The 144179-nt window shown below is 32.7% G+C and overlaps 4 protein-coding genes across 27 annotated transcripts in view; 2 read left to right on the forward strand and 2 right to left on the reverse strand.

Annotated features, from left to right (window-relative positions):
* The first annotated feature begins 3173 nt into the window (after positions 1-3173).
* On the forward strand, positions 3174-53806 carry LOC115880568 (S-adenosylmethionine synthase). Of its 2 annotated transcripts, none has more exons than XM_030897803.1 (10): positions 3174-3317; positions 22038-22398; positions 22832-22909; positions 29097-29219; positions 31808-31920; positions 43905-44048; positions 44107-44325; positions 50468-50574; positions 51146-51355; positions 52467-53806. In XM_030897803.1, the coding sequence occupies exons 2-10, from the start codon at positions 22290-22292 to the stop codon at positions 52588-52590; spliced, it is 1227 nt and encodes a 408-aa protein (XP_030753663.1). In that variant the 5' UTR covers positions 3174-3317; positions 22038-22289; the 3' UTR covers positions 52591-53806. The 2 variants fall into 2 exon arrangements, with proteins under 2 accessions (XP_030753663.1, XP_030753661.1); XM_030897801.1 differs by lacking the exon at positions 31808-31920 and adding an exon at positions 38210-38322.
* A 4633-nt stretch (positions 53807-58439) lies between these two features.
* Positions 58440-70148, reverse strand: LOC115880567 (folylpolyglutamate synthase, mitochondrial). 2 transcript variants are annotated; one of them, XM_030897799.1, is made up of 9 exons: positions 70005-70148; positions 69515-69627; positions 69211-69457; positions 69023-69159; positions 68780-68960; positions 68609-68729; positions 60621-60738; positions 60355-60563; positions 58440-58803 (listed from the first exon to the last, which is right to left on the reverse strand). In XM_030897799.1, the coding sequence occupies exons 1-9, from the start codon at positions 70104-70106 to the stop codon at positions 58565-58567; spliced, it is 1467 nt and encodes a 488-aa protein (XP_030753659.1). In that variant the 5' UTR covers positions 70107-70148; the 3' UTR covers positions 58440-58564. The 2 variants fall into 2 exon arrangements, with proteins under 2 accessions (XP_030753659.1, XP_030753660.1); XM_030897800.1 differs by lacking the exon at positions 70005-70148 and adding an exon at positions 69680-69917.
* Positions 70149-71462: 1314 nt separating this feature from the next.
* Positions 71463-113148, forward strand: LOC115880569 (cytoplasmic dynein 1 intermediate chain). Of its 19 annotated transcripts, XM_030897807.1 has the most exons (14): positions 71463-71609; positions 71925-72237; positions 75903-76036; positions 80359-80424; positions 84084-84104; positions 88733-88780; positions 99710-99883; positions 102886-103090; positions 103147-103347; positions 103458-103575; positions 103635-103851; positions 105140-105315; positions 107757-108023; positions 111825-113148. In XM_030897807.1, the coding sequence occupies exons 2-14, from the start codon at positions 71942-71944 to the stop codon at positions 111957-111959; spliced, it is 2058 nt and encodes a 685-aa protein (XP_030753667.1). In that variant the 5' UTR covers positions 71463-71609; positions 71925-71941; the 3' UTR covers positions 111960-113148. The 19 variants fall into 19 exon arrangements, with proteins under 19 accessions (XP_030753667.1, XP_030753664.1, XP_030753666.1 ...); XM_030897804.1 differs by lacking the exon at positions 71463-71609 and having other exon boundaries at positions 71807-72237; XM_030897806.1 differs by lacking the exon at positions 71463-71609 and having other exon boundaries at positions 71807-72237; positions 99734-99883.
* A 9409-nt stretch (positions 113149-122557) lies between these two features.
* LOC115880577 (protein CREBRF homolog) overlaps positions 122558-144179 on the reverse strand; it is a 60510-nt gene continuing 38888 nt past the window's right edge. For 3 of the 4 annotated variants that reach the window (XM_030897836.1, XM_030897833.1, XM_030897837.1), the window contains exons 7-12: positions 142992-143148; positions 139969-140108; positions 139722-139925; positions 136839-137087; positions 126693-126812; positions 122558-123425 (exon numbers count right to left, since the gene is read on the reverse strand). In XM_030897836.1, coding sequence (XP_030753696.1) covers positions 123313-123425; positions 126693-126812; positions 136839-137087; positions 139722-139925; positions 139969-140108; positions 142992-143148 — 983 coding nt within the window. In that variant the 3' untranslated portion in view covers positions 122558-123312. The remainder of the gene's footprint in view (positions 123426-126692; positions 126813-136838; positions 137088-139721; positions 139926-139968; positions 140109-142991; positions 143149-144179) is intronic. The other variant, XM_030897834.1, reaches the window with a different exon arrangement.

A 144179-nucleotide genomic window follows, 5' to 3' on the forward strand; every position in this document is an offset into this window, starting at 1 on the left:
CCTAAGTTGGTTTCCACTTGGGAACTTGGGAAGCAGAACGGTCCTGGTCCAGTTAGTGGAGCTAGCTAAATCGCTCCTTTTCTAGCTAAATCGTTTGCTTTTCCATTGCCTTCTATCCCTTGGTGAGCTGACACCCAGACTAGGAAGACTTTATCATCTTTGCCAAATTTGTTCACCTTCTCAGGCATTCTTTGACCAACTTCGAGTTGATGGTTACTGAGTTGATCGCTTTTAATGCTGCTATCGGACAAGATAGCTAGGGTCTCACTGGCCATATAGTCAGGGTGGCGATTGCTAGCCGGGTCCTAGCCTTCGCGGACCTACATGTAAAATAGTTCATTATTTATTTTTAGATAGAAATGAAATGCAAAAATGTAAGACTGTAGGTTGTCCCGAAAACTTTTTTTTGGGGGGTTAACAATATTTTCATTTGCATTGTAAGTAAGTAAGTAATCTTTATTTCCCAAAAATACATAGAAGCCCCATATGGACATGGAAACAATAATCACATAGTCACATAATGCAAAACAAAAGGTATTAACAGCAATTAAATTAATAATATATACAAATATCTAAAACTAAATTCTAACTATAAACTAACAATATAATATTTATAATAATATAAATTTAAAAGCTAGGAAAAAAAACAAAATATAAGACAGAAAAAAATCAAAAAGACATGAAAGAAAACTAAATATTACATCACTTCAAAATTATAAATTAAATCTACATCCGATTCAAAAAAACTCATCCAGTGTATAGAAGGCATTTTGGTACAAAAACTCTTAAAACATTTTTTGCCTTATTTCTAGGCAGTAGTAGTCGTCTGGTTTGGTTTGGCATTGCATTACGGGTAGTTCCCTGGATTTCAAGCACTAGCAACAAATCAATAGAGAAAAATTGTCCCAAACAATGGGAAAAAGTACACAAAAATAATCCATCCGTACAATCTGAAAATGCCGTCCTCAGGCCCTCAGGCCCAGTCCGATCCTAAAGATAGTTATTTCTGGTTTCCGATACTTCATATCTAAGATAAGTTGTACGCATCTTTTGACAGCGTAGATTTCTACCCGAAAGATATTGGGGTAAATGCCTGTATGTACAGCCCCATCTATTTATATTTATATAGCAGTACCGAGATACCTCCAACTGCTCCACGAAGGATTTGCTCCAGAGGAAGTAAAAGAGACAACACTCTTTATATATATTTTTTTTCTTTACTCTCAAGGGGAGAGTAAAGAAACCAAGAAACAGATTGGCGCATCTCCACCAAAGGGCGAGAGAGAAATCGACAACCTCTCACCTCCGCTCCGTCAAAGAGAGAAAAGCCAGGATGTAAAGTTGTCCAACACCGCAAGGCAAGCAGGGACGTATCACCAGCTTTTCTAGAACTCCAACGTAAGGAAATCGAGTTGGCGAGTCACCAATTCGAGGGAGGCCATGGTCAGGTCCTCACAATAGGAATTGACCTCAAATCCAAGGAGGCAATAGAGAAAGAGAGATATATCCTCTATTATAGATTCGGGACGACACCGCATCGGTATCGGGTATAAGGAGAGACCAAGTTAAAAAGGTGGAGAAAATGGAGGATCCGTCTCCATTTTCTCCAGCCTCCATCTCATGGGTACATCAGACGGAGACAAGCTCTTCGACTGTGAAGGGCATGGAGAACCAAAGCCCAACCATGGAAGCGTGTATAATGTGTATATCCTCGGAGGAGGTAGATGTCCCCTCCTCGGAGGAAGAACATCTTTTGTCAGAAAAGGATGGTCTGTCAGAAATACCCTACAACAGGAAGATCCCCATGTATAATGAGTTATAGACTGTATGATAAACTATAACTCAAAACAGGGATCACAATAGATCTTTAAGGTCGAGGTGATTAACTCCCCCCCCCCCATTAATCATTCTACAATCTGTGTAGTATCTTCAGTTTCATAAAAAAACTAACACACTGATGTGAAAACCGCATCTTTGTATCTCGTAAACGAGAACCCCATAAAACACACGAGAATAGGACACACTGTACAGGGTGGCTCGAATTCGACGCTCATCATTGGGATTTCGGAAACCGTAAGAGATACAGAATCGGTTAAATGGATGCAAAGTTGCGCAATTTGATGCTCAATAAAATGCCGTATTGCATTTTGAAAAATTCCGAATACTTCCGAATATTTTCGAAAAAAAAACGGAATTTTCAATTTTGTTTTCCAGTGTTTCTTGGCTTTATTTGTTAAGATAACTTAAAGTCAAAAACACATTTTCATGGCCACTTTTTCTGCTCTATAACTCTGTGTGATTAAATATTGACTCTGACGTTTCGGCTTCTGGCGACCATTATCAACTTATTTTTTTTTTAAATACGGACCTGATTTTTTTCTCAATTTAATTAAATCCTTTTATCACTCTTAAAACACTATATATAGTCACTTTGATATTTGCCGACGTTTCGTACAGAAAATTCCATCACCAGAATATTTTATGCAAAAAAAAAAATAAAAAATAAAAATGCAATACGGCATTTTATTGAGCATCAAATTGCGCAACTTTGCCTCCATTTAACCGATCCTGTATCTCTTACGGTTTCCGAAATCCCAATGATGAGCGTCGAATTCGAGCCACCCTGTACAGTGTACCGGAAACCGTCTAGAACATAATAAATTCAATAATATAAAAACATAATTATTATACCCCATGACCGAAAAAAAATTCGGCGTCAAATATAGCTTGGAACAGAAGATCGCTGTCATTTGATATGTAAAAGTATATGGGAGATGTCGTCCATCGACATTTCAAAGCCAACAGGACGCGTTTTTCCAATCATACGGTATTTTTCTGCTAAATTTAAAAATAACACGATATGTCTTTCATTTAAATTTATCGGCAGCTTATCTAAATTAAAAATGTTCAAAATTAAGAGTCATTAAGGTAAACAACAAATGTTCAAAGAAATAATTTCAACAATAAATAATATTTACTAGTTTAAATTATAAACCCGAAAAGATATCAAACCAAACTTTTTTTTTAATTCTCTAATTAGAAAAGTTGTTATTTTTATAAATACACAACTATATAATCGAAAATATCACTCCATTGTGTGTTTCACCATACAATTTCTTCACGCAAAGATAACAGACACTGCAGTGGTATAAAAACAAATTTCGAAAATTTGAAGACAGTTTACCAGCTAATCTTTGCCAAAACTTCGTATCTTGAAAGACAAATCGGTATATAAAATTGTTCTTTTTCTTTTGACGAGAAGTGTTTCAAGTGTCTAAAAAAATAGGAAAAGAATAGGAATCTTGTTTTAATCACAGGTAATAATCATGGATAAAATATTAGTAAGGTACTTTACGTTTATTTTATATTAATAAAACGCAGACAACTTAAATTATATTTATAATTAATTAAGTATGATTGCGAAATATTATCTAAGAATCAGTATCTTGTTGAAAAAATTGTCATTTCTGGTTCATAACAGCTAAAAATGATAGGAAATGAGCAAGGATTATATGATCAAATTATGAAGAATCCATTGACCTCGAAATTATGAAAGTCATGCAATAATAAATTACAAGTGTATTTTATAAATTCTTTAAATAGTATCTTTAGTTGTATTTCAGTTAAATTTAAAGCAAAATAGCTATTACATATACCGTATGATCGAAGAAGGCTGGAAAATAACAATCGATGATAATTTTAGCGAGTTCAATCTCTAGACGTCACTTACTAAAAATTGACATAAAAGTTTTTTTATGTCCCCCGTTTCCAGACATACAAATCTATTTCTAATTAATAACTAATATATAATAACTTCTACTCTACTAATGAAAACAAATTACAACATTCTTAAGACCCGCTGGAAGTAAGCGCCATCAGAAAATAATACAATAACCTAACCAAGTAAATAACCTCTAGGAATTGACTTCGCCAAAATGAACTTCGATTGTCATTCTCCAGTCTCCAGCCATCTTTGACGCCGTTTTTTTTTTATTGCGATTAATCTAGGAGAGCGCTAAACCTGTTAACTGGTAAAATTTTAAATCAACAATTAACCTTAAAATGATTAACCTTACAATACTCTCGACCATACTACTTATTATAGCATCTAGTTAATAGGAGTATACTCACCGGCACGAAAAACGAGCACCTTAAAATTTTGATAAATTTTAAAGTTTAATATATTTTGTTCTAACGGGCCCAGGGGCGGATACAGGAATTTATTTTAGGGGGGGGGGGGCAAAATAAAAAGCAATGTAGAATATGCTTCTGTTGGTATGTTGGTATTTTAGTAAAAGTCTGGCACACCCTGTGGAATATATTAACAAAGCAAGAAATTTAAAAATCACTTTATCACCTAGGCACATCTTTTGTACATCTTCGTTATGCCCTTCAATTCTGGGGTACTTGCTGCGCAACAAAATTTGATCGTATTTTCAAACTTCAAAAGAGAGCAGTTCGATATTTATTGGGACTGATCAGTAGAACTCACTGCCAGAATTTCTTTAAAAATTTCAAAATACTGACTCTTCCTTCTTCATTCATATTTGAATCCGTTTGCTTAATCCGCAAGCACATATTTGCTATTCCCTAAAGGCCATCTCATAACTATCCACTTAGGAATGCGGAGCATGATCTTTATCTGCCAACCCCGAACTCAGAACTAGTTAAAGGCTCAATACTACAATGTCAAAAAAATATACAATCATCTGTCTTTGAATATCAAGTCGCTTTCGTTCTTTCCCGCATTTCGCAAAGCTCTGAAATCGTACTTACTGGAGAAAGCCCTATATGCGGTAAACGACTTTTTTGTTGATGTTTAATCATGAACAATTTTGAATTTTAAAATTTTAAAATTTTGATCATCTCACACACAGGTCAAAGGTCGAGTATTTAATATTATTTTATAACTCTTAAAATTATATCCATTTACAATTTTCCTATTGTAAAATTTTATTGATACGCTTTGTTTGTGTTCTGTTTTGTGTATTCTATTTGTAATTTAGATGACTTAATTTTTTTTTGAATTGTATGATTTGTATTGTATATTTTTTGTGCCTTTGTTTGTTTTGTAAATGCTTTGTCGACGAAGCTATTTTGGCTTTTTGCATAATAAAGCGTTATTTATTATATATTTATATTATTTATAGTATTTATTTCTCGATAGCTTGTTTTTTGATTCACCTCAATTATAGCTATATTAGCTCTATTATTATTGGAGATATTTATAGATTTTATTATTATAGATTTTTATTGGAGATATTCGCTTTTGAATAAGAGAGTGGCCATCTCATAACATTTACAGCAATTTTAGCATTGAAAGCATGCCTTTGCTTTTCCTCATCAACTCACTTCTAAAAAAATATTTTTTTTTGTAATGTCACTGTCATGAAAAACTCATATTATTATTGTTTATTGACGTTTACTCTAGTAGAGACGGTTTTAAGTTCTGTAGTATGCTGCTTGATGATCATGGTAGAGATCAACTTTTGAACTTAAAAGTATATCTTCTAGAGTAACTGCCCAACATATGGTTTTTCAAAGAGACTGACATTAAATAAATCATAAACACTATTTTATATAGGGTTGCCAACTTTCAAAATAAAAAATAGAAGGGTGACGAGAGGGCAAAAAAGAGGTACAGGCGAAAAAGTTTTTGAAACCTCGCCCAAATGTAGAATTTACGAAAAAAATATGTCAATGGTATGCGATTGATGGTCTTTCTTACGTTCTTAAAAATGTTTATAGCCAAAACTAGTTAAAATGAAACAAACCATTTTCAACAAAACTTTTTTTTCAAAACGTAAGCTAACAGTAAGTAAACATAAAATAGTTAAACATGTTTATCGTTTCCAGAAATATGTCTTGTACATAAGTATTTCTTCATTTTCTTTCCTGTACAAACGAGTGATAGTAGCAAAAGACACAGATTAAAACAATTTATTAAAGCATTGTGGCGATAGACGAATATTTTTTTAGATTTTGAGTTTGCTATGTAAAAAGAGGACTTCTCCAATACGTGAGAGAAAAGAGGACAGTGAGACCAAAAAGAGAACTGTCCTCTGGAATAGAGGACGGTTGGCAACCCCAGTGGCGTAACTATCGATGTGCCGTGTGTGCGAAGCACACGGGCCCGGGCCCTCGGGGGGCCCAAGCCGCATCAAGCGAATCAAGCAGAATCGGGCGATCCCGAACTAAGTTCTTATCTATCACATGTCTTCTTAACTACTTAACTAGCACACGCTATCGCGAAAATAACTTATTATTTTACACTTGTTCTTGTGCAATTTTGTAGCTGTGTTTTCCTTTTTATTTTGCAAAATAAAAATAACTGGAAATACGTGATTTTTCATTAGAGCATTAAATTTGACAAAAAAGGAAATTTGCTGTATTGTCACTGGATTTCTGTACCATCGAATAGAAATAGAACTAAGCTAGTTAGAGCATCAAAAAGAGCATGAAAATTTATATTGGCCAAACTAGTTAACTCAAAATCACAAAAACTCTAGTTACCTAATGGTTGTATTAAGGGGACGATAAGGCAGCTGAGTTACGAGAGGTGCCCGAAACTGCCACTTTCTTTGGTAATTATTTCAATAGAAAATGAAGTTACTCGTACAATAGATATTGGTATTTTGTGTCAACTTTCGCCTATGCTAAAGCAAGGAAAAAAGAATTTTAACATGTTCATGTTCCTATTTACATTGTTTATTTTAATTTAGTTAGTTTTGTTGTTGTTTTTCTTTTGTTTTTATTTATTTTTTTATTTATTTGATATTTTATATGTTTTGGGTTACATATTCTGTGTTGCAGTAATAAATAATATTATATAAAAATTAATTTGAAATGTTATTTCTAACATAAAATATGAGTGCATATTATTCAGATTAGTATATAAGTATTGAAATATATAGGTGTAATAGGGGGCCCGGTAAAATTTTTGTACACAGGCCCGTGAGTCTGTTGTTACGCCACTGGGCAACCCTAATTTTATAGGTCTGTTGACGAGGACCAAAAGCAAAGGTATGGTTTTCATGTAAAAATACTAAAAACTCTAAAATACGAATATCTCCAACAAAAATAAAGCTATTGAGATGCATCAAAAAACAAACTATCGAGAAAAGACGTACCTAGATGATAAAATGATTTAAATTGCTTGCTTTGTTATCGTATTCCACAGGGTGTTCCGAACTTTCACCAAAATATCAACATTTTCTTTTACCTCGTATAATTGACAAATGGCAACTTCCATTTTTAATTTAGAAAGAGATGCTAAAAAGTCAAATAACTTAGCTACAAACTGCATAAAAAATCATCAAAATCGGTCCACTAACACAAAATATATTAAACTTTAAAATTTATCAAAATTTTAAGGTACCCGTTTTTCATGCCGGTGAGTGTAGATATAAAGGACACCCTTATATTAATCCTTAATCTACACTCACACACCACTTACACTAACACTACACTGCACTAACACCACACTTACACTAACCACCTCATTTGCCTCCGTTGATTATACGAAAACGGAAAGATGTAGAAACAAAATATTTTATGGGTATATGTGGAAAGGCAATGTGCATAATTTAAAATTATTTTAAAATGTACAGAGTATGTCATATCTTAATTGTTATTAATTGTTACTTTTTTATCCGTTTTAAGTTTATTTTTAATATGAAATATCTTAGTAACTAAAACTCGTATAAAAAATTATTTGGAATTTCAAATTGTTTTTCAATGCTATTTCCCTTTAATGTTTCAAAAAAGTCTGATCGAGAATTTTTAAAATTTTTCATATCTCCAATTTTACATTTTTTAAGCTCCCTCTATATTAAAATGTATATTTCGCAACTTCAATCATATTTAAATAACAAGCAAAAAAAGTTACGAAGAATGACTTTTTGACTTTTTTTCGAAAAATCGAAAATAAACAAGTTTACAAGTATAGTTAAGACAATCCGTGGACACACTGTATAAATGATCAATAAATGTTTCGAACGTAATGTCGTCTTCAAAAAAAAACAATTATTAGTATTATTATTATTTAAACATATTTGCGGCAACGTTTTTGATTGGCGCCCTATTAAAAAGTGTATTTCCCTATTCATAAATATAAAAAAACAGGTAAAAATTAGTTTTTCTATTAAAATTATGATGAGCGTAATAATCCTGCAATCGGATCTTGGACTATAAGCCGGATCTTGTCTTTAATTCAACAATCTAATATCGTACAAATATCTTTAAAATTTTAAATAATTAATTATTGGTTCTATTTCAAAAATTAAATATAATATAATGCCCTAATAAAGTTAGGCGGACATAGCTCAAAAGAATTATATAGTCTAAGAGATGCAAGCGCGATCTCGGGGCTTAAAGTGGGGGCGGTCAGGGGTGAAATTTTGACACTAAAAATATTATAAGGTACACGAGTTATAATTGCGAAAATAGCTTTTAATTATTATTAAGAAACGTGGAAAATTGTTGGCAGACATTTTTCTCGTCGCTAAAATGCCGGCAGACAACGCAAAATAGGCATCAAACTTTTTTCAAAAGTCATAATTTTCAAAGATAAAAATAGTAGCATACATTCATGCCGATTAGTGAAATGTCATATTTATTTATTTTAAAAGCCGTATACAAAAGGGCAGACAAAAAGATCGTGGCTAAACCAGCGGCAAACAGTTATCAAAAGCGCGATATTACTCTAGTGGTTTCAGGGAACGCTTGCCGCCTTCTCTATTTAAGTATAGATAAATCATGTATACGATTATATTTATTATAAATATATTTTTTCTATTATTTCCAAAACAGATATCATACATTTACTATTCTGCCTCACTATTTGTATCTGACTCATCGTGTGCTCAGAGGAAGATTCAGAGAAAGACTCGTTGCTCCCGCAAACGAGTCTTCCTCTGGGCACAGTAAAATTTTTGTAGACTTACATGTATTATGTCTCAATTGACAATTGTCGACGCGGCGAGCGTTTCCTGAAAACGCTTATACAGGGTGAGCATTAAATTAGTGCAAATACTTTTAGGGGTGATATATTTCGACCACGGGAACACATCTATGAGGTTTTTTCGCAAAAGAAGATGTTGAAAATCGTACATTTTTTTAAATTTTCCTGTATATAGTAGACAAAAAATAGAACTGCCTGTTCACCGCCAAATTTACCTACAGTAGAATTATTCCTTAACCTACCATGCTTATATGGATTTACTCTATGGCTACAACACTAAAAGAATGGATGTAAATACAGAAAAAAACAGGTGGCTTACAAAATTATTTAAAAATAAATCAATTTCTTTTTAAACTTTCAAATCTGAATAACTCTGTTATTTTGGACTGATTTGGAAAACGGTAAAGAGAAAATATGTTTCTTTTATCGAGATGTACCAGCTCTGAAAATATGTGCAGTTATTCAAGGCTCGCGCTGTAGAGAGCAATATCGCGCTTCTGATAACTGTCTACCGCTAATTGGGCCACGATTTTTTTGTCTGCTCTTTTGCATACAGCTTTTTAAATAAATAAACATGATATTCCACCAATCGGCATGCATGTATGTGATAATTTTTTTTGTCAAAATTTCATGCTCCTTTCGTGTTGTCTGCCGGCCACACAATTTTCTACGTTTCTTAATAATAAATAAAATTGTGCCTTATAATATTTTTAGTGTCAAAATTTCACCCTTTCGATTAGCCGCCCCCGTTTTAAGCCCCGAGATCGCGCTGGCAGACATGACTATTTCATAATGGCTACACAAAAGGATATACTTCGCAAGAAAAATTAGCCATGTAACGATGATACGGTTTTTTTATGTAGCCAGCTCTTCGTCTAAATGATCTTTCAAAAATATGAACTTAAATGTTTCAAAAAATTACAGCCAAATTATGAAAATAACACGAAAGTGATAATCGTGTAGTAAATCGTAAGGTTATCGGGTGTAGACTCTTACAACACATATTTAAAGAATGTTTTCGGTGGACGTGACTTTGCAAAATGCTATGATTCCAGATCGTTGCAAAATATTATCAATTTAATAGAATCAATCTGCAATACAGACACAGTTTAAAAATAAATCTCCAAAATTTTGATAACCCGAAAACCAGTTAAGGTCGGAAATAGGTTTTCGCATAGTATAAACCGAGAATGATATAATTATTGCTACTTATATACATAAATTATGTTCAATAAACAAAAAAAGAATAGCAACAAACTAAAACACCATCAAACCATATATTCTACATTACTTTTTATTTTGCCCCCCCCCCCTAAAATAAATTCCTATATCCGCCTCTGCCCATACACCAACCGACTATCATACTACATGATATTTATGCTAATATTTAAGGGAGATCTTTGATGAATTTTACGAAAAATATCTTCTACTAACTAACATATGAATGTGTATCGTCTTAACTTCTGATATACAGGGTGGTATAGTTACCAGGTTTTTTTTAATAAAAAAAATTCGTTATACAACTTGCTTTAAGATATCCAGCATTCCTTTTAGCGTTAGCAAAAAATAATTTATTCAAGGATATACAGGGTGTTTCAAAAAACATGTGCCATCTCACGTGGGGAGATTCCTGACATAAAATAAGATTTATTTTTCATATCAACATAGGTCCGATTCTGCTTTGTTTCGTAGTTACAGGGTGTTAAAGTCTTAATAATCTTGCAATTTATTATAATTTTCTTCCAAGTACTTTTAGTGAATCTAATGAAATTTTGGGGGTAAAAGTTACTATAAGTGTTGCATATTTTAATGCTAAGAAAGTGTCGATAAATTCATCAGGGACGTGCATATGGATTAACACTGGAATAATAAAAAAAAACATGTGCGCCACTGGCTTTTTTCTTTTGATATCATAATTGTGTAGGCCGTTTAATGCCAATTAAAAGTTATCTCTTGATATTTTCGAAGGCGAATTCCTTGTAATGATTCCTCCTTGATGAGATAAATGCAATATTATTAATCTACCCTTATACAGGGTGGTCCGAACTGTATTGCGAAAACTTCGCAAGCATATTCTGCAGATAAAAATAAGTAAAAAAGTTCGTATAAATGTATGTCCTAAAGTCTGTAGTTTTGGAGATACAGGGTGTAGAAGTTTCAGTTTTATTTCGATATTTTCCAAATAACTTATAAAGTAACATCAATATTTGGATGAAAATTGGTATCTGGGACTCTCTGGGAGTCCTTTGACATGAGAAATTTGATTTGGATGTCAATATGACTCCTACTTGTAGAGGACGCCACCTTCTTCTTCTTACAGTGCCATACTCTATACAGAGCGTCAGCTACCTCTCGAATGTACTTGTGACACAATTCCCAGGTTTCTTAACCATGAAACGAACTTTTGTATTTCTTGTTTTTTCTAGTTATGAAAAGGTCAATGTCTGATCTTTTAAGTGTCTCTACAATCTTTGAAAAGGAATCGTCAATTATTTCCCCTTCCTTTCCAATTTTTAATTTTCTGGGCTCTCCGTCTATCTCGATAATATTATTGTGCTTGTAATGTGTGCCATCAGTGTTTCACAAGTACACGGGACCTACAGTTTATTGCCGAATCCGAACGGCACTATTTGAGAGGCTGTAGAAGGCAAATATACTCAAGGTGATTTGCCATTGCCTTCCTTGAGGTGACGGCTCGTTGTTCGCTCTATTTAGATAAATAAATATTTTTATTTAAATAAATAAAGCGACCGTACTGGTTGGGGATCGAACCCAGTACCTTCCGCTCCGCAGATCGACACACTAACGCTGGAGCTACGGCCGGCCACCTACATATTTTTTAACTGGTAACAAGCCCAGCAAATCTTTTATCTTCGTCTTTTCAATGCTAACCGATCTCGCCTATCTCTTTCTCACAGGATTGATTGTTGAACGGTCCGGGAGTTCGAGAATCTACGAGCTTGCGACGTTACTAATTGACATCTTGATAGAAAGTGCAGACCTGCAGGTTCTTTTGCGTGTTTTTAATGAACACAAATCGGAAAAAACGCTTCAAACGGTAAAAACGCTTTCTGTATGGCCGTGGACTTAGAGGAGACAAATATTACATTCCTAAACTAATTCTACAAGGAAAAATAGAGGGACGGCGAGGTCCAGGAAGAAAACAATATTCCTAGCTAAGAAACGTACGGGATTGGTGTAACATCAGCGACGCAGCCACCATATTTCGAAGAGCCGAAAACGGCACTCTACACATTATATGAAGAGTACAGACAATCGCCAACATGCGGCTAATCACAAGGCACAGGTAAAAGAAGAAACTAACAAATCTTTTTTAGACTTAAAAATTAAACAAAAAATCAGGCAGATATGCGTACCCATCTTAACCACATACTAAGTACTTTTTAATACAGGAGAGGTTTGAATGACACTTAATAGGATCGAAAAAAAAACGGCGTCAAAGACGCCTGGGGAAGCAAATCGCTGATAATCCTGGCAAAGTCGAGCCTTAAACGACATTTACTTGAACCGTACTGTTTTTTATTTTTTAATGGCACTCACTGGCAGTTGGCCTTAAGAGGATTGTGATTTATTTTTGCATCGAGTAAAAATAATTTTAGATTTTTAAAATAGATATTTTTAGAGTTAAAAATTCGAAAAAAAGTTATTTTTAGGAAATGGATTCGTGTGTCTGGAAACGTCCTCTATCCTTTTTTTAATCTTTTTATAATTAGTGCTAATTTTTGACAAGTTTTATGTCAGTTATTAGTAAATCACGTTTAGAGATTGACTCCGCCAAAATTATCATGATTGCCATTCCCCAGCCACCTTTGATGCCACTTTTTTTTCGATCATACTATATATTGCAAAATAAAACACTAAATGATACAATACTAACACAATAAACGATTTATTTATACGCTTGCTTTTGGAAAATTCGCGTTTTAACCTGTTTGCAGGGGATAATCGCGAAACTAAAACTTATTCGGATTTTATCCACCGCATTTAGCTAATTCGCGATTTAACCGAATAGTTCGCGATTTAACTAATTTCGCGTATAACCCGTAACATACATATGTATACCGGGTGCGTCTCAAAAGTGGCTCACCACTATAACTTTTTTATTTTTTTAGATAAAAAAACGAGAATTGGGATGTTAGTATATGACATAAATTAGGATTAATTGAAGTATTCAATTGTTTTTTGTCACTTCCTGTTTCACCGGAAATGACTACAGCTTTTGATTTTTAAATGGCACCCTCGGTATTTTTATATACTATATTTGATAGAAAATAACATTCTGAATAGAATGACATATCATATGTCAACTTTTGACATTCTCGCTTAATAAAAAAGTGTTTTTTAAATTTCAATCTAGAGTGTCATAGCTATGTTAAAAACACTAATTTTTAATCAAGTAGCCTTGGATAAATAGATTTGATCTTTTAATGTTTTTACTATCTTGTCCTGGCCGGTTAAAAGATGCCCAAATCGTATTTTTAATCGGATTTCAATTTTTTCAAATGGTGGCTCATTAGCATATTTGGAAAAAGCATTTTTTTACGAATAATTAGATACCACACACTTGGTATTTCGAGTCAAATTTTCGTTATGAACCGCACGTTATAATTTCAAATTAACCATATGCGAAAATGTCAAAAATTGACATATGGTATGTCATTCTATTCAGAGTCTCATTATTAATCAAATAAAGTAGAAATATACCTAGGGTGCCATTAAGAATAAAAAGTTGTAGTCATTTCCGGTGAAACAGGAAGTGGCCGAAAACAATTGAATGCGTCAATCAATCCTAATTTATGTCATAAATTAACATACCAAATCTCGTTTTTTTTAACTGAAAAAATAAAAAAGTTATAGGGGTGAGCCACTTTTGAGACGCACCCGGTATATCGATAGCAAAATATCAATTTGATAATTTTATACGAAAATCACGCGTTGGATAAAAAATATCAAAGAATCTAATTAATGTGTGGGAATTCTACAAATTTCTTTTATGTTAGGAATCTTTACGAATTATCTATTAGAGAACGAATTATCTATTAGTACGAAGGGAAAATATAAGGCAAACATGCAAGGTGGATAGCATTAATGAATGGGTATTGGGCAGAAGACGCGAATGGAATGAACATAATAAGCCGAATGGACGAGGGAAGAATAGTAAGGCCAGCTCGAGACAAATCACAACTGGGAAGAAAAAGTACGGGAAGGCCAAGAAAAAGATGGTGTGATGACCTTACCATCGATTGAAAAACAGTAGGCATGATGTGAAGAATGAACAGGCAATCTGCCTATTATAGAGTAGGAAGAAGAAGAAGAAGAAGAATCTTTACCACTTTTCCTCTGGCCTGTTGTGTCGCGTGTCGTGTCACGGGCCTTGACTTTTTTACTTACAGAAGTTTCACTTCAAAAATAATTTTTGATAATTTTTTATTGTTACACAACTGTTGGTACAGCATACAATTTCGCCCAATGTCTACGTCATGTGTACATCTTCCTCAACAGATGACCCGTTGTCGATTTACTACTCAAAACTACTAAGTAGAGTATAAATGGGGAAATCAGTCACGTGACTTCCGGTGAGTATATTTTCGGTTGGTCCCCACGTTTCAGTGTGTTTGTTTGTGGGGCATGGTGTATGGTGTTGGTTTTTGGCGCCGTGGGCGCGCGCCCCCTTATGGCGGACAGTCGTGTCGGGCGTGTGGGGCCTGGGGGGCGAAGCTGGGGTATCTGTTAGGTTAGGGGGGCGCGCGCGCTTATGTTGTAAGTGATGGATGATAGGTGGCGGTGTTGACATATGTCACGGTTGACACATAGTTGGCAGATGACAGGTTTGACAGATGACAGGTTTGACAGAAGGCCTATGCGTGCACCGTTGCCGGATGCACAGCGAAATGCGGCGTCAGATCTCATTGGATTATTAGATTTAGGGAATTTACATATAACCCATGTTATAAGATTTACATAGGGTGGGGTGCTATAGGCGGTGAAATTTCCTTAAATTTAGGGAGAAAATGGGTGGGTTTGACCTTGGGCTCAAGTGGCGGAATGATCTTGGTCTTTGGTTGCATAATGTTGCGCAACAAAATGGTGGATGACGTCGTAGCCGTTATTGCATATAGAATGATATACGAACCGTGAGAAAAAAATATTATGAAGGAGCGTCCCCTGCTCTAAGGGAACAGCACTTGAGCCAGACACCCACTTCGGGAATCCTCGGATGACCTACCCGCTGCCGCTCATCCTCGTCGCCGACGTCACTATCAAACAAAACTCAACTTTTCCATCACCACCATTACTACTACTTTTTAAGGACACCCTTTATTTACATCTCACCAGCCGACAACACGTCGAGCGTCCGACCTTGAACCTGAAGCTCGAGAAATCGCCTATAATGACGCACATTTATAATAATTACCAACTTATACGCGCGCGCCCCCCTATCTTAACAGGTAGCGCTTCGCCCCCAGGCCCCACGCGCCCCACGCGCCCCACACGACAGCTCGCCATAAGGGGACGCGCGCCCACAGCCCCAAAAACCAACACCATACACCATGCCCCACAAACAAACACACTGAAACGTGGGGACCAACCGAAAATTTACTCACCAGAAGTCCATAAGAAATACATGGGGTCACGTGACTGATTTCCCCATTTATACTCTACTCTGCTACTTGGTACATCAAAAGAAATATCAACCTTTTCCGACCAGTCAACCTTTTTTATGTTTCCATCACCATCTTAGGGGAGATGATGAACCGACCCCAGACAGTTGCAGAAGTCAGATTGTTACCCACTAAAAAAGTCCACCTCCAAAAAATCAGCTGCAAAAGTATGGTCAGCTATTATTCCTGCTGGTATTGAGAAAGATAGAGAAGACATTATAGTTAAGGTTTTGGCAGGACTATTTTAATGGAGGAGTGAGCCACAACATCCCTAGTATTTATGGTTATGGACACTTATCCTGCAGAAACTCGCATTTAGCGTTATTTTGCCGTTCTAAGGGGCTAAAAATCTTAAACTTCCTTTAACCTGCTCGTATATTATTTTCTGACAGTTTGTGTATGTTATTTTCGTATTTTGGGACCAATATACATTGGTAATGAGACGAATTCTATTTTTCAAAAAGACATTTTTGCTACTTTATATACTTCTCTGTCACTAGTTCCTTGATCTATATTTTCTTCGTTTCATTTTAATTTTATTAATAAGAACGTAGGTACACCCAACTAAGAATAAAACTTTCAAAAAAGACAGACACAAACTTTGTAAAAAGACCGAAATATAACATAGAACAGCTTAGAAAACCAAACGGAACTCCAGAAATTTAAGAACAAACTCAAACAACAAAGGGAGAATACTAACGTAGCTTCGTGGAACTAGACAGGACTCTTAAATAGTTTACGTTTAGACGAGTTTAAAATAGTTGTTGAAGAGATATTAGGTACAAAACGCATAAAACGCAAAGAATTGCTTAGTGATGATACTTGGAACTTGATAGAACAAAGAGCAATATAAAATAATAAATATAAATATAAAAAAAGAATAAATGTAACTTGAACCACAGAATATCTAGCTACGCAACAGAAAAATACTCGAAATGAAAGAGCTAAAATTGCACAAATAAAATACTAGATGGCGCGACAATATCATAATCAGAATATAATTGGAAATTTTCAACTTTCGGTTTTGGATCGACGTAGATCGACGGCACGTCGACGGCCTTAAAGCTCGGCTAAATATGCATAGTTGCCAGATTCAAACAGACTTTAATTGGCATCCCATTCTTTTCTGGTGTATAATAATTTCTTTCTATTGTTCGTTTCTTGTCAGATACACTTATATTAATTATTCGTTTGGCTTTTTAAAATAGCTTTAATTTTAAGTATATTATTAGAAAACATATGCTCTCAAAATACATTTTTAATATACACTACTTTATTATGTTAACTAAGAAAATAACTTTAATTACCTTTAAAATTAATAATATACAGGGCGATTGATAGTGATACTTATTAATGCTGAAACGTTAGTAATAAAATATACGTTTAATAATAATGGAAATAATTGATTAGAAAAAATATTGCTTGACTAAAAAAATACTATAATAACAATTTTTTTCTCTTTGCTACGTTATTTATATAGGTAGATTTTCAAAAGTGACACAGGTACAATTAATAATATATTAGTTCGGCTAAAAGTTGCTGTCACGACATCGTACAATAAATTAAAATTCGGAAAATAAATTAAAATTATATTAATTAAACAAATCTTTATAAAGAAACACAAGTATATCAAATTTGGGCCCAATCGAACGCCAGGAAATGGTATCGTAATATGGTACTACATTGTGGTACCCCTTGATATGCTTCATGGTACCATAATATTGCAATGTCATCAAAAATACGCTAGTATAATCAAATATGAGCCCAATCGAACGTCAGGAAGTGATATCGTAATATGGTACTATATTAAGGTACCACTTTATATATGCATCATAGTAGATGCATCATAGTACCATCATATTACAATGTCACCGAAGATACTTACTATACCAAGTTAAGCCCAATCGAACGCCAGGAAATGGTATCGTATATGGTACTATTATGGTACCTCTTGATATGCTTCATGGCACCATAATATTGCAATGTCATCAAAAATATGCAAGTATATATCAAATATGAGCCCAAATGAAGGTCAGGAAATGGTATCATAATATGGTACTATAGAAGGTACCAATTTATATGCTCCATGGTGCCATCATATTACGATGTTACCGAAAATACGTAGTATACAAAGCTTAAGCTCAATCGAACGCCAGGAAATGGTATCGTAATAAGGTACTACATTATGGTACCCCTTGATATGCTTCATGGTACCATAATATTGTAATATCTTCAAAAATACGCAAGTATAATCAAATATGAGCCCAATCGAACGTCAGGAAGTTGTATCGTAATATGGTACTACATTATGGTACCCCTTGATATGCTTCATGGTACCATAATATTGCAATGTCATCAAAAATACGCTAGTATAATGAAATATGAGCCCAATCGAATGTCAGGAGGTGGTATCGTAATATGGTACTATATTAAGGTACCACTTTATATGCATCATAGTACCATCATATTACAATGTCACCGAAGACACTTACTATACAAAGTATAAGTCCAATCGCACGCTAGGAAATGGTATCGTATCTGGTACTATTATGGTGCCTCCTGATATGCTTCATGGTACCATAATATTACAATGTCACTGAAGATACGTAATATACCAAGTTTAAGCCCAATCGAACGCCATGTATCGTAATATGGTACTATATTACGGTATCACTTGATATGTTTCATGGTACCATAATATTGCAATGTCATGAAAAATACGCAAGTATATATCAAATACCGTATGATATCGAAAAAAACGGCATCCAGTTGGCTGGGAAAAGACGATCGATGACATTTCCCATATAAATTTACACATAAAATGACAGCGATTTTCATTCCATAACGATTTTCGATCATACGGTATGAACACAATCGAACGTCAGGAAGTGGTGTCATAATAGTAGAACAATACTTATTATATTGTCGCCGAATTACAATCAAAATTCAGGATTCAGTTAGAATCAAACGTTAGGAAGTGATTTTAATTCAGCTCGTAAGATTTAACTCCAACTAACATGGCAAGTTAAATACTTAAACGTTTGAAAAAAGAGCTCTAATATATTTTAATATGTTTAAATGATGTAGCAAATTTGAAGGTAGGCTTTATCAGGAAGTATTACAATATAAATTACACAATGGCAACACTGCATAAAAATTCTTTTTAAATTTCGTTTGTAGAAAACTGTTTTCTTTTAAATTTATCGCCCTCTGTTATGTAGTAGCGAAACTACCGCATCAAAATATCTGATTTGGAGACAGGCTTTGAAAGCCTGTCTCCTTTTGAGACCTACGATTTTATACATGTAACGAGGCTTCTGTTGCGTAGCTAGATATTCTGTGCTTGAACCCACGAAACCAAAACTACTTTACAACAACAATATCAAGTATCGAATAAAGCAGTTAAGAGATCAGCCAGAAAGGACAAACGTGCTTGGCATGAACAACTAGCAAACGAGGCACAAAAAGCTGCAGAACGAAATATGAGGGAACTGTACAAAATAACAAAACATCTCCTCTAAGAAAAGCTTAGCCGATGGAAAGAGCACTTCAGTAACCTTCTTGGACCAACAAATGAACAAAAGATCGACAACGAGGATCCAGAGCCAACATTCGAAATACCTATCAACTGCGATACACCAACTAAAACAGAAAAAGCTATTAAAACACTTAAGAACAACAAAGAAGCCGGCCCCGACAGCATCCCTGCAGATCTCCTCAAAGCAGATCCTAACACAGCAGCAGGAATACTTTATCCTCTAATAACAATAACTTAGGTATCTAACATCATCCCAGATGAAAGGCCTCATGATCAAACTCCCGAAAAAAAGAGATACCACCAACTGTAACAACTGGAGAGGTACTGTTTTGTTAAACGCCATTTACAAGATAATATCCTCCATAGTACATTTAAGGTTAAACTTTTATTCTTATTATTCATATATTTCGTCAAAGCTTTGCCAGTATCCCCCCATGTGATGGTATATATGTATAGTAAAGTATGGTATATAGTAAAAGAAAAGGCCTAACCGAAAAAAACTAATTAACATCATTAGAGAACTCTACAGAAATACAGAATGTACTGCACAACGGTAGAACTAGCGACAGTTTTAACTTGGGTATAGGAGTAATGCAGGGTTGCACATTATCGCCACTTGTATTATTTAATATCGTGCTCGATAGCGTTTTGACTAAAGCCTGAGGGTGCAGCCACACTATCCTAAAAACGGCGTATCGGCGTAACGGCGTAACGACCTTGAATCGATTTCCAGTAATTCTATTGGCTGAAATTTTTGACAGATGAATTTGACAGATAAAATTTCTGACAGATGAATGTTTCAGCCAATAGAATTACTGGAGATCTATTCAAGGTCATTACGCCGTTACGCCGATACGCCGTTTTTAGGATAGTGTGGCTGCACCCTCAGCAAATAGGAGAGTTCAATGGACTCAACATCGCATCTGACTGATCTTGATTATGCTGATGATATCTATCTCACAACTCAATCCTTCAGAGACACGAAAGTGTTGCTCAGGTGCCTAAAAACAGAATCAGATATAGTAGGACTACGTATAAACATCGAAAAAACAAGATCAATGCTCATCAACGTTCCATTTAATGTAGGAAACAAAAATGTCGAGACACAGAACAGAGTTTACTTACCTGGCAAGCATTGTAACAGCACGTGGTAACGCAAACGCAGATATTGTCAGCAGAATCAGGAAGGCGCAGCAAACCTTTGACCAACTAAAATCAATTTGGAGCTGCCGTCAACTCTCCACACAAACAACACCAAAAATATTCAATTCTAACGTTCTACCAGTTCTAGTTTATCAATCGCTGCTTGAGATAAATATTAAATATATTGTGGCCGGACACTATACCCAATACCGACCTGCTTCATCTTACAAACTAACAAGAAGTAGGCTCTGAGATTCGCAAAAGAAAATTTGGGATGGATACTTTGCGAAAAAAAACCAAGGCAAAAGGAAACTAGGACGACCGGCTCAAACATGGAGACGTTCCATATCGGATGAGCTCCAACAAATAGGGTCAACATGGAACGAAGCAAAAACTGCTAGAAATAGAACCCGATGGAGAGCTATCACTGAAGCCCTTTGCTTCGTGTAGAAGATAGATGATCCTATACAAGATATAGAAGAACGCACACTTAAAGAAACTAAGTAGGCCGATGTTTCCGACAAGATTGTCAAGTACTGATTGCATAATTACTCTGAAATCTATCATTATCTAACAACATGGATGGTTTTTCTCAGTTTGGATGGTTTTCTCTCAGACTATTTTGTCAAATAAATCGTTAAGAAATTTAAACCGTGGCGATTTCATTCTAATATTGCTTCTAATGACGTTGTTCATTCTATATTGAAACTAAATGATCCGCTGAAACTAAACTAGTGAGATTCATGACAGATGTTTCCTCTGCATTTAAAGACATGTTTTGTTTTTAAAGTGTTTACCTTTATTGTACCTTTGTCAATTAAATCATTAACAGTATATATTTATAAGCAGGATTTTCGGTACAAAGCCAATGGTGCTCAGTACGACATGTATCATCCCCATTTGAAAATATGTATTATCCATTTTTCTACATCCTCTTATATTTCCGAAACACCATGTATGACCAATGAAAAAACTTGACGTCTGACGCTTTATCCCTATTCATCATTTTCCTAGTGTCAACCATAGGGTCAAGTTTGAATCACCCTGTAACCTTTCTAATATTTCAATTATTTAAATAAATTGACAAACCACTTTACTTCTTCTTGCCGCTCAAATTATTATAAATAAATAGAGCAGTGGCCTTTGACAGTACAATAATAAATTCCACATGAATATTTGTCACGCGATGGGCATTATCTTCTAAATGATAAAATAAAAAATACTTTTTGCCGTGCATGATATACAAACTGTGCGAATTGTGCAATCTTTATAACTCCTCTTTAAACTTTACACTACAAAGTCCCTCTAGAAATGAAACGAAAACCTGTTCTCAAATCTATCATAATTTACAAATTAAGATAAAAATAGTATACACAAGATAATATCACTGATATCACCCGCAATCAAAAAACAAAATAATTTAAAAACAGTAAAAAAATCAATGAAATCGTTGTACCTACAACTTCATTCATAAAAATGTAAAATGTAAATAAGTAATTGAGGCAAATGAAGTCAGAATATCAGGCAACTACATATACACTAAATCCTCAACGTAAGCATCGTAAAAACCTTGGTAAAAATAATATTTCACAATGCATTTAAAACTATTTGATGAAACTCTCTTGATCATATTCCGTCCATAATTAAAGTAATAATAATAACACTCAAAATCAACTGATACTAACACAAATAAAAATTAAAACAATTTCAGGTGCTTCAGAAACCACGCGAGATCTTTCGACCGGCAGCGAGTCGGCGCCATAATCGAAATCGTCACGTGACATCCCAGAATTATAAAAGCAACCGTCGATATTCAATCTGCCTCTTTTCCCATACCGTAATCGTAGTGGTGAAAAGGTATACAATCTGAAAAATTTTCCGACACTTAAGTAATTTAAACTCACGTGTGTGACACTAAGGAACCATAGAATTCGGAAGAAAATCAACGTATTCAGAAGACAAGATGCCTGACACTGTTACGAACGGATACACGAACGGCCACATGCCTTACGACATGGAAGATGGATCTAATTTTCTTTTCACATCTGAATCGGTAGGAGAGGGCCATCCAGGTAGGACATTACCTTTATTTTTTTTCTCGACAACAAACCATAATGTTCATTCCCGTTAATGAGTTCCAACATGCTTTAGAACTAAATTTATTTATATAACTGCAGCTATAAATATTGTTGGTTGTATTTCGCAATATGAGGCAGGAGGCACTAACTTCGGTATTACATTATTAATTGCACGTGCTACTGAACGTTTAGTATTTCTTTCAAGTTTTCTACGTAGTTTTATGCATGTTTTATGTACCTAAATACTTTAAAGAATTTTTGACGCCTGTCAGAAAATAAACAAACAAATATCAGCAAATATGTAATAAAAGAATGTTTCTTCAATGTTCTTTCAGAATATTAATATTTTGCCTACTAGCTTCTAAAGCTTATTAAAATATTTATATTTTACATTATACTATTTAAAAATCATTTTATGTTTTTTTAGATAAAATGTGTGACCAAATAAGTGACGCTGTTCTAGACGCTCATTTGCAACAAGATCCAGACGCCAAAGTTGCCTGTGGTAAGTGTTAAAATCGATAAGAACAATATCGCCGCTAATATACATAGAATACAAGAGCAGAGTTCTCAGAAAATATAAATTAGACCACAATATCAAGTAACATTCAACACACTTTGGAGTGAACTGAAAATGAGTAAGGAATATTATCAGGTTCTTGATAAGGATTTGTTGCCATATTTCACCTACTAAGCATGTTATATTTTTTTCATATAATTTAGTTTTCAGTGAAATAAAATACCTTAATTCATACTAAGTACTTTAATTTTATTGGGTGCATTTCACCAGAGTACCTAGACTGATTTGGAATTCTATGTACTCTGATTTTACTGTCATTGTAGAAAAAATAGTATATTTTTTTATATTTATATATACCGTGTGGCGTCTCGAAATTGGCTCACCCCTACAATTTTTTTTATTTTTTCAGATAAAAAACGAGATTTGGTTTATTAGTATATGACACAAATTAGGATTGATTCAAGTATTCAATTGTTTTTGGTCACTTCCTGTTTCACCGGAAATGATTAAAACTTTTGATTTTTAAATGGCATCCTTGGTATATTTCTACTTTATTCAATAAAAAATAACACTCTGAGTAAAATGACATCATATGTCACCTTTTGACACTTTCACTTAAAAAAAATTGTATTTTAAATTTCAATCTACAGTATGGCCTCGTATTGTCTTCACAAGAGGAAAAACTTTTATTATTGACATTTTGAGAAAAATGCATTTTCATTTTTCATAAAAAAAATTTCTTCTAAAATAGTTAATCCCGTTAATTTTCTGAATTTCCATACCGTTTTAGAGAAATTTAAGAAAAACATGAAAATATGGTTGAATTTGGTAATATGCGTTTCTATGGTAATATGAGTTCGATTTAATTTTTTGATAGATTGTTATTATTAATTTTGATTAATGTCATATTCTTTGCTGTTGTTAAAGTTACAGGAAATTAAAGGAACAGGAAGTGACCAAAAACAATTGAATACATCTATTAATCGTAATTTATATCATATGCTAACATACCAAATCTCATTTTTTATCTGAAAAAAATAAAAAAGTTATAGAGGTGAGCCACTTTTGAGACGCATCCGGTATATTAATACAGTGACGCCAGTTGGTCGCTTGAACTGTTTTTAGGAAATGCAATTATTAATGAGTTGTTTACTGAAATGATATTGACACAGCACATCTTACTGATATACACTCGAGTATACATTTTCACTATTTACCTTTCATATTTATTTGTTGTTAACAATAAGTATAAACAATTTGAACAGAGCTAATGAGTTAAATATTCTTGATATAACTGAGAGGTCAGTAGCTTTTAAGTAATTACATTTTAATTTTTTTTGACTGTAAGTAATTGTAAATTGTCTATCCTATTTTCTATATTATTTACATAAAGGTCTTTTCGCTAAATTTGCATATGTAATATGTATGTACTATCTACTGTAAGGATATTAATATTGCATCATTTTATCTAAGTAGTCTGTAACTCTAGAACATGAAAATAAAAAATGATGACATTTTTTTTTCAATCAAATTATCATTAGAGTAAATAGTCGATATTGACTCTGAGAATTTCAGTCACTTTGAGCAACTTTGAGTGATTAAAAAGATGCATTTAAAGGAGTTATTTATAACGCTCGCGCGGATTATAACTGCTTTTCGCACCAGATTGCGATTTATAGTCAAGGACAGATATCTTCACCTGCATATTATATTTTTACTTTTTTGTGTTTAGTTTTAAAGGCTAGTTTTCATACATCCTAAAAGGTTTTCATGCATCAGAATATTTTTTATAAATGTATTGCTTAATTTTATGTGGGTAGCTGTCAGATTAATCTGATAACCAGGGTTGGGTAACTGCACGTAGGAAATTAATTTTCTACGTGTATGTAGAAAAGAGCGTAGAAAATGTCGAATATGTAAAATATTAAGTAGAAAATGTATAAAATCCGAGTAGCTGTTCAAAAAAGTTTTGTATATTTAAAGCTATTTTTTTCCTTTACAAATTTCCTCCTTTAAATTTTATAAGTGTTAAAACTGGAATTTGGGACGGTACTAACTACTCAAGATAAGAGACAGTAATCGATCAATTGAAGAGTCTTAGATTATTTTATTCTATTTAATCTGAAGACAGTAGAAAAAAGTCTGATTTTATAGTACAAATTTTGATTGTCCTTTTTTTCAAAAGAATCCTGGTTTTATAAACTATACCGGGTGCGTCTCAAAAGTGGCCCCCCTATAACTTTTTTATTTTTTCAGATAAAAAAAATGAGATTTGGTATGTTAGTATATGACATAAATTAGGATTGATTGACGTATTCAATTGTTTTTGGTCACTTCCTGTGTCACCGGAAATGACTACAACTTTTGCTTTTTAAAAGGCACCCTCTGTATTTTTTACTTTATTTCATAATGACACTCTGAATCGAATGACATATCATATGTCAACTTTTGACATATTCGCTCAAAAACAAATTGTATTTTAAATTTCAATCTACAGTGCCATGGCTGTGTTAAAAACACTAATTTTTAATCAAGGAGTCTTGGAAAAATAGATTTGATCGTCTAATGTCTTTATTGTCTTGTTCTGGCCAGTTAAAAAATGCCCAAATTGTATTTTTAATCATATCTCAATTTTTTCAAATGGAACGAGGGTGGCTCATTAGCATATTTGGAAGAAGCATTTTTTTACGAATAATTTGATACCACACACTTGGTATTTCGAGTCAAATTGTCGTTATGAACCGCAGGTTACAATTTCAAATAAATTATATTCGAAAACGTGAAAGTTGACATATGATATGTCATTCTATTCAGAGTGTAATTTTCTATCGAATAAAGTAAAAAAATACTGAGAGTGCCATTTAAAACTCAAAAGTTGTAATCATTTCCGGTGAAACTGGAAGTGACCGAAAACAATTGAATATGTCAATCAATCCTAATTTATGTCATATACCAACATACCAAATATCGTTGTTTTATCTGAAAAAATTAAAAAGTTATAGGGGTGAGCCACTTTTTACACGCACCCGGTATACATATAATGATAATTTTATTGTAGTTATTTTTGTCATTATGTTAGGTGTTATCACTTTTTTTGTTCTGTTTGAGTTTTACTATTGAGAAGTAGTTTTTTTTTTAAATCTAAAACACGAATCACAGCAAGTCACTGTTGGATCCCTCACTTTGGACAAACCATTTCTATTTCAAATAATATAAAAATTCATAGTTAATGTTTTGTTAACATATTATTATCCATTTCATAACTAATAAATAACAATTAGAGTTATTGTTATTAATTTATTTCTTGTACTAATCATTGTGTTAAAGTATTTAAATCAAATATAAACGCAAAAAATGGCTTTCAATGTACATAACTAATTTTCTACATATCGTCATGTAGAAAATTAATATTCTACATGTAAATATGTAAAATTTTCTACCCCACCCAACCCTGCCTATATTTCTATAATCGTTAAAACTTAAGTTATCTAACTTTTTACGAGTTCCGTGCGGCCATGTTTTTCGTGGAAAGCATCTGAAATTCGGATGCATAAAAACAGGGTAAATGGTAAATATTTATCAAACGTCATCAAGGAGATATACTTATGACAGTAATATTAAGAGGTCTATTTTTCAACAGTTAATTTCGGCTTAGAATTAGCAGACAAGGACTTTTCCTTTATAAGTTAAAATATTCAGGGTATTTGTCATTTAGTCTTATTGATCTTCTATTTTAGAAAATGATATAACAGACTTTACCAAGAAATATCAAATGAATTTCTTTAGTCCCAAATGTTTATTGACAGTATATCAATATTGATAATGCTTTACCTAGTACTATTCTGTAAACTTTGCTATACCGGGTGTTACATCGTCGGACGGGACATAGGAAATCCCATGTAAATTTTAATGGGGTCAATTATTGGCTTCCCTAATTATTTTAGAGAATAATTCTATTTAGATTTATTGAAGAGCACTAAAACCCACATTCAAAAGAATAACTTTAGATATTTTTGATTAGCTCGTTTACGAGTTATCGCCGATTTCTTTTTAAATATTTCTCCTTTCTTATGGCCCTGTATTTACTTATGAGCACCAGTCAAGGTAAAAGATAACTGTCAAATGAAGTTGTCATTTCAGAAATTTACCTATTTAGTGCTTTATTATTATTGAAAACTCATTCCTACATCGGAAATCTTAAAGATGTATTTATAAATACAAATTAATATGAATGAAAGTAAAATAAAGTAATCAATTACAAGGTTAATTATAGTAGTATTACAATATTCAATAACTTATTAATTTAGGTACTGTTAAATTGTTAGAACTTTAGAATTTAAGAAGATGTTCAAATATTCCTCCATCGACTGCTAGACAATAACCCAGGCGATCATAAAATTCTCTTCTTACATTCGCTAGTTGGTAAACTGAAATTCTATTGCATTCGGCAGAAATAGCATTTTTTTAACTCGTCTAGATTTGGGTATTTTTTATCCTTGTATATCCTGTTTTTTAAATGGCCCCAGAGAAAGAAATCATTTGGCGAAATATCAGGAGACCTTGCTGGCCAATTTACTGTAAATCATACAGTAAATTGGCCAATAACGTTTCCGTTAAAACTATTGTCTAAATATTCCCGAACAGTCAGGGTACTATGTGCCGGGCAGCCATCCATTTGGTACCAAACTTCCTGATTTTCCCTAGCGGCATCATGTAAAGCAGGTAAAATATGATTTTCGAGTAGTTAGTAATAATATTCTGCATTTAAATTTCGCGTAAGAAATAATGGCCCGATAATATTGTGTCCGAATATCCTTGTCCAAACATTTACTTTCTGTGGATATTGCGTCCTTGTTTCGACAAACCTGTGTTGGTTTTCTTTGTTCCAATATCGATAATTTTGAACATTGGGTTCATTATTTAAGGTAAATGTGCATTCGTCAGTGAAACATATGTTTTTTAAAAATTCCCTATCCGTGTTTGCTCTTTCCATCATATCAAAACAAAACGCCTGCCGCCGTATTTCGTCCCCATTTCGTAGCTCTTGGTGCTTTTCATGTTTGAAGGAATAGTATTTATGTCGTTTCAAAATTCGAAACGCTGTAGTGTGATCTATTCCTATTTCATCCTTAAGTTTCCTTGTGCTGATCTTTCCATCGTTCTCTTCCACGCACAATAAAACTTCCAAATCGGTATCATTTTTTGCATCTTCTCTTTGTTCCTGCCTTACTTCACATCTGCAGTTATTTATTAGGGTACCTTTGGTGTCAAATCTCTGGATATTCTTTGCGATTGTAGATTTTCCAGGTATCGGTCTATTCGGATACAGAGCAGCAAACATGTCCGACACCTTTTGATAACTATTTCCTTGATAATACCATTTAATCATCAATACTTTTTCTTCGGTGGTGTAATTTATGGCTAATATTTTCGATGTAGGTATGAGTTTTTAATAATAATAATAAAGCACTAAATAGATAAATTTCTGAAATGACAACTTCATTTGACAGTTATCTTTTACCTTGACTGGTGCTCATAAGTAAATACACGGCCATAAGAAAGGAGAAAGATTTAAAAAGAAATCGGCGATAACTCGTAAACGAGCTAATCAAAAATACCTAAAGTTATTCTTTTGAATGTGGGTTTTGGTGCTCTTCAATAAACCTAAATAGAATTATTCTCTAAAACAATTAGGGAAGCCATCAATAATTGACACCATTAAAATTTACATGGGATTTCCCATGTCCCGTCCGACGATGCAACACCCGGTATAATACATATTAAGTAAATATACTGTCTGTTCATAACAGAAAATAAAGATTTATTTTTTCTATCTGGTATAATAATCACATTTGTCTAATTTACTTATCATACTTTTGAACTGCTCTATTGATTTTAATGATTTTTTTACCAAAAGTCATACAATTTAAATACAATATTAGTCTGTTATACATTGTTATACATTTTTGATTGAATGATGATTGAGATATAGTGTCCAACAAAAGAAGGTATGATAGTTATTTGTCTTTTTAATTGAATTTGACAGTCTGTCTTTTTAATTGAATTTCAATTCAAAAGTGGATTGTATTAATATCGACATCTCTCCCTCTCTCTAAATAGTATGGTCCTGTCCCCTATTAAATTTTTAAAACAAGTATTTCTTTTTTTACAGAAACTGTTACCAAAACTGGCATGATTCTACTCTGCGGTGAAATTACATCAAAAGCTAACGTAGATTATCAAAAAGTTGTAAGAGAAACAGTTAAACATATTGGATATGATGACTCTTCAAAAGGTAAAAATTAGAAAATAATTTTTAGCCGTTCATATAAGTATTTCTCAGTAATAACTTTTTCAGTAGTCAGTAGTGACACGTACTATAAATAGTGTATCAATTTTATGTAGTGTACTTGTATTGCAATTTAGAACTTGCTTATTTAATCTTGCTTTATACTTCTCTTTGCGCTAGTCTTCAATATTTTCTGGTATAGTTCTAATTTTAAATCGATTGCGCTAATTAGATGAAAAGAGTTATTCTAACTTCTTTCCATACTCATTTTTAGCTACAATCTAAAAAACCAGTATCTTGTAGATAACTCATCACTAGTACATGCAATAGGTTGCCTACCCTCTGTACAGAGCACGGCATTATAAATCTTTTATCATATCCTATACAGGGTGTCAAAAAAATAGTGTATTTACCTTTAGTGGATGATTCTACAGATAAAAATAAAACAAAAAGTTCCTATAAACAAATGGCCTAAAATGCTTCCCGAAGAAGTTACAATCGCAATGTTGAATAAAAATAATATATCTTGATTATTTTTAAGAACATTGGTAAACCGTTTTTCATGAAATTTGGTACTCTTATGGAAAATTCCTAAAGAAAACTTACTAAGAAAAGGTACTTTCCATTAGGGTAGAGAGTACTACTAGTGGTACTTCTTTTATCCTTATAGATACATAGTTCACTCATTGGGGATCAAAAAAGGGGCATGCTTGCAAAAATGTCTGGAAGTTTTGAAAAGGTTTTTTAGGCCCTTTACATGTTTATAGGTTTTGGGGTCCCTAACTAAAATCCATAAAATGCACGTTTCCAGACTTGCAGCCGGCGCCGCCATCTTGTCAATATGGCGCCCAAAATCGGTATTTTGTGAATATCTCGAAAATTTGAGGAGAGCAAAATTTCCTATAAAAAAGGTTTTATGAAAATTTTCGCTAGTCAACCGTTTAGGCACAAAATCCCTGGAAATTTTACAATTTTGCGTAAAATATGATATATTATGTACAGTCGATTTTCCGAAATCAAATGTCGATTAGGGTTCACTAAAACTAGTTTTAGTTAAGTTTCTTCAATTTTGTCATGAAACAGTGGCGTATCATTAATTCGCTCATTAATTTATGAATAATTAATTGTCGTGCTGGACAGCATTCATTGCGAACTTACCACCAGGTTCAGCATTGGTCTGGTTGTCCCAAAGATGCCGAAGAATGGGGTTGGAAGAAAACAAAAACAGACATTACTCCAGTCACAACGTTGAAAGATCCAGCTCCAAAATCCCTGTTGGCATTTTTATCCTGTAAATGCAAAACCAACCACTATGGTAGAGCCTGCGGATGCAGAAAAGCAGGATTAAAATGTTCAATTATTTGTGCATACTGCAATGGGAAATCCTGTGACAACGTCACTGTAGTGTCACTCGACGAATCCGATGAAGAGGAGTTGGACGTATTGAGAGACCACCCTGATGAGCCCAGCACAGCAGACACGATCGACTCTGACATCAATGGGGCAGATCCGTCGGGCTTGTGCAAATAAGTTTTTAATTTATCTAGTGGAGTAGGCCTCCGGGGAGACCACGTTAAAATAAACGCGCCATATACTTTACCTCTCGAGTGGTGTGGAAACAAGTACACATTTTCAATAATTAAAATTAATTATTCATAAATTAATGAGCGAATTAATAATACGCCACTGTTTATGACAAAATTGAACAAACTAAACTAAAACTAGTTTTAGTGAACCCTAATCGACATTTGATTTCGGAAAATCGACTATACATAATATATAATATTTTACGCAAAATTGTAAAATTTCCAGGGATTTTGTGCCTAAACGGTTGACTTTAGCGAAAAATTTTATAAAACCTTTTTTATAGGAATTATATTATATAATATAGGAAAATAAACGATTTTAGTATTAGTGAAATGATAAAATAAAAATAAAGAAATTTTAAATAAATTAATCTCCTGATCTTGCTAATACTAAAATCGATGCATCGGAACGCAAATATCTTAAAAACCCGTTCACCGTTTCGTTAGGTTAACTAAACGAAGAGTACCTTTTTTATATAAAAAAAAGTCCGAGCTTTAATTTTCATTTGTTGAAATTACTGTATCTATAAGGATAAAAGAACGACCACCAGTAGTACTCTCTACCCTAATGGAAGGAGTACCATTTCAGGGCTGTTACGGAATTTTACACTATCGTCATTCGCTTTGGAATTAAAATGTGCGTAAGAGTACCAAATTTCAAGAAAAACGGTTTAATCTTCTTCAATCTTCTTAAAAATTAAAAAAATATATTATCTTTATTTAACCTTTTGAGGGCTGTAACTTCTTCGGCAACTTTTTGTTTTATTTTTATCTGTAGAATCACCCACCGAAGTTAGATACACTATTTTTTTGACACCCTGTATATAGCATGTGTTAACTTTTTTTTTAATTTAAACCAATAAAAACTGGCAATAAGATCCAGTTCCATATAATTAGTAGGTAACAAAATTATTTAGTTTATTGTATAGTGTTTGGAGTAAAAATTGGCAAAATTAAATTAAATGCTTTTCTTTCCCCGTTCTGTTTTTTTCTTTGCGAAAAAAATAGGCTTAGACTACCGTACATTGAACCTGTTGGTAGCCCTCGAGGAACAGTCGCCGAATATCGCTCAGGGAGTTCACGTAGATAGGGATGATACGGACGTGGGTGCGGGCGACCAGGTACTTGTATAAACAAAAATCACAACAAAAACAACAGTTTTATAACTGTCAATAAATTTAGAAAAAGTCTAGCTTAGTCAAACTGTATTTTTGATGTTCGATAAAGCATAAAGAATATACAAATTCGTATGAGTCCTGTATTGTATCTAGCAAATTATAAAAATTGTAGTACCATAGAACTGTTTCTGGAACTTTAAAGGGAATGTAATTCAGTAATTATGCATCAAAACTAGAAAATGTTTTCTCTACTTAGCAAATGTTATTTTATATACAGGGTCCGGCAATAGTGCGTTGGGCATCTGTAGCTCCTAGAATAAAAAACTAAGTGCACACCTAAAGTATGTACGAGGATGTATTTCAGGAAAATATTTTAACTCCTATAGGGTGGCTCAAAAAAGTGAGTGAATCGAGATGATTTTTTTTTAAATGGTTTACCCTGTATATTATTGAATTTTTGGCTTTCTTTCAGATTACTTTACATAATCCTAAGATATGGATAATTATATTTCGATGGTTTCAGAGATATTAATAAATAAATAAAAATTATATATTTTCAGCCTTTCTTAAAAAGATATTAACACAGATTAGGTATCCTATAAGTATACAGATAAAAATCTTGTCCCTAATTCGTGGTACGAAAATTGTTTTTTATGACGATGTGTAAACGAGTCAAATTACCTGTGCGCAAAAATAAACTCGCGTAAAATAACAATAAACAGCGTAATAGAGAGATATCGCTAAACCGAATAGCGTGCATGGACGTTAATAAGGCCAGGTGTTATTTCCTTTACGTGAGGTGGTATTAACTCTTGATTTATAGTTATCGGATCGGAAAGAATTCTGATCGCGTCGCGTCCGCTATTTAAACTTAATCTAACTTTGAATTTAAAACTTTGAAATTGTTCTGTTTACTAGGTATTTTAAAACTAAAGGGCTAAAGTGCTTATTTCCAGTGCTTTATTGTTCAACGTCTGCCAATGGGTTTAGGGCATCCAGCAACAAATTCTCTTAGAAGGGCTAAGTCGTCATCTGCTGTAAACCTAAGACTCTTATTTATAGATTCTTTAGTATTGGAAGAGGTGGAATCCATATTTTGGGCCATATTTATTTAATTAAAACTAATCCCCCAGCTACTTAAATATCAAATTACCTAATAAAGCTAAAGCAATCATTCAAACATAACCTAAAATAAAAGATCTCGCGGGCCGGCTCCGGTTGTCAAACACCCGCACATGCGCTTGGTGTAATTGATCCGCAAATTACGTCAGGCGGTAACGTTATTAGCGGGTGTTGCGTTAAAAATTGACTCGCGCATATCGTAACCATGGTAAGGTACGCGTAAATACTGAATGACGCTATTCGGTTTTCCGATATCTCTCTAATAACTGTGCCGGTCAGGCGCTGTGCACAATTTTAGAGGCCATAACTGGGCGTGCTATGTGTGCAAACTAGTCACCTAACTAGTGCCCGATTCCGAAAATTGGAACCACGAAAAACAATAAAAAAAAAACAAAGATTATAATCTGTATAATCTGTGATATGAATAATACAAGAACTGTTCTAAAATCAAAACTATATTAGATATTTACTTTAGATGGCCTGTTCTTACTTTGCTATAAATAAGGAAATCGTAAATCATACAGGATGTTCAAAATTCTACAAGTTTTTCTTCGTTATTTTAAATTGAACACACTGTATATTATTTTTTCAATAGATAAAGAATTAAAAAATGAACATTTTTTGTATTTAGAGTATTTCAAATTTTTAACGGTTTCGCAGATATCCACGGTTTTATATTTCATATGGCATTTTCCACAGTAAATTTATATCAAAGCCACCCAATAATTTTTCTCTCGTATTTTACCGTTGAAAAAGCCATATGAAATAATACTGTTTGTATCTGCGAAACCATTAAAAAATTTAAAATACATTAAATACAAAAAATGTTCATTTTTTAACTTTCCAATTAGAAAATAATATACAGGGTGTTTTAAAAAAAGGAAGAAAAATTATTTTATATTTTAAAAAGTTTTTTTATATTTTAAAAAGTTTAGCGTAGAATTTTGAACGCCCTGTATAATTTACGATTACCATATTTATAGCAAAGTAAGTACAGACCATCTAAATTAAATATCTATAATAGTTTGATTTCAGGACATTTCCTGTATTTGTAATAATTTTTTTAAGAAAGGCTGAAAAATATACATATTTTATTTATTTATTAATATCTGTGAAACCATCGAAATATAATTACTCATATCTTAGGATTATGTAAAGTAATCTGAAAGGAAGCCAAAAATGCAATAATATACAGGGTGTTCCATTAAAAAAAATCATCCTGGTCCACTTACACTTTTTTGGGCCACCCTATAGAATTCGTAAGAGAAAATATTTTCTTGAATGAAATTGAAAAAAACAAATATTTTCTTGAATTAACGGATGTAATTCAAGAAACAATAAGGTTTGCACAAACAAAATTCTCAAGTTTTTTTATTCTAGGTGCTACAGATGCCCGACGCCTATTGCCGGATCCTGTGTAAATTTAAAGTATTATTTCAATAACATTTAAACATAACAAAGGACCCATATTGACTTCAATGACTTCTAAACTTATTTTTGCAATTCAATGGCATTCGGAAATGCACACAAATATAAATAATTTGACAGATATAGTGATTATCATATTTGTTTGGAAAATATCTGTGAAAATGCCATCAAGGTTTTAGTAACAATTGACAGTTATAGAACGATGTTTTTTGACCATGACCAAATTTGAAAAATCATTGGGAAGGCTACCAAATCATAACATAGTTTGAGCTTGTTCAATGTTGTGTGGGGTTCAAAAATTTACAAGAACTATTCCACACTATAGTGTTTTATTCCTGCTTTTTTTTTGGCTTGTTTGCATCTAGGAGTGTTGCTTTAAACGAATGCATAAAGGAGAACTCATTTGAACCAATTTAAATTGCATGTACCGAGCATATTTTTTCTTAGGTGGTATTTTACATCTGATGGAAAAAATTTGTTTTTTTGTAAAAGCTTAAAATATATATTTAGGGAAGGTAAATTATTCTTATCGTTAAGAATACTTTTTCACAGCCTCTTTTTGGACGTTCTTGATAATTTTTATACTGTTTTTAGATATCTATAAATATGTAGAAATATGTTTATATCCCAACAATCTGCGCTAAACTTTACTTATAATATTTTTCAAAACGTACATGTTATTGTCTAAGAGCTAGCAACATTTTCGAGAAAGTATTTTAACACGTCTTTTTGATATATCTTTTACTATGCGCTCTGGAACAGCATGCGGTCCGTCTGGCTGCCGATACCCGTTGCGTTCACTACTGCGCATCGGAAGAAGATCCTATATTTTTTTATTAATTTAGTCCTATAAATTCTAGTATTGAATATAAATCGAACATGTTTCCATAGCGCAGTAACTTTTCCGACCACGTACCGATGATTCAGAGTTCGAATCCGGGTCAGGGCAAAGACTTTTTTATTTTATTTTCGTTTATATTCTGATAGTAAAGTATTAAATAATTCTGGTAATTTAAAAAAAACAAATATTTAATACTTTACTTTCAGAATATAAACGAAAATAAAATAAAAAAGTCCTTGCCCTGACCCGGATTCGAACTCTGAATCATCGGTTCGTGGTCGGAAATTCTACGCATTGCGCTATGGAGACATGTTCGATTTATATTCAATACTAGAATTTAAAGGACTAATAAAAATTAAAGATCTTCTTTCAATGCGCAGTAGGGAACGCAACGTTTACCGGCAGCCAGACGGGTCGCATGTTGTTCCAAAGAGCATAGTAAAAGATATATCAAAGAGCCAGACGTCTTAAAATACTTTGACGTTGCTAGCTCTCGTACTATTATATCAAAAAATGTTCTCAGAATCTTTCATCTCAGAATTAATTATTTATTTAAAAGTTAAAAATACTCTTTAAACAACGGGATCAATAAGGGTAAGTAAATATATAAGAACAAATGAAATATTTAAACAATATTACATTGATAATTGAACAATGAAAAAAAAATAGTAATGAGTGTTCAATGATCGGATTATTTTTAACCCTTCTAATTTTTCCTTAAATGTGTTCCTTATTGTATCCCCTTTAATTACAAAAAAGACTCATTTATACAGACTGGTGCTAGCAAGACGACTTCAAGTTTTTTAGAATAAAGTGCCTGAAAAAGCCCACTATGTTGGAGCGAAACGTCGCATAAAAAAGTTTTCTATCTTTCAATTATAAAACTTCATACCCAAGAAAGAAAAAAAACTATATGGATATAAACTAATGGTTAAAGAAAAAAGAAAACAAACAAGAACGTTCAAAAATTAAAATTGTGCGTACTTACACTTATACAGTACTCTATTTTATTTATGATCGGCAATATACCGAGTGCGTCTCAAAAGTATAACTTTTTTTATTTTTTTAGATAAATAAACGAGATTTGGTATGTTAGTATATGAATTAAATTAGGATTGATTGGCGTATTCAATTGTTTTTGGTCACTTCCGGTTTCACCGGAAATGACTACAACTTTTGATTTTTAAATGGCACCCTCGGTATTTTTTTCCTTTATTCGATAGAAAATGACATTCTGAATAGAATCTGAATAATAAAAAAATACGGGGAGTGCCATTTAAAAATCAAAAGGTGTAGTCATTTCCGGTGAAACCGGAAATGACCGGAAACAATTGAATACGTCAATCAATCCTAATTTATGTCATATACTAACATATCAAATTTCGTTTTTTTAACTAAAAAATTAAAAAAGTTATAGGGGTTAGCCACTTTTGAGACTCACCCGGTAGGTCTATTTTTCATGTTCAATAATAAAAGAAATCGGTCAGTATATTAGGTATATTTTTATTCCAGTCTGGAATTACTAGTTCTGTATATTTTTCAGTCATTTTATTTCAAAAAATGAATAGATAATATTAATATTATATAATAGAAAAAAGAAATATATGGTAATAGCAAAACATTTTCCGATGCACGTCATCAATCATATCGAAATTGACACTAAAGCCTATAAACAAAAAAGTTTGGCAAAGATGTTTAAATTTGTTGTATAATTTAAGATAACGAGCAGCTCTCCATTTTATTTTACAGAGCAAATTATTGCAATAGTCTTTTCGGTTTGGAGTATAGATATACCCGACGATATGTTATATTAATATTACTGTTGATTGAAGAAATAAGAAGATGCGCAACCTTATGGGCGATTTTGTGGCACAAAACCTGTTCGAGAACAACCTGTTACCGTCAGCCTGTCCGAGAATTCGCAATTTAGTGTAGCTCTACGTCGCGTCGCTGCGCGCTGACAGCGCAGCGGATAAAGAATACCATCGTTCTGCTTTCGGTCGACAGAGTGAGTGGTTGCCGAAGACAGTGTTGCCAGTGTTGCTACTGATTAATCCGCAGATTTACGGATTTTGGATACAGTACGTTAATAATACGGATTTTCTATTATTAAACAATTTAATATAATATATGATTAAACAAAGAACGGGCGTCAGAGTTGACTTGAAAATGAAGATCGCTGTTATTTCATATGTAAAATATTATGGTAAATGTCAGTAATCGGCATTTCCAAGCAAACTAAACGACTTTTTTCGATCATACGACATATTCAGTACCTAGTAAAAGAATGATTTTTGTTATTTATTCTGTTTAACACGAATAAATTTTCAATACAGAAACGCGATTAGATTTTATCCAAAGATATTTTCGTCAAAAGTATTTCAGATATTACACATTTTAATATGGCAACACTGTCGCTTTCAGATCCACACCGTCTTCGATATGCCTTCGCCGGCCGAATTAGAGAAAATAAGCGTTTTATGCGTTGACCGCAGAACGATTGGTGTCTCCACTGTACAGCACTTAAGACGTAAGGGGAATCAAATCAGCCTTGTTACTAATTCGCCCATTATAGTTGCGTATCTTTCCAATTCTTTCAATCAACGCTATTGCTATTACTCCGATAAACTAACGGCGGTTTTTTGTGTATAATGTACTTATGTCTGGGGGGCAGACGTTCTGAACCAAAAATACTGTATATTTTCTATATTTATCTAAGCTCTATGCAGTGAAATTATACTTTCCTTTTATTATTGAACAAAAACGACTAACAATAGTTGCCATTTAAAAAAAATTGTACTGTATAGTTGTAATTATTTACGAGTAAAAAAACGGCTTAATAAACTTTTGTTTGGGTTTTGTAATCATTTTTGTCAATGTGCCGTCTGTTGTCTACCGTAGGCTTCGATTACAAGACTTGCAGCGTAATGCTGGCGCTCGATGCGCAGTCGCCGAATATTGCGGCCGGGGTTCACGAACACCGAAACGAGGAAGAAATTGGGGCCGGCGATCAGGTTAGAGACGTTTCTTTTTATTATTCGAACTCCAATCATCATCCCAAGATATGACAGAAATATTGCAAAAGAATTACTGCCTGGTATCATAATTATTTTATTTCGCTGTTTTTTCAGATGTTTGCCAGTCTATTAAAAAAAATACAAGGAAATGTAGTCATTTATTTAATTTGAAGTAAAATCGAGATGAAATATTTAAATCAGATATTGAATTATTATATTCAGTAGTATACAGGATGTAAATGAGTAAGTGTAAAAAGATTTGAGAGACGCGGATTGTTTTTTAAAAAATAATTGGGTTTTCATAAAAAATCTATTTGACGATGATTTAAAGTTATTTATACAGTGTAAAGCAAAATCATAAATTTATACAAATATGTTCGCCAGGCAACAAATATTGTCATGGCATATTGCTATATCATTTATGCTTGAAAATGTTGACAGGCGTCTAACCTGATTTATTATTTCTGGTGCAGTTAGTTCTCATTGGATTACTATTAATGAATATTTATTTGTTAACTACCCTATGTAGATGAAAATGTGTAGAGATATAAATGTTTTTAAGCGGAGCTGTGTGAACATTTTCGACAAGAACTGGCTTTGGGTGCCGATTTTCGTGTGTACGAAGAGTACAGTCTTATAAAACACTAAATCGCCACAATACACCAAAACACTTTAACTTTTACACTGGACGCGCGTTTCGCTAACCATGTTAGCATCATTAGCAGATGATCAAGGCTCTTGATGACTTTGAGTCTGGACCATCTGCTGATGATGCTAATATGGTTAGCGAAACGCGCGTCCATTGTAAAAGTAAAAGTGTTTTGGTGTATTGTAGTGATTTAGTGTTTTATTTTGCTGTGTAACACCAAAAGTTCTAACCCCCAACTGTAATATGTAGAGAAAAATGTGAAGGATACATAACGACTTAATCCTACGTATATTCCATTTATTTAGGAAAATACTTGGTCTGTTTTCTTTGTTTAGTACATCTTATTGTACTGAACAGAGAAAAAAGACCAAGTATTTTCCCAAATATTTCAGCAAGTATTTTCGCATCTATTTCACAGAAATGTGAAGGATACTTATCCACTTAATCCGACGTATATTTCATGTACTTGGGAAAATATTTGGTCTTTTTTCTTTATTCAGTACAATACTTCGGAGAGAGAAAAATGTGAAGGATACATAAGCACTTAATCCGACGTATATTTCATGTACTTGGAAAAATACTTGATCTTTTTTCTTTAAATATAATAATATATGACAAATATAATCCGACGTATATTTAAATATGCGTCGGTTTAAGTGATTATATATCCTTCACATATTTCTCTCTCCGACTTAATGCCGATATGGTACATACCAAATTCATTCCTATCAAGTAAAAAACGCGATATTTGTTAAGTGACATCCACACACAAAATTTCAACTCTTTTAATATGAACTGAAACGTCAAATCGAAGAATTTTATATGAAAACGTTATTTTTTAAAAAGAAATCGTCTCCCGGTTCTGATTTCGTTACGTATTCGTTTACACCCTCTCTAGTGCCAGAAGAAAAAATTGCATTGTATAATAATCGTATAGTCATTTAATCCTGGGTCGCATGCTTGCGCAAATAGCAATTTTTATTGTCAACATAATATTCTGTTTTCTTCCTTTTCAGTTATACTTCTATATTTATGTTCTCATATTTTCCATCCTTATGTTAGTACCCATTCTGGCGATAGATTTAAAAAACAAATATTTAAAGAAGTTTTGGTATTCCTTAAGGCCCCCATACGCTTTGGTTATTTTAACTAACCACGCGGTTTTAACCGAACGGGTGAGTTAAAATGGATGTTCAGTTAAAACCATCATTGTATGCGAGTGTTCGGTCCATTTTAACCCGCACATTCAAAATCTGTCTTCGCCAGATATGTCAACCATGCGGTTCGACCCGTTTGTTCCTACCCGATAGTGTATGGACATAAACCGGCAAAACCGCGCAGTTTTTTCAAACCAGTGGCGCGAGCAGTTCTTTATATATTTTTTCAGCGCATTGTATCATTTTCTTCTATTCTTTTTCAGGAATTTCTTTTTTTACCACAGTTACCGCCGCGTCGCCACTACCAGCGAATTGTTTCTCGAATCCATCGTTCTTATAGCGCGGATAAAATGAACTGGACAAAATGAGACAGCGTGTGGAAGTTGCTTGTCTGTGCTTTCTACCGGCGCCGTTTTAACTGTACGGTTAAAACCGACCAAAATAACCGAAATGTATGGGGGCCTTTAGACAGAGATAACTAATTCTGTAAAAGAATTAAATACCACACTGTCAAATCTTGAATGTCCAATTATACTGATAAAATAAAGATATGCTTGTTACGTCTCAGCTTTGAAATTACGTAGGCATGTATAATTGTTCAACCTTGATTAGGGTACAATCATTGAGTGTAAATGTCCTAAAGAGTTGTAATGATTTCAATAAACGGTATTTATTACTACATATATTTTTATATTAAAAGCCTTGTTTATTGAAAATTGCCAATAAGATATTTTGAAGAGCACTTGAATCAAAATGAATGAAATACGTTTAGAATTTTGTCAAGTGAACCTCAAAAATAGACATTTAGATAAGTTTACTTAAAACCTTCTAGCGTCTTAAATAAAAGAAATATCCTTAAAAATATTTCTAAATATCTGGGATGAAGGTCTCAAGGTAAAGCAAAAATAATTTTTATATTAAAGTCTATTATGTATACAGGGGAGGGCTAAACGTTGCATTTTTCTTGTACATGTAATCAGTTGGTTAAACACGGTAAAGTTAAACCAAGAATTTTTTTGTGAATATCATGGGAGGAAATAAAATACTGCATCACAGAATTGATTTTTATACAGAATGTCTGTAAATAATTTTTAACACCGACAAATACATCTGCATGTTTTTTACAATGCGGTATTTAATATTGAGACATCCTGTACAAAAATTATTTATATTAATTGCATGATAATGGAAAATCTTAATTAATTTGAAAGTAACAGAGGTCAGAATCTGGAAACATTGCTTGTTTGTTTTTGTTGCTGTACAGGGTGTCCCATTTCCGTATGTTTTAAAGTTTCTCGTTTACGAGTAGAGATACAAAGAAGATGCGGTTTTCACGTCACTGTGTTACTTTTTATGACACTAAAGATGCTACACACAGATTTGTTGTAACCCTCTTGATTCCTGAAATACAGGGCGAATTTTTCCGTCAAATTCTGTCATTCTTGAAATACAGGGTGAGTTTCCTACGATGTTTTCTATGGGTATCTCGGAGACTACTGGAGATGGAGAGTCAGTTAAATGGGGAAAGAATTGCAGTTTTGTGAGGTCATAAATATGCGCTTTTCAGATTTTCGAAAAAGTTCATGGCTTACTAGATATTTCGAAAAAAACAAATTTTGGCTATTTTAAAAATTGTCCCTAATTCTATTATAATCTATTTAGACAAAAAGTTTTCAGATAAAAGTTGTAGATAATCACATCCGTAATGAGATTGTGTTCTCCGATTTTTTCTAAAGCCTGTCATTTTTGACATATGACACAAACATATGTTTTTTTTAAATGGAAACCATAGTTGGCCATGACTTCATAAAAAGAGCCGTTTTTTAAGCTTTTCAACGATATAAGCTATAATATGTTTCTTTCACAAAATTACTGAGTTATAACCAATTCTTATCTTTCTTGACTAATTTCACTTAGTTAGCCATGGAAACAAGTTCAATCGTCGTTGCTCTCAGAAATGTGAAATTGTCACATCCAATCTTTGTAAATTAACATAAACAAAAATTGTAAATAATAGTTTTTTAAATGAACAGCGTGTAGAATTATTGGTTCAACTTTTCTTGGCCATACAGTTTCGAGGATACGTTGACCGATGAACGTTACGTTTTTTAGAAAACGGTTTTCAAGACATGTTAGAAAAGTTAAATTTAGATACTCGCGCATTAATACAGTGGTTCCAACATGATTTTCATTATGACGCACCATTTTCAAAAATCTGAAAGGCGCATATTTATGACCCCACAAAACTGCAATTCTTTCCCCATTTAACCGACTCTCTATCTCCAGTAGTTTCCGAGATGCCCATAGAGAACATCGTAGGAAACTCACCCTGTATAGCCCAAACTTATATTTTTTGTGTGTTACCTTGTATATGATTTTTTTTTATTTTATTTGACTTGTTAGGAGTTTTCTAAAAATACAGGGTGTCCCAGAAATAAGTGCAAATATCTTAAGTGGTTACTACCAGTTCAACCCCAGAAACACATCTATGAGATTATTTTCGCGAAAAAAAATTTTGAAAATTCGGAATTTTTTGAAAATTTTTTTGGAAATTTTTTAGTTTTTAGTTAAAAAACATAATTTCTTGATAATATGGCAACAGAGGTAGTAGATTAAATTTACAAGAAAGAAAATCCAGAAAAGATCCAGTGGTTCTCAAAATGTTTGCAAAAAATCATTTTTTTGGAAAATTTCAAAGTAATATAACTCGTAACGTTATTTTGGACTTACGTGAAAAACGATAGAGAGAAAATATGTTTCTTTTATCGAGATCTACCACCCCTTAAAATATTTGCACTTATTTCTGGGACACCCTGTATATATACTACTTATTTTCATAAACAAGGTAAAAAATGCGTTATTTAACTTTTTAATCAAAACAATAAAATAATTTATTCGACGCGCGACGTCAAATTTTGGTTATTGGCTATTCCACGCTAGTGTGTCTGTGTAGAATTATTACAGAATTGCATTAAAAATATCAATAACTCTGATTGACAGCGTGTTCTCTAAAAGTTTCTTGAGTTTATTTTCAGTGCAGTTTATTAAGATAACACAATGGAAAGCAAAATTATCTGGTTAAATAAATTGATAATACCCTTTTAAACTCGGTTTATTTATGTTAAAAAATGCATTTTTACCTTGTTTATGAAAGTATAGAATATATTATGTTTTTAGAAAGCCCATGGCAAGACAAATAAAACAAACAAAAAATATACAATGTGGCACATTAAAAACAAACATAAGTCATATTTCGGAAATGACAGTTCCCAACGGAAAAACTAGTATGCCTCTAAGATAAGATATGAAGGGAGTAGAAAAATGCAACATTTTCGAATTCGCTCTGTATTTTAGAAACTAAGGGGGCTAGGATAAATCTGTCTGTACAATCTTTAGTTTCATAAAAAAGTACCACAGTGAAGTGAAAACCACATCTTTATATCTCTACTAATGAACGAGAAACCCTATAAAACACGAAAATGAGACACCCTGTACATGTAAAGTTTTAAGATCTTCGGTTATCTTATGCAGATCTACACTAAATTTTATAAAAATTCCCAAATTATATAAACTACTTAAAGCATTAATGAATATTACATTTATCAAATGACACAAGTAATTAAGATTTTCTTGCTTGTTTGCCAAGGCAGATTGTTGCCAAAGTGTTCATTCTAAAAAATGCTTTTACACTTATAATCTAGCAGCTATACTCATAATTAATATTATGAGTATAACTGTGATCATAAACTAATCTGATTTTTTTTTTCAATTAGGGTCTTATGTTTGGCTACGCCACTGACGAAACAGAAGAATGCATGCCTTTGACAGTCGTTTTAGCCCACAAACTAAATGAAAAAATTGCAGAATTAAGACGTGCCGGTGAATTTTGGTGGGCCAGGCCGGATTCTAAGACTCAAGTAAAATATTCAAAAATTTGAAAAAGGGAATAAAGAACTAAATTTTCATTATGTTCAGGTTACTTGCGAATACACTTTCAACCATGGCGCTTGCGTTCCCCAACGAGTACACACAATCGTCGTATCGCTACAACACAGTGAGAAGATCAATTTAGATGAGCTCAGAGACGCTATCAAAACCAAAGTTATCAAAGAAGTTATTCCAGCTAAATATTTAGACGACCAAACTATCGTGCACATCAATCCATGCGGATTATTCATTATTGGAGGACCACAAGTAAGTCAAAATTCTTATTGGCAACAATAGGATTAATTGTTTAGATTAATACCAGTCGTCAGAGATGTTCTTCCACACAATTGCATTACATCATTCACTAACTATAATTAAAATTGATATTTTATACGGCCAGATTAATAAAACTTCAAGCTGGTAAAAATTAATAAGATTTATATTGCCAAAATAATAGGTAGAATGTTATCTTAATAATATAAAAAAAATAATCAGAAAAGGCCAACTGAAATTATTATATTTTACAACCCAAATCGACCTTTTAGTTGTTTGGCTCTTGACATTACTCTGACAAATAATGCTACCTTAATGTAAAAATATATTAAAACACAAAGTAAAAGCTATGTGTTACCAAGATACAGAGGATTTGCAAAAAATGCAGAGAAAAGATGTATAGTGGTTGATTAAAATAATTTACAGAATTGTTTACGCTATTCAACAAAAACTATTTTAGCTAAATGATTATATTGTTACGGATTCCGTGGGTCCACTATTTAAACTCACGATAAAATACTTAACGAATTTATTTGTTTCACTCTGTACACACAACTTATACTATTTACAACACAACTTATGCAACTACTATTACTCTAACGGTATTTCGCGGTATTTTCAAACTTCAGACTTCAGACTATCTTCAGACTTCAAACTTTAAACTTCAAAACGTCCAACTGTCAAAGCGCGGGCCTTGTATACCCCCTGGCGGTTGTTTCTAGATTTTTCTAAAGAATTCTAAAATACTTTCTGGCGAATGCGCCAGGTTCCTCAATGCACGATTTTTTTGCAGTATGCAGTTATGCAACCAGTAATACACCTTGACATTGCCCCCTTCTCAAATTTGATCGTCCCGATCAAGGTTTCCTGTCTGGTATCTCTTCAATCGATCCAGATGCACTACTTTCATCTTACTTCTAGGACTGCGTTGAATCCGATACACAACATCATTTATCCTCTTGATGACTGTATAAGGACCTTCCCATGCTGGAGTTAACTTTGGGGACCTTCCTTTCTTGCGCTGTGGGTTATACAACCATACCCTATCGTCCTGTTGAAATCCCGTAGAATTAGCTCTGAGGTCGTAACGAGCTTTCATCCGGTCACTGGCTAGCGTAATCTTACTTCTCACGGCCTTATGAATTCCCAATAATCTTTCCTTCCTAACGATTTTTTCGAACGACAGTCCAACGTTATCTTGTTCCATTTTTCCTCCAGATCGAGTACTTGGTCCTTGTCTAGTTGCGCAAATCTTACAACGTTGACACCATTTCTTAACATCTTCGCAATAATCCACCCAGTAAAAGCGATCTCTCAGCTTGCTCAAGGTCTTGTTTACCCCAAGATGGACTCCAGTTTTAGCACCGTGAATTTCTTCCAATACCTGGGTAACTTTCTTCCTTGGTACCAGTAACTGAGTTGTTACTGTACTGAGTTGTTACTGTCCTGCCATCCGCACTTTCCCACGTGCGCTTTAACAATCCATTCTCAATAACCAGTGAATTCCACTGAGCCCAGAGAGCTTTGAAAACGAGCCCTCTGTCCGCAATATCCTGCCACGGTGGTCTCTCGCCGTTACCTTCCCTGAGCCGTAGTATTGCTCCGATGTCTGGATCTTCCATTTGATCTTTCCTCAATTGTATCGTCGTCCATGGTTCGTCAGTTCTAAGCTTAAAATTCCTTATTCTGGTAGTGCTTTCGCGATGTTTCATTTTCTTGTCCAAGGTAGCTCGTCGTCGATCTAGGTCGTTGTCGATAATTTGTACCCGTCCTACACGGCACCCAACGGTTTTCTCTAGTTTCCCGAACACAGTCTTCTTGGTATCACCAGGTATCATCACAATTTTCGATGATCTTTCTTCCATATTTCCTGGTCTCTTCTCTTTAGATACAGAAAATTCCTCATTTCCGATTTTCAGGATGTTTCTATGGTGATCAAACGAAAAACCATGTTGACTGATCACATCCATACCCATGATAAAATCATCTTCAATGTCTGCCACTAAAACGCTATGCCGAAACTTCAAATTCCCTAACTCCAATTCCATGAAAGCCTCTCCCCGTACAACGGCCATTTCCCCCGTAACTGTACGTAAATACACTCTTCTTCTAAGAGGCATCATCTTCAATCCTTGCACTGAGTTATTCCGCACCAACGATACCATAGCGCCTGTGTCCACAGTCATTCGAATTCTTCTACCATTGACCTTCCCGTTGATCACCAAACTGTCAGCGGTTTTTCCTAGACTCCTAACGGAAAACATCCTAGGGGCTCTGTTTTCTTCAGCCAATACTCGCTCATTAGTGTTGATTTCCTGGTGCCTATGTTCTCTCGATGGTAAACGGAATCGCATTTGGACGCGGCAATCCCGTTTGATGTGGCCATTCCTGCCGCATCCATAGCACCTTATGTCCTGGGATCTTCTCTGGTTCTCTGTCTGGTTATTGTTGACTCCCTTGTTTATTAGTAGCTCACATAGTTTGTCGAATTTTCTACACAGCTCCTCCAAACTTCTGTGGGTACTCTCGGGCTGTTCCTCTACCGTTACCGATCTTATCTTCGCTCTAGGGATGGCGCTAAAAGCAGCTTCGATTTCCAGCGCCCTGACCAGTGCTTCGCTGCTGGTAGAAAATCGGGATATTTGCAGCGCCCTCTGTAATTCGTTGTCCCTCAGTCCGCTGATAAAGCACTGAGCAGCGAGTTCCTCCCTAAATCCTTCGGGTGCTTCAGAATACGCTAGGTGTACCAGCCGACGTAAGTCTGCTTCAAATTCCTGCAGACTCTCTCCGGACCTCTGCAGGCGTGACTTGATCTGGGCCTGGTAAAGTTGGCGTCGATGTTGGTCGCCATATCTTCTGTCGAGTGCAGCGACCAAAGTTTGGTATTCCTGCTGTTGGGCTGCAGGAATAGTTTGCAACAGTTCCAGGGCAGGGCCACGCAGCGCGATGACAAGTGCCGCTGCTTTCTCCTGGTCAGTCCATCCGTTGGCAGCGGCGGCTGCTTCAAACTGACGGTGGTACATTGTCCATGTCGTTTGTCCATCGTAGGTCGGGGCCTTAAGGTTCGCTGTTCCAGAGACGCCAGGTGTCCTTGCTTGTACCTTGGTCTTCTGTAGGTCCATCTCTAATTTTTCCATTTTCTGCTGAAGGCGTTCCTCCAGATCTTCTACGACTTCTTGGAAATGGTTCTCCTCTCGTTTTTCTAGGTCTTCAAAATTCTTCTGTAGTCGAAATCCCTGATTTTCTAAAGTTTTCTTAAGACGGTCCTGATCTTCTTGTCTTTCTTTTTGGCGGCGCGTTTCTATATCTTCTAAAATTTCCCTCCATTCATTCTTCTGACGACTTTCTAAATTGCCTAAAATTTTCTCAAGCCGGTCCTGTTCTTCTTCTTTGTCTTGTTGTCGTTGAATTTTCATATCTTCTAAAATTTTCTCAAGCCGGTCCTGTTCTTCTTCTTTGTCTTGTTGTCGTTGAACTTTCAAATCTTCGAAAATGTTCTCAAGCCGGTCCTGTTCTTGTTGACTTCGTAGTTTTTCCTCTTCCTTTTCTCTTTCTAATCGGGCTCGCTCTTCTCGTTCTTTACGGAGTCTTTCTTGTTCTTCTGCTTTCTCCCTTCTCATATTCTCCATAAAATCGCCTAATAGTTTGCTTACTTCCTCCATTTTCTTCGCTTGTTCCCTTGTACCAACCATAAAAATACTCTAATCCGGTCTAAAAATCTTCCAATCCACTTAATTTCTTCTTAACATCTTCTTGAATCGCACTTCCGACACCAATTGTTACGGATTCCGTGGGTCCACTATTTAAACTCACGATAAAATACTTAACGAATTTATTTGTTTCACTCTGTACACACAACTTATACTATTTACAACACAACTTATGCAACTACTATTACTCTAACGGTATTTCGCGGTATTTTCAAACTTCAGACTTCAGACTATCTTCAGACTTCAGACTTCAAACTTTAAACTTGTCCAACTGTCAAAGCGCGGGCCTTATATACCTCCTGGCGGTTGTTTCTAGATTTTTCTAAAGAATTCTATAATTTTCTTTACTTTCTGGCGAATGCGCCAGGTTCCTCAATGCACAATTTTTTTTTTGCAGTATGCAGTTATGCAACCAGTAATACACCTTGACAATATTTTAAAAAATTTGAGTATTGAAGTCGTTAAAGGTCTACTAAAGCGACAATTTAAAATTGTATTCAAAAGGTACAGAGTACAGAGTATCTCAAATAAATAAAAAACCTTAAAAGTTTTATTTTTCTTCTAATAGAACAGCTGTTTACATTATATTATTTTTAATTTCTACGATTAAAACAAAGGTAAATTTCAGTCAGGTTTACTTCAGTTGAATCTTACTGCTTTTTGAAATGTTTACAATTTTGTGAAAATGCGCTAATAATATTAATGCTGAACTAGATACATACTGAAGTTTGTTTATTAACTAAATATTGTGGTGAGTTGGGCAATAATAAAAGTAATACCAGCTTATACAGTGTGTTTAAAAATAATTCAAAATAATTACTAGCTTTAAATATAGCACAATAACTTATTTAATTTAAATGGAACGTTAAATTTGTACGTGCTGAAAGCATCAGATATAAAATTTAATTATCTATCAATATATATTATACCATTTTTTATCCATCTGTATCTTAGAAAAAAAAACATTTTTATAATTCAGACTTTATCAGTACCTGGTGTTTTTCAAAAGCGGCTCACCTCTAAAACTTTTTATTTCAGATAAAAAACTGAAATTTGGTCTAAGCATAAATTAGGATTGATTGGTATATTCAATTGTTTTCAGTCACTTTGTTTCACCGGAAATGACTACAACTTTTCATCACAACAAATGACACCCTTGGTATATTTTGCTTTATTCGATAGAAAACGACAGTCTGAATAGAATGACATATCATGTGTCAACTTTTGAAAGTTTCGCATAAAAAATCGTATTTTAAATTTCAGTCTAAACAAACATGCATCTATTAGTGCCATGGCTGTGTTAAAAACACTCTAATTTTTAATCAACCATATTAATCATGACATATGATGTCATTCTACTCAGACTGTCATTTTCTATTGTAATATGTGTCTATAAAGTAAAAAATACCTAGGGTGTCATTTAAAAATCAAAATTGTAGTCATTTCCGGTGAAACAGGAAGTGACCGAAATCAGTTGAATACGTCAATCATTCCCGATTTATGTCTTATACCAAAGCTTATACTAACGTACAAAATCTCGTTTTTTTATCTGAAAAAAATATAAAATAAAAAGATTATAGGGGTGATCCACTTTTGTGAATCACCCGGTATAAGTAATAATCCCGTTTTTTTTTTAAATGGGACAAATTTGGAGAAAGGTACGTGTAAGAATTGATTTTTTATAGTGTTCTTCATTTTTGTGAGTAGTGTAATACATTTTCTAAAAGACAAGCAACTTAAATGTATGAAAATAACGCTGATAAAATTTTTAAACATCTCTATACATATCATTTTGACATACTTCTAATTGAAAAAAATATTTTAAAATTGATTGAAGTTATATGCAAAATATGTTTAGAATTTGATGTAGAAGTTAAATCAAACCTCTGGTTGAACTGGAAGAAAGTGGAAAGTATATTAAGGAAGTATACTTGGAAATAGCCTTAAAACAATGAAATTTTAAGTGAATTAGATCCTAAAAATGTTGAGTGTAAAAAGTAAAAAACTCGTAATAGAAAATTAAAGTCCACAGAGAAAAGAAATAAATTTAGATTGGAATGTCTGTCAAAATATATAATTAATTTAGGTCGCGACCGTTGTACGCGATCTGGCGCTGCTGTAGCGGTTGCTAGGAACATCCGCAAACAAGAACTTCTGTCAAAGACAGAATCTTCAAAAATTATAAGATCTGTGATAAAATCTTTCAAAATTTAAACCGCCCTCATTGAAAAAATACCGAAAAGTGTTTAAAGCGTCTATTTTCAAAGTAATTATTACTATCTTGTGAGTTTAATTTAAATTTTATTTACTCAAACCCGTGATAATTGTTAAAAAGTGGCATTAAAAACTTCTGAAAACTATATACAGGGTATATAGTTTTCAGAGATGCTAAATTTTTAACGTTTAAATTTTATTTTTATTTACAGAGTGATGCAGGTTTGACAGGGAGAAAAATTATTGTCGATACTTATGGCGGCTGGGGAGCCCATGGAGGTGGCGCTTTTTCAGGAAAAGATTTTACCAAAGTGGACAGGTAATTTACCAATATCAACTTGTGATATATTTCGTTGAAAAGAGAACAAGTTAGTAACTTTAATGATATTGAATAATTATTTACTGACTATTTCTTCGCCTTTCTTAGAAAACGGCTATGTTGAGAATGTTTCTTTTTTGCATTCAAATTGGTATGTATTATACCGTGTGTTACGAGTTGGAAAATATTTGTATTAAATTTTATGTCGGGATGGGGGTATTTTTCACCCTTCCCGTACTTTTTCTTGTTTTTTGACAAAGTCAAATGTTAAAGCACTTAGCAAAACATAGGCAAATCTCATTCAAATTGAAATAACGGTTCTTAATATATTTAAAAATTGTGTTTATTTTTTTAAAATTTCATGCCCTCTGACGGACAAAAGAAGCACTTTTCTCTAGAAGTAAATTGTGTCCAATGAACTTATTTTGATTCCAAAAATGCTAGTTCTATGTCCACGTAATATTGTGACACCCTCTATAATTATAATTATTATTCTTATATAAACTAATAAAAATTAAATGTGAATCTGTGTTTTTGAAGGCCAAGTTTCTATATATTAATTTCTTTTTAGATCCGCTGCTTACGCCGCTCGTTGGGTGGCCAAATCCCTTGTAAAAGCCGGAGTGTGCCGCCGCTGCCTCGTACAAGTCTCCTACGCCATCGGCTTGGCCGAACCCCTTTCAATTTCAGTATTCGATTATGGAACTTCAAAGCTTAATCAAAAACAACTTTTGGAAATCGTTCACAATAACTTCGACTTAAGACCAGGAAAAATTGTCAAGTAAGTTATGCTTTTTATAACTAATCATTAAGATTACTTAATGATTAGGTTTAGAATATTTGTATTATTACGAACCATCAATCTTCATACAATTTTATGATATTATTTTATATTTTACTGCAATATTATCTTAATTTATCACTCAGGTTCATCAAAATCTCTCAGGTTCTCTAAATACTGGGTGCGTCTCAAAAAAGGCTCGCCCCTACAACTTTTTTATTTTTTCAAATAAAAAAACATTATTTGATATGTTAGTATATATGACATAAATTAGGATTGATTGACGTATTCAATTGTTTTTGGTAACTTCCTGTTTCACCGGAAATGACTACAACTTTTGATTTTTAAATGGCACCCTCGGTATATTTCTACTTTATTCAATAGAAAATGACACGGAATAGAATGATATGATATGTCAACTTTTGACATTCTCGCATATGGATTATTTGAAATTGTAACATGCGGTTCATAACGACAATTTGACTCGAAATACCAACTATGTGGTACCAAATTATTTGTAAAAAATGCTTTTTCCAAATATTCTAATGAGCCACCCTTGTCCCATTTGAAAAAATTGATATATGATTAAAAATATGATTTAGACATCTTTTAACCGTCCAGGGCAAGACGCGAACAACATTAGATCAAAACTATTTTTCCAAGGCTCCTAGATGAAAAGTTAGTGTTTTAACACAGCCATGCCATGGCACTCTAGATTGAAATTCAAAATACGATTTGTTTTCAAGCATAAATGCCAAAAGCTGACATTTGATGTCATTCTCTTCAGAGTGTGTTTCTATCGAATAAAGTAGAACTATACCGAGGATGCCATTTAAAAATCAAAAGTTGTAGTCATTTTCACTGAAACAGGAAGTTGCCAAAAACAATTGAATACGTCAATCAATCCTAATTTAGGTCATATACCAAATCTGGTTTTTTTATCTGAAAAAAAAAAATAAAAAAGTTATAGGGGTGAGCCACTTTCGAGACGCACCCGGAATATTCAGACATTCGCCGTCATTGAAAAGATTACATTCTGAAAAATAAAACAAAGAATATACCATCGCTTAATCATTGAAGTTCTGATCTAACGTTCATATTTATTTTTTAGGGAGCTGAACCTCCGTCATCCCATCTACCAAAAAACCAGCACTTACGGCCACTTCGGACGTTCCGGCTTCACCTGGGAAACCCCCAAGCCCCTCAAGCTAGGCAACCTGGCCAATCTAATTTAATAAACCATTACCCACATTAAGAATCCATTAAATTTAGGAGCTTTTAACTATGGAAACATAGCAATAGAATAGATGTGTAGTGATAAATGTTACATAACTTATGTATCATTTTTTCTGTGATGGTCCAGAAATTAAGTATTTTTCGTAATATGGATAAATCACCAAGAAAAAATCGGAGAAAAACTTTAGAAAAGTAGTTCCGTGAAAGCTCGACGTTTTTTTCGTGGCTGAACCACAGCTATGTCGGTGGGAATTTTTGTGTGATCAAGAATGTTGTTTCCCGTTAAGATCGAAATCAAAAAGAGTAACAATACATCACATATTCTGTCGGGATTTATAGGACTTAATATCTGCTATTTGTTACTTTTGTCAACATCAAAGCGAATGAGAACAAAACGACTAAAAAACTCGCCGATGCATAGTTGTAATCAACCGATCCAACGCCGTTTTTATTTTAGTAGCATACCTTTACCTACCCTTATATAAATATCCGTGTTTTTTTCGTAGTTTAAAATAAAAACGGAGTAGTTGATCGGTAAGATTATGTTGTGCCGATGACCAACAAAATTACGGGAAAAGAGCGTGTCGTTTACACACCGGGTTCTGCCGGAAAAAGACGAGCTTTCCCGAGGTTCGATTGGTTTTCCAACGTTGACATTCCGACCGCTTTATCTTTAAAAGAAAAGAAAAATATATATACAACTGTCTCGAAATGTATTTCAAAATCATATTATGAAAAAAGCAGTTATAATAAACAGGGTACATTTTCTGATATAATTTTAGAGATAAATGCGTTTGCAGTGTACCGTTGTATTGTATATTAGGTTTAATTAATTATTTATTAGATTACTTTTTAATATAAGAGCATTTAAGTTGATGCCATAATCTGTAAACTGGTGACCGTGTTATTTTTTAATAAGTGAAAAAGCAAGTTATCGTTTGACAAAATCAAATAAAACATGTTTTTAATGACATAAGGGATCAAATGTTTTCTTTGTTTATTATTAATTATAGCACATTCTATTTGTGTTCTGAAAAAAGGGCATTTTTATGACGAAAATTGAGCATGATTTTTATAGATGACAAAATTTATTTATTTATGTTTGTAAATCTAATAAATTTTAGGCCTTTATGTCTAAACTTTTTTTTATATTCTTTGTTTTTTACTGAAATGACATGTATTTTCTCTCCCATTGTAATAAATTTTCTTCTAAAGTATTCTCTTTTATTTAAGTACCCAGTGAATAATATCCCTCATGTATTAGTGATGTAAAAATTCTAAGTAATCGTTACAAGTTTTATACATATTTTTTTTTTTGTTTTATCCTTATTTCTAGATTTGAATGTATAAAATATCTTACAGCTAATAAATAACTAAAAAAAAACGATTCGTTGCCTGAGGTATACTTGAAATAAAGTATATAGAGATATTTGATAAATGGCAACAGTGGCAACTTCGCTTCTTCAAATGATAGATAACCTACTTATTTCGCGCAGCCGCAAAGAAAATTGAAAATGGGACTGTCGCTACTCGGCGGTTTACTTACTTTGGTAACAGTTACTTTACGAGGACTCGAAGTAACGCTTACCGTTTGAATTTAGGACTCGTTACTTTTGCGCTGGCAGTAATCGTAATCTCTGGAAATGCACGAACCGAGGACTCGATACTGAAGTATTCCTTACTTCGATGTATGTAGGTCTAGTTGTTACCAATATGTTTATGTTTAAAGTGTTGACTTGACGCCGGCGCCGCACAATGGATCGAAGTATAAGAAGATAGGGACATTGGCTGTTTTTGAAGAGTTCCAAATTTAAATATTTTTTTACATATTTGTGTTAAAGAGATATTCTAGTCTTGTAAAACATATACAGTATGTCTGTTTGTTATTTACATATTGAGCATATGAGCACCAATTGAAGTAAATTGAAAAATCATTCAAATTGGTAGATAAAGAGTCTTACATTTGATTGTAATTTTAAAATGGATGTAAAAGATATTCGTTTGTTATATATAACGACTTATTAGAAACGTTCTTGGGCTATAGTATTGGATTGTTAAATTTAAAAAAAAGTCACACCAGAAGTGAAAAACTCATTTGTTTATAAAGTTTTCTTGAATTACAAAAAAATGTAAGCGGATGTAAGTGGAGATATTACGTGCAATGTAAAGAGCCACCTTTACTCGCACATATCATAAAAAAATTGGCTGCCCCAAAGTGCCACTGCAAAAAATATAATGTTTTTAATATCAAAATCCTTGAATTTATGCAATGCACGCACAGTGCACCATCAAACAATTTGTAATTTGCCGATATTGGTAACTATATTCGTCGAAGAACATTGGAGTGGGACTGAATTACACTACAATACATAAGGCATATAGGTTGAAAGGCCCAGAAATGTTTTCGTTTTGGTATTCGGTACCTATTCGGCAATTTGTCGAGTTTGCCGTGGACGCGCATCACGCGTTGCTTTGCAGAATATATTTGCAATTTTATTTTAGATTTAGGGAGGAAATGGGTTTGATAGTCGATGTCGTTAAACAGGGATGGGGCAAACGATGGAAACACTGGGAGAAGATTTTTCCGAAACTTCGAAAAGTCATAACAAATTACAGGAATCGATGAATTGATTGCTGGAAAGACTATATATACATTACTCCAAGTTTTGGTTTCAGGAAAAAAAATAAATGCCGAAAAGTTTAATAAATTTGCAAAAGAGACTGCAGAAGAGTTAACCTTTATGGATGGTATTACATGCCATCTTCTCTACACAAAATTTTGATACACGGAGCAAAAATCATCAGCAATTTTTGGTTTCCGATAGGGCATCTGTCTGAAGAGGCCTCAGAGTCTAGGAATAAATACTTTCGGAAATATAGAGAATCCCGTTCAAGAAGGTCTAACAGAACTTTTGCAAATGAAGACATTTTACATAATCTTTTGTTGTCTTCCGATCCATATATAACTGATATGCGTAGCTGTGATAAAATTCATAGCGATTTAACAGAGAAAGCAATATCTCTTTTGTTATAATATATTTGTTTTCTTTTTTATTTAGAGATTAGTTCTTTTGCGAGTCACCCTGTATATTTTGTTAACTATTTGGTACAAAAGGCCATATTAATTTAGATTTAACAGAGAAAGTAATTTCTCATATGTTATAATGTTTTGTTTTCTTTTTTGTTTATAGATGAGCTCTTTTTGAAAGACACCCTGTATATTTTTTAAAATATCTGGTACAAAAGGCCATATTAATTTAGATTTAACAGAGAAAGCAATTTCTTTTTTGTTATAATATTTTTGTTTTCTTTTTTGTTTAAATATTAGTTCTTTTTTTGAGACACCCTGTATGTTTTGTAAACTATATGGTACAAAATGCCATATTAATTTAGATTTTTGTTGTATTTATTGAAGTCGTACATAAAAAACAGTAAAATAAAAGTATTAATTTCGAAATAAGTCAATGTCCCTATTTTCCTATGCTTCGATCCATTGTGCGCCGGCCTGTTTTTTGGATGGCAAATGTGTGATATTTTTATTACAATTATTATGATTGGCTCATCCCGACCCGGCGGCGGTCTGTCCCTTTGCCGTTTATTGTCGCTTTTTATTTAGGTAATTCCGCACGTTTTTTCAATTTTAGTTGAAATAAGTAATATAAGATATTATTTAGTGGTAGATTTTATTTTTTGATTTATAGTTGCTCGCCATAATTTCGCCACTTACACTGTAAGAAAAACTATAAAATAAAAATAGTAATTTTTAGTAAACACTGCTGCGTTAATCCAAAGGACTTTTTTGAAGAGATGAATCCGTCACATAGGAATACAGTTTTTTAAGACATTTTTTAAATATTTTTACATTTTATCAAAAATATATACATTTTTTATTTTTACTCTTTAGTTTTTGCATAATTATTAATGTAAAATACAGAGAAAAAAAATTAAATACTTATTATACACATATTTTCTTTGTTTGATTTGTTTTCTTTTATTTTTAATTTTATTAATACATACATACTGATAACATATCATTATAAAATGATTATACATATTATTCAGTACTTGAATATCGAGTATTGAAATTATCCTATTAAGCCCTTACACTAGAAGAAAGTAGAAACCCCTTATAGGTTAAACCGAGCACGTAACGAAGATCGCCGCTCACAATAAGTAACGAAGTTCCAAGTCAAGCCCAAGTCTTTCAACCTGTACACAAAACAACGATTATAAAGTAACGATACTAAGTACCAAAGTAACGAGTAACTAAAGTTTACATCACTACCATGTATTGCCATTTCCTACAAGAATTATTGTAATCTATAGAGATTTTCAGAAGTTAGTTTTATTTACTCTAGTTTTCTGCAATTTTACGTCCACTTTTATTATCAAAGTGATACGAATTTTTAAAGAGAGATGGTACTGAATAAATAATAAGAAATCTAGAAGAAAAATAATACCGGTTTTCCGAGCTAGAAGATACCTTTCACACTGTCCGGCACGTATCGCATCGTGACACGTGACATTTCCGTTCAATATACTTTTGAATGATATTTTGTCGGATGCCGGTAGGTGCGGATCGTGGCGGAAATTGTGTTAATTCTTTTAACATGGATATATCACAAAGAAAGGCTAAGTAAGGGGAACAACAGACGTTGTCCATTATACCGTGTTGGCAACTGTTACTTTTGGGTCGGTATTTACATGTGTGGAAGTAAAGTAATCGTAAGTAAATCGCATAGGGATCTTATTAAGTCGGAGTGAGAGAAATGCGACGGTGTGCTGTTGCGGCGTTGCCACATTTCTCCAGTACGCCTTTCCCTCTCAAGTAAAGTAAAATCCCGATCGCAAACCGCTTATGTTTAAGACTTTTTTCTAAAAGATAACTAGATAAAAATATTTAGGTATGTCTCTCAGCATCTGAAATGGTATTTATAAGGATATCGTTAGGGTATTCATATGAGAAAACGTCAGTAATCGCGATAATTTAAAAACTCAACTTTTTAACACATAATACGCGATAACTTAAGAATCACTTTAGATATTGAAACTTTTATTTTGAAGTTCAGAACTTTTACAAGATGTTTAAATAAGAAAAATTTGATAGGCTTGTTTTTTTCCAATCAAAAATTTTAAAAAACTCATCCATTTACTTTTAGCGCATAGTAATTTTCAGCAATCCTGTAACTTTCGTATTTATAAAGATTTTCACATACTGTCTGCGAAGAAAATATAGTAGAAATATTAAGAAAATTTATGAAAAAAACTACAATCAATTATTTCTAATGGATTTCGAGATATCGATTTTTGAATTCAGAGTTCTAATAACGCGACCACTGTCGAACACAAACTCAATTCCACTTATTTTTACCAAAAATGTAAGTGTTTCTAACTTACACTTAAAAATTTACAAGTTGTAGGGAAAATTACAACGACTTGTTTAGTTACTACGACTAGTTAGAAATTATATAGCTATTCATATAGCTTTTCCACTGTACAATCTCCTGAATAGCCGGGGAGAGAGTTCCAGGATTAAAATGACGATTATAATCGCGAGCAAATTTGAACGAAGTCTGTGGGGGCCTTAATAGAAAGTATTTTCAAACGTATTGAAATGAACAGGTGTTTAATATTCAAATTCATAAGCAGATTTTTTAGTTCTATTCGGATTTCAAATAAATATTTTCTGTATGACAAAAGCAATCAACTGGTTTTTCTAGTGACGACTTTTTCTCATACATAGAAATACCTCAGTATTTAAGGAAACAATGAAATTGTGTTTTATAAATATATTGCCTTTAATACACTTTTTTAATTAAATTCGAATCAAATATAGAAAAATATAAAATCTTTTACTTACATTTATTATTTTACTTACATTATACCGAATATAAGTATCAACAGTATCACCACAGTACACCTTGTACTGAACTATAACACACATAGTAGCTAGGTTTAAAAGAATTAACTTGTTTAGAGAGTTCCATTCAATGTCTTGTCTAAAACTGACATTGCTGATCCAATAAGATGTATTGATCCAGTAACTAAAACGTCATATTCCTTATTTTTGTTATTTTCCAAAAAGTGTACTGCCTTTGCAAATGAAGGAAGCACCTGTGAGGTACCATTTGGATATAGAATATCCCATATTTCTTTATTAGCTTTGCAACGATTCAGTTGATTGTTTAGCGGTTGAATGTTGTCCAGCGAATCTGAGAAATTATTTTTAATTAATTGAATTCCATATCATTATTAAATACATATATGATATACCGGGTGACAATAAAATCGTTGAGCAAATCGCCATTGCCCTTTGTGAAATAAATTAAAACATAAAATATTCCAAAAGAAGCAAAAATACTCGGTCTCAACATTTATTATTAAAAAAAGACTTTAGTCTTTTTGAATTATAAATCAGGTCTCTTTGGGAATAATGGACTCCTTTTTTAAATTACACAAAATATTGATTACTTCACATTACGTAGTCGCATTTCGCTGAGCAACAACAACGTATCGTTCTAATATTTTTTAAAACGCGTTAAAATTATTGGCGTAACTACAGGAATGCCCGGGGGTGTCGGGTCCACCCCAGGGCCCGAATTCTGTAACTTTGACATAAATACGTTACGCTTTCAAAGCAGTGAGCGAAAGTATGCGATTAGCGGAACGCCAAGCAGTCAATTTTGGTATTCTAGCCGTAGGAATATATATTCTAGCCGTAAGAATCGTTTTCTGGATACGCGTTGAGCACATATTGACAGCATCGCAATTTCGCAGGTATCTAATAGTCAAATGTGAATAAAATAATGAAAAATGTCAATGTTACGTGAATTTCATAACCTATTGTTGAGTTATGTCAACCTATTTTTCTATGGATATGCCATTATTCTTATTATACGAGAGAAATGTTGAAATTATAGAATAATTTTCATTAAAGATCAAGATAACGCACAAAATCACAGTTTTTTCGATTTTCACTGAGAGTTCGATAAGCAAAAGATCCTTTAAGGCAACCGTTTTCAAAGTTACAGAATTCGGGCCCTGGTCGTGCTCGGCACCCCCAGAGAAATCATGAATCTTGACTAAATTATGACTCTTGCCGCTTGCCTAAATATCCATTTTTATTTGCTTGTAATGTAGTAAAAATGACTTTCTCTAGTTTTGTTTGGTTAATATTATTTTGTTTTGTTTAGAAAAGTGAAAAGAAAAATTTGAAAAGTGAAAAAAAAGAAAATTTGTGGTTTATGTTATGTATTTTATTTCTAGAAAAATACATGTAAACGTTTTATTCTTTTTATTTATTTTTTTAAAAAACAAAAGCCCTAGGCCCCCCATAGACCTTAATCTAGATCCACCTCTAAAAGCATCTCTCTCTTTCTCTCTCAAAGCATCTCTCTATTTCTCAAAAGCATATATCTCTCAAAGCATCTCTCTCTCGAATCATCTCTCTATCTCTCTCTCTCTCTCTCTCATACTGAAACAGCTTTTTCATGTGGTCTAAATTAAGTCATAATTAACTTTATAAATTAATATTTCCCGGAACAACTTTTGATTTTACCAAACATTTATATGTAATAATAATTTTGGTTGTAATCTGATGAATTATATTTTAAAAAGAAGTTTCAAACATTCTTCATAAAAAATGTTCCAGCAGCGGTTTGTGCAACGATTCAAATCACTAAATGCCTGTACAATAAATCTTTAAAAGTTAGTTAACGGCATTCTGATAACTTCAGAACATTCTTAGATTAAACAAAATATACCTGCATTGTCGCTATCATGTCCAATATTGGGTATGAATATTGCCATACTAAAATGGCATTTAACCAACACTTCTAGTAGATTTTCTGGATCTCTATCTCCAATAATATTAAATATCAATATTCTTTCCTTATTTAATATCGATTTAGATAAAAACCAGTCCACACAAATAAGGATACTCTCCGAAGTATGCGCTCCATCAAGGTAAAACCTGTGAAGTAGTATTACTGTATATTATTTATTTAAAAATATACTTATCACTTATTACACCGAATTATTCCTTGGAATTATTTCATATCTTCCAGGCCACTTGGTCATATCTATTGCTTTTTTAGCCAGATCTAAATCAAACTTTCCAATTATATTATTATTGTCAGTTTTGGGACCTATAACATATAAATTGTATAATATACCCAGTGTTAAATATTCAACAATTACGATTGGGATATCATAAACTGTAAGAGATACAGGGTGGATCAAATTACGGACAAAATTTCCGGTGAAACAGGAAGTGACCGAAGCTAATTAACTATGTCAATCGTTCCCGATTTAAATATTGATTTTATATCTGAAAGAATAAAAAGATATAGGGGCGAGCCACTTTCGATAAGCACTCGGTAGGTATGTGCCCATATTAAAAAATAAATTTGATATTATAGTTCCAGAAAAACAAAACGTAAGTAACGTTTGACATCGCTGCCAAATAAAGATAAAATAGTTTATTTGAGAATGTATTTGTAATTTTTTTCTCACCGATTAAATAAAATCATAAAGAAAATATAAAAATTGTGTATGTACTATGTGCGCATATTTGAAGTAAAACTTCTTACTTCCGTTTGTCTGTCTGTCCGTCTGCCCGTCTGTCCGTCTGAGGACTCCATTCGGGTACCTCTATCCACGTGCCTAGTTTGGTGCCAATCGACCCATAATTAAGAAAAATCCCAATGATTTCGTTCATTTAGAGGTATCGGTTCGAAATGTCGAGGGCGTCATCCTGTAGCCCGTACCCAATTGTGCCAAAATCAACCCACATTTTTATTCAAGGCCAAATCGTTAATCCTACCCTGATGAAGATGTAAAGAAACGTCGTCAAAATATCATGAAAAGATGGGGCCCTTTGATCCAATCTACATTCCAAGTTTCAACCCCCCCACCCCAGCTTACATAGGGCCCGAGTTACGGCACGATTTTTCGCCATTGATGATGGGCTTTTATAGTGCGTGAAACGTCGTCAAAATATCATGGCAAGATGATCTATATTCCGAGTTTCAGCCACCTAGGTCACTAGGGCCCGAGTTACGACGCTCGTAAAGTAGCTCGTAAGTTTCACTTAAAAAAAGAAATTTCGGGTTTTCGCCATATTTCCGAGAATATCAAAGATATGTCAAATTAGTAAATAGATTACCGGGTTGTGTATACTTGGTTCATCGACACTTAACTTTGTCCTAAATAATAACCAGCCTGTATCTCTTAGTTTCCGAGATCCGAATGTAATGGTTTACAATGGTATGGTATGCATCGTAGGATCAAAGAATATTACTATTATCAAGTGATTTTTGAGTTTAACCGATCAAAAAACCTCATTCGCTTTCCCACAAGACTTTTTTGTCAGGCGCATCACACAAAGCATGCTTCATATGATGTCAAATAATTCTTATGAAAAATTATATTAGAATTTTTAACTCTCATAGCCCACTTGATTATAAAACTTGTTGGTCATATCGTAAATGTAATTTTTTTCCCGATCGTACGATACTATACGGGTTAAATATCGAAAAATCATAAGAAATGATGATTGAGGTTAATCACAATATAATTTGATATACTAGCCCAGGTCACTTTATTTCCGTGCTCTGTATTTTAATGTCATACGACAGAGATAAAAATATACGACCAGTTGACAGAGAGACAAAAATGCGACATACAGTATTGCCGGCTCGTGCGAGAAATAAAATAATAAACGAAGAGAATATATCTAAGCTATTCAATAATGCTCATTTCTGTTAGACAATCGTTTAAAAATCTATTACAGCTGTGGTAAAATAAGAAATTAAAAATAAAGTTTCAAACCTAGATGCAACATTTTTCGTAAACACCTACTTCTGCGGTTTGAAATTTTGATGCAAAATCCGGCAATACCGCTTAGAAGAAATGTATCAACCTAACTTTTATCTATTTTTAATACATTTGATTCTTTATTTAAGCTGTTTACATCACTGTCTTACACACTAAAATCCAGACCACCCAGTTTCGGTTACCAGATCGGTATAAACTAATATCAATCTTCATTTCCAAGCCAATTCTGTCGGTTTTTGTTCGATCGTAATATTTGGCAAAAACATTATATTAAATTTCAAATTGTAATTGAATAACATATATGTATAGCCTGTCAAGCAAAAAAGAATAAAATTATTAATATTAATAACGTCCACATAGTCCACATTACATTTGTTTCTAATACGTTTGAGCTTTGATTCGTGTTTCGTAGGCTCGTTATGATGCTCGTCTATCGACGTCTAGCTGTCTGTACTCGTAAGCAAGTTGTTCAGACTGCATTTATTTATTGTTCGCATAAGTTCACATAAAAGACAAAGAGTTTTCTTCCAGAATAATAATGACTTCTAGAAGAACTAAATGTTTTTATAATTGCAAGGCATGTTTTAGGCTTAAGTTATATACCTACTAGTCTAAGAGCTAGCAACGTTTTCGAGAAAGTATTTTAAGACAAGGCTCTTTGATATATCTTTTACTATGCTCTCTGGAACAGCATGCGGCCCGTTTGGCTGCCGATACCCGTTGCGTTTACTACTGCGCATCGGAAGAAGATCCTATATTTTTTTTATTAATTTAGTCCTATAAATTCTAGTATTGAATATAAATCGAACATGTCTCCATAGCGCAGTGCGTAGAGTTTCCGACCACGAACCGAAAATTCAGAGTTCAAATCCGGGTCAGGTCAAAGACTTTTTTATTTTATTTTCGTTTATATTCTGATAGTAAAGTATTAAATAATTCTGGTAATTAAAAAAACAAATATTTTATTATTAAAAAAAATTATTAGTTAACAGCTATTAAATTGAAGGATTTGAAGGACATGTTTGAAAAAGTAATAAATTAATAATTAATAAATAATTTGACTCCCTATCACAAAATTTGTATTAAAATATCAATATTTTTGATAAACACGTGGACTGCTCACAAATAGACGTCGCCTCACTACGTTTTTCTAAGCCGTAGGCTGTCCTTACCAAAGACATCAATTAATCTTGACATTTAATTTAGATGACTTTGGTCCTTACCACTGTTCGTCTCGCGCTTGTGTTACGGCCGTTTCGCTAGCTTGTGTGTCACGGCCTTGAATTTTTACTCCCAGAGCGCGTTAAGAAGTTTCACTTTACAAATATTCAGTTTCACTTCACAGTATAACTTCAATAGGCCGGACACTCCCTAGAACGGGCTCTACAGTAATCCGAACACGGATATTATTCGGGAATTTTAAAACATTTTCTCCTAAAATCCGGGCGCAAAAAAATCATATGCGAAATCTCAGAATTTTCCAATCTGGACTAGCAGAAACGTTTACATTTTGTTTATGAACTGAGTCTAAATTTCTGCATTAGATTCTAGAGCGGGTTAAACATAATAGTTCCAATCAAACAAGCACATAAGTTTCTTCACTCTAAAATATTACGCCAAATTACGGAACAGATTATATGGTTTCAAAATCTGGCAGTGTTTGACAAGAACAAAAGGGATAAAATAAGGACTTTTATTTCAAAATAGGTAGGAATACCATTATCGATGACGTATTGTTTTAAAGGCAAATAAAAACAATTTAGAAGAGAAGAATAATATATTATATGAAATGCGGGGATCCGTGACAGTGACACTTCTATCTCACATTTTAAATCACAGGTAAATTGTAATTTCTGCCATTTTCTGGATATCAGCTGTCAGAATCGGCCCTGAATCGTTGGGCAAACTATACCATTGTACAGGGTGTTCCACTAAGAATAGCTCTCGGCTGTATCTCGGAAAGTATTAGGCGTAGGGCCTACGGAAAAAAATATTTATAACTAAAGGAGCTATGAGAAATTGCTGGAAATTATTTTCAAGTTTGTAAAACGGCCGCTAGAGGGCGCAACTGTTATGGAAAATAAGAAAATATAATTTTTACAGAATTTTGCCTAGATAATGGGTACTATAAATAATAGCTTCATTATCTTCAATAAATTTTGGATTTTTTTTGTTAGAACCATTTTCCCCTATCTGCTAAAATAAAGTGGTGGGGGAAGGTTAGGTCTATCTTTATTTAAATGTTAATAACTCTGGACTGGATGATCAGAATCCAACGAACGAGGGCTCGTTTAAAAGAGCGTTTCTTACTCTATATTATACCATTAAAATAATAATAATAACGTTTTGAATGTAGACGCTAAGGGGCGCTTTCTTACAATTTAACAAACATAGCGCATCTTTTCAAAAAAAATTAAATTAAATACGATAGTATATGTAATTTTAGCTGGTAGTAAAGAGTAGTAAAAGCTTAAAAAGTCAGCGAAAACCGCATCTTGGTATCTTCTTTCAAACCGAAGATATTAGCAAAATTATAATAAATACCAAAAAATAAGCCCTTAATTACCTTATTTTTACAACACGGTATCAGTAGCCCTTTTTATTATGCCCATTCTAACAAAAAAATAAGATAGAAACATTTAGTTTATTTTAAAATCGACGAAATACCAGAATACCATAATACCAGATGTATTAATATCTAATAATTACGATATTAATAACATTGAACAAGAAACGATGATTCGGTGAAGTCATGGTAGGCTTGGTTTGGTTTGGTTTGGAAAAAAGTTGCTTTTGACGTAATAGTATAAACGTCAAATTGTTATTAGATCAACATTTTGATAGTCTTTTAACCTTTGATTGCTTTCTCAAAATGCTAACAACTTCCAATAATAAAGGCATTTTGAAAAAGCAATTAAAAGATAAAAAACGCTGCTAAGACTATCAAAATGTTGATCTAATAACAATTTGACATTTATACTATTACGTGAAAAGCAACTTTTTTCCAAAGCCTACCATGATTTCACTGAATCATCGTTTATTGTTCAATGTTATTAATATCTTAATTATTAGATATTAATAGATCTGGTATTATGGTATTCTGGTATTTCGTCGATTTTAAAATAAACTAAATGTTTCTTTCTTATTTTTTTGTTAGAATGGGCATAATCAAAAAGGGCTACTGATACCGTGTTGTAAAAATAAGGTAATTAAAGGCTTATTTTTTAGTATTTATTATAATTTTGCTAATATCTTCGGTTTGAAAGAAGATATCAAGATGCGGTTTTCGCTGACTTTTTAAGCTTTTACTACTCTTTACTATCAGCTAAAATATCATATACTATCGTAATTCATTTTTTTGAAAAAATGCGCTATGTTTGTTAAATAAGAAAGCGCCCCCCTAGCGTCTACGTTCAAAACCTTATTATTATTTTTATGGCATAATATAGAGTAAGAAACGCTCTTTTAAACGAGCCCTCGTTGATTGGATTCTGATCATCCAGTCCGGAGTTATTAACATTTAAATAAAGATAGATCTAACCTTACCCCACCAGTTTATTTTAGCAGATAGGGGAAAATGGTTCTAACAAAAAAAATCTAAAATTTGCTGAAGATTATGAAGCTATTATTTATAGTACCAATTATCTAGGCAAAATTCCGTAAAAAAATCTATTTTCTTATGTTCCATAGCAGTTGCGCCCTCTAGCGGCCGTTTTACAAACTTGAAAATTATTTCCAGCGATTTCTCATAGCCCCTTTAGTTATAAATATTTTTTTTCCGTAAGCCCTACGGCTAATACTTTCCGAGATACAGTCGAGAGCTATTCTTAGTGGGACACCCTGTACAATGGCTTATGCAACAACGAAATGATACGCATCCATTTCGTCAGAAATTTCTCGAACGAAAACAGAATTTTTAGCGCAAGTTATGAATTGCTAGATAAACTCAAGCTAAGGCACGAAATACGTTTTTTGACGACATGTGGCCAAAAATGTTACTGCTTTCCAGTGATGTCACCGCCGTGATTCCGTTTCAGGAAAAAGTTTAGATCTATTGTTCTAGATAATAATATGACAATATGAAAAGAACAAGTATACAACGCAGATGGGTGCATCAAGTTGAAAAATCAGATCCATATTTAAATATCGATAAACCGATTAGCTGTTTTCATTTTCTAAAGAAATAAGCTTAAGTAACTACAGTAATCCAGGCACCTCGATAATCCGGTCGAATGCCGGAACGATATCTGCCGGGACTACTGAAGTTATACTGTAATTGCATATTTATTAAATTTTTTGGCAAAATTCGATGCACTTAAATGAGCATACTATTGTATTTTTTCTTTTCGTCACATGTGCTTGCGCTCAGTGAGCTCAAGTGGCGATGTGAACAGTCGACACGCGAATTTTGCTCACCAAAGCATTAAATGTTGCGAACACAACAAGAGATTAAGAGATTTTATTCGTTCGTGGTGTTTGCTGCGTTTTTGCCGCAATCTTGTGTTCAGCCCGCACTGCTCGTGACTAATGTGGACCCACTTTTAAGCTCGCTACAGACTAAACATGATATTCGTGACTCCTGATGCGCAATACATAATTCGCGGGGAGTTACCAAATAGTGTACTGGGACTTGTTCTTTAATAGTAAACATCACGGTTTGTATGCTTAGTATACTCTAAAAATTTCTACAACAAATTGTATGACAACAAATAGTAATAACTACAACAAATTGTATGAATCATGCATCATCGTGTGACAATGCTAAACATTTTATGTAATTAAGGAAATAAAGGTTTTATTATTAATATTATTATTATCATGCACGACAAATTTCATAGAAACTAGCTTTACAGTGTGAGAGTACTAATTTCAAATCTACATTAGGTTGTCATTTCTACAATTTTCTAGATGTCATCTGTCAAAAGCAGATATTCTCTCGCTGAACAGACCATACATAAAGTCATGATAAAAAATATCAACTTGATTTATTTCTCTGTATACAGGGTGTTTCAAAACAAATGCGAAAAACTTCAGGGGGTGATTCCTTGTTGAAAATAAAGGGTAGTTTGCTTTATAAACGTTGGGTCAAAAGTCAACCATTAGGGATATATCGCGGTACAAAGATGGCGGAAAAATAATGTTTTTATTTTTTATCTTGAAAACGAAAAGAGATAGACTAATGAAATTTTACGGAAGCATTACTGTTATGAAAACACACTTTCTGGTAATTTTTTCACTTTTTTAAAATGAGTGGAAGGGGTTGAAATAAACTACCCCTATCATTCCTGTTAATGAAATTTAAAGAAAAATCTTATCAAACACATGCAAAAAAAAATTAATTTTGATAGTTTAGTTTATTTAGAAACTTTTTTATCTCTTGTGTTTTTTTGATAAAACTCACCGATTTGAAATTAAAAAATAAAATGTAAAGCATTACATGTCAGGACAAAAAACATTTTTAGATAAAGAATCTAGCGGGCAGCTGTAATTTTTTTAGGAAAAAATCTAGTCGGCCGCTGGCACTTTTTAGGATGTTTCTAATATTGTTTTATTTGACATTACCCTACTGCAATAGGTTATTATCTAGATTATTATTATTATCATTATTATCACTAGATTCTTAATCTAAAATATTTTTAGTCCTGATGTAATGCTTTACATTTTATTTTTTAATTTCAAATCGGTGAGTTTTATAAAAAAAAATACAAGGGATAAAAAAGTTTCTAAACAAACTAAACTATCCAAATTATTTTTTTTGCATGTGTTTGATAAGATTTTTCTTTAAATTTCGTTAAGAAGAATGATAGGGGTAGTTTATTTCAACCCCTTCCACTCATTTTAAAAAAGTGAAAAAATTACCAGAAAGTGTGTTTTCATAACAGTAATGCTTCCATAAAATGTCATTAGTCTATCTCTTTTCGTTTTCAAGATAAAAAATAAGAACATTATTTTTCCGCCATCTTTGTACCGCGATATCTCCCTAATGGTTGACTTTTGACCCAACGTTTATGAAGCAAACTACCCTTTATTTTGAACAAGGAATCACCCCCTGAAGTTTTTCGCATTTGTTTTGAAACACCCTGTATAGTTAATAAATTTTTTTAAGACAATTGATTAATTTGTCAAGGCGAGAAAAAAAGTGACATCTAAAAACATATTATATCTCATCAGTGAACTCACGCAAATCAACAAAAGCTTTAGATATAGCCAATGCCAAATTTGCATTGGTTGTTTGTACATATAAAGGAGTATTTGAACCATGAACATCTGTATATAAGTTTTCTGCTATATTTAAAGTGCACTAAAACATAGTTTTTAGAATAAATATTTAAACAACTAGACATGAGTTACCTTCCTCTCTATACTTCTTTCTTTCAAAACTTTCATTGCATTCTCAGGTTGATTTGTAGTAAAAATTTGTGCATCTGGTTTCATTATTCCAGCCTTATTCCAAGCTATTGATTCTAATGTATTGCCTAACAAAGAAGTATGATCAAAACCTAAAGGTGTTATTCCAGCAACAAGAGTTTTTCTGTAATATTTAGTATTGTTTATACATAAATACATAATAGGTACGATCCACAGATAATTTACCTTACTATGTTTGTGCAGTCGTATTCACCACCAATACCCACCTCCAGTATTACCACATCAACATTTTCATTAAGAAATATATGAAATGCCATTATTGTTAGAAAGCGAAAATATAAGGGCATATCAAATGAATTACTCTAAAATCAAATTTTAGAACATTTGCATAAGAATAGACACAATTAACTAACTTTTTGTGAATTTAGGTCATTATATATTCTCCAGAAATAGTCTGCAAACATGGCCTGAGATATGGGCAACCCATTAAGCCTTATACGCTCTCTCACTTCCAGTAAGTGCGGAGATGAATAAAACCCCGTCTTGTAGCCGTGACTTCTCAAAATACTTTCGCAATATGAACAGGTGGTTCCTTTGCCTTTTGTTCCAGAAACATGAATTACTTGCAAAGTATCCAGTTGGGATAGAGACACCCCCGTTCTATAAATATACGAAAAAATAAGATAATTACATGTTATTTTCTTTGTAAATTCATACTTATTCAAAAACTTTTGCATTTCCATCATATTTGTTTGTGCCATGTTTTTAATTTTTGCATTTTTGATATAATTGGCATTGCTCTGTAATGTATTTAAAGTCTCTATGGCTTCCTAAAAATATGAGGATAATAATATGTAATATAAATCGTGTAATTTATCTCACTATATAACTACTAGGCATTATTGAGGGCAAAATTTTTGCTAAGCCTTTTCTATTAAATATTGACGACACAGACATAACCTTAAACTGCCTAAGTAAAAGTAAACGGTTTCGGGTTCGTTATTTGTGAACAAATAAAAACATTTTTTAGAAAATTATCACTCTTCATAAAAATTTTTCATGAATTAAAGTTCATATTTATCTGATTGTATTTGATCTTTTCTTACGTAATAAACACATTTAAAATATTACCAGTGATTTGTTAGGAAAAAAATCAAAAATAAATAGAATTATTATGAACCTACACCAGAGATATTTTCGTACTTACCAAACCATAAACTTTATGGAAGGTATATTTTCTTAAATTCTTTAGACGGGTTTGAAGAAATTTATTTAAAGCAGTTTGAAACATTTTTTGATTCATGACCATAGTCCTTTTTTAAAAAAATAAACAATGTCAATTGAAAAACAAATTTCAAACTTTAGCGCCTTCTGTTCATTGGCTACGGCTGCGTTCTATGATGCGCCAAGGACTGCGCTGAAAGCGCTATTCGTAGACAAATAACCACAGCAAATAACAAATTTAATTTTCGAATGCTGCGATCTTTGTCTGGGACTTGGTCTGGGATTAAAGCAAATTAAAGTAAATTTGACCCCTTGAATTTGACCATTATTCAGATTATCAAGATAATAAAATATGAAAATTAAAAGATAAACCATAAATATTATATATTAATTTTCTTTATTCTGATTATAGGCATAACAAATAAAATAACAATAATTAACTTTAAATCGTAGCTAATCTATAAATTAATAAATAATTTTGGATAATAAACTGACTGTAAAAAAGTAAAAAGTAAGTATAGAAGTATGTTAGCTTACTTCGGGTTTTTCTTATTACCGATTCTGAACCGTCCTAGAACTGTGATACGCATGTGCAGAAGAAAATATGTAGAAATTATTTTAGCTTTGTTCGGGTTCTTGTTATTACCGATTCTGAACCGTCCTAGAACTGTGATGCGTATGCGCAGAAGGAAATATGAAGACATTATTTCATTTGCGTATGCGTTGTAGAGCTCTAGAACGGTTCAGAATCGGTAATAGCCTTGTATATGATATGAACAAGGGTAATAGTAAGAACCCGAACAAAGCTTTCGGATTTTTCTTATTACCGATTCTGAACCGTCCTAGAACTGTGATAAGCATGCGCAGAATGAAATACGGAGAAATGATTTCATTAGCGCATGCGCGGCAGAGTTCTAGGACAGTTCAGAATCGGTAATAATAAGAACCCGAACAAAGCTGTTATATCACAGATTAGGTATCCAAAGGGTATCTTATAAGGTATACAGCAGGTATACAGATAAAAATCTTGTCCCGTGGTACAAAAAAAAATCGTGGTACGAAAATTGTTTTTTATGACGATGCAAAGTTATTTGCTGCTTTTTTACCACACTTTGCACGTAGTAATTATTATAGATCTTGTATCCATGATTCGTCGTACCAGTCGTACCATCCGTGACCGTACCCAAAGCCAACTTTGTGTACGTATTACACGTAATTACAGCTTTCTCGGAGATGCAAGTGATGCAAGTGGTCAAGAAGAGGTACCTTGATGGTACCTTGGTTGCCTGGTTACATAGGTTGAACATGGTTGCTCTGATGGTTGGTACCCAAGACTCAAAATAAACCCATGATTACCGGTGGTACCACTAGTACTACCCATCCAAAGAATAAATAAATAACAATGGCATTTTGTCTGTCATCTGTCTGTCAGTTACTTTACGTCATCAAGAAAAAAACATGGTGGTCAATGTTGTGTCGGGCGTTGTGAAATAAAATCCATTTGGAACAAATTATTTGATGTTTATTAGTTTTATATTTAATAATAAGCGAAGATAAATATTAACCTTCTTTGTGATATTATAGTTGGGTAAGTACCTCTTAGAACCAATGAGTTAAATAGGAATATTGTTGGAAGTTAAATTAACGGTACCTGCACTGACGTACTATTTGGGAAGTTGTTCTTTTTTTTTAAATAAGTTTGTTATCAACGTTCTATTAACTCCTTAATCCGGCACTGACATTTACATCACAGCTTACTTTTCATTGATTTTACGGAAAACGCAAGTGCAGTGATATTCTATTTGTTTTTTCCTTGCTGGTGACTCACTGTATTTTAGTCCCTGCCCTCTCACACTCTCTTACCAGCGAAATCTTGTTGCTAAAATCATGGAACTTTTTGCAGATAGACCAAAACCCGCAATGTCAGATAGAAGAGCAGAATTAGAACGTAAGAAAGCAAAACTTCAAGCCCTTAGGGAAGAAAAGGAGCGGCGTAGAAGAGAAAAGGAATTAAAAGATGTTAAAGAAGCGACGGATAGGGCACATTTGGTGGCAGGTGGAGATAGGAAAGAACTGGATGAGATGCTTAGCGAAGTTGGAGTTGCTCCACTTTCAGAGGTCTATTCGAGCATATCTAGTGCAAATTCACTCACTCCTGAACCAAGTAGAAACCATACGCCTGACACTTCATTGCAAATGAATAGCTTACCTAATAAGTAAGTTTACTATTCAGGTGTTTATTGTATTATTCTCATTGAATGTTAATTAAAATGCGAAGATTGTTTTAATGACATTGAATTAAAGTTTAAGATGGTTAAGAGTGAAATCAATAAGTTAGATAACATGCCCAGATGAATAAAAATCTATGTTGCATAAAATTAATTTTAACATTATGTATTTTTCTCTATTTCAAATGGGAGACACTGTATTTTATGTCATGAACGGGAGTTTTTATCCGATTTTATGTTTGTTTTTATGTTTTGATAAATTATTTTTATATTCAATAACAATGTTTATACAGGCTGTGCCAATATTCCGTGGACATAGAACTACTATGTATTTTTGGAATCAAAATAATTTCATTGGACACAATTTGCTTCTATTCAAAAGTGCTGCATTTGTCCGTTAGAGGGCAGCAAACTTTAAAAAAATAAACAAATTTTTCGAGATATTTTAAAAATCGTTATTTCGATCGGAATGAGATTTTGGGTGTCTATGTTTTGCTAAGTGCTCTAACATTTGACTTAACAAAAATCAAGAAAAATATTTCTTTTTGTAAAATGGTCCTTCTAGTATTTACTATATTTTTGTCTCTTTTAATAAAACGTTACCGTGCATACTTTTTGAGGAAAAACATTTTTCCAAAGCTGACTGAAAATGTTTTTTGTCACATCGATCTATGGATAAAATCTATTATGCTCTAATAATCTAGTTGGCAAAAATATGGAATTTTATGTTATTATCACAAATTATATTTGACAATAAGTTTCATAAAACCTTAAAAAAATTTTAATTTTTAAATTAATTAACGTTTAGGTTTATTTTTGATTGATGCCCTCTAACAGACAAACGATAGTACAAGTAACACTTTTGTATAAAGGTAAATTATGTGCAATTAACTTTTTTGTATTCCCTAAGAGTTACTGTTAAATCCAAACGGAAACCAGCTTATCAATGAATTTTTACTATCAGAACAAATATTCCTAACCAACAAAAAATGCTTAATGTTTTAGAAGGTATGTTTCTACTCATCGTGAGACACAAAAAAAATAAAGAACAAAGAAAAAAACTATTTAAAATAGACTACTATTTTATTTAAGAACACTGATTAAACCAAAATAATTCAAAAATGATTTACGAAAATATAGACAAACCATATACATATTTGTACCCTAAAAGCTGACTATGATAAATATGCTCTAAATTGGCATATTTAAGATATACAGGGTGGTCCGAACTGTATTTCCGAAACTTTGGCATCATATTCTGCAGATAAAAATAATAAGTAAAAAAGTTCGTATAAATGTATGTCCTAAAATGCTTAGTTTCGGAGATACAAGGTATAGAAATTTCATTTTTATTTTGATTTTTTCTAAATAATTTCTGAAGTAATGCCAATATTCGGATGAGCGTCTGGGAGTTTTTTGACATGAGAAATTTGATTTTGATGTTAATATCACTTCTACTAGTAGAGGGCACCACCTACATGTGTTTTAACTGTTTTGAAGAGTAATAACTTTTCGTCCGTACCTGTATAAAACTACTGAGTGAAAAAGTACACATTTCCGTGATTTTTTTACGTAAAAAATGTCTCTTGGTGAAAATCGCTACGAGCAATCGTTCTGAAGATATTTGAAATGGAAGTAATCATTACATGTCATTATTGACAAAAAATAAATATGTTGAGTTGATAATTTATTTATAAATTTGGGCACTTTTTATTTTTTTTAAATTAATCATAAATTTTTCTTCGCAAAAATGATAATAAAACAGTTTCTGTTGAACTTTTGGCACAAAAACATTTCAAATTTATGATTGCAGTCTATTAACTATTTAGTCAACACGTTTAATTTATGTCAATGATGACCGGTATTGATAATTTCGATTCGAAATATCTCGTGAACCATTACACTTAGCGATTTTTACAAAGAGCCTTTTTTTAGGTAAAAAGCATCGTAAATGTGTATTTCTTTACACACTTTTGTACAGGTACAGACGAAAAGTTATTACTCTTCAAACCAGTTAAAAAATATGTAGGTGGCGCCCTCTACAACTAGGAGTCATATTGACATCAAAATCAAATTTCTCATGTCACAAAACTCCCAGACACCAATTTTCATCCAAATACTGATGTTACTTTATTTGGAAAAAATCAAAATAATAATGAAACTTCTACACCTTGTATGTCCGAAACTAAGCATTTTAGGACATACATTTCTACGAACTTTTTTACTCATTTTTATCTGCAGAATATGCTGCCGAAGTTTCGGGAATACAGTTCGGACCACCCTGTATATACGAAAAGTTACTTAGTTTTTTTTTATTCTACCCTTTGCTCTTTCTCGTTTTACGCTATCTGTACCAATAAATAAAATAGTTGGTTTAAAATTAAATTAAGTCCAATGTCAGCCCTGGGCTAAATGAGATTAAGTCCTTAGACTAAGAGTTATATTACTCTAAGGTTAAGTCACGTTACTGCAGTTTGGCTGAAACATCTTTGGTTACTTTAGTATGTTATGTCCACAGTGACTAAAATTTATTTTGACCGTTTTGCTATTATAGGGTAGTCAATTTAAACTTAATACAGATAGTAAATTGGTTCCAAATTGCAACATACATACCTCTTTTACGATTTTCTGTTAAATGTTTTCTTATTATATCAGTAATATACTTTTATTTGGACTTAAAATGGTTTAGCTTTATTCATTTTGGAATAAATAGGGACTTAATATCAGTTAAGCGTTACATAAGTCTAGTCCCGTAAATTTTCCTTTTTTTAATATACAAATTATGTTAAGTCCATCAAAAAAATATTGGTATTTGTAATTGTATTGGTAGTTTATTTAAAAAACTGGTTTATATTTCATTTTAGTTCAAAATAAGTTGTTCATATACCAAATATTACAGTCATTGGTTTAAAAAAAATATGCAGTAAACGACTTTTTTGTTGACCTTTAATCATGAACATGAACAATTTTGAATTCTAAAATTTTGATCATCTCACACACTGGTTAAAGGTTTAGTAGTTAATATTTAATATTTTATAACTCTTACATGGTTTTATCCATTTAGAATTTTCCTTTTGTAAATTTTCTTGATACGCCTGTGTTGTACATTGTTCATGTATGTTTTATTTGTAATTTTAATGACGTAAATTTTTTTTTGAATTGATTTGTATTGTATGAAATTTTTTTTATTTGTATATTTGTTTTTGTGCTTTTGTTTGTTTTGTAATTGCTTTGTCGATGAAGCTATTTTGGCTTTTTGTACAATAAAGCCTTGTTTATTATTATTAAACTTCAAAAAAGAACTTTAAATTCGTTTTTCTCAAAACTATGTTATGTGGCTTAACATGGTTTGCTTCTGGAGTACAGATATATGTTTGAAATCAGAGAAATGTATTTAAAAAAACTTTTCTGTATATAAATATACAGTGTTCCATTAAAAACATTAAGTTATATATTTTTTTCTTAATCTTTTGATAATTTTTTTTACTTTTTGACGGTTTAGGTCCTTACAATTCCTACATTTAATGTTTTTTACTTCCTTCATTAGGTGAGCTTGCATGTATCACACTAAATATCTTTGAACAACATGTACATACTCAGATGTAGAACTGTATCCTGATTCATTTTTAACTTGAATGTTTTTTTACCTTCAGTGTTATAGCTGTAAGAAAAAAAGCTCCTCAACTTACTGTAGTTCCAGTACAATCTACCAATATACCACCCAAAGAAGTAGTAGTCTATACAAAACAGACTCAAACCACTGCAACTGGACATGAGTTAAGAGATGGTAAGCATTTCTGCTTTAATTATTTTCGTTTTTTGTTAATATTCAAACATTTTATTTAGTTGGATTGTTGGTAATTCTATTTACTAGATATTTTATTTTCATTTCTTACTTTAATTAAAGAATTGTTTTTATTTATTTTAATTAGAATTAAATATAGGTATTTTCTGTTTTCTTTGAATATAAGTTTGTCTACATTGATGGTGATCAAAATTTGATATTTTTTTCTGGATTCAATTACACATAGGGTCGATTTAGTTTTATTTTAGTGGCTTTTTTTTGGTTGCGGAATTCTTTGTAGTTGAAAAGTAAAGCTTTAACTAAAATGTAAAGATTTTTTCATGAGATTTATTGAAAAATGTTATTAATGCTGCATTCTCAGATTATTATGGATACTCATGGAGAACTATTTGTGAGTATAGCAGGTCCAGACTGTTATGTAATACCTATGTTTTTTAAATTTATTTAAAAAGGGCGTATACATTTGAACAAAATAATTAAATTATTCCTAATTGAACTTAAGTTGTAACCCATAAGTTTATTTTTATATTTTAGTTTGAGCTTAGTAGTTACTGAAAAAGTAGAGTATAGAACTTTTAGTTTCTTATAGACTCGCAGTTTTCAATATCGTTTAGTTTTAGTATTTTGAATACATACAAATTAGTTTTTTTTTGACCAGATATTTATTTTTATTCATATAAGCATTTATTTTTTTATATAGTTAGTTCTAAAAGTTTGTATCAAATATTTTTTTTTATTGAGATATTGAAAGAAAGGATATGTGGAATTATTTCAGCATGCCTAATAACCAAAAGGAAAATCATTTTATATATGACAATCGATAATGATAATGTGTTCTAAATATTTTTTAAAAATCGTGTTCTTCACTAAAATTACACAAAACAAAGTAAGTCTAACAAAAAAATGTCTTACACAATATTTTTTTCTTTGTTGTCTAAACTTAAAAAAATAAAAATGATAAAAATAATAAATAAAATAAAAATGATATGTTTTTAACCCAACTCAGTTTTTTCCGTTCCTTTAAAATAGATCATTTAGAAAAATTTTGGTTTCAGTGAACTATCCAAACACTTTTTTTTTCTTTTAGAAAATGAAGCTTATTTTACCTTAAAATGAACTGCTTAGATTATTCGAATGTCTGATGTGGAAAAACATGTTTCTCATAAAAAATATTCTAGAAATTGTTGTTTTAAAAATTTTCAATACCAAATACCATAACCGATAATGAAAGAGTCGCTGACTTGTTTATATCAATTTCTACGTTTATGCTGACAGTATATAGTCTAAGCTAGCAACGTTTCCGAGAAAGTACTTTAAGATGTCTGACTCTTTGATATATCTTTTACTATGCTCCTTGGAACAGCATGCGGCCCGTCCGGCTGCCGATACCCGTTGCGTTTACTACTGCGCATCGGAAGAAGATCCTATATTTTTTATTAACTTAGTCCTATAAATTCTAGTATTGAATATAAATTGAACATGTCTCCATAGCGCAGTGCGTAGAGTTTCCGACCACGAACCGATGATTCAGAGTTCGAATCCGGGTCAGGTCAAAGACTTTTTTATTTTATTTTCGTTTATATTCTGATAGTAAAGTATTAAATAATTCTGGTAATTAAAAAAAAACAAATATTTAATACCTACTTTACTAGCAGAATATAAACGATAATAAAATAAAAAAGTCTTTGCCCTGACCCGGATTCGAACTCTGAATCATCGGTTCGTGGTCGGAAACCCTACGCACTGCGCTACGGAGACATGTTCAATTTATATTCAATACTTTAGAATTTAAAGGACTAATAAAAATGTAGGATCTTCTTTCAATGCGCAGTAGGGAACGCAACGTTTACCGACAGCCAGACGGGCCGCATGCTGTTCTAGAGAGCATAGTAAAAGATATATCAAAGAGCCAGACGTCTTAAAATACTTGTCTTTTCGACGTTGCTAGCTCTCGTACTAGTAGTGAATGTTCAACATTTGATTTGGCCGTAGGTGGACCTTACATTAACTTAATGTCTCATAGTTCAAATTATTCTGTAAGGTTGTTTTGATTGCTTCTGGTTTACTCGTTTTTTTTTTCGTTTTTCTCTGTTTGATTAATCGCATCACAGAAAATTCAGCGGAAACAACATTGCCTTTTCTTCTGTCTGTCATGCCAAATAATGTGTCAAAATTCTCCGCAACGTACAAATAGTACTAAAATTAAATTAAAATATTTTTCAGTTCCGTGCCTAATCCGCATTTTTCTTATTTAAAATTACTACTAAAAATGGTTACTTTTTGACCAAAAAAGAAAAAGAAAAATGCACAAATCGTGTATCTGGATAGTTCACCAGACTTAAGATTTTTATTTTTTATATTAAACTTGTCCTATCGATATTTTGTCATCTTCGTCTAAAGCCTCATACTTTACTTTTTTTTTACTTCTAAAGATCAATTTTGTAAATTCTCGCCAATACTTACGACACATGACAGATGAAATTTTTGGCGTAATAACTCTTTTTCGAAATCAGTAAGATTTTTGCCATTTAATGTAAACTTTTTGGCACACACTGTATCATATAAATATCTTACTATTGCTTACTTTTTCTCATTAGTTTGTTATTTCAACTTGTTTTTATGAATATTAAAGTTAATTTATCGCGTGATCGAATTAGAATGATGTTCGTACAGTGTTACAGATTAAGTCGGCATCATATGAATTTTTTTATTTATCAAAATTGACTTAAAAAAATATTGCCTCTTTTCTTCAGGCCTCTGCCAAATTTGACATTTAAAGTAACAAATGACTAAATAATGGGTTTGCTGGCAGAATTTCGAAAAACTTTATTAGAAAAAGTTGTTCCTTTTTTAATTATAATATAGGACGTGGCAACATTGCATTCTCCATAAGCACTATTAACAAATTTCCCGAAACTGAACAAGCGGCACTTAAAATTTTTTCAGTATTTTCCGGAAAATGTCAAGAAAAATAAATAATAAAATTTTCAACATTTTTTTTTCGTAAAAAACTCTCATGGGCGTGTTTCTAGAATCTGCACTTTTTGCTAGGACACCCTGTATATGTACCAATTTTTATCTATCTAGATGAAAAATAAAATTTTGTAATTTTTAACCAATAGCAGCCGATTCTCGTGGTAGAAGCAAAAATAGCTGATGGTAGTTCGTTTGTTAGTTAAATATTTACCTAGCTGTCATGTATTCAGTTAAATTTATTGAATTTGTTAATAGTTTTTAAAGAAAAATAAATTTACTTGTAAAAATTAGACAAAAATTGATGAAGTAGGGATAACTTCCGCATTTATGGAGATGGCATTATAAGGTTCATATTTGTACTTTCTGGGAACTTATTTGCACACTACTATATGTTAAAATGTATTTTTCATAGCTTACTTATAGAATTGTGTGGTTGGATATTGCCCTATGGTCTCTGATCAAATTACAATGAAAGTATTATAAAAAATTGTTTAACTTACTTTTAATACTATAGCGGCTCTCATTTTTAAAGAAATTTTAAACCTAAATATGATAATTAGAGGAATAAATTGAATAGAAATGATGTCACCTTGATATATGGAAGAATTATTTATAGTTTGCATCACACAATAATATTTTGACGACAATATTTAACTTCTCATAAAAAACTATTCATTTATTCAAAACATTGAACTAAATATACATATGAGTACTAGATAAATATTTGAATGACAAACGGATTCCTCTATCAGTTATTTTGCTTCTATCACAAGAATCGCGGCTGCTATTGTTTAAAAAAATGACGATAGAAATGGCTTCATCTAGATGGCTGAAAATTGGTATATTTATATAAAATTAGAAATGAAACAACTTTTTCAAATAGTTTTTCTTTTTTAAATTGACTAGAAACCCGTTTTTTAGTCATTTAAATGTCAAATTTGACAGATACCCGAGGGCAACAAAGTAAATTTTCTTGTGATATTTTTAATCTAACTCAAAGCAAATACCATCGCCCAAGTCAAATTTTACCAAAGTCAATAAATAAAAAAAAGTTCCATATGATGCGGACTTTATCTGTGACAAGTATATTGATTGTAATTTCCAAGCTAACTTGACTCCATTTTTTTTGTTCGATCACACGGTATTTCAATTAGAACGATTCGTTATTGTTTAATCAGAGAAAGTTTACTAGATTTGAATAGATAGAAAGAATATAAATAGATAAAATGAAAATCTTTTTTTTCTTCGAAATTTAGTGCATTTAAGAAAGATCAAAATTTGATTAGATATAAGCGATATTATTGTTTTGTATCATAAATGCTAACAAGGATTTTCTTCTGCATCGTCATCTCCACTTAAAGGCTACATGGAGGATTGGTGGAGACCACGCAAAGGTACGCATCAAGCATGATGCATATTGAATGTGTATCTTGTAGCTTATTACAATTATTACGCTGTAAATAGCACTAGTTTCTTAACATTAATGTAACAATATATCGATAAAATTATCACACAAAATTGAATTTCCCAATCAGTAGAAAATCCCAAAGATTAACCACAATACACAGAAACACTATACATATTTAAACTTCAATGACACATTTTTGGTCATCAGAGTATCTAAATTGTTTTTGTGTTGTGGTGGATTTATGATTTTCTTTGTGATTTGTAACAAAGAATGCAATCTGTTTTGTACATTATTTAAAACATTATGGCTCGTATTTATGCAGTAACGGCCAAGACCAGGTCTTGAGAGCGCAGTCGCGACTGTAAATACTAGCTTATATACTAGCTTATATTATGATGTTTTATTGAGTTTTAGTTGAGTATATATTTTGTGTTGTAATTTTATTGAGTTACACAAATGTAAAAAGTAATTAAAATTTGGTGTCAGAATATTTCTAAACTTATCTGTATTCTATTGCTTTGTCGGATATTACTCGTACATTACAGGGCGACTTAGTCCCTCTGTTATAATATCTTAACATTTTAATAACAAATTAATTTTACTCTAGAACTCACTGTTTCATTTAATGCATCAACTTCAAGCTTATTTTTCCTGATTCTATAATAATGCAAGTTATATTAGATTTACATGTTAATATATAGCTTGTGATTGACTGAAATGACTGAAAACAATTTGACAGTAAGCATAGAGTGACGTTTGGTGACAACTGATTATGTGAAGTCCTTGGTGATTGTCAAAACTGCAATACATAAATACATATGAATATGAAGACTAAAAAGTAAATAAGGTTCTAAGCGCCAAAAAATCGGTTTGTCATGTTTTATTTGTAAAATGTCCAAAGTTCCATAACCAACAACATACCGGGTGTTGCATCGTCGGACGGGACATAGGAAATCCCATGTAAATTTTAATGGTTTGGTTTGGTTTGGCTTCCCTAATTATTTTAGAGAATAATTCTATTTAGGTTTATTGAAGAGCACTAAAACCCACATTCAAAAGAATAACTGTAGTTATTTTTGATTAGCACGTTTACGAGTTATCGCCGATTTCTTTTTAAATATTTCTCCTTTCTTATGGCCCTATATTTACTTATGGGTACCAGTATGGCACTAGTCAAGATAAAAGATAACTGTCAAATGAAGTTGTCATTTCAGAAATTTACCTATTTAGTGCTTTATTGTTATTGAAAACTCATTTCTACATCGGAAATCTTAAAGATGTATTTATAAATATAAATTAATATGAATTAAAGTAAAATAAAATAGTCAATTACAATGTTAATTATAGTATTATTACAATATTCAATAACTTATTAATTTAGGTACTATTAAATTGTTAGAACTTTAGGATTTAAGAAGATGTTCAAATATTCCTCCATCGACTGCGAGACAATAACCCAAGCGATCATAAAATTCTCTTCTTACATTCGCTAGTTGGTAAACTGAAATTCTATTGTGTCCGAATATCCCTGCCCAAACATTTACGTTCTATGGATATTGCCTCCTTGTTTCGACAAACCTGTGTTGGTTTTCTTTGTTCCAATAATTTTTAACATTGGGTTCATTATTTAAAGTAAACGTGCATTCGTCCGTGAAACATATGTTTTTTAAAAATTCCCTATCCGTGTTTGCTCTTTCCATCGTTCAAAACAAAACGCCTGCCGCCGTATTTCGTCCCCATCTCATAACTCTTGGTGCTTTTCATATTTGAAGGAATAGTATTTATGTCGTTTCAAAATTCGAAGCGCTGTAGTGTGATCTATTCCTATTTCATCCTCAAGTTTCCTCAAATATCTTTAATGTGTTTACTTTTTCTAATAGTCAATTCTGTGACAATGGGAGAGAATATATGATTTTGATAGACGACAAAAGACAACATAAAATAATGTACTTTTAGTTAGAATAATAGACAACTGTAATTAATGTCATATATTCTTTCACTGGACTGACTATTTATTATGCGATTGAATGTATTGTAGATCCTTGTGCTGATCTTTCCATCGTTCTCTTCTACGCACAATAAAACTTCCAAGTCGGTATCATTTCTTGCATCTTCTCTTTGTTCCTGCCTTGCTTCACATCTGCAGTTATTTATTAGGGTACCTTTGGTTTTAAATCTTTGGATATTCCTTGCGATTGTAGATTTTCCAGGTATCGGTCTATTTGGATACAGAGCAGCAAACATGTCCGACACAGTTTTGATAACTATTTCCTTGATAATACCATTTAATCATCAATACTTTTTCTTCGGTAGTGTAAGTCATGGCTAATATTTTCGATGTAGGTATGAGTTTTTAATAATAATAATAAAGCACTAAATAGATAAATTTCTGAAATGACAACTTCATTTGACAGTTATCTTTTACCTTGACTGGTGCTCATAAGTAAATACAGGGCCATAAGAAAGGAGAAATATTTAAAAAGAAATCGGCGATAACTCGTAAACGCTAATCAAAAATATCTAAAGTTATTCTTTTGAATGTGGGTTTTAGTGCTCTTCAATAAACCTAAATAGAATTATTCTCTAAAATAATTAGGGAAGCCAATAATTGACCCCATTAAAATTTACATGGGATTTCCTATGTCCCGCTCGACGATGCAACACCCGGTATACGATGTTTTATATTTTTGTTTAATATACTATATTGGTTATACATGAAGACTACACGGGGAACCAGATATGGCACATTTTCATAGAAATTAAGATAGAGACCCAACTTTATAGGCAAATGTTAGCATTATTTGAGGTACCATCAAAGAAAGCAAGTTGTATTTTTCTCGATCCCAATTAAAATGAACAAAGCTGGTTTTTCCTTTGTAGTCTTCACATATATCAACAAATGTGGTTCATCTCGAAATAATGATTTTGGCACTTAGCACATTATTTACTTCAATTCTTCATATGTAGTAGTTTCAAAACAAACAAAAATTGTAGTTTTACCATTTGATAGCTTCAAATAATCATGATCAGCTGTCTCTGTGATTATACCAAGATATAGTATAGCCAAGAACTTTGGCTATAATCCTTGTAAAATCTAACTAATATGCTAATTGAACTCCTATCTTAACGTTGATTTTATTCCATCACACGGTATATCTTTAATGTGTTTACTTTTTCTAATGCGCAATTCTTTGAAAAAGTGAGAGAATATATGATTCTGATCGACGACAAAAAACGACATAAAATAATCTACTTTAAGTTAGTATATAACAACAAGTTAGTAACAAGTATCTATGATTTAGGACTGTAAATAATGTCATATATTCTTTCACTGGACTGACTGTATTTATTATGCGATTGAATGTATTGTAGAATTTGTAGTTATACAGGGTGAATAGAATTTTATGGTAGATATTATTCTTGTTTTCCTTAATTAGCGCCATAATGAGGCACAACTCTCCCTTTGATGTCAAACTTCCATTTGAGTACTTTCGTGACGAAATTAAGAAAAGAACTTTTGGAATTACCAACAAAAATATTTTCGTTGTTATGATATTTTATAAATAGGAATTAGCTTAGACGTAATTTAGTTTTATAAAAATCTAGTTTTATTTTTAATCTGTTTTTTTTTTCTTTTTCAATCAGCACACGCGACAGACTACTACGGTAAGTTTTGAGATTCCAAAATTTGATAGGCGAAGAGTTAGCTATTTTTTTTTGCTTCTAGCTAAATTACATAAATCTCCCAAGTTCCTTTTAAGTAGTTTATTTTCTCCTAATTACTTATGTTTGATATAGTCTGTATTTATTAGACTATCTTTAACATAAGTGTTTGTTATTGTATAACCTGTAAGTCCGTAAGAATATCCTTTTTTTCTTCCTTGTCCATGTCACAATTTTGTGCACATTGTGTATAAAAGGTCCTCCGCTTGATATTTCTTCTTATTTTAATTCTGTTTGGGCCACGAGGTGCGTTGTGTTCTATTTTGTTCACGTTCATGTACAAATGCCTTATAAACTGTGCTATGAGAAAATTGGGATTACAATGAAAATTACTATTAGGATATGTAAATTTACTTAGTTTTTCATCTGTACTTATAAATTAATATATAATTTTTTAGGGCAACAAATACGTAAACTGTAATGTTTTGCTTTTCTTAAAAATGGTTTTGTAATGCAAGGAAAATTTAATTGAAGCATTTGAAGATACGTATTTTTAATTTAGCATTTTTTTATAACGAATTTTTAATTGATACTTTCATTTGAACTGTTATTTTACTGTTTGTATTCGTCCGTAAATAATAGCTTCGTTCGCAGATCAGTCAGAAATATTTTACAACGGTCCGACGCATGCGCATGAAATTTAAAGGGTTCGCAGAAGCAACATTTGCGATTCCTAACCAAAAGTTGAGTGTTTGCAGAACAATTGGAGTTTCTAACTGGTTCATAATCACCAGTACAGTCCGCGCACTTGTAAGAAATTTTTAGGTTTAGTCTTGCGCATATTGATGCACGATTTAACGCACGCACAAAAACAAAATATTTTTGTATCAACATGAATAAAACAATTAGGCAAAAATAATTATATTTCTTGAAACATTTTGATCTGGCACGGTATTATATTATTTATTTACTTTATTATTATTACTAGACAAGAATAATTTATGACAACACATGAAAAATATTTATTTTAGGTACCATTCATTAGGTGGGCACACACGAGAGGTATTTTTAAACGAACTGTCCAGCTGCTCGATCTGTCGTTCCAATCCCACCGAACTGGTCTGCGAGAGGGTAGAACTTTCATTGTCCACTAACGTAAATATCAGATCTCTTATTTTCTGAACGGAATTGATCTGCGAAGGGACAAATTAGTTGGTTAGTTGCAAATACTCTTAAATTTTGAAGGGATTGAACCGCGGGTTAGATATTTTATACTCGTATAAAATCTCGGCAGATCTTCGGTAACAGATCCGGGATGGAGAAAGAAAAAAAAGTTGCATTATTGGGTTTGTGTATGCTGGAAATTGTAAAAAAACTAATAAAAAAATAAGTCGATCTAAGTTGATAAAAAAATGGGCTCAAGAGAAAGACGAATATATGGGCACATATCCTTCCCAAGTAGCATTTTCACGACTTGCGACCACATGTTTACTAAACACAACGTTGGATTAGTTACAAAAAATAGTTAGCTCCCTACCTTCGGTATTAAAATAAATTTAAACGTTGTGCCGACGTTGGACTAGTACTACAGCAAAGTAGAAGCTTCTGCGACGTCGAATAAACGTTGTCTTCTAACCTTTTTTGCTTAAGTGATCTTTAGGTGATTCGGACAACGTAGTTACAACGTTGGACAATATATAGTTTTCCGACGTCAGTTTCAGGACCTATTCCAACGTTATGCAAACGTCGTTTGTTTTACTAATTCCAACGTTGTTTAGATTTCCTTATTCTTACGTTGGTAGGACGTCGAGTCACTACCTTTTTTGCAACTGTATTGAACCATAACCTTAAATCTTAAATTTTCACTTCATTGTTCTGTTCAGTCAGACAGTTCAGTGCTGTTTTTTTTTTTATAAAAAAACTTAATTAAAATGGGACATAAGAAAGGTACATATAAAACTAAATTTAAATATACATCGACATATATTACCGATAATTTATCCACTCCCTCGTTTATTTAGATTATAGAGTGCGGCACAAGCTAGACTCTAGGATGACTAAATTAGGCAATCTTGCGACGAGTATACTACCTGTTAAGGCCGAACTGCGACTTTATTAGTCCAGTATGCGACTACTCGAACTCCATCTTAATCTCCAAAACAACAAAGTGAAAGCCGCCATGTTGTTAAATAAGAAAATGTTTCGTTCCTAAAATAGCAATTCCTGCTTTTTGAATACATTAACTTGAAATATTTGATCCTAAAAAACACGCGGAAACAATTTTTTCGACTGCGAATAAATTATTCTCATTTTACTAAAAAAAAAAAATTCAAGAAAATTTTTAAAACTTCTTTAATTTTAAGGCCCATTAGTATTTTTCAAAGTAGAAACAATACATTTATCAATAAAGTTGTTTGCGTTTAACTTTTTTGCCTTGGGTAACGAGTTACAGAGTCGGTTAAAGTATATCAATAATTCTGATCTTCAAACATCCTCCACACTTAAATACTTTTGTTTTGTTTTCCTTCACTGCCATCTGACATATGTCTCTAACTAAATCATAAAAATAATATTTTTACTATAATTATCCCAATTTAGGATAAAACGCGACTTAGACGCCATATTAGTTTTGTATTTCTGTGAATTAGGATTTTAAACAACGTTGCAGTTTGTACTAAATTAGGCTTCTAGCCAACGTCGGTATCCAACGTCGTTTCGACCCAAAAATTATTCTCCAAACTAGTGCAGACTAGGGTTGGCACGAGGTTGTGCCGACGTTGCGCCCCGACGTTTGGTCGCGTGACACAACGTTGTCCCGACGTCCAAATGCTGCTTGGGTTACTTCTTGAACTTAGAAAAAATGATTGCGAAAAATACCTCTCGTGTGTCCCCGGCTATTCAATCAATAAATATTAAACAGAACTGTCATAATTTAATTATCACGTCATTCGCTGACTTTGTCTCGCACACAAGATTTGAGACCATGCGTAGGACTAAGGTTATGCACTGACAAGCAATTTTTAGTCGGCCGATTATTGCAAATTTGTAACCAATATATTCTTATGGAGCCGTTTATACATGCACCCAAATAGTCGCTCCATAAGAATCTATTGTTTTCACCTTTGCAACTAAATAGTCGATCGATTAAAAATTGCCTGTCGGCGCATAGACTAAATTGACAATTGATATTTTGCTGTGCGAACAAAGGTAATATTATGCATGGCATAACTACCATACGATCGAAAAACAATGGCGTCATAGATTGGGAAGAATGAAGATCGTTGTCATTTTGTACTTGTAAAATTGTATTGGAAATGTCTTCGATCGTCATTTCCAAGCCAACTGGACTGCGTTTTTTTTCGATATATTGTGAATCTGAGTGCATAACTATGATGTATAGATGTAAAAGTAAATTCAAATATTTTTTTTCCTTGAAACTTCTACAAATGGCTTTTAAACAAATAGGGAGATTTCCTAAAATATTTAAATTGTTAGAGAGGTGTTTATTTAATATGAATTTTAGCTCTTATACCGATTTGGTCATCGAAACTGTGCGGTCTGAATTTTAACGTGTAAGACAGTGATGTGAACAGCTTAATGGAAAATCAAATATATTAAAAAGAGATAAAAAGTGGGTCGATACATTTCTTCTATGCTGTATTGCCGGATTTTGGAACTATAGTTGGTACTTTATTTTTCACTATTAGTTACTCATATTACTACAGCTGTAATAGATTATATTTAGCTTAGATATATTATCTTCGTTTCAGTAGTATACATAAAGTTTTTAAAATAGCTTATATTTTTCTACACACATTTTCCTATAAACGTAAAAAACCGGCAACACTGTAGCCGCTTTTGATTTTGTCTCTCTGCTTGTCAACTGGTCATTTATATTATTCTCTGTCACATGCATTAAATGCCACATAGTTTGAATGACCAGCAGGATATATAGCACAAAATATATGTTGCCTAAATTTGACAATAACATAAAATAAAAAGAGGAAATAAGTAGATTATTATTAGGCTACATTATAATAACTTTATTTATTATTTAGATGAAACATTTAGTGTCAGATATCCAAAGAGCTAGTTTTTGGGAAAAGTAAAACATTGCTATACTATCTGCTATTTTTTTTCCATAGATTCAATATATGTATATATAATTTTCATCCATACTTAGTAAATTTACAATGGAATGGGTGAGTTTAAGGAGTATATTGTTTCAGTTGTAACTATTAACAAACTAATAGCATGTGCTAATTTTTTAACAAATATTTTTGTCCCCTTTGTTATTATATCAGTAACAATTTTAAGTTATTGCTTTGTACAACGAGGCTTGCATTGCTAAAAAATATATTTCAAAAGCCATCATTTGTGGACAATTTTTTTTTTAATTTAAATATAGATAAATAAAAATAAGTTATATAAAACTAGTTGAAATTTTACATTTTACTGAGGTGTTCCAGGCCTATTGAATTCGAATAACTTATTTTTATTTTCAATGAACGTTAGCCACGAATATGCTAAATTGTTCTTGTAATCTATAAAGCAAAACATTTGTTATTATTTAAAAATATAAAGTCTAATTCGAAATCTTTCTTTTTACTATCCCACCGTACGTACGACAGATGAATACAACTTAAACCCAGGTTTAGAGTGGGAAGATGAGTTCACAGGTAGGTGGCTATGCATACCTTTACAATTCTTGGAAGTATTTGGTGTTCGTTCTCTAACATGATCCCTATCCTTTGGGCTGATCATATTGCTCGCTTGCATAGTTTTTACGTGCCTAATATTACTAGCTATTTTTCTTTGTAAGGGGACACGGTTAACAGTTTTTTTATCACCTGTACATAATGCACTACAAAATTCAGTTGCCTTTAGAGAGTACATTTTTTTCAAGATAAACATTGTTCTTTCGCTGTATAGGTTTTTTCTATGTTCATTAATAATTTTTAAACACCCTCTAATATGTATTTGATATTAAAAAATATAATTTTAATGTAATGGTGCGTTTAGACATGAGCACGCACGAGCTGAGCGTGCGCGCACGGCATTCGTTCGCGCTCTCGGCTCCGTTCAAATTAAAAACTTATTTTTCGACGAATGAAGTGTTCCATTTGTGCGCGCACAGCAGTGTTGTGTTGGCGAAAATAATGGACGACCAAGAAATAGTCGAGGCTGAAGCCATTGTTATGCACAGCTTAATTATTAAAAAGAAGAAAAATCGAAAACATCGTGGCTGGTGGCAAACCCAAATTTTTAGAAATCGATATAATTTACTGCAACAACTTAGTGTCTGAGGAGGGCTATGATCAGTTCAAAAATTTTACAAGAATGACCAGGCCCGACTTTAAATATTTACAAAATTTAATAACACCAAAAATTACGAACAAAAGATACAAATTTTAGAATAGCAATTTCATTAATATCGACATATTAAATATTAATTTTATTTACAAGGTTTTGCCATGCGTTATATTTTTTTTGATTTTTTAATAATACAAAGAATGTTTAACATCCCATAATATAGGCAACTTTTCATATTTTTCAATTAATAATAACGAAGATTCATTGATCCGCTCCATAATTTTAATAAAGAAAACAAAAAAAAAATCACACAGGCACGCACGAACGCAGACAAAACAAATTGCCGATTCAAATTGAGCGTTCGCGCACACATAAAATCCCTTTGAGCACGGACCAAAAACCGACACCAGACGGCTCACGTTCGCGGCAGCTCGCGCACAGACAGATTCAGAGTGAGCGTGCGCGCACAGCCGTTTACACTTGAGCATTCGCGGAGGATCAGTGCGTGCGTGCTCAAGTCTAAACGCACCATAACGTTATCGAATGTTGATATAAAAAAAGGTATATTATGATATTTTCCTGTATACCAAGTGCGTCTCAAAAGTGGCTCACCCGTATAAATTTTTTATTTTTTAAGATAAAAAATCGAGATTTGGTATGTTAGTATATGACATAAATTAGAATTGATTGACGTATTCAATTCGGTCACTTCCTGTTTCACCGGTAATGACTACAGCTTTTCATTTTTAAATGGCACCCATCGGTATTTTTTTTAGTTTATTTGATGACATAGAAAATGACACTCTGAATAGATTGACATGTCATATGTATGTATATTTTGACATTTTCGCCTAAAACAAAATTGTATTTAAATTTTAATCTAGAGTGCCATGGCTGTGTTAAAAACACTAATTTTTAATCAAGTAGCCTTGGAAAAATAGATTTGATGGTGTAATGCTTTTAGTGTCTTATCCTGGCCGGTTAAAAGATGCCCAAATCGTATTTTTAATCATATCTCAATTTTTTCAAATGGAACGAAAGTGGCTTATTAGCATATTTGGAAAATGCATTTTTTTAGGAATAATTTGGTACCGCACGCTTGGTATTTCGAGTCAAATTGTCGCTATGAATCGCATGTTGTAATTTCAAAGAAACCGTAATCGAAAATGTCAAAAGTTGACATATTATATGTAATTCTGTTCAGAGTGTCATTTTCTATCGAATATAGTAACAAAATACCGAGGGTGCCATTTAAAAATCAAAAGTTGTAGGCATTTCCGGTGAAACAGGAAGTGACCGAATTGAATACGTCAGTCAATTCTAATTTATGTCATATACTAGCATACCAAATCTCGTTTTTTTTATCTGAACAAATAAAAAAGTTAGAGAGGTGAACCACTTTTGAACCTCAGAGTACTTCTATTATTTTCAAATATAACATGTCCATTACATACGAAGTTATGCAATGATTATTTTCAGTTTAGCACACATATTATAGATCTCTTACAATATCGTATTCTGTAGAGAGTATAGGCGACCTCTACTTTCGTATGTACTAGAGAATATGAGAGGGCATGTAGGCTATAACTTTTTTTTGTTTATGGAAGTAGAATATTCATTAAAACATAAATTGTAAGGTTTTTGGTCCAGTTTTAATGCGTATCTATTACCAAAAATAGCATAAGCTGTTGTCACTGATATTGGATACCTAGCACATTTTTTCTGAACTCAAAAATATATAAATATATAATTATATTTATTCTAGATATAAAAAAATATACAGGGTGTCCCAGAAATAAGTGCAAATATTGGTAGTATACAGGGTGTCCCAGGCTGAGCATGCATTAGAAATTTCTAGAGAACCACAATATCTAGATCGGAGATTTTTTGCACATCATTGTTTTACAACAAGATCTATCGATTAAAAATATTTTCAATGTGGCAGCACTTCCGAAAATACCGGAAGTTGACAGCCAAACCAAACCAAACTTTCTTATTTTAAATGGGTGCCCCCATTTTTTATTACATACTTAAATTCTCTGTAAAATTTAATGAATTTTGATATTAAACACTCTATATCTAACATTAACCGTTTTTGACAAAAAAATATTTAAAATTTTAGGAAGAAAAAAACCGCCTGTCAAAATATGTGTATAGCCTAAACGTCAAATTTAGTGATTACCACAGCCACTGTGACATAAAGAGAAGACATTTGGCTATCTATTTCAAAAATTAAATTGTTCAAATGTCATATAATAATGGCGGTAACTTTCATGGAATTGAGCTATTAAAAAATGATGATAAATCATTTTTTTCAAATGGAAACCCACTTTTTTTTATTTCACTAGTAAAAAGGCTTTTCGATTCGTTACTTTTTGACTATACATGTTCCTATACCTAAAATAAATCGTTTTTAAGTTATTTAAGATTTAGTTTGAAAAGATATATTTTCCTTGATTTTATTTAGCTTCCTTTGATATTAAGTGTCAAACAGTCAGACAATTTATTTCCATCTGTCAGAAAACGAATTATTTGAATTTTTTATTTATTATAAATACTGCCCGCCCTTAAGAGTTTAAAAAGTGTATTTATTTTATAAAAATATATCTCGCATTTTTGCTCTTTAGTGATATCGTGGTATCTAATAATTGATATTACTCATATCATATACCATATGATAAAAAAAAAGCGCTAAATTGGCTTGGAAATTATGATCGAAAACATACTGCTTTTTGAACAAAGTGTCACAATATGACATGGCCAGATTTATTGTTTTACATCACTTGACATTTAAAGTCATAGGCTACTGGTTAAAATCAAGAAAAATATACGCTTTAAAACTAAATTTTCAATAACTTAATAAACGATTCATTTTAGGTATAGGAACATGTATAGTCAAAAAGTAACTAATTGAAAAGCCTTTTCACTAGTGAAATAAAAAAAGTGGGTTTCCATTTGAAAAAAATGATTTATGATAATTTTTTAATCACTCAATTCCATGACAGCTACCGCTATTATTATATGACATTTGAACAATTTAATTTTTGAAATAGATATCCAAATGTCTTCTCTTTATCTCACAGTGGCTGTAGTAATCACTAAATTTGACGTTTAGGCTATACATATATTTTTGACAGGAGTTTTTTTTGTCTAAAAATTTTAAATATTTTTTTTTCTCAAAAACGGTTAATGTTAGGTATAGAGTGTTTAATATCAAAATTCATAAAATTTTACAGAGAATTTAAGTATGTAATAAAAAATGGGGGTACCCATTTAAAGTAGGAAAGTTGCTGTCAACTTCCGGTATTTCCGGAAGTGCCACCATATTGAAAATATTTTTAATCGATAGATCTCGTTGTGAAACAATGATGTGCAAAAAATCTCCGATCTAGATATTGTGGTTCTCTAGAAACTTCTAATGCACGCTCAGCCTGGGACACCCTATATATCGATATCAGAAACACGTCTATGAGGTATTTTTTGCGGAAAAAAAAATTGAAATAGAAATTTTTTTAGTTTTAAGTTAAAAAACATAATTTCTTGATAATATGGCAACACAGGTAGTAGCTTAAATTTCATGAAAGAAAATCCAGAAAAGATCCAGTGGTTCTCAAAATTTTAGCAAAAAAACAGTTTTTTTGGAAATTTTCAAAATAAAATAACTCGGTTATTTTGGACTTACTTTGAAAAACGGTAGAGAAAAAATTATTCTTTTGACCAGATCTTGACCAGGTCACTTGAGCCAGACAGACAGCCAGATATCCGATATGGATAAATAGGAGTGTGGCGTAAATCAGGTAAGAACAGTTAAAATACGCTAATGAACTAGAATAAACAGGTTTGAAGCGCTTTGAACCGCTTTAAACTGCTTTGAACCGCTTTTTAGCTTAAAACAACAGACCTGTTTTGCATTTTTTGTTCAAACCGGTTTATTTCTGTTTTGAAGCGGTTGTTTCCTGTTTAAACCTGTTTATTCTAGTTCATTAGCGTATTTTAACTATTGTTACCTGATTTACGCCACACTCCTATTTATCCATATCGGATATCTGGCTGTCTGTCTGGCTCAAGTGACCTAATACCTACTCACTATTGCCGGACCCTGTATAATTAGCGGTTTCAAGTAAAATTGTATATACCAAAAGAATAAATTGACTAAAGAATACACAGATGGTTTGTTAACTTTGAGTTAAAAACTAGAGTAAAAAAATGGATTGAATATTAATTAACAACAATTAAATAGTTAACAAATGATATAAAAAGTAATAAAATGTAATTATTATTAATTTAATTATCAATTATTATAATTAATTTAAATTTACGATGAACATGAATTTATCTTAAAATTAACTCCATAGGTATTCTTATTTTCCTAGCTTTGTAGCAGATGACCGTTTTTCTAACCAAATAATAGTTGATTGAACCAAATAATAATTGACTGAACTTTCTTTATTTCTATACGCTTTTTACTCTTAAATGTTATTTTGCTTTGATTTGACTTAAATCAGGTTGGTTCTTGTGTGACAAGTCGAACGTTAGAACATTTGAGGGCGTAAAGTGTACACTAGTACAGGAAGTCTCCGCAATTAAAATTAAACCCCTTGGCTCTTAACCCAAATTGTACCGTATGATGAAAAAAAAAATGGCGTCCAGTTGGCTTGGAAACTTGGTCGTTGACAAAGCCCATATAATTTCTCCAAGCCATCTCTGACGCCGCCTTTTTTCGGTCATATGGTATTTGTTACTAATATATTTGATGGATGTATATGGTTTCTAACGCTTTAGCTACAATTGATGCTGTACTAGGGGGGTATTTACATTATTAGATCTCGCATGTAAATGTATGTTCGTGTTTTACACAGTGCCTATTATTTCCTATTACATCCCTTAATATTGAAAATTCCTACTATACACATGCTTAAAATGCTATTGTTTTTTGTTGTGTGTGTTTTTGATACCTCTTTTCCAGTTTGTTTTTCTATTATCGCTTATGAATATATAAATTTCTGGAAAATTGGTATTCATTTATATTTATTTCATTTGTTTGCACATAATAGCTATATGAAAACTAAATAAATACTTAGGATATTTCATATTTATTTTGTATTTAACAAGTTCAAATATATCCTAATTATTTTACAGCCGCGTAAACTTTGTCAAGTTGTCTCAGACTATGAAACAAATCAATCAAACATAGTTATTTCCATTTAATCACTAAGCACTTTGCACGTAAGTCTTATAATTTAATTTGGATATTTTAACTTGCATCAGAAGTTTCCATTTAGCAATCGTTTATAATTATTGTGTTAATGTTTAAAGACCTTATCTTTTAGGGATTTTATTTATTATAAAATTAAAAACTACAATAAAAATACATAGATTATACTTTTTTTAGAATGCAATTAAAATAAATTCTTTGACGCTCAAATAATAAGAAAATAATGTTTAATTTACCTATTTAAAAATATAAAATTAGAAAATTAAGAGAGACCTATCAGTCTTATTTGAAGTGCGGAGTTCAACTTAAACACTAACAGACAAATCAGGTACGATGTGATCAGAGAGTCTTATAATGATTCAGAAATTATTAGAAATAACTCTTATACCTTGCCTCATTAAGACACAAGTGTCATAACCCACGCAGGCATTACAGATCACGTTTTTGTATCACGTATCGATATAAAACCGTCTCAGATACTGTTTTTTTTTCAAAACCCTAAGACTGTATGATGTTTTGTAACTCAAGAAAGGGGGACACAATAGAGCTATAAAATCGCCGTGATTAACTTCCCCCTTCCCATACAATCTACAATCACATATCGAGCAGTCCGTGTGCGCATATTAAGACGCAGCACAAAGCAGGCTACTGCGCGATACTTCGTGTTCGTGCGTGACTTTTATTGCGAAAAGTGCAGTACGAAATTATAGAGGCTGTCGAAATTTTAATACTGGTTTTGTTGCACATTCATTTAATTCAATTTGTATTTAATCATACATATACAGGGTGCTACAAATTCGAGGTACGAGCATTGGTATCTCGGAAACCGTAAGAGATACGAAGATGGTTAAATTGGGGCACAGTTGCGCTTTAGGATGTTCACCAAGATGCCATCAAAAAAGTTTTAAAAATTTCAAGGATTGCTGAGTTTTTTTGGAAAAACGGATTTTTTTGAAAATCAATTTTATTTTTTCCCGGCGTTACTTTTTAGAAAATCAAAAAACTAATTGCACATTCTCATGGCTACCTTATTAGGGCTATCTGATAGTATTTTTATAATTTCAAATTAGCTGATAATTTGTGAGATACAGAGGCCAACTTAATTTTTTTAAATACGACCTGCATTTTTTATTCCAAGTTTTGAAAGAACTCGGTCTCCTGAGTACAATGATATGCCGCACTTGATACTTTTTTTTTGTTTTAGGTACCTTAAGAATAACAAAACTATTTAATTATTATTTAAAATAATTTCAAGTCCGACTCTGGTTTTTTTAAATTATTTAATCTGATTATATTCATCTCAACAATATGGATCAGCGCTAATTAACATTGAATAAGACTAATCTAGCCAATTGAAAGATTCAAATAAATAATATTATCCAGGTCAGCAATTTGAAAATATTATTTTTAACTTTTTTTATTGTGAATTTGAAATCTCCGTGTACGATCTAATAATATGCATAATATTAATCGTAGTTATTATAAATAAATCAACTTCTACAAACTAGTTTCCAAGGCTCTACAGGTTCTAAAGGGTTAACACCGTCCCTAATGCACAAATGTATTTTTCGTTCAATCTGATTTATAGCTCTTTAAACATATCTTCTTCTTATACTTCCGAATGCATTCTATGCTCTTTATTGTAAATGTTGAAATGTATTGATATCACTTTTAAAAACGACGTTAAGTAATGCCCAATAATTTTATATTATTTTATTGCATTTGATTTTTTGTATTCAATGTTTTACCCCACGTCATTGTTAAGTTTGAAAGCTTATCAATATTGTAACGATGAATAGATTAAATATTTAAAAAACCAGAGCCGGACTTGAAATTAGTTTAATTAAATTGTGTTCAGATATCCGAAACAAAAAAAAAATTAAGTGTGGCATATCATTGTACTCAGGAGACCGAGTTCTTTCAAAATCTAAAATAAAAAATGCAGGTCCGTAATTAAAAAAATCAAGTTGGCCTCTGTATCCCACAAAATATCAGATAATTTAAAAATCTAAAAATGTTTTCAGTTAGCCCTAATAAAGTGGCTATGAGAATGTGCAATTAGTTTTTTGATTTTCTAAAAAGTAACGACAGGAAAAAATAAAATTGATTTTCCAAAAAAATCCGTTTTTCCCAAAAAACTCAGCAATTCTTGAAATTTGCAAAACTTTTTTGATGGCATCTTGGTGAACATCCCAAGGCGCAACTTTGCCCAAATTTAACCATTTTCGTATCTCTTACGGTTTCCGAGATACCAATGCTCGTATCTCGAATTTGTAGCACTGTATAGATGATGCCAAATTAAGTTCGACATTACTTATCTTCTTTTCATATTATTGCTTTTTTAATATGATTTTTAGAGTATAGCTTCTTGTCAGTTTTTTAATCTGAGCCTGATTTAGAACATAATCTTGTAATGATTTTTTATTATTATTTAGAGTTAGGCAAAAAATCGCTAATCGATATTTTCACTGTGAAATAAAAGTAGCAGTTCACGGTCGTTACCAAGATAAGAATAAACAGTGAATTGCTACAGCTTCACACTTCCATGTGCTTAATACTTTAACCAAAACCTTAACCTTAGTGCCTTTAGTTTATTCTTTAAACTATTAGCTTATTAGGTATAGGCTTTCCGGAGACTGAGCTGCGAACATATCTAACACAGCGGGAATACTATTTCCAGCAAAATGCCGTTGAACCATCTAACTTTTTCAGATGTTGCGAAATTCATAATTATTTTATACAAAATTACTCTGTTTGGTACCTTCATATTTTTGTAAACAAAATGTGACATCGAATTTGACAATGGCACAATCACATTTTTTGCTGGTTATTTTAATTGTAGCTTTCTCTGGACCGTATTAATTTTATTAATTTGAAGGTATATTTTTGCAAATAACTTTTAAATTACTATTCCAAATGAAACGAAATTCTACACAAAAGTACAACTTTAACACCTCTTCAAAAAGTCTAATACAACTTTTGCATAAAATCATCTGGGGAGATAATATTTGATCTTTTCAAAATTTTCATAATATTTCCTATGTTCTGTGTTCCGATGCACCACACGGTATATTATTACTATCACTCTTTTTATTCGTACGTATATTATCAGTAAATAATTTCATTATTTTTTTAAATAACATGAACAGAAGAGCACAGTCTAGTGCCGCTATATGGTGGTCTTACGTCGCGGTCGGCATCATAAACTAGATGTTATTATAATATGTGAATGATCGATAGTGAAATCGCAGTCGAAGTTAAAAACTAGCAGTTAATAAAATATCACGGACAGGTTTACTGCGATATTATGACAACAGCATAACTCAAAGGCATAACCCTAATCTAAAAAACACATTAAGATCTAAAATTAACGTTAACAGAATAAGTCACATTCACAGGTTAATTTCGCGCCGAATAAAAAATTATGGTCGCAGGTATATCTTCTTCTTCTTCGGGTTCCATCTCCTAATGGAGGTTGGAAATCATCATGGCAATTCTAACTTTGTTAACGGCTGCTCTGAATAACTGGTTTGAAGTCCTTCCAAACCATTCTCTCAAATTTTTGAGCCATGATGTTCATCTTCTTCCTTGGCTCCTTCTGCCCTTTATCTTTCCTTCTATTATGTTCTGCAGCAGGGCATATTTAGGTCCTCTCATTATGTGTCCAAAGTATTTAAGTTTTCTCTTTTTAAGGGTGTTAATCACCTCTTCGTCCTGAATTCTGCGTCGCAGTTCTACATTTGTAACCTTGTCAGTCCATGCAATCCTCAGCATACGCCGATAACACCATCTTTCGAATGCTTCAATCTTCTCCATTTCGGCCTTTTTAAGTGTCCAAAAGCCTCTGAACCATAGAGTAGAGTTGCAAATTTGTAACCCCTTAGCATTCTTAATCTAAGCTTTAAGTTGATGTCTCCACTGCACAGACATTTTTTGAGTTTTACAAAGGATGCTCTGGCTATTTCTATTCGAGCTTTTATTTCTGCTGATTGATCCAAGTTTTCGGTCAACCAACTGCCTAGATATTTATATTTTTGTACTCTCTCCATAGGTGTATATTATCTATTAGAACATTGGCTTGGACATCTCTCTTAGTGATTATCATTTTCAGGCCATAGACTCTACACGTGTTATTTAGTCGTTATGTAGAAGTGTTTGCAGACCCTCCACGTTGTCTGCTATAAGGACGGTATCGTCCGCGAACCGCATATTATTTAAGACCTGCCGATTAATAGTGATGCCCTCCTTTCTACTAGTCAAGGCCTCCCAAAAAATTATTACATGTTAATGCGATTTCACGTTTTAGCTGAATTCTAATATTTACTAAAATAAGGAAAACTTCTAATTACAGGAAGCAACACATGTGTGCTTGATAACATGGGCATAGTCAACACAGGCTACAATTTCGTCATCTTTGTAATTTGTGCTGCCCTGCGTGGATGTCCAAATATTGCGCTTTGCCTTTGGTAATTTATATTAAAATTTTTATCTATGAAAGTCGAGGCCTGCTAAAAGTTCTTGATTGTGCAGATTGTTAAGGGGAAAGAACTTAACGTGTGGGACATACAATAATTACATATATTTAATTTTGTTTATCTACTTAAATTTGCAAAAAAGTTTCCTAAAAGATATTGGTCCTTGAGTAAATGCAATTTAGTATGAGAAAGAGGTTGGAACTATGAAAAAAAAACTATATTTTTGTTATTTGTATGTTATTTTAACATTGGCTCTATGGCTCTATACTTTTGCTGTATTTATTTTTATTAACTATGGTTCGTTTCTATTTTATATAATGTATATTTTTTATAATTTACGTAGAGTAAATTATAATACCTACATTCAGAATAAAATGTTTGCTGGTTTCTTTAAAAAAATAACACTATCTAATAAAAACCAGCAATATTGTTATTTAGGTTTATATAAACTTGTACATAATGCATGTTAAAACATACATTTATAGTAGACGTTTACTAAGGAGAATATTATGTCCCGTTCACATTCATAATTCTAACCTCAAAACTGTATGAATGGTGTTATCGCGCCTGTGCGCAATGAGACGTCGCCCAAAATTCACTCTCAGTTCTTACGTATGACGACCCGCAAGGCGAGGATGAGGAGAACTCTTTGCCACACATCGGAGTCAGTAAGCTGCCACCGGGCATTCTACCTCACGGTCTTCCCCAGGTCAAGGAGGTACAACCGGCCGTCACGCAGGTGGAACAAGAGGCCAAGAAGGAACACGAAACGAAAGAAAGTAAGTATAGTATAAAACGTATAATAAATAAAAATAATAGTATAAAATTCAAAGAGGAAAAAACGATAATTGCTATAATTTTACGATTAAAGCTTGATTTTCATGCATCCGTTGTCCGACGATACGTTGATACGATATTAATATTATTGGTAGAATTTAAAGACTTTGATTGGTTAGAAAATAACGCAGTTTTTAAATTTATTGCATTTTTCCGCATGTCTCCGTTTATCGGATATACGTTGGTGTTATTTTATATTTTCGTTTCCATAACGATTTTGCTATTTTACTTATATTTTTATTAAAGTTAGATTAAATTTGTTAAAAAAGTGTCAAAACGTCCGTTATCGTATGAACGGGTCCCTTGACGGGCCGAAGTAAAATATTTACGGATGAAAAGTGGCGCGAAAACGCTATGACCAATCAGAGCACCGTCGGACCATAGTGTCAACGTATAACGGATGCATGAAAATGAAGCTTAAGTATTAATAAAAACATTTATTAATTCCAAATTTCTAGGAATATTGCTAACGATACTTGTTTTATGTGAAACGTCGTTAAGTTTTCACGGACATAAATTTAGTTAAATAAATAAGTTATTATTTAATTGTAAAGAGTGGTTCAGTAACACAGAGGTCTGCAAAAAAAGAAAAATTCTCGAGCCCCCAACCATTCCTGGTGTTTTTTTTATGTAAAATCACGCCCAATACAAATATAACTCCCATTTTCTTCTACCACCCACCATTTTCGGGTGAGGTCCTCTATTGTTTTTTCATGTTTTATCACTTTTGGATAATAATGATAATTTTATGGATATAAATTTAATTTGAGGAGGTGAAAAGAATTATTTTGGTGTAAACAATGAATTAAAAGAAATCTATCTTTATTTGCTGCTGGCTTGCCCTTTATACCCTAGATGTAGATGTACCCTAGAAGATAATCTTTCGTCCCAAAACCTCAGGTAGAATGTAGAATGTTTCCCATCCCCCTCTGACAACAGATGATGTTCTTCCTCCCTGTATACACCCTTCCACGGTTGGAATTTGGATCTCCGTTTTATCCCTCTTTCTCTATTGCCTTCTTGGATTTGAGGTCAATTCCTATTGTGAGGACCTGACCATGACCCTCCTCCATCGAGTTGATGACTCGCCAACTCGATGTTCTTACATTGGAGTTCTGAGCCTGGATAAGACTCAGTAGGTAGGTGGAGTCTTTCGCTTTGCTACTCGGCAGAAAAACCGTGATGGCCGCCCCTTTTGAGATGTTTTCTCCCTTCACTGCAGCCAGTCCCGGCCCTTGCCAATTTTTAAGCTTAGGTGTGCGGTTTCCACCAACCAATCCGCCGATTCCTGAGATACACAATCAATGGGGATCATACCCACCCGATAGTGTATTCCCGCAAAACGCAGTTGACCCACATTTTATAGATCGTCGTGTTGCGATCCGATCGCCACTACTTCGTCCAGTATAGCCTCTTCTAGAGCCGTTTTCTGGTCGGTGGTCAGTGCAACCTCTGGATAATTGTTTGGCAGCACCGCCATTTTCTTGGCGGTGCATTGTTTGCACTTGTGCAACAATAGCGGCAAAGCTGGTGATACGTCCCTGCTTGCCTCCCGGTGTTCGACGGCTTCCCATCCTGGCTTTTTCTCTCTTTGCCTTAGCAGAGCTGTTTTTTTTTTCTCTCCTCTTTTCGGAGTAGTGTTTTCGCTTTAGCTTCCTCTGGAGCAAATCCTTCGTGGAGCAGTCGGAGGTATCTCCGTGCTTCTGCTCCGCTAAGACCTACTCTCAGAGGATCGTCTAGCCCGCCTGGTTGACCCAAGCCGGGTAGACGAAACGGTAGCTTGTGTCGCTTATTGGGTCTAGACTTAGGCTCCCGACTTTTGCTGGAGGAGATGGTAGCTTGTGTGCCACTGGACGATGTACCGCTGAAATATGATCTGCCGCCTCTCCTGTAGTTCTTTTTGGGTTTGGTCCCTTGGAAGTTTCATTGTTAATGTACCCAGTGTCGCTAGGGGGTCGCCCCCACAGCTTCACCGTTGGTGTTTTTAATACTAGATCTCATAGTGTTCACACGAGTCGCTAGTGATAATCGGTCCACTTCTACAGAGCCCCGCATGTAGAAGTAAGGGGCAAATACAGTGAGATGCCCCCTGGTGCCCCAAGCTGATACCAGTAAAGGCTAGTCTTCTATCTAGCCACGCATCCCTTTGATCTGATCCCGCCATCTTAGAATTTAGGTTTTTGGTGAGGTTGTCTCCTCTTGATCTGGGCGGTTAAGCCAAGACCCCCCCACCCCACCCCCCACCCTCTACCCGTGAGACATGACCACAGACAGTAGGGGATACCTGGTATAACGGACAGGATAGCCCCGTCCGACATCGTTATATGTCTTGGCGCAATACCCTGGCCACGACATTACAGCTAGGGACAAGACAGTGAGCGAAAGTGCTAGAGGAGATTCCCCCAGCACCTAACTAGGAGCTTCCCCACCAACGACAAGGTCTTACATCGCCCTAGGGGAAGAAACCTCCGGCAACATGCTTTATATACTATTACCCCATCTCTGAAAACCTCTTCTCTATCATAGCCATGTCTTGATAAAACCGTTCATCGTGTTCATCCAAGACTATTCATAAATTTTCAAGGAAGAAGTCCAGATGTGAGTGAAGGAAATGCACTTTTTGAGCCATGTACGCTAACCAATTCCTCGACCTGAGCGAGATAATCATCTCTTTTTTGGTTACCCAAAAAGTTCTTACACATGTTTTATTTCCGATTCAGGTGTTCAATTAAAGTAGAATCTTAGAAAAGGTTGTCTAATATTATTTTATGTAGAAATTTTATACTTATAGTTCTATAAAAAATATTTTAATTCCAAAAAATATCTCAAGATGTGTCTTTAAAATTGCCTTCTTTAAGGATAGAAGTATGTATTACACTATGTAATTATGTATAAGTAAAAATACTATAAAATATTTGTTTATTTTTGTACTTTTTTTAATTAGTTCGAGAGCTTAGCGAAGAAGAAAAACAGATGATAATTCTTTCCGAGGACTTCCAGCAATTTATTGACAGATCAGGAAGGATTATGGAAAGGGCTCTCTGCGAGACAGTGGATATTTATACTGATTATTCCGGAATAGGAGAGGACGCTTTAGATGAGAAATGCCACCAGAGGATATCCTTCAATAGAACGTTCTACGATGAGAGGTATGCACTTGTAAAATTTCAACGATTTATTAATACATTTATGTACTTTATTTCAGGTGGTCAAAAAACCGTACCATAACTTCCTTGGATTGGTCAACTCAGTTTCCTGAATTACTTCTGGCTTCTTATAATAATAACGAAGAATCGCCAAACGATCCAGATGGCGTGGTTCTAGTTTGGAACACCAAATTTAAGAAAACAACGCCTGAATATATTTTCCATTGTCAAAGTGCTGTGTTATCTACTACTTTTGCTAGGTAAAATATAGAAGTAATTTTTATAACCATATTGCCACTTCATAAAGTCATATAAATATTATGAACATTAATATATTTTCTTATTTATTATCCTTTATTATTCTTGGCAGGTTTCACCCAAACCTTATACTTGGTGGAACATATTCTGGTCAAATCGTTCTTTGGGATAACAGGGTTCAGAAGAGGACACCTATACAAAGGACGCCATTGTCTACTACCGCACATACAGTATGTGCTTGTAAAACCTTTTTGGTCATTGTAATCAATAATAAATCGTTGTATTGTAGCATCCTGTTTATTGTATGTCAGTGGTGGGCACTCAAAACGCGCACAACTTAATCAGTATATCAACGGATGGTAGAATGTGCTCGTGGTCTTTAGATATGTTAGGACAACCCCAGGACACATTGGATTTAAGTAGGACGCAAAGTAAACCGGTAGCTGTCACTTGCTTGGATTTCCCGAGTTCCGATGTTAATAATTTTGTAATTGGATCGGAAGAAGGTAAGTCGCTCTATAATAACGTTTGTCACATAAAATAGCAAATTTTCTAAATTATATATCTCGCTTTTAATCTAGTAGACGTTGGGTTATAGGTTACACAAGGGTGGTTTGACTTTAACACGGAACTTTAACACTTCGACTTTAACACGGAATTATCCTTCATTACAAACTATGGATAGTGTTTGCAAATCTTTCGATATATTATACCCAAGTTAATTTTGGACTGTTTATAAATATCTAAACATACAGGGTGTCTGGAAAGTTAACGATAATACTGAAAGGGGTTATGGACCAACTCATAAACATCCAGAAAAACATAATATGGCCATAAGTAAAAAATCGATGGTTTTCGAGATATTGCCACTTTAATAGAATTTGTTAAAATTTTACACCCCCATTTACAATTTTACATTTTTTCAACACTCGAAAATCAGTTCCAAGGGGACGATTTTAACAAATTTTATTAAAGTGCCAATATTTCGAAAACCATGGATTTTTTACAAAGGTCATATTATGTTTTTCTGGATGCTTATAAGTTGGTCCATCACCCCTTTCAGTATTATCGTTGACTTTCCAGACACCCTGTATACTTATACACTAACTAAAAATTATTTATTTACTTATTTATAATAAATAATAAATGTATACAATTTATCTTTACATATTTTTACACATTAGAAGAAAAATATATAACACAAAATATGAAAATAAACAGCTAGGAGTTTTACTCGTAAACAGCAATACATTTTTGTAATATTTTCTCTGGTATTGATAATACGTAATCTTCTATCTACGCCTATTCACTACCATTAAATTGAGTCGTACTGAACGGAATTTCCGGTTCTGTCCGCAGAAGAATTTTGACAACCTAAGGATAGATTTATTTGGGAAATGCAGTTATGTTCTATATCTATCCTTCAATAGGCGACAAGAATTTATGAGGTGCCTGCAGTATATTCTTGTATATGTGATAAAAATTAATAATTTCAAGAATATTCATCTGTCTTTATTCGATCCAGTGATTTAATCATCTACGGTTGTCAGACAGTAAATTAGGAAATTCTCTCATTCCAATACATTTGTATATTGTATACACATGTCTTTTTTGAATAAAAATATCCTGACGCTATCGTCATTTTTCGTGAATTAGATTATATATCCCTTTGCAGAAAAATAAAATTTGTAGGTACCTTGATATTTTTTTTAGTTGAAAACCAAATGTTTTTTTGCTAGTAATTTTATATAAAAAATGAATGTATGTGATTTGAAGTATTACCTTTCTGTATAGGAGCCGCATATTCAGCGTGTCGACATGGTGCTAAAACGGGCATAACAGAAACGTACGAAGGTCACCAAGGGCCCATAACGGGAATCAGCGTGAATTCGGTCCAAGGTGGCATCGATTTCTCGCATATGTTCCTAACGTCGTCGTTTGATTGGACTATTAAGTTATGGAGCTTAAAGGTAACTATAATAGTTTAGAAGAGTTAGGAGAAAAAAAGTCCATTTTATAAGCATTTTTAACTAATCAACTTAATCTGTGTTCATAACACTAATCCCAAACGCATGCTAAATTGTAAATGAATGTAACAAACGATGTCCGATATTTTTTTTTAAATCAATTTTCTCTGTAAAAGTAAGTTTTGTGATGTCTGTTTTTTCCTCTTACTCTTCATTTTATTTGCGCCTATTCAAAATTTGATCTAATTGGTTGATTAAACAGTATCTTAAAAAACAAAAACAAACCAATCAAAACACACTGTAAGCTAAAACGCGCCTATTTACGAATTCCATTTGCCGAGTGCTTTTCAAATCTAGCTATATTTTACATTATTTTTTTAATAAATGAAAGTGATACACTTCAAGACGATTTTTTTTAGTTGCCTATGTTTCGAATAATTTCTAGAATGAAAAATAGAAACGTGTTTTCATGTAACTGGTTTCAGCTATTCTAATGTTAAAAATTGCAAATTATGCATTTCCGCAGAAAAAAAATGTTTGTGACTGTTTATTTGGAAAGGCTTCCAAATACTAGGTTAGGTTGCTGGGGTTTGGGACAAGAACGGTAAACTAATAGAGATAGGTAGACATCCTCATAAGACGTACGTTCGCCTCTTCCCGCGCTTCAGCTGACAGTTGTGACGTCATTGTAGTCCTTGTCATGATAGTGTGTATTATTAGTTGCCTATGGTAAACTTATATAAAAATAACAGCTGAGAAATTTTGAGTTAATTATATTGTCAATTTTAAATGTGAAAAAGGTGTCTTTAAAGTTTTTAGAGCTATAGAGTGTATAAATACGTTCATTTTGTGTTGTGGATTGTGACAAAGTGCTTACTAAGTGCCTACGATATTGTTTTTTAATTATTTTAAAGCAAAATATGGAAGTACTCTAAAAAGAATGCTTGCAAAAGGTGATGCTGGGAACTGCTGTTCTTAAAAATGCATTATCCGAGTATTTAATACGATTTATACAGTTAATTTTCTATACTGTATACATATAAGGTGTTTAAATAAATTAACTAAATAATGAACGTTTTGCATTCGGCAACCAATAATGCACGTGTGTGTATTATTGGTTGCCGGATAAGGACTAATAACCATGACAAGGACTACAATGACATCACAAAGCGAGTAGTTTTCACATGCAGCTGGTGGACACTTTTGGCTGAATGAGCAGTTCTATTAGGTTAACCGTTCTTGGGTTTGGGATCCTTTTTGATCTCTCACTCGGAGACCTTGGACCCATTGCGATACCCGTGTGTTATTGTACCAAATCTTCCTCTCATACTTTCTTTGCGTTAGAGCACTTCCAGCTCTTTGCAAAGTTCCCGATGTCGCTGATGTTGGCTTCTGCTACTTCTAGTTCCTCTAAAAAACGTTGCCCTAAAGTTTTAAAGCGGCGGTATTCCAGTGCCGGACAGTGACACAGCAGATGCTCTATGGTTTCTTCTTCCTCTTCGCATTCTCTCCAGTAGTCGTCGTTGGAAATCTTTCATCTCACGAGGTTTACCCCCGTAGGACAGTTTCCAGTGATGACACCTACAATTATGCCTACTAAGTTTTTTTTGTGCTCTAGTAGTTTTGTCTCTTTGCTATCTACCACTGACCACAGTCTTCGAGCTGCAGTCCTCACGGTGTTGCAACGTATCTTGCTAGTTGGCCTTGATTGTAGTCTCTATAGCTTCTTTCAGTATATTGATCGTCACATGTAATGGGTCATCTGCTATGGCCTCTCCCCTGACCCCCTCTTTGGCGAGTCTGTCCGCTTCTTGGTTGCCCACCACATTGCTGTGCTTCTCGGTAGTCCATCACAGTTTTCGATCTAACTGATTGCATAGTGATGCTTCTTAAAGCACCAAAGCTATCAGAATATATCAATCTATATCTCCTATTGGTCTATCAGAGTTTTTTTCTCGTATACAACTGGCCGTTTCCTTTACAGCGCAAACCTCTGCTTGTAGACATTACAGCCATCCGATAGCCTTAAAGATCGTCAGATGTCTAGTTCCTCTGACAATATGCCTATACCTGTGCCTCCTGAAATTACGGAAGCATCTGTGTAGACTGCTATCTCTTGAGTTCCAAACACTAAATAAACAAATATTTTTTTACATAACTGATTTGAGCAGCTAAACTGAAGTAGCCCTAATTTAAGCAATTCTAAAGTTGATAAACTGAAAATGTGCATTTCCGCAAAAAAAATTGTGACATACTATTCGAGAAGGCTTCCAAATACATAAACAGATATTTCCTAACTAACTGATTTCAGCTAAACGAAAGTTGAGCCTGATTTTCTTTTGTTCGGCTCATGGTTTTTGCTTAAAAAATTGCTAGTAAAATTTTGCTTAGTTTTCACTCTAAGCGAATTCATTCTAGATGGATTTCACTGTATATTTTTCTAGGATTCGAAACCGATATATTCCTTCGATGACAACGGAGATTACCTTTTGAATTTAAAATGGTCGCCCGTTCACCCCGCCTTGTTTGCGGCGGTTGATTGTTGCGGCCGTTTAGATTTGTGGAACTTAAACCAGGATACGGAGGTGCCCGCAGCCAGCGTAACGGTGGAAGGAATGCCTGCATTGAATAAAGTTTCCTGGACGCCTTCCGGTCTGCACGTCACAGTGGGAGATAACTTGGGTAGGATTCACGTCTATGATGTAGCGGAGGTAAGTTTTGTACTAATTTGTTTAACTATTGGTAGAATTGAGTATTAATGTTTATGTTGAGACTACTTTCTCTTATATTTTTTAAAATGTTAGGGTAATTCTTAGAATCCTTCCATATTGACGTATGCAACAGAAATTTATCTATTTGATATGTGAAATAATATCTTTCACCCCCGGTGTTTTCAGGCATAGATAGCGCGTTATAATCCGCCAGATATATTTTATTTGATGGATAGCAGAAAAAAGTGTATCTTCACCTATAGATACCAATATCTATTAGATAAAATAACCTTATCCGTCAGATATCCTATTTGGGACCTGAACTGCCAAATATCGCTTTATTTGTCAGATAAAAATTTGACACGAGGAGATTTTGATTTAATTTAATAAAATTGCTTAACATAACCTAAGACATTATTACTATTGTAGATTTCGATTATTTCAATAAATTCGATTTTAGATTATTTCGAAAAGACTTACCTATTCTGAGTATATAGACTATAACCATTTTAGAACGTATAAGGTATAAACACTAATAAACACATTGAAATGGTGCAAAAAACTATTGTTGCTGGTGCCGGACTTTATAAGGAGTGTTACAAAATAAAAGGAACCTCTGTTAGAGCATCAGAACGAAGAGAATACATTAAGTCAGGATAATAGTGATGAAATATGTACAATTACCGAGTAAAAATATAACTCAACGGCAATTTATACAAAATAAATTATTTTACTTAATCCCTTCAATTAAAAACCATTACGTACTTAATAAAGCTCTAAAGTAGGTAAAAAATAAATAAAACTTTTTAAATCAAACTATTTATTTCATTTTTAATTCTAATATCTTAATTCATTAATATTACAACAGGAACCTTAGAAAACCTGTTATTCAATTCACATTTGCTTTTATTTCTTTTGTGTTACAATTTTAATCTAATTTCTTGCACTATGTACCTTATACTGTATACATCTCTTCTTCATGCTGTTTTTTAAGTAACTCTCTAGCTAAACCTTTTTAAAACACCTCCTTTGAATACCAGTTAGTTCAACTTTTTTACTGTTAAAAGGTTTATTAATATCAACTTTGTTTACACAATATTTTTCCTTTATTTTTTCCTGGTTATTTTGAAGTTCCATCATTTTGAGTTCTTAAAAATAAAAGTAGATAATATGACAAAATTTTTTCATATTTATTTTTTTTATTAAAAAAATTGTACCTATGTGTTAATGTAACAATTATTATAGGTGCTCTTAATTTATTATTAATCAAGACAAAAGTATCTAAAATCATCTACATATATAAAATGCTAATGTTTATCTGTGTCATCTCTACTGAAGTAACGACTTGCTCTAGAAAGTTGCTTTTTACTAAAAGATAGCTAATTGGCTCTTCTAAAAACTGTCGCCGCCGGATTTTTTGTTTTTCATTTAATTAAAAAAAATAAGTATTTTTTTCCCTGATGTCGCTGTCGTGGCGGATGCGCCAGGCTTCAACTAGTACACCAATAAATGAGGAGATAATACCACAGTACTGGTCTTTGGGGTTATATACTTATTCTCAATCTTGCTTTTCTAAAGAAAAATAATATAAGTACATTTATCTATTTTATAAAATAAAAACTCACCTTAATTACTATCATCGATGCTATCCTACCTATTTCTTTATTATGAGAAGCCCTACAACAATACATATTTGTTATTACTAACAGCCTTATGCTATTTTTTTACCAGATTGTGGTTTGAGGATTTATCTATAAATCTCGATCTGCTTGCACTTCACCAGTTTCTTCCATGTTTTCTATTATCAATTTATTGTACTAAAATGTTAATATAATAAATATAACAGTAATATCATATAATTCCATAAAGGTAAAATTAATTAACGTATACCATAATAGAACTGGTCAGAGTTGAACACAAAATATATTTTAGTTAAATTTTACTGTTTTTATTTTCATTTTGAAGATCTTTTGACAACTGAATAATAACCTCACTTTTTAATCTAACGATTTGAAATTCCCAGTTTTTGTCTCTGTCTGTTGCATAGACTTTTCATATATAACCATCTCAATTTCAGATATCTTATATTGGCAACAGTTTCTCTACGGAGTGTCTAACGGTCCGTAGGCGGCCCGTCCTCCAAATTGTTATCTTTTGGATTATTTTGTATGAAAATACCCAAATTTTATATCCTGTAGATAGCAAGCTCTAGATTGTTTATCTTTTAGATAGTTATTTGTTAGATAAAAAGCTATTTATCTATAACTGAAAACACCGAGCCTTAGTCTGCATTTACCTTGTAAAATTTAATTCAGCTGTTGTAATTAAAAATTATAGAATTCTTGAAAATTATTAATAAATATTATGTATGAATACTTAGAAACGACAGAAATCAATGTAGGGGGTTAAATGTCAATAACAGTCTTATTCAGGGTGTGTTCCGAAATTGCACTTTGGTGTACGTATCTGTTAAATTATTTATGGATGATAAAACTAGCTTGCCACGAACCGGTACGATTCATAAATAAACATTTCACGAGCTGGAACTATTTATTTAACCTATAAGGATGTTTCTGCTCTGGGTTAATTCAAGTTCTGATTATCACATTCGTATACCGGGTGCGTCTCAAAAGTGTCTCACCGCTATAACTTTTTTTTTCAGATAAAAAACAAGATTTGGTATGTCAGTATATTACATAAATTAGGATTGATTGACGTATTCAATTGTTTTTGTTCACTTCCTGTTTCACCGGAAATGACTACAACTTTTGATTTTTAAATGGCACCCTCGGTATATTTCTATTTTATTCGATAGAAAATGACACTCTGAATAGAATGGCATATCATATGTCAACTTTTGACATTTTCGCATATGGTTTATTTGAAATTGTAACATGCGGTTCATAACGACAATTTGACACAAAATACCAAGTGTGGTGCCAAATTATTCGTAAAAAAATGCTTTCTTCAAATATGCTAATGAGCCACCCTTGTACCGTTTGAAAAAATTGAGATATGATTTGGGCATCTTTTACAAGACACGAAAAACATTAGACGATCAAAACTATTTTTCCAAAGCCCCTTTATTAAAAATTGTGTTTTTAAAACAGCCACGGCACTCTAGATTGGAGTTTTAAATGCGATTTTTTTCAAGTGAAAATGCCAAAAGTTGACATATGATATGTCATTCTATTTGGAGTGTCATTTTCTACCGAATAAAGTAAAAAAATACTGATGGTACCATTTAAAAATCAAAAGTTGTAGTCATTTTTGGTGAAACAAGAAGTGACCAAAAACAATTGAATACGTCAATCAATCCTAATTTATGCCATATATTAACATACCAAATTCGGTTTTTTTATCTAAAAAAAAATAAAAAGTGATAGTGGTGAGTCATTTTCGAGACGCACCCTGTATATGCAAAATATAAAAGACAATCGTCGTATTATGTATAATATGCTCTTCGATACTCTTTAAGAGAACCAAAAAATTATATCATTGAGAGTGCTTACAAGAAATTCAGTAATAATATAAAACTCTTTTAATGCATTTTACTCAGTCACATGCATAACAGCGCTTCCAGATGGAGCGGACCCTCCGCGACTTCGAGCAGGCACCATGAGTTTATATGAACAATTTCACATGGATCGCGTATGCTCCGTCCGGATGAGCTATCTTGAAAAACATCCGCGCGGACGGTCCGCTCCATCTGAAAGCGCTGTAATATTCGCTTACAACTGACAAAAAATTGCTTTAAGTATTTAGTTTATTTAGTGTGCTTTTAATATATTTTCCTTTCAGAACTTTGCTCATCCACGACACGACGAATGGAACAAATTTCTGTACACTACCCAGGAATTGAGAAACAGCCAAGTGGACGAAGAACTAGAAAAGCTTAATTATTCCGTGTCTAATATAAACCCTTCATCTTTCTGAACTCATCTAGCTTGAATGCCATTTTAGGGGAATTATTGATTTATGACTTTCGATTTGGTATCTATACAAATGGCTGGAAGATGGTATTTATTTATAAAGGATTGCTTTCTAAATAATTTTTAAAAAGAGAATGCTAATATTTATTTTTACACTTTAGCCATTTGTATATTCTATTAACTACTGAACTTATATTTATCAACTGTGAATGCAATGTGCAAATACTATAGATAAAACGAAAATCGGCCAATGTTAATCGTAGCCAAAATGCCATATGCTCTTCTTTTATCCATCTTATAAGTATAAGAGCCCCTCTTTTTCAGTTACCATAACGTGTGCAGCTACGTATATTTATTTCTTGATATGTCGTAATATTGATTCTTTATTAAATTAACATCACTTTGCAAAACATCATACTCATCTAGATTCTTTAAGTTCACGATATTTAACTAGTCATTGAGATTTGTAAACATATTTAATGAAATTTAAATGTATAATAGTTTAAATATACAGAGTGTTATTTAAATAGGTAGTAAAACTTCAGAGGTTGATTCTTTGAGCGATTTTAAGACCAAAAATTACTCGTTTTTTTCGCAAATACAAATATTTTTTTGGTTTTCGAGTATCTTCGTATCTTGCTTTGTTTTCCAGATAAAAAATAGGAACCACTTATGTCATGTTTATAGGGAATAATAATAGCCATTTCTAATAATTAATAAAACAATTATCTTTTTTTTTTAGAATCCTGATGTTTAGATCTGATGTTAATTTAAATGAAGTATTAATCAATAGTAAGTTGGTAACTGAGTTAGTATTCTCGAAAATTGTTCGACAATTTTCCGAGATATGCAATTATTGTCGTTAGACGACTCTATATATTGTGATCTTGTGACCTGTAAAGGTAGATAGAAAGGGGATAGTAGTAAGATAAAAAAAATGGATTTTTTCTACTCACTTTAGTATCTAAGTCACTCTGTTAATATTTACCATTTTGTTTTGTTTCCATTTCCAGATAAAGAATAATATGTATAACGTGCTTGTTCAATACTAAGTAAAGATATTTATAAAAAAAAAACATATTTATATATGAGAATAAAATGTGTAACACACCTTTATCAGTGATTAACTTTTTTTGTTTACTTAATTACTGTTATAAGGGAAGAGAAAAAAATGAAATAAAGCCATTATAACAGAAATACTACTTTCTTAATAGTGATCTATGTTACATGTGCCTGTATATAGCTAATTTATTTTCTTTGATTTTTTTTGTATTAACAGATAATTTAGTGATTTTTGATACTTATTGTTTTATATATTTTGTGCCTCAGTGTACATAAATAAATTATTCAAAATTGATAAAACGTTTATTAATAATCGCTTATTTTTACATAACATCATTTTTTATCCAGAATATATTAACAACCAAACCAAACTTCCTTCGTGCAATCTATGAACTTGTAAAGGCCGTTTTAGAGTCAGTCTTTTTTTCTGCAATTCGCTATTTTCTTGATGAAAGACATGCGCAGTTCAAAAGCAGCTGGGCAAATTCAGGCTTTTGTAGCTGTAAGGATACCAATTCTCTAATAGTTTACGTGATAAAAAATAAAACGTGTAAAATTGACAAAACCATGACCTTGAATAAGATTGGTTAAATCTTAAATTCTGCATACTGAAAGCTGAAATTTGGCTCATAGGTTTAAGGATAGTCGACATATCAAACAGCATTGGTTAGTATACACAGTTTCTCAAAAAGTATAGGATGGGTCAAATTCGACGCTTTTAAATGGAAACACCCCTTTCTATAGGAGATAGACGAAAACTAATATCGCTGTCTGTACCTCAATTTTCATCAAAAACATGATGGTGAAAACCGCACATCGATATCTGTTACCGTTTCGGAGTTACCGGGTGTTTTTCAAAAATGTGCATTTTTAACAAATCGCTGTAACTTTTTTGTTATGGAAAATTTTGTATTTCTATGAAAACATTTCCAAAGCACCTTTTTACGTAGAATTTAATGGTTAAATATAATTTTTTTAAAATTAATAATCATGTTATCAACAGAAAAATTGATTTTTTATGTGGGACACCCTCTATATTTTTAATTAACTGAAAAGAATTTAAATTTGCCTTTCCAAAAATATAGCACACTTGATATTTTGTTATAATCCCCTTCGAAATACAGAATTTTTAAAAGTTCGCCACTTTTAACTAGTAGGCTTTGGGCCCCTTATTGATGATATGCCTTTAATGGAACTCGAAAACATATTTTTCCAGCAAGACGACGCACCGCCTCTGAACGCTGAAGTTATCAGCAAATTTTTGCAGCCAATTTCAGGAATAATTAAATAGCTAACCAAGATCCCAGCCGTTGGCCGTCGAGGCCGCCTGACTTAGTGCCCATGGATCTAATCCTATTAGAGGTTCCTTATTCTTCCGTATAATCTAGACAAGAATTAGAAATACTTAGCAGTTATGAGACGGTATCTTTCACCCCTACTGAGTTAATGAATTCCGCGAAAAATGTTCAAAAACTGCCCCGTCTGTCCATAACAAGACGGTTGATATGTCGATCACCTGTAGCAAAATCTCATGTCTTGGTTTCCTATTTATTTTTATTGTTATTAGATATAGTTTAAACGTGTTGATGTTGGTTAAATATATTTTAAATTGTTATAAAATTCTGCATCTCTCATAGCAAATATTATTTTCGTTTTAATTGATGCTCACAGCTAGATTTTTTTACATTACAGCCAGTTCAAAGCCTACTTATTTCAAGCGGGCGAATTTTTATATACTCTATATCTCGAAGAGGAATCGAGCAAAATATCAAGTGTGTTATATTTTTGGAAAGGTAATTTTAAATTCTTTTTAATAAATTAAAAATATACAGGGTGTCCCATATAAAAAATCAAATTTTCTGTTGATAATTCTTAAATTATTAATTAAAAAAAAATTATACTTAAACCATTAAATTCTACTTGAAAAGGTGCTTTGGAAATGTTTTCATAAAAATACAAAATTTTCCATAGCAAAAAAGTTATAGCGATTTGTTAAAAACGCATATTTTTGAAAAACATCCCGTAACTCCGAAACGGTAACAGATACCGATATGCGGTTTTCACCATCATGTTTTTGACAAAAATTGAGCCAAATAATGAATTTGTCAAAATACTTGCGAAAAACTCTTGTTTACACGACAACGTAACGTAGGTTTCTGCGATACGTGTCGAGAGATACGTATACGTATTGTGCCTTGCTTTAACTGTCTAATAATAATAAAAAATAGTTATAAGCATATCGTTAACCATAACGTAACCATCAGATAAAAAATTGTTTTTAATAATGACAAAACGTCAATAATCGCGATAATTTGAGAACTCAACTTTTAACACAGAACACGCGATAACTCAAGAATCACTTTAGATATTGAAAATGTATTTTTTTATTATTTTGAAGTTCGGATCTTAGACAAGATATTTAAAAAAGAAAAATTTGATACGCTTCTTTTTTTTTTCATTCAAAATATTGCATGGCAATTTTCAGCAATCGTGTAACTTATTTGTTTGTAAAGATTTTCACATACTGTCTGCGAAGAAAGTAGCAGAAACATTAAGAATTAAAAAAAAACGATAATTATTTCTAAAGGAGGGTCCACATTTAGTAACATGTTATATAACATTGCTAATTAAGAAGCTACATATAACATGTTAAAAAACCGGGAACCGTCCACATTATAGTTTTCGTAATCATGAATCGTTTTGACGAGAAAGAGGTTCTGCTCGCAGCAGCGGCGTGCGTAATTATTTTTGAAGAAAGAGAAAGAAAGTCGAGAAAAAAGCGGTTTTGAGTCCGCAAGATCTAGCTATAGTTGAACTCAATTAGTTTACCTTTTCAATAACTGCCTCGGCTGTTCTCGTGGTGTGTTTCTGTCTTTTAAAACATTATTAATAACTTAAAAGCAAACCATTTTGAATTATCCACTTCATCTAAACCAGTACCTGATTTGCATTTCTTTTGTTTCCTCTGGGACTGACCTATTAGATAACACCTCGGATAACGCATTTTTTTCTAAACTTTTTCTTTTTCCAAATACATATTTCTTGCAATTTTTAACCATGTATCATGCTTTTTTTTATTTCACTTTAAATGAGGGAGTACAGATATCCCATAACACTGTATGATCTCTATACAACTTAATTAGTTGACAACTATTGGCTCTACTCCATTAATATAAGAACCATACGATCGAAAAAAATGGCGTCAGCGATGGCTATGAAATGAAGATCGCTGCCATTCTATATGGGAAATGCCATCGATCGTCATGTCCAAGCCAACTGGACGAGAGGCCGACTGGACGCAGTTTTTTTCGATCTTACGGTATTATTGACCAGTAAATAAATAAACTAATATCAGTTCACCATACTAAAATTCTGTCGCGTACGTCCCTGAAAATATGAGCGGCTAAACTAGAAATTTGGCAAGTCTGGATGCATTGTTTCATGTTACAATAGCAGTGTTGTACAACATCTTTTGATCTTTACCGACTACAAACGGATAATATCTAGCAAGTTATATAGCAGTGAAATTTGATAAATATGACTAAAAACATGTAACATGTTGTTATATAACATGTTCCCTATATAGCAGTGTTATATAGCAAGTGTGGACCGTCCTTAATAGATTTCGAGATATCGATTTTTGAATTCAGAGTTCTAATAGCGCCGACCCAATGACTAAAGAATCCAAGGACAAATTACACCCGAGAGCAAATTGTGACGCTGTCACCAAACAGTGCCGTGGCACATATTTTTCTTAACCTAGCTGTTTGAAGCAATATTTATATTTTTTGATAATTGTTTTGACTACGCCTATGGTTTATCATCCTAATTAATTACGAAAAAAACGTATTAAAATGTTAACAAAAGGTACAAAACTAGTATCGACGTATAGCACATATCAAGTACATATAGATGTTAATTGAAATTGAAGAATAATTATCAAATTCAATAAGAAAACGCCAAAAAGTTGGAGTGGACTGTTTATTTACTTATGAAAACTCCTGGCTCTATCTTATCGCTGCTGCTTTTACACTTGAAAACTGAACAACTAATCACCATTGCAATAAAGTTTATACAAAGTTTACTACACACAAACTATTAAAAATCGCTAAAATTGTCGCATTGGACCAAATGGTGACTCATTGTTTGCCACCAAAACAAAAAAAGTCACAAATTCTACTGCAGCCCGTTAGGGGCGTTACATATCCTTATATTCTTTAGTCATTGCGCCGACCACTGTCTAGCACCAACTTAATTCCACTTATTTTTATCAAAAGTTGTAAAATTCTGGGCATTACCGCATTACATAGTTGTTCAATTTTTACTTTGCATTTGATAATTTATAAGCTATAAGGAAAACTACAACAATTCGTTACTAAATAAACAAAGTATAATGAGACGTGATTAAATCATGGAATGCATGATGTACACCCTTCCCTAGAATTCTAAATACTGGATTTAAATTTTTCGTTTATGCTTCCACGTCCCTGGGCAATGTGCACAGTTTCTCAGTTTATTTCATACGTTTGGCAACGTTTTTTTTCTCTTCTCTGTTCAGTACATTATAAATGCATTGTACTCTCCTTACGTATGGAAATCCTGACCCAAAGCCAAACCTTGCCGACCATAGTATACCGGCTCAGCGTTCCTAGCTTTGGGTGCCGATTTTCGTTGGTATGAATTTGTGGGCTAGATGTCGTGCACTTGTATTCAGTACATCTTACTCTAATTGTTTGATTAATTCAAGAAAGGGGGACACAATAGATCTTTAAGGTCGCAGTAATTAACCCCCCACTCATTCTACATTGTACTGAGCGTATTGACTGTACTCTTAAGAGTTGCATTAAATTTAGCCCACAAACTTTATAACAGAATTTAATTTTATAAATGTTTGTATTGCACGTCCATAGTATACTGCTTTAAAGTTGAGTATACTAAGGGTCGGCATTTATGGTCTTGGGTGCCGGTTTTCATGTGTATGAAGAGTACGGTCAACACGCTTAGTAAAATAAGATGAACTGAATAAAGATAGAAGGCGAGTATTTTCCCAAGCGCATGGAATCTAGCGTCAGATTAAGGAGTTATGTAATAAATATTTCGTATTTTTGCTCACTCCGACTTACTAGATTGCCTTTGACTCGCTTATATACATGTAAACGCCGACCTAAAGGTTTGCTTGCCAGCGGGGTATATGCATCCGTCGTTCCGTCACTCCAATCATTTAAGTATGAGCTGTCATTTTTGAAATAAAACCAAGAAAATTGCATGAAATCAACGACGGACGACGCATTCCGGATGCATGTAAACCTACACCCCCTTAGACTAAGCCCTGTGCTACGTACTGTCAATTGCTTGTTATTAAGAGGATAGAGGTATTTTAATTAATACAGACAACGCTATTTTATATTTTTATTAATTTAAACAAAAATATACAATATTAACATAATAAAAAACTTAAAAATATATCTATTAGACTTTAACACACCGTTATAATGAACCTAAAAATATATTGAACATTAAACAGTTTTATAACACCTTTAAAAAATAAAAATAAAAATGCGTATTACTTTTTTTTAACAAAACGTTTTAAAATAAGCATAAAAATAATATAATTTTTGCAAAATGTGCATGTATTACATACAGTGAGGTTTATAAATGCACCGTACATATATTTTTTATAAATACATTAATTTTTCTTTTCATAAAACAGAGGCCAATAAGTAAATACTTGCACTTTTTATACATAATTTTTAATTTTAATATATAATTTTTCAACAATTTTAAACTCATTATTAACAAATCTTAGTTATCATATTAATTTTTATTTTTAAAACATTTGTCATATTTTCTTAATTTTTAAAGAGCAAAAATCTGCAAAAGGCGAAGTACATAACCCTTTATCATTCTATTGTATAAACTTACTTTTATAGCAAAAATAATGTTATTACGTACAAGAATATATACTATATTTTCCATTAATAGTTTCAACATTAAAGTAATAATCTATACTACATTTTCTGTATTTTACTTGGCATGTCTTAGAAATTATATTTAAATTAACGCGGTATTCTAAAACTTATCACTATCGTACGCACAGCCACAGTACCAAAACTACTTTGGTTTTTTTATTAAGTAGACGGAAATGTTTATTGTGTATGCCTTTAAAAAACAATACACTCTATCTTAAACGGTTAACAATGAAGATTAGATCTTACTAGGTGACAAATTTAAATTCTAGTTTCGGAAGTATTGGTTCTCCTTATCAAGAAATTTGAATACACCTTGTAGATTTTTGGTTTGAATTACAAAACAATAGTATGTGTAAAATAACAAAACAGAAGTAAAATAAATAAAAAGAGAGCTCTAACAAAAACTATCTGAACCAAAAATAGTCCTGGTTTAATATCATTCATCTTTCGACTACATGAAGGCAAAAGCTCGGTCAAATATTACTTAAAACATTATTCTTAGAGCTTGTCTAATCAATGTATAATGTATATGTAAATGTATATTTTATAAGCTTTATCACAAATTGAACACAATATATTTCGCTTACTAAACGACTTTTTTAACAACGATTTTTTATGGTAAATTATTAAAACATTCTTCCATTCATGGTTACTAATAAAATAAATATGCATTTATTATGACCTGAGGATGTGTCCCCTAACTGATCTTGAACATCGAAATTATTATAAAAAAAATAAAAAATGTAAACTTTTAAATCAAACAATTTGAACGCTTGTTCAAACAAATGATGCAAAGTAAATGATCACGTCATTATATCGCTTACGTAAATGTGCAATCAAGACAATTTACCACAAAAAATCAAAAATGAATATTTAAACGTTTTAAATTAGATTAGAATGCTTCTAAAACTTATTTCACTTAATTCTAACTTGAAACACGGACTAGTACCAAAGTTCTAAGTATATATGACAACATAGATTTCAGCCCTTTCAGTAATTAAAAATATTCTTTTTATTTATAACAGACACTAACCATATGAATATCCCGTATAATTTGTAAACTTTTTTTTCATAAAATTTTCATTCATTTGGCAGTGCAAACCAGCAGAACTAACATTGTTTATCTTAAGAACTTAAGAATATTATAGCAAGTGCTTGCGCTCATATGAAACACATATCTCCTAACCTAACTTCACAAAATTTTTAGAATTTCGAATACTAGAGAGACTAATTTTACAACGATAGCGTTTACTTCTTTTTGAGTAAAATTAATAATTTCTAGACCAAAAAATAGCTAATTTATTAACATTTATAAACCATCAAATTTAACATGTCAAATATTATTTGGAAAACTCTTAAAAACCGAGTTTTGAGTTAGGTTAAGCTATAGGCTCCAAGTGGGGCCACGCACTTAGCATTCGTCCTAAGAATATAATACAGGTTGGACCGAACTGTATTCCGGAAACTTCGGCAGCATATTCTGCACATAAAAATAAGTAAAAAAGTTCGTATAAATGAATGTCCTTAAAAGGGTTCATTTTGGAGATACAGGGTGTAGAAGTTTCATTTTTATGTTTTTTTTTCTAAATAATTTCTGAATTGACGCCAATATTTGGATGAAAATTGGTGTCTGGGAGTTTTTTGCTATGAGAAATTCGATTTTGATATCAATATGACTCCTATTTGTAGGGGGCGCCACCTACATGTGTTTTAACTGTTTTGAATTGCTTTTCGTCCGTGTGTTTTGTAATAGCTTTTCGTCCGTACCAGTACAAGAATACTGAGTGAAAAAATATACATTTTCGTGACTTTTTACGTAAAAAATGTCTCTTGGCAAAAATCGCTACAAGCAACCGTTCTCAAGATATTTAGAATGGAAATAGTCAATACATGTCATTATTGACAAAAAAATAAATACGTTGAGTAGATTTTTTTTTGACTGAAATAAAAAAATTTGAGAATTTTTCATAAATTTTTCTGCGGAAAAATTATGTTACAACCGTTTTTATTAAACTTTTGGGACAAAAACCTTTCAAATTTATGGTTTCAGTCTAATAATTATTTACTCAACATGTTTAATTTATTATGTCAACATGTTTATCTATTATGTCAATGATGACAGGTATTGATAATTTCGATTCCAAATATCTCGGGAACCATTACTCGTAGCGATTTTTACCAAGATACGTTTTTTACGTAAAAAATATCGTAAATGTATATTTTTACTAAGTAGTTTTATACACGGTAAGGATGAAAAGTTATTACTCTTCTAACATATATAAACATCAACCGCATATTATAAACGTATGTAAGTAGCGCCCTCTACAAGTAGGACTTATATTGACATCAAAATCAAATTTATCATGTCAAAAACTCCCAGACACAAATTCTCATCCAAATATTGGCGTTACTTTAGAAATTATTTGGAAAAATCGAAATAAAAATGAAACTTCTACACCTTGTACCTCCGAAACTAAACATTTTAGTACATACATTTATATGAACTTTTTTACTTATTTTTATCTGCAGAATATGCTGCCGAAGTTTCCGGAATACAGTTCGGACCACCCTGTATATCCCATATTTCTTAGAACCCTGAGTTAAGATTACGGCTAATCTTAAGATAAGATCGATATGTTAGAAGCATTAACGTTAGCCTTCTTTAACCATGATTCATATTCATGAGGTTATTAGTCCTAATGTTAGTGGTAGGGCTAAGATCGGAAACATGAACCTACCATAAAATACAGTTGTGTTATGGTTAACACCCCATTACCACCACTGGATTCTACATTAAAAATCCTATTTAAATCCGTTTTCAATAACTTTTAAATGTTATGCTGGATACAGACCAAGGCGACGAAAAGTAAACACGATTTTGAGACAAAAACAATACAAACTTGTGACAAAAAAAATGGGGAATTCTGACAAGACAAACTTGAGACAAATTGTCCACACTACAAGGACAAAAGTACAACAAAGTCAAAAGTTTAGTTTTTGCGAATGAGTTTTATTAACCATGTGTGATTTCACTAGTCTCCTACTGTTGGCAGCACACGACATCCACACTGCGCCGACAACTTGTAAAATATAGGTACGAACAAAACATCGATTTTGATCTCTACCGATTCGAGACGGGACATTGAAAAGTCTCCGAATTTTGAAACAAAACAAAAATGAGAAAAAAATGTCGCAGAAATGTATTGGATTTGTCGCAATTTTATCGTAAAACATAAATGTTTCTGTCTTGTTGTTTTGTCTGCTTGGTCTGGACCCGGCATTAGAGATACATGAGTTACTTCAAATCAAAAATTCGACCAAAAAAGTCACCCCGTCGCGTCGCGTCGCTTATGACATGTAGTTTTTTTTTCAAAAACCTATGACATGTAGTTTTGCATCTTTTGTTTCATAAAATAACCAACCAATAGATCCAATAATCTCCACTCATAAGTGAAAAATCTCATAACATACAACATGAAAATGGGACACCGAATAATGGACTCCTTATTGAAATCTGTTCCTTTATTTTTTCACAGGATATTCTATGGATAATGTAGTAATGCACAGCATGGTGAATTAGAGGTTGGTTTTGGTATTGTTTTTAGAACAACTAACCCTTACTTCTTGCAATAAAGACAATAAATGTTGCTTCAAAGCAATTTACCTTTTAACACCCATAAACCTACAATGAAATATTTTTTTGCATTAAACTATTATGAAGTTTAAACAAACCCACTTTATAAAATATAACCTTAATAAAATAAATAGAATATACATATAGTAAATTAATAGTTTTCGAGACTTACTTCAAATTACAGAAATAAGCTGCTTGCTAGTTGAAAATATTAATATTTTCAGGGATAATTGGCAGATTGTTATAATAGAAATAAACATGATGGCCAAGTAAAATACTGCTATTTACATTTAACATATATGACAAATTTACGATAATAGAATAATCTTATAGTTTGATAAATCTATGGCTACAAACCAGATATTTTTATATTATTTTTCAATTAATTCTGAATAACACCGCCCTCGTTTACTTTAGGCCATTACTTCTTTAAAAGTATTTGTTTCATAAATACAGTAAAAATATTGTAACTGTGTAATGACAGCCAAAAACAATTTGTATTTGTTTCGTAACATCCTGAGACACTAGTCAGTCAAAAAAGGCGGTTTTTTTAGTGTTGTACATTTGATATATTTTGTCGTGGAAAAGAAACAAATAGCACCATATCCATTTGTACTCCAAGCATGAATCCAACACGAAAAATTTGAATATAGAGATTCGGGGTTGCTACGTTGCCACGATTAACGCTCTCTCTATAAGTCGTCAGTTAAGCTGGAGGATAGCGCTGAAGTAACAGTGCTACCGCCCTTGACCTTGTCTAATACTTTGTTGACGTATTCGGTGGTACTTCCTGCTACTTTACCTTCTGCAAAAAATAATATTTGTCATTATAATTTTTAAGCTAGTTAAATAGGTTGTAGAAGTTAAATGCATATTACTAAACTATACTGTTACATTGTATCATATACTATCATTGGTATCCAGGTAAAACCAGTATATTTTTTAATCGTGTAAAATTTTTCGATTTAATATGGAAGATATTGGCTTAAAATAGAGTAAACTAAATAACGTCAACGGTTTATAATAGACGTATCTGCTAAAAAAAACTAAAATTTTCCTGAATAGTTTTATTTAGATATTTTAAATGTTTTTTTTTCTATTCTTTGTGTTTTTTTGCTTCCGGCCACGAGAGGATATACTAAGGGCTGGTTAAGGTTAGTCTTGGGTCGAGATTTCCGCATGTAAGAAGAGTACAATGCGTTTATAATGTACTGAACAAAGAGAGAACAGTAAACACGTTGCCAAACGTATTAAATAAACCGAGAAACTGTGCACATTGCTAAGAGACGTGGAAGGGGATATAGCAGATTTGTCGCAGTCGACCGGTCGACCCCAATCAGTACCTCTGTCAGTACTTCTAGCGAAAGGTGTACATAATGCGTTCAGCTTTACGATTTAATTACGTCTCGTGATACTTTTTGTTTATTTACTAACGAGTCGTTGTAAGTTTCTTTATAGCTTGAAAAATTTTAAGTGCAAGTTAGAAACACTTGCATTCTTGGTAAAAATAAGTGGAATCGAGTTGGTGTTCGACAGTGGTCGCGCTATTAGAACTCTGAATTCAAAAATCGATATCTCGAAATCTATTAGAAATAATTGATTCTAGTTTTTTCAAAAACTTTCTTAACATTTCTGCTTTATTTGCTTCGCAGACAGTATGTGAAAATCTTTATAAATAAAAAAGTTACACTATTGCTGAAAATTGCTATGCACTAAAAGTAAATGGATGGATTTAAATTTTTTTCTTATTTAAACATATTGTAAAAGATCCGATCTTCAAAATAAAAAAAAATTTCAATATCTAAAGTGGTTCTTAAGTTATGGCGTGTTATGTGTTAAAAAATTGAGTTTTTAAATTATCGCGATTACTGACGTTTTCTCGTTATAAAAAAAACACCTTAACGATATCTTTATAATTCAATTTCAGATGCTCAGAAACATATCTAATGAATTTATCTAGCTGTCTTTTCGAAAAAAAGTCTTTTGAAAATTAGCCGTTTGCCGATCGTGATTTTACTTTACTTGAAAGGGGAAATCGTACTGGCAACGCCGCAACAGCACACCGTCGCATTTCTCTCACTCAGACTTAATAAAATTCCTATGCGATTTACTTTCACACATGTAAATACCGACCCAAAAGTAACAGTTGCCAGCATGGTATACCTCCTGAAACCTTAAGCAATTTTTGTTGCTTAGGCAAATTTGTTATATTAGTAAAAACCATTGACAAATTGGTCTCTGTTGGATCAACGCAGTTGTACTTACAAAAAATACTTCTTTATTTTGTGAACTTTCTTCTAGTGGCTCAAACCAGAATTCTTTTCAAGAAATATAGAATATATAGGACATTTTTTCTAGCTATGACAACCGGCGCAATGTTTAAAATATCGATTAGGGACAATAAAGAAACAAAATTGTATTTGGAATTATAGATCTTTTTGGAAGCACTTATTTAATTCTAGCAAAGTAGTATAATTTTTAGTAAAATTGAATTCTAAACAATTTCTTTTTGATTTTTTTCGATTTTTTGTCATTGAAGTCTAGTTCCTGCATATGTACAGAACATTTGTAAATTGCCGCCATAACAGTTGAAAATTACATACCATGCTGGCAACTATTACTTTTGGGTCGGAACTTACATGTGTGGAAGTAAATCGCATAGGGATCTTATTAAGTCGGAGTGAGAGAAATGCGACGGTGGGCTATTGCGGCGTTGCCGGTACGCCTTTCCCTATCAGGTAAAGTAAAATCACGATCGCAAACCGCTTATTTTTAAACGACTTTTTTTTTGAAAATATGTATAACTAAATAAAATCATTAGATATGTTTCTGATCATTTGAAATGGAATTATAAGGATATTGTAATGGTAATCAATTATTTTCAATAGATTTTGAGATATCGATTCATTTTGAATTCAGAGTTCAAATAGCGCGACCAATGTCGAATACCAACTCAGTTGCACTTATTTTTATCAAAAATGCAAGTGTTTCTAACTTGCACTTAAAAATTTTCAAGCTCTGGGGAAAATTACAACGACTCGTTAATAAATAAAGTATCGCGAGACGTAATTAAATCGTGAAGCTGAAAGCATGATCTACATCTTTCCCTAGAACTTTAGGTACTGACAGAGGTACTGATTGGGTCGGTGGACTGCGACAAATCTACTATATCCCCTTCCACGTCTCTTAGCAATGTGTGCAGTTTCTCGGTTTATTTCGTGCGTTTGGCAACATTTTTACTGTTTTCTCTTTGTTCAGTACATTATAAACGCATTTTACTCATCTTACATACGAAAATCTCGACCCAAGACTAACCTTTGCCAGCCCTTAAGGTCGATTTATAGATTGAAAACGTTGCGGTTCGACGCCCGACGTTACGGTAGGTAAAAAGTTCGTTTATACGCAGGATGTTTTGTTGATTATAATTTTTTCGGTTGTTTTTGCGGTTGACGTTTTACGTCAAAAGTTAACCAACTTTTAACTTCGACAGGAACGTTGACCTTGAAACGTTAGTAATAGCCAATAGAAATAATCGCAACCGCAACGTCGAACCGCACCGTTTTCAATCTATAAATCGACCTTTAGTATGTGAAAATACATCGTGTGTACTACAGTATGTGACTCCACATACATAACTATTTTCAATAACTAAGCAACATAAAAAATCTCATTTGTTATAAACTTTTTGCTATACACTGTATAAGAAATAAAAATGTCCATAAAAACCAGATTTTTAAATATGTAGATACTTTTTATACATTGGTAAACCTAATTGCGGGCTGCAATATTGTTACAATAAAACTAACAAATTTTTATGAACACAATTACGGTATCACGCATTATATTAATATTTCAAATAATACAAGTATGTTAAATAATCAGTATTCACTGATCAACTTTCTATTCATTCAAGTCATGAATGGTCTTATATAAATAGTGATAATATATAACTTAATTAGAATTTACTAGAAAGGAATTTGCATAAAATTTCAATAAATTATTTAGGATAATTGAAATAGGCGCAAAAAATACAATAAAATTATGTACCAAACCAAACATATTAAGTACTTACTTGTACAAACTTTGACCATTTTATCCATACTCGTATTCAATTCTGTTTGAGCTTCTGATGATTCCTTCATCTTAACTGATATTAGTTGTTTTAGTTGCTGAATTGTATTTAAATATCGCCCTGAAAAAAAAATATAGAAACATTAAAGAATCTGATGTGATTATGAATCTGATCTGATTGTATTTTTTAAATTTCTTAATGTTACTGCTATATTTTCTTCGCTATGCGCTAAAAGTTGATGGACGTTTTTTATTTTTTTTTGTGTGAAAAAAACGAAGCCTATCGATTTTTTCTCATTTAAACATTTTGAACTTCAAAATAAAAAATAGAAAGTTTCAATATCTAAAGTAGTTCTTGAATTATCGCCTGAGTTATGTATTTTATTGTAACTAACTTGTTTTTAAAAATTTATTTTATTCAAGAAAATTACAATTTAATAATTTGACAATATAAAGTAACTGCGTACTGTACGAAAGTTAATCATAAAGTGAATAGGTATATCTAATATTCAATAACATGAAATGTAATGTCAGCAAATTAATTGTTTGCAATATATAATAGTAAAATAATAACTAGGTCGGTTCATGAACTATGATTGGGACGGACTGCGTCACGTATCTCCTCCCTCCTCAAGTTCGGAAAATAAGGGCTGCAATGGCTGGTCGTTTTTTCGAATCTCCTCTAAGGGGTTGTCCATAGGGGCATTCTTGTATTGGTGGTTGTTTTGGGATGAAACGGGTTTCTTCCATTTTTTCCATCCAATATATAGAAGGACTCCGCATACAAGGGCGGCACTGGTGAAAATTGAAGCTGTCGCAAGGTTCAATGAAGATCCGGGATTGTCCAGAGGCTGTAGCTGGAGTGTTGACAGTATTTTCTGTGCTTTCTTCATCTCGTCTAAGTTTATTTCTTCGAGGGTTAGTTTGGAGATGTTGTTACTATCTTGGGAATAGGAGAATTTTGGCAGTTCTAAAACATATTGAAATTCTGTTTTTGTTTCGATTTCAAAAGTTAAGTTTCCTATCTCAACAGGGCATGAAGATATGCTGACGATGCTTGGTTCAGAGAATTTGTATAGTCCTCGTTGACATTTGTCTCGGGCAATTGTCTCGTTTACAGGAATTACCAAAATTTCGTTACCATATAGGCGTTGAATGGTACTTTTTGTATACTTAACGTTGATCATTGGACACATATTATTTGATGTTTTTAAAAGCTCGAAGAGGCAGTGTTCGTCTTTTGATAAGGCGGTTTGTTTACAGATGAAAAGGTCTTCTAGTTGTGGACATTCTTCTTCTGTGGTCCAGTAATCTTCTTTTGTGAGTAGGATGTAAGGGTTAGATAGAAGGATAGTTTTGTTTACAATAGGTATTGGGAATATTTTGTGAAGGATGTAGTGGGTGGGTAATATAATTGGTGTGTGTATTGAAAAGAGTATTGAATTATTTTTAATAATGACTTGAACAGATAGATAATTATAAAAATTTATTAATTCTTTGAATTCGGGTATTCGGTTTGGACCGTATATTGTTTTTATATTTTCTATTAATGTTAAGAGTTGGTTTGGATTAAGTATAGAGTTGTGCATTTTATTTACATGGGCAAATGAGATTGCATTTTCGATATTATTAATTATTGAATTTAATGTATTTAATTGTAACATTACGTTGTCCAAAATTAAGGAAATATATAAGGCACTAGATAGGTTTAGCTGATTTTTGTCAAGTAAATTAATTTTTTCTAATATAAGTAATTGATTATTGTTGATTTTATCTAAATTTTTAGTATATTCCTGGGTAACTGTGGATAGAATTGATTGTTCTTTATAAAAATTTTTATTTAAAATGTCTTGATTTTTTGTCAGTGTATTGAAATAATTATTGTAGCGGGTTTCGTCGTCTGAGTCTAGAGTGCCAAAGAGCCATTTGTCGACCTGACCTACTACGTTAAGTAGTCCCCTTTTTTGTCGATTAAACTTGTGAAAAATTTTGGTATTTCTCAAAATTGTTTGAAGATATTCAGAGGTTTGATTAAATTTGTAAAACGTAAGAATCGAAAAACTTTCGTTTTGTTTTTTATTTAAAATATCTTTGTCCAATTGAATTAAAATATTTTTTATATTAAATAAGGAATTTTCGATTTCTGTAAGGTTTATGTGAAAATTGGATGTGTGTTTCGTGGCAGATATATAGGTTTTTCCTATGGCCATTGGTAGTATGGGATTGCTAATGCTTTTTACTTCTAAGTTCATAGCGATGGGTAGAAGGAGCAGGAAGGGGATGATCTGCCTCATCTGAAACAATTTTACGTTGCGGTTTTAATTCTTTTTTGTGAAGTTGTCTTTTTTGTGTAGTTATGACATTACTTTTTTCTACAATAGGTTTGTCAATTTTTTTATATTTATCTAATTCTTTAACTTTTGATTTCTGAGGGAAAGTTTTTGCATAAAGTGGTTTATTGGGATCAATGTTTACTACATTCCTATTTTTATTCATTTTATCTAAAGAAGATTGTTGTTGTGAGGTTAATTTTTGATGAAGTTCTTGGCTAATTAATTTTATATTTTCTGCGTGTTCTTGCATGTATTGAGAAAGGGTTTGATCATTTGAGAGTTCTAAAGGGTTTTTATAGTCTAATTTCCCTCTGACAATTTGAAAAGGGGTATACTTTGATGCACTATGCGTAGAATTATTATAAGAAAGTACAGCATAATTCATTAGAATTATTATATTTTCTTTTGGCTTTTGATGCTTAAGGGTAAGAATAATTTCACTTAAGGTAGAATGAAGACGTTCTATTGGACTGTTTGAGTTGGGGTTGTGGGGGGTGCAATAATGGATTTCAATTTTGTGAAGGGAACAAAGGTTTTGGATAATTTCGTTTTTGAACGAGGTGCCATTATCTGTAGTGATTTTCCGTGGGAGTCCATAGTGGTTAAAATACGTAATAAGTTTGTTTGCTACCTCAACTCCTGTGGGTGTCACAAGGGGGTATGCTTGTCCTAGTTTAGAAAAACTGTCGATCACGGTTAGAAAGGAAGTATTATGTGTTTTATAGATATCTATATAAATGTGGTCGAAAGGTTCGTAACCAATAGGGGTGGGCTTAAAAATTATTTTATTGGGGTGCCTTTCGTACTTGGTCTTTTGGCATATTTCGCAAAGATTTACATACGTTTTGACATCGTTTTCTAAATTCGGCCAGTAAAAGTTTTTCTTAAGTGATATAATATTTTCTTGAATACCTCTGTGAGACGTTTTCGTTTCGTGATAGTATTGTACTTTCAGTTGTTGTTCTTCTACGTCTGTTATGTCTTCTAAGAGAGTATTAGATATGTAAAGATTAAAGGAATTATTTTTGAAATATTTTTGAAAAATGCCTAATATAAACGGCTCAAGAGATTTATTTAAAAAGTGCAAGCAGTATGTAGTTTTGGGTATAAAATGTTCTTTAATAATTTTACAGAGATCTTCTTCGGATGGATCGTTTTTTAAAAATATGATAATTCTTTGTTTGTCAAAAATAGATTCTTTTTGGACTTTGATTTTATTATTGTTAGAATATCTGAATATAATTTGATTTTTATAGATATTTAGTGCTTTTTGAACGTATGGAGCACCAATAACAGGGTTTTCAGAGCTTGAGTGTTTAGTTTCTAGGTCGGTAGAGGGTTGGGCTGGTCGTAGTATTATGTCAGAAATTATGTTGATTTTATCATTCTTTGGTTTTTCGGAAATAGTGTTAAGAATTTCGTCCAGTTCTTCTGGCGGTAATTGGGGAATTTCCTCAGGGTCGAAATTAGGAAAAATTGACATTTGATCGTCTTCGATTGGATTAATCTGTATGCGGGATAGGCAATCGGCATTGGAATTTTGTTTCCCTTTTTTGTATATGATTTCGTAGTCATATTCTTGGAGTTTCAATCGCCAACGAATAAGTTTGGAATTCGGCTCCTTAACGGAAAACAACCATTGCAAGGGTTTGTGATCCGTAACGATTTTGAATCGGGTCCCATATAGATAGGGGCGAAAATATTTGGTGGCCCATACTATAGCTAAAAGTTCGCGTTCAATGGTGCTATAGTTTGTTTCTGCTGGATTGAGGGTGCGAGAAGCATACGCAATAGGCAAATCATTGCCAATAGGGCCTTGAGACAAAATTCCACTGATAGCGACGTTTGAAGCGTCCGTGGTCAGAATGAAGGGTTTTGTGAAATCTGGATGTATAAGTACAGGGTCATTCATTAGCAAGGTTTTGCAGCTTTCGAAACTTTGAAGAAATTGGGTGGTGTGTTCTACTTTTTTGTTCTTTTTCAGGCAGTTTGTTAATGGTTTTGTCAAGTGTGCGAAATTTTTTATGAATTTTCTGTAATAGCCGATTAGACCTAAAAATGATTTAATGTCTCGAGATGTTTTTGGTACTGGAAATTTTTGAATGGCGGCTATTTTTTTTGGGTTGGGTTTTACGCCTTCCGGTGTAATGATGTGCCCTAAGAATTCTACAGTTTTACAAAGAAACTCACATTTGTCAAGCTGGATTTTTAGGTGGCTCTCTTTGAGTTTTTGAAAGACGGATTTTAAATTAGAAATATGTTCCTGCAAAGACGTGGAAAAGACGATTATATCGTCCATGTATACCAGACAGATTTTACCTTGAAAATCTTTAAGGACGTTATCCATGAGCCTTTGGAAGTGGCAGGGGCGTTTTTGAGACCAAAGGGCATTCGGAGGAACTCATAGTGTCCGTTTTCGACACTGAAGGCGGTTTTCTCAATGGAATCAGGGTGCATGGCTATTTGATGAAACCCAGAGGCTAAATCCAGAGTGGTAAAATATTGGCTGCGGCCAAGTTTGTCGAGAATATCGGAAATGTTTGGGATGACGTAACGATCTGCTATTGTTTTTTCGTTAATTTTACGATAGTCTAAAACTATCCTCCATTTTTGTTTCATAGAAGCATCGGACTTTTTGGGAACGACCCAGACGGGACTGGACCAAGGGCTTGAAGAGGAACGAATAATACCATTTTCCAACATCTCAGAAATTTGTTTTTGTACCTCTTTTTTATGTATAAAAGGGTACCTGTACGATTTAGTGTACACTGGATTATTGTCTGTGGTTTTAATTTCGTGCGTAACGATATTTGTACAAGATAGTTTCTCGTTTGGTCTATGTAAAACTTCTGGAAATTGATTGATGACTTTTTTAAGGGCTGCTTTTTCTTCGTTATTTAGATGATCTGTACGGAGAAGCGAAAAATCTTGGTTGTGATCGGAATTGTCATGTGTTTGAAAGTTGGATGTTATTTGCTCGATATTAAATATCTCGAAATTTTGGGAATCAAAAAATTGGGCTACTTCCCTAATTGAATCCGGATAAAAATCTAGAACGATGTATTCATTAGTTTGATTTCGAAATTCTAAAGGGATCGTACCATTTTGAACTTTTAAAAGTGAACCTGGAATTTCGATTTTTTGAGCAGTACGTAAATGGGGAATATATATTTCGGTTTCGTCAGGTATATCAGTGTTTATGTTTTTCATTATTATAGATAAGGGTGGTATTTCTATTTTTTGTAAATCAAAATTGTCTCTGTAATAGATAGGTATTTCAATCGTATCGTTTTTTAAAAGCTTATTTGTTATATCGATATTAAGACCTAATTTACGCAAATCTCTGATTCCTATTATTCCATCAAAATAGTCATGAAAGCTGTATAAAATTAGTTCGAGTTCGTTATTTATATTGAATTCTTTTAATAAGGAAATTTTTGTTTTATTTTGGGTATTGGTATTGCCGGTACAAGTTACTAGGGTGTGTTTACAAGGGTAAATTAATTGTGGAAAATATTCTTCCGCTATAGATGGTCTGATTAAGGATGTGTGGCTACCCGTGTCGATAAGAAGTTTAGCTGGGGGATTTTGAAGTTGAATGTAGGGAAGAGAGTTGACTTGAAAGCTGTTTAAATTTAGGACGGATTTTCGTTTAGAGGGCTGTTGAGAAAATTTTCTTCCTGTGAATCTTGCGGAATTTCGTGATTTTGGAAATATTCTATATCTTGATATTCGGGAGGTTCGATATAGTTTTGATATTCTTGTTCTTCAGGCAAATATTCAAAAGTCTTGTTGATATTGGTCTGGCATATCTGCTAGATAGCTTAAATCAGTGAATGGGTGTCGGTTTTGGGCGAATGAATTTCGATTTCGGGGAAATTGTCTTTGGGTTTGGATTGAGCGCATGTGAACGTCTGAATTTCTACTTACTGTCGACGGCATTCTACTGGTTGTAGACATTGGTGTTGGGGGGGCTAGTCAATTTATTAGAGTTTTCTCTAGAGAAAACATTTTTTGGCTTGCCAAAAACTTGTTCGTTAGTCGGAAAATTTTGTCGTACCATTTGTGTTTGTGGAATTTTTATTGGTTGGCTTGGAAATGGTTGTTTAGGTATAGCACCTGTGCTGCTTGAAAATTGAGCGTTATTTTGTGTCGTTGGAAAGGGACTTACAAAAGATTGTTGGGGTTGAACGTTGTTTTGTGTCATTGGAAAGGGACTCACAAAAGATTGTTGGGGTTGAACGTTGTTTTGTGTCATTGGAAAGGGGTTAACAAAAGATTGTTGGCTGGGTGGAGGCATAAAGTTGAAATTTTGGCGATTATTTACTTGAGAAGGTGCTCTATTTTGAGTCATATTATAGAGGTCTTGTCGAGGAAAAAATGTACGTGCGTTTATCTGTTGTTCGATAAGGGAGTGGTTTAGGACAATTGAACTTGCGTCATCAATATTTTTTGGATTATTTAGCATTAAAATTGTTCGAAGCTCGCTAGGAGAGTTTGACATTAAGACAGTAACGGCTGTTAATTCTGTTTGCTCTAATAGAGCTTCTTTTGTGCCTTGTTCCAAAGAATCATCAGCGGCAATTTTTAGAGAAATACGTGATTTTAACAATTTTAATCGTTCAATAAAGTCTAAAATGGATTCTCTTTTAGATCGGGTCAAAAAATTTAGCTGTTGAGCAAGTACTTGTCGGTTAATTCGGTCACCAAATCTTTGTCTTAACGCGTCCTTTATTTTGGGCCAGGTCGTTAAATCTGGTCTACAAAGTAAAAAGTCGCCTGCTTCCTCGGTTATTTTACTGCAAATTGACGCAAAAACGAATTCTTTAAGAGATTCATCAGCAGTACCTATAAAATATCTATTGTAAAATTTATCTATGCTTGAAATAAAAAACTCTAAATGTTCACTTTTGCCTGTAAAAGTTTTAAGTGTATGAGCAATCTCTTTTGCGGCTGTAAGGGTGGTCATGTTTGAAAGAGAAATATTTAAAAGGCTTTGAGTTATACTTTCAATTTCACTCTCGGACATTAAAATGTAAAAACTAAATTAACTAAATTATTGCACTTTTTTTTTTAAAAATTAAATGTAAGCAAATTATCGTTCTATACTAAAACTTAAAAACTTTTAAATTAAAATTATATTATGAAATAATGTAAATTATACACACAATTATATGGGAGTGGAAAGGAAAACTCACTTACGATAGATTAATTTCTTCTTAACTGTGGTCTTCCTGCCTTAGATTCTGTGCCTCAACAAACAGTTAAAACTGACGATTTTCTGGACTTCGGCAACGTCTTTTTGTGGGACTGCTTGCAAAACCAGGAATCTCTGAGACACCTACACGATTACTGCGCCAGTTATGTATTTTATTGTAACTAACTTGTTTTTAAAAATTTATTTTATTCAAGAAAATTACAATTTAATAATTTGACAATATAAAGTAACTGCGTACTGTACGAAAGTTAATCATAAAGTGAATAGGTATATCTAATATTCAATAACATGAAATGTAATGTCAGCAAATTAATTGTTTGCAATATATAATAGTAAAATAATAACTAGGTCGGTTCATGAACTATGATTGGGACGGACTGCGTCACGTATCTCCTGTTATGTGTTAAAAAGTTGAGTTTTCAAATTACCGTGATTATTGATGTTTTGTTATTACTTATAACTCGATTTCCCTCGAGATACCCAGAAACATATCTAATAATTTTATCTAGTTGTCTTTCCGAAAAAAAAATAATAGAAATAAGAGTCTTTCGACCAGGAAAAAGCGCACCTCTATCTCTGATAAATATGGCAACGCCACAACAGCACACCGTCGCATTTTTCTCACTCTGACTTAATAAGATCCCTACGCGATTCACTTCCACAAATATAGATGGCGACCCAATAGCAAGACTTGCCAGCGCTGTAGACTTAATAAAACATTTTTCAACATTAGTATACCGTATAAACGAAAAAAAAAACGTAGCAAGTGGGCTTGGAAATGACGATCGATTGCGTAATTTTACATAATATAAAATGACGATATTAATTTTTTAACCCCGACGCTGGTTTTTTGTCGTATGGTATTGATTGTTGATATCATTGAACGTTTTTGTTTAAAATGTTAATTTTAATTAGTTCGTTTATAGTTGTTAGATCTTGAAACTGCGTCGTTGCCGGTTTAATGTCAATAATACATTTTTTCAAATTAATACAAAAAACAAATAATTTTATCGCAAGACATTAAAATATTTTATTTTTGATTGACATTTCGCTAACCAAGTTAGCATCTCTAACAGATAATCAAAAGTGGAATAACCTTACTTAAACTGAAAAAACTCCAATGAAACATAAAGCTAAAAATTTAATTAAAAAAATGTCGAAAAAAGAATTTTGAGAACATTTAGAACAAAAATAAAAAAAACGAAATAGGTATTCAGAACATGAGATCTTCTTTCTTGGCATATTTATATTGAAGAGTAACTACCAACACTACAAAGTGTTATTTACAAATTAAAAACGGCAAAAATTATACTAGGGAATCCTAAACTAATAATTTAAGCAACAAAAAACGGATCGTATATCCCGGTGTTATCACGTTGTCGCTTGCTAAATGTCTATATCAGTTGAGCATTTCTGATCTTGGTGTCCATTTTCGTGTATACGAAGAGTACAGTCAATACGTTCAGCACAACAAGATATACGGAATAAAGAAAGAAAAGCAAGTATTTTCCCAAACGTATGAAATCTAGCGTCGGATTAAGTGGATATGTAAAGGTGCATCCAGACCTGACGAGACGAGAGCGAGACATCTATACATTTTTTGAGGCAAGCCTGTGACGAGATAATTTGTTGATTTGAATTGATTTTTCCCTTTTGGTTGTTTTCCCCTTTGACTCGTCATTTGTTTCGAGACACGACGTCTTTTACAAAATACATTTTTTTTAGAGTAAAATGTTAAATAGAAAAGTTAGATAGAAGCACATTTTAAAATTACTGTAGAGCAATTTCTCCAAAAAGTGTTGCGGATATAACATAATATATTTTTTAATGGAAATATCATATTTTTTATTTTATTATGAGATTCTACGTACAATTCAGTAAATTTTTGCATATGATATTATCTAAAATTAATAGATTTTGTAATAATTCAATTGATTAAAGAAATGTTAGATTTCGGTACGGTAAAAATTATCAGTGACGCAAAATTTCTATCCATGGGTTGTCTCTCGAGGCTATCGCGTGACCCGTCCACATTTAGCGAATTTGGAATGTCTCGCGCTTATCTCGCTCTCGTCTCGTCAGCTCTGGACGCACCCTAATAGATACTTCGCGTTTTTCTTTTTCCGATTTACTGCAAACCTAGACGTATAAACGCAGACCCAAGACTCGCTTTATAGGGTATGTATAATATGGTGTATTATAAATACTAATGAGAAACTTCTAATTTTGTAAAAATAAATATTTAGAAGGAACCTTGTCGTTTTTTCACAGTCATCTTCAACGTTCATGTGTGTTCAGGATCATTCTCTCGTCACGAATAGGACGTTCCTATACACTAGTTGCAGATGCTGATACATATGATGAAAACATCCAGTTTTAATGTACTAATATGAATTAACTTAATGATACTAACATGGTTAGCAAAACGTGCGTCGAGTGTGGAATATAAAAGGATTTTAGTGTAATTGGAGTGCTTTCTTTTGTAACACTAAAGTTTTTCAACCTTAACTGCATCAGTCTAACACCCCCCATTTATGCTATCTTTTCTAAAGATATTCTAATGCTAAATGAAATGCAATGTTTGTAGTAAACTTACTGTGCTCATTCTCTAATCCGCTCAACTTGATCTTGTTTGCTTCGTGCTGGGCCTTTTTCTTCAAGCGACACGCTCTCGATGCCAGTTTGTTTTTCTCCTTTCTCGAGGTAGGCCTGACGTTGAAAGGTAGCTCGCTCACCGGTGTCATGTCGTTAATTATGCGTCCAAGCCTGTCCAGCTCTTTGCCTATAGTAAACAGTTTCCGTGGGTTTGGTGTGAGGTCGTTGCCGTCTCCCTTACGCGCTTTACCTATTTAAAAAAGAATGGTTAGGTTAGGTTAGGATAGAATGGTTTTATGTACGATAATCAAAAAACATTATATTTAAGAATGCAGTGAATTCGCCACTGCCAATCGCCAATGCATTTGATTTTAGTTTATAATTTATACAGGGTGGGCCACTGAAAACTTACAATGGCTATAATTTTTAACCAAAAGATATAAAAAAAATAAAAAATACCGTTTCTATAATATCGAAGGGGAATACATATGACGTATTTTTTGAACCACCCCGCCCAATCCCTTAGGCGGACCCCTACTCACTTGAAAATCTTAAATGACAACGCCCCACTTGTGGCGCCTTTTTGGAAAGCCCATAAAAATGCTAAACGATAATCATAAAGTTTTTAGGGTGAAATTGAAAAACTATGCCTTACACGAAAAATTAGGTGGACATTAATGAAAAAAGTGATTTTTTCAGCATAAGTTAGAAATTGGGACCCAGCTAAATGAGGAAAATGAGTTATTTTTCGAACCACCCCGACCCACCCCTAGGTGTCACCCCCTCACTTCTAATCTCAAGATAGCGATACCCTACTTGTGACACTTCTTTGGAAAGCTAATTGAAATTGCTAAACGATGGTCAACAGACTTCAACTTAATTACTGATAATTAAAAAAAAATTGAAAAGTAATAAGAAATGTAGGTGTGACAATTTGAAATAAATTTAAAATGATAATTTATTTTAACAATTGCTCAAAATGACAGCCGTTTTGCTCCACACAAAAATACAAACGATTTTCAAATTCTTCTCTCACTTTTTGGAAAGTCTCTCTCGGAATATTTCGACATGCTTCGGTTATCCTCTGTCGCAATTCTAGCAACGAACCTGGTTTTATCTTGTAGACTATGGATTTAGTGTAACCTCACAAGAAAAAGTCTAAAGGGGTGAGATCAGGTGATCCTGGCGGCCACTCGATTGGACCCCTTCTGCCAATCACCGCCTTGACAATAGAATAATGCGGACGGGCTCCATCTTGCTGAAACTGTATGAGGTCTTCATTAAGAGTTAAAATTCCTTCCAAATCTCATTTACAATGGCTGGCTCTATCAAAATGTTCAGCATTTCCACATTAGCATCACCAGTCAAATTTCCGTCGATGAAAAATGGTCCTATAATTTTATCGCCTAGTATTCCGCACCAAACATTGAGCTTTTGGGGATGTTGGGTGTGTCCTTCAACAACAATATGCGGATTCTCATCGCTCCAGTATCTGCAGTTCTGCTTATTCACATTTCCGTTTAAAAAAAAGGAGCACTCGTCACTAAAATACATATTTTTAGTGAGTGAAGGTTCCCTTGGAATTTCCTCCGTCATTAGTTCACAGAACTGAATCCTTCTATCTGGATCGTCGTCGCCAAGTTCCTGCAGAATCTTCATTTTGTAGGGATGGAATTTGTACATTTTCAATACTCTTCTGACAGATGTTCGAGGTATACCTGTGATTGATGCCAACTGGTGTGTTGATGCTCCTGGATTGACCGATACCTGACCAATAACTTCCATCATCTGCATTTCTTCATTCAGTACCCTGGGCACTGTCCATTTTTTTTATTTTTCACCGATCCAGTTTCTTGAAACTTTAGAATCAAATCTCTAACATTTCTGTCATTGAAAGCACGGGCCGTTCTCAAATAGCACATACCTTCAACACCATACAGAAAAACTATTTGAATGCTTTCTTCCACATTATAAACCATTTGTCTTTCAAATAAGCGAATTAAATAAAGGTTTAAAATACCACCAAATTTGCAAACGATTGAAACTCGATAGAAGACAGTGCAAAAAACGCAAAGATATGCCGTTTTAAGATTCCTGTTTGTTGAAAGTAAAAAAATAGATGATAAGGAAGAATTTGCGTTATCGCAAAATTAAGCTGATCGATTAGTAAAACATCTTTGTGTTGCCTTTTTTATTATCTACATTTTTTATTTTTAGCTTCAAAATGGCAATGGTTTCAAAATGGCATTGATAGGATGGCACAACCTAGGGGTGGGTCGGGATGGTTTGAAAAATACCTCATTTGCCTCATTCAGCTGGGTCCCAATTTGTAACTTATGCTGAAAAAATCACTTTTTTCGTTAATGTCCACCTAATTTTTCGTGTAAGGGGTAGTTTTTCAATTTTACCCTAAAAACTTTATGATCATCGTTTAGCATTTTTCATGGGCTTTCCAAAAAGGCGCCACAAGTGGGGTGTTGCCATTTAAGATTTTCAAGTGAGTAGGGGTGCCGCCTAAGGGATTGGGCGGGGTGGTTCAAAAAATACGTCATATGTATTCCCCCTCGATATTATAGAAACGGTATTTTTTATTTTTTTTTATATTTTTTGAAGATTTACTGAAGCAAAACAGAATAATCTATTAAAATACCGTTGAAATTTAAATCGTCCAATGAAAGGATACTTGACAGATGTATGTCATTTTCTTTTCTATTGCAACCAGTTTACTATCTTAAATATTGATAACTAATGTTATTTACATGACTATTTTTTATAGATTCAAAACATCTTTTTATAATGTTAGAACTCCGAACTTTTGAGTTCAAAATTTTATCCAGCATTCAACAGATGTTGTGCAAACTGTATTTTATTTAAATGTACTTACCACTGTGTTTGATCCCTTTTACTGAGCATTCTGGACTAAAAACAGGATCTGTGGGTTCATTCAGAACGTGCGGGTTCTCCATTTTTGATTTCATAACCAGTCTTTGTCCTTTAGGTCCTTTGGATTGGATGTTGTACTGCCAGAAAAAGCGTTCTTTTTTGTTAGATTTAGTTTGTTCCTCGTCTTCGGAATCTAGAAGGAAAACTGTAGAGAGTTGGAAGAATTTAATTCGCCTAAAAATATTTACTGTTATTGGATGAATAGTCTCCGTAGTTTCCGTCGCTGTCGTCCTCGCTATCGTATTCGTCGTGGGAAAAATCTGGCGGATCAGGACTCATAATGCCTCCTGTAGAGAGAGAAGAAGTTGATCCACATTCGGCCAGCGAACTGAAAGAACAAGAGTTTTTTGTAAGAGTTAACTTACTAGATAATATACAGGAACGGTAAGGTCTGCTTTTGAGTGCCGAATTTCTTCTATAGAAAGAGTACGTTTCGGAAGTACGTAAAAAGAGTACATTTTCGTGTTTTATGGGGTTTAGCCTCCTTAGTTTCTGAAATACAGGGTGAAATTGAAAATGTATCATTTTCAACTCCTTCGTATCTTGGTTATCTAATAGGCTTGATGCATTCTCTCACTCGTTTCGTCAAATTGCTTGAATTTATTTTTGATTTTGATCAAATCGGTGTGAGAAACTATGAAACTATAAAATGTTGTTTCGGAAGAGTTGAATTATTGAATGTTATTGTATGCAACGACGCCTTAATTATGCTCTCCTTTACGCGTTAACATTTTTTCGGCAATTTGAAATTGTCACAACACATCACGACCCGTAGTTCGAATTCTTTTTCACTTATTTTTTACTACACGAAACAGCGTTACATCAAACAAACTTCGTACCTGAGTGATTTATAGTATTGATAACTGCACTAGCAAAAAACTAAAATACTTAAATATTATGACAAAACCACGATTTCAATATTATTTTAATGCGATCAACATGACGGCCGCGTGATATAGGTACTGATAATTTCTGATTTTTGCCGCTGAAGCGCTGCGATCGGAATTTATCGGAATCAACTGAAATGCACCAAGCCTATAAAATATCGAATCCCGTAGAATACTTTACTTAGAAACCAGTGGCGAAACTAGTTTTTCGCTGGGAGCTGTCATTTCCGAAATATGACCTAAACTTATTTTTTTTAATAGACACCCTCTATATTATTTTTGATTTTATTTGCCTTGTCATGAGCTTTCTAAAAATATAATATCTATACTAATATATAAAATCCTTAAGTGACTGATATACTGATTAATCACGATCCTGCTCAAACCAATCAACGTAAGAAGCTCAATTTTTGGCATACAGGTTGATTCTAGGGTGTAGAGATTCGATAAGGGATTTTTCGAAATTAGAGTTCCAAGGGGGTGAAACCACCCCTCAAACATTACAATATTTTTTATTTAAAAAACGGTCAAGTTTCCGAAAAAACGCTTACACGTATATTTTATTTTGTTTTTTTACATATTTTAAGATTTCTTTAAAATGTATACAGGGTGTTTCGAAAAATCTGGTCATTGGTTAATCACGATCCTGCTTAAAGCGCTTCACGTAAAAAGCTGATTTTTGGAAAACGGATTGACTTTAGGGTGTAGAGGTTCGATAAGAAGGGATTTATCGAAACTCGAATTCTAAAGGGGTGAAACCACCCCTCAAATATTAGAATATTGTTTATTTAAAAAACAGGTGAGTTTTTCGGAAAAATTCTTAAATGCTCATATTTTATTTTATTATTTTACATATTTTAAGATTTTTTAAAAATTTATACAGGGTGTTTTATAAAATATGACCACTGACTAATCACAATAATTATTCTGCTTAAACTGCTTGACGTTTAAGCTGATTTTTGGCAAACGGATTGACTGTGGGGTGTAGGGGTTCGATAAGGAGGGGTTTCTTGAATCTCAAATTCCAAGAGGGTGAAAACGCCCCTCAAATATTACAATATTTGTTATTTAAAAAACGGTTTGGTTTATTTTGTTTTTTACATATTTTGAAATTTTTTAAAAAATCATACATGGTGTTCCAAAAAGTTGGGTAATTGATTAACCACGATTCTGCTTAAACTGCTTGACGTAAAAAGCCTATTTTTGGCAAACGGATTTTTCGAAAGTCAAATTCCAACGAGATGAAACTACCCCTCAAATATTACCAAGTTATATAATAATATCGCCATATTGTTTTTTTCTCATGCTGACATAAATGTGAGAAAATTTTATCCAGTTTGTATGTTAATGGAAATTCTTGCTTTGCTTTATCATCACCATTACAAATGATTAATTCGACGCGAACGAAGTCGCGGGTTTACACGCTAGTATTCTATATTTACTTTGATAAACAAAGTAAAAAATGTATTTTTTAACTTTTTAACATAAATAAACCTAGTTTAAAAGGGTATTGTCATTTTATTTAATTTAATTTAACAGATAATATTGCTTTCCATCGTGTTATCTTAATAAACTGCACTGAAAATAAGTTTGTGCAGCTTTTAGATAACAGAAACTAGCGTGGAATAGCCAATAATCAAAATTTGATGTTGAATAAATTATTTTCGATTGTTTTGATTACCTATTTTAAACCGGCCGTCTCTTTTAAAAAGTTAAATAATTAATTCTTTTACCTTATTTATGAAAATAAGTACACTATATTTAAGACAATAACAAAACACAAAAAGGCAAATCAAAATCTCACAAAAGACAAATAAAAAAAAGAACATACAGGGTGTTCCATTTAAAAAATAATCATAAGTTTGAGTCATATTTCAAGAATGACATCTTCCAGCGAAAATGTAGTTAAGCCACCGCTATTTATTATTTAACCTTGGCGTGTGATTTGACGGCAAGATTACCTTTGGAGAGCACATAACCAGAACAATAGCGAATGCTGAAAAATACCGTTTCAGCGCTTAGTAACCTCATGCCAAACGTGGGGTGACCCCGAGCAGCTAAAAGGAAAGTTCTAGCAGGTATATAGTGTACTCCCAATTGCTTTATGCGGCAATCCGCATGGAGGATGTGAGTAGGAATCTCACACTGTCCACAACCACCACCACTGATAGACGTCTATGCAAGATTTCCCCTTCTACAAAAAAGTTACGCCACCATGATACAAAGAAAACAAGGTCTGATATTGTGCAGGTTGGTCACTACAAATAAAACCAAACCAAACCAAACCCCAGAAAACACACGAAAATGGGACGCACTGTACTTACCTTGTGGACAACAAATGCTTTCTAGGTTCTCTCCTTTGCCATATTTGCTCAAATCCAAGATGTGGAGCCGACGATGACAGTCTTGAAGCATTAGATGATCGTGGTATTTTAATGTTGGGTGAATGCTGAGGCGTACTTCGACCAGGGACGGATTGACCTAAATCAGAAAATATATAAACGACTTTCAATATTGACAATAATAATAAAGTGTAAAATTCATGTTTTTCTGCAGTTATTATTTAAGGACAAAGAAGTTCGACAATACAATACAAAACGTCCTTAGCTTTGCTTGAAAGTCTTAGACAATGACGAATTATGAAATAAAATATCTAGTAGAACCAAAATTGTCTTTAATTTTGAACATTTTCTCAACTTTCGGTCAGATGTATCACTGACCGTTATCAAGTGTGAACAGTTGTATCGAGATCATCTATTTCATATGTAAAAGAAACATCAGAAAAGATCAGGCAAATAGCCAACGAAAAATTTTAGTGTTAACAATATTTTATAAAATCACACATATTACACTGTCAAATTCTTCATAAAATATCTTTTAAATAAAATCTTTAACAAAGAAATTTGATAGTGTAATAGTAGCCTAAGCAATATAAATATCTACTTAAGTGAAAATAAGTTGGCAGGGGCAAAAACAAAGCCCCATTCAATTGATATTAAATAAAATGAAATACACTTTAAATAAATGAATATCTTATATTTTAACTGTTCTTAAAAATACTACTACAATTAATTTACCAAAAAGTAGTGGTATAGAGAAATGTTTTATTAATATTTAAAATAGATTCAAAAAAATCTTCTCATTAGCTCTATAATACAGTTCTAAATATATTTGTAAAAAGCATACAAACTTTGATTCTCTTTTTGTTTTTTTTTCTCTTTCTATTATTAAAGTTATGTTATTGCATAATATTAATTTTCATTCTCAATCTCTGTCCTCCAAAGTGCAGGATATATTTAGATTTATTAATCAGATATATTGTTTTTTTCAGGGCCATTTTATCAATTTTATTTCTATAAATATCCAAACAATTTTATTTTAAAAACTTAAATAATTACATAATATTTTATTCGAACGAAATAACAATATTTTATTATTACAGTGATTCAACAATAATTATTAGATTATTAATAATTTAGAAGTCGGTAGTTCGTTATGACTGATGACAGAGG

The sequence above is a fragment of the Sitophilus oryzae genome, unplaced genomic scaffold, assembly GCF_002938485.1.
Source record: "Sitophilus oryzae breed Bouriz unplaced genomic scaffold, Soryzae_2.0 scaffold_1637_pilon_pilon, whole genome shotgun sequence".
Taxonomy (NCBI): Eukaryota; Metazoa; Arthropoda; class Insecta; order Coleoptera; family Curculionidae; genus Sitophilus; species Sitophilus oryzae.

Excerpts from the sequence above, each read along its gene's own strand:
- LOC115880567 (XM_030897799.1), bottom strand. The coding sequence starts at position 70,106 with ATGGTCATGAATCAAAAAATGTTTCAAACTGCTTTAAATAAATTTCTT. Across the intron at positions 69,458-69,514 it reads ATGCAAAAGTTTTTGAATAA|AACGGGGGTGTCTCTATCCC; the intron begins GTATGAATTTAC and ends GTATATTTATAG. Across the intron at positions 58,804-60,354 it reads ACATGATAGCGACAATGCAG|ATTCGCTGGACAACATTCAA; the intron begins GTATATTTTGTT and ends ATAATTTCTCAG.
- LOC115880569 (XM_030897804.1), top strand. The coding sequence starts at position 71,909 with ATGGAACTTTTTGCAGATAGACCAAAACCCGCAATGTCAGATAGAAGA. Across the intron at positions 103,091-103,146 it reads AGAACGTTCTACGATGAGAG|GTGGTCAAAAAACCGTACCA; the intron begins GTATGCACTTGT and ends ACTTTATTTCAG. Across the intron at positions 103,348-103,457 it reads TTATCTACTACTTTTGCTAG|GTTTCACCCAAACCTTATAC; the intron begins GTAAAATATAGA and ends TATTCTTGGCAG.
- LOC115880568 (XM_030897803.1), top strand. The coding sequence starts at position 22,290 with ATGCCTGACACTGTTACGAACGGATACACGAACGGCCACATGCCTTAC. Across the intron at positions 22,399-22,831 it reads GGTAGGAGAGGGCCATCCAG|ATAAAATGTGTGACCAAATA; the intron begins GTAGGACATTAC and ends ATGTTTTTTTAG. Across the intron at positions 29,220-31,807 it reads ATATGATGACTCTTCAAAAG|GCTTAGACTACCGTACATTG; the intron begins GTAAAAATTAGA and ends CGAAAAAAATAG.